The sequence below is a fragment of the Leiobunum rupestre genome, chromosome 7 (genome assembly GCF_980474605.1).
Source record: "Leiobunum rupestre chromosome 7, qqLeiRupe1.1.hap1, whole genome shotgun sequence".
NCBI classification, from domain to species: domain Eukaryota; kingdom Metazoa; phylum Arthropoda; class Arachnida; order Opiliones; family Sclerosomatidae; genus Leiobunum; species Leiobunum rupestre.
In genome coordinates, this window is record NC_143390.1 from 50,862,516 (window position 1) to 51,006,694 (window position 144,179).

The window sequence follows — 144,179 nt, forward strand, 5'->3', positions numbered from 1 at the left end:
TTTTGTGTATGACGCACCGACAGTAGCGAGGCAGCGAACTTTGGAACTTTAAACCCACCGAAACACTGGTAAAAGTAAACCGGTTTCTAAAATATGAAACAAAAAATAAACTAAATTTCCAAATTAAAACTATTATTTTACTAAGTAGAAGGAAAGTAAGGGTATGGTATCGATCCCAGGTTCAGGTTTAGGTTCGGGATCGAGATCCAGGATTTAAGGGGTGAAATGGGGGTAAAATCATCGAAAAGTCAATGTATTTCTGATATTTCTCGCGACAATTTGTTTTTTCGTATATCAACATATTGTGTCCAGGCCAGCTTCTTCATTTATCTCTGCTTATCGCGAAAGACACTTGAACGTATATCTTATCAAGTTTTATCGTACGGAATAAGTTGAAATGATGTAAAAATTGATAACCTAGGCGGCGCGCGCGCGGATTACCCCGGGACGCGGTTAATTTGAATTTAAAACATGAAGTGTTTTGACGTCATGGAATATTCGTTGTTAAAGTAGAATGGAAATTAATTTTAAACTCCATTTAATGTCATTAAGTGTCTATTTTAATCAATAAGATAGAATCGTTAAGTACTTTGCAGGAGTGTTTTGACGTCGTTGTTAAAGTAACGTAGAATGGAATTTTTTTAAACTTCATTTTAATATCATTGTAGTACTTAAATATGTTTGGCACTTGAACCTATATCACGAGAATTTCTTTAAACGAATATCTCAAGTTTTAGTATGAAAAACGTATCGTTCTCAAATGATACTTGAATATACTATAAAAGGGGTTGTATAGGCTTGTGGGAGGTCATTCCACGGTTAACTATATTCAATATGCCTAAAGCTCAGTATACGTGTCCTACGTGCCTGAAAAGTTTCGCTACCAAGTCCCCCTTAAATCGGCATGTTAGAGAAGTACACGGTGATAGACATAAGTTTGTCTGTGAAGTATGTGGTAAGACTGTTGCTAGATTGGAAAATTTCAAGAGTCATCAACGAACTCATGACTTGAACGCACCCGGCCCTTCCGAACTCATGGACCTGTCTCGCACACCGTCGTCAATGCAACGTTCGCCATCACCAACCCGTCCACCTTCACCTAGTCTGCTTCAAGACATTCAACTGGAATCTACCCGTACACAGCCATCTACATCAGCTTTACCCGACAACCCAACACCATCACCTGTTCCTGCCTCATCAATACTTGATGAAACACCACCAGCATCCCCAAGTATGGTCCATGCCTTGAATGATACGTTAGCAGCTATCCGTTACAATGCTGAAGACTATGATATTGATGCGGGGATGTTTATCGGACGTTACCGAGCCGCTTTCAGTAAATTTCTAATGGAAAGACTCACCAGTAAACGTGGAATTAAATGGTTCTTACTCGTAAGATCTGTTTATATGAGACCTTTAGGGGGTGCGGAACAAAGAGCGGAAGTACGACCCTATTTCCGGAGCACTATGCAAACAACATTAACTCCCGACGTCATTGAAAGCCAGCTGAATTACTGCATTGAAACAATACAGTCAGCAGCGGAAAACTTTGAAGCGACAGGTATGTACTAAAATTTATAAGTTATATTTTGAACTAAAAAATTATATTTTTGATAGGATCGGGTTGGGTAATTGACCGTATTCTGTATGTAGAATTAAATGTAGCATCTTACCAACCGTTGCGGGGGTCATCGTATATGGAACTACCTGAAAAACTATCTCAACGTCACGCGATTCTTAATATTAGAAACGAAAATGATGAGAAATGTTTTCTCTGGTCCATTCTCGCTAAACTTCACCCAGTTCCTAAGATTCAAAACGCTAATCGTGTTTCCAAATATACACCTTATGAAAATGAACTTGATACCAGTGATATATCTTTTCCTTTCAAATTAAACGCTACGGAACTTAAAAAATTTGAATTAATGAATAATTTATCAATATCTGTGTTCGGCTTTTCGGGAGACATATTCCCCCTTTACGTAAGCGCTAACAAGTGTGGTAAGGAAAGGGAGGTTGATTTGCTATACATCACCGATGAAACTAAAGATATTGACGATGGGAATAGACATTACTGTCTTATACGAGACCTAGGAAAACTGCTACAGCATCTAACGAAAAACAGAAGCACAAGTTATTATTGCAGGTAATTTAGTTTCCAATATATTAGTTTGCAATCTACTAATTATTTTCTGTATTAGAATGTGTCTTCACCGATTCAGTGGAAACAACGCGGAACAGCGACGTGATGCGCATTTCGAAGAATGCGCCACCCACGGCGTCCAAAAAACAGTTTTCCCTACCAAGAAGAAGACGCTTTATTTTGATAAATATGAGTGGACGGAAAAAGTAAAAATAAAAATGATTTAATTTAACTCTTAATGAAATGAAATTATTAGGTGCAGTATGTATTTTACGCCGATTTTGAAGCAGTCCTACCGAGAGTTCAAGGATGTGATCTAGATCCCGATTTAAATACCAGCAAAGTAAACATGCATATCAGTTGCGCGTATTCGTGGGTGCTTGTTGGACCTAACGGTAAGTTATTTGGCAAAATTCCCTTTTAGATATATTATAAGAGAATACTTATAGGTGTACCTGTTCGAACCGATTGCTATCGAGGACAAGATGCAACCCGAAGATTTCTGGAGTCTATTCTGGAATTAGAGACTGAGTTGATGGAACTCATTGAGACAAATGTACCAATGATTATTACCCCGGAGGAGGAGGAACAGTTTCAAACTGCTACGCTTTGCTACATTTGTCAGAAGCAGCTAAATCAGGGAAATATGCCCGCTGTTCGAGATCATTGTCATTTCACTGGCAAATATAGGGGGCCAGCGCATAACCTCTATAATCTTCATTATGAATCTAGCCTTAACATTAATTTATTATTATTATTTTTAGGGATATTTCGGTTTTTAGACTCTTATCGATTTCTAAGTGATAGCCTCGATGCTCTAGTATCTAATCTCGTTTTGGAAGGAGCCAGTAAATTTCAGATTGTTAAGAAATATTTTGAAAGTGATAAAGTTGAACTCCTCCTGCGGAAGGGGGTCTACCCGTACGAGTATATGGACGATGAAAAGAAATTTGACGAGACGATGCTGCCATCTAGAGAAGCGTTTTTCAGTTCATTGAAAAATCAAAATATTTTAGAATCCGATTATTTACACGCCCAAAATGTTTGGACAGCGTTTAATATTCAAACATTAGGTAAAATTACTATAGTATAAATATTTCAAATCTCTTAACCTCGGTTTTCGTAGGGGAGTACACCGACCTCTATGTGAAAAGCGATGCGTTGCTCTTAGCCGACGTTTTTGAAAATTTTAGAACATTATCTATAACTCATTATAAATTAGATCCCGCTCACGCTTACACCGCACCAGGTTTAGCCTGGCAAGCAGCTTTGAAGATGACCGATGTTCGCCTCGATCTCATACTTGATATAGATCAACACTTATTTATTGAAAAGGGTAACGCTTTTTGTGATATTTTAAATATTATTGTATTTACATTGAATTTTTAGGAATTCGAGGCGGTGTTTCAATGATCTCAACTCGTTATTCTGAAGCGAATAACAAATATATGCCCGACACATATGATTCGTCTTAAGAGAGCAGTTATATATGCTATTTAGGTAATTTACATTTTAAAAAAATATATATATTTTTTTATTTTTTTTTTATTTTAATTTTTTTTATTTTTTATTATTTTAATTAACTTAATTTAACTTAATTGAAGATGCGAATAATTTGTACGGTGCTGTTATGTGTGAACCACTACCGCTAGGCGATTTCCAGTGGGTTCAGGAGGATGATTTGCAAACACTCTGTGAAAATATTCTGAGTATTCCCAATAACGTTGAAAACGGATACATTTTAGAGGTAAATAACAAGTGTTATAATTATTGGATTATATTTTTAAAGAATTGTTTCCTTTGCAGGTGGATCTGGAATATCCTCCAGAGTTGCATGACTTGCATAACGATCTCCCAGTAGCGGCGGAGTCAAAAGTTATTACACATGATATGCTATCTCCATACTCCAAAGATCTCTTAGGAAAATTAAATATTAAGGAGAATCAAAGTCTACCAAAACTTCTTCCTAATTTAAATAATAAAGAGAAATACATAGTACATTACCGCAATTTAAAATATTATGTAGAATTAGGTTTGAAAATAACCAAGGTTCAGCGAGCTCTAACCTTCACTCAAGGAAAATGGTTAGAAAAATATGTTAGATTCAACACTGAACAGAGGAAATTATCCAAGAGTTCATTTGAAAAGAATTTCTGGAAACTTATGGTTAACTCTGTTTTCGGGTAAATCAATTTAAATAATTTATTGCTGTTTTTTCCCTTACTTCATTTAATTCTTTAGAAAAACAATGGAAAATTTACGGAAGCATATAAATTTCGAGTTGATTCATAAACCAGAAAGAATGTTAAAAGTTACAAGTTCCCCGCAGTTTGAACACTTTACCATCTTTAATGAAGAGTTAGCCGGCGCTCATAAGAAGAGAGCTAAAATTGTTCTTAACCGGCCTATATTTACCGGATTCACCATTCTAGATTTATCCAAGGAGCTCATGTATCGGTTCCATTATGGATTCATAAAAAATACGTACGGGAACAAACATCACTATTATTTACAGACACTGGTAATTTAATTTAATATGCATTTTTTATTTAAATAGTACTAATATATAAAATATTTACAGACAGTTTAACGTACAACATTAAGACGGATGATGTTTATAAAGACTTTGAAGTTCATAAAAACCGCTTTGACTTCTCTGATTATCCACCTTCGCATTTCCTTCATTCTAATCAGAATAAAAAAGCTCTCGGTTATTTTAAAGACGAGACAAATTCGCAGTTAATTCAAAGCTTTGTAGGACTTCGTCCAAAGCTTTATTCTATTCAATTGTACGGGAAGTCTAAGACCGCTGAAGAGATAGAAAAGGAGTTGCGATTGGGGAAATCTTTAGAGTCAATTTTAAACCATAAAAAGGTTTGTAAGGGCGTTGCCATGAACGTTATTAGAAACGTCATCCGCCACGAAGACTATGAACGTTGTCTTTTTAATCAAGAAACCATGTCAGCCGAGATGATGCGTATAGCTAGTTTCAAGCATGAGCTATTTACTTTAAATACTAGAAAACTTTGTTTATCACCAAATGATGATAAGAGATATATTCTACCCTGCGGGGTTCGTACATTAGCGCACGGTCATAAAGATATTGAAAAATTATAATGAATGCTTGTATTTATGTATATATAAAAACTGCTATTGCTATAAATTGTAAAAAATTATTTTATTGAATACATTTTGCACATAAACTCTTTAATCATTTTATCGTTTACATATTTATCTTTCTTAAACCTAGACACAATGTTATACATTTCTATTCCTTTACACCTGTTTATAGCAAAATAGATACAGAATGCTCCACACGTATTACTAGAATTACTCTGTAATTGATTAGAATTAAAAGTAACAGTTTTACTGTTTCGTTCAATAAAGTCATTAAATTTAAAATAATCTGGCGGGTTTCCAAAGGAATCCATGAATTCACAATTTTTATATTTAGAAAAATATATTAGAACCCAGTGTTCTCCAGGTTCAGCACTCGTATCGGTGTTTACAATAAATAGAGAAGGGAATATTTTTACGTATTTAGGTAGCTTGTCAGCCGGGAACACGCCTCGAAATATACTTTTAGTACTTAAATCTTTTTCAAGAATTTTAGTTATCTGTAGCGAATCCATTAATTACTGTAATCGAAAATCACGGTTCGATTTTTATCAATTTCAATCAAATTTTGAAACTCGGCGTAAATTAGAATGGAAATCGTCTCCGGTAACGGTTTTGCAAATTTTAATTCTAATCTCAGGTTACTGTTTTTTACAAGATGCAAGTGATTAGCGTTGTTATTAAGATCCGAGGTTAAATTGTACGCGAATAAACAATTTCCGTTAGGGTAATCTTCCCGACTTATCTGATTCCCTTCATCTCCGTTCCACTGATTAGTTTGAATGAAAAGATTGCAATACGCTTGAATATATTGATTTTCCTCAAAGTTTAGAGATAACGCCTTATGAGGGACGCTGCTACCATCAATGTACAATCCAATGCTTGATAAATCGAAATGTTGAAAGTTGTACGGGGATTTTTTCAAATCTCCTAGAAACGCTTTTTGTTCCACAAACCCGATAACAACTTTCTTAGGTGCTTGTCCGGTAAATAAATGATCTTGCACACTAGCCATAAGACCAGCGGGTATAGAAAATGAGGTGCACTCCGAACGAGTTACAGGATATTTAGCGGTTCCATATTGTAGCGCCTTGGCTTGAGCAAGCGATAGTTCCGGTATCACTTTAACTTTCCTCAGATAAAGGGAAGCTGATAAAATCTCCACTTTACATTTTACGTCGGAATGAACGCAAAAAGCTGTTCTATTTTTATCGAATTTAAATTTCAAATCAACCGTATTTAATAAAAAGCGTGGTTGCTGACATAAATCAGTATGGACTACGCCTAACAAGTCAATCGCCCCTTTTTGCGCTAAACTCGCTCGTTTAGAGAAACCATCGTTATCGAAAAATGAATCGAACTTTCCAGACGTATCCCGATAGAAAAGTGAACTCGTTAAATAACTTTTTTTCGCAGAATCTCCGAACGTTAATAAAGTTTGTATCATACTTTTATAAGCGTAATTTTGACTGGAAGGTGTTGCTGATCTTTCATTAAGAAATACGTGGACGTCGCTAAAAAGCGAATGAAGAAACAAATTATCGGGGGCGATATTGTCGGCTGGAGTTCTGGCTGCCCCACCCGCGGGTTGCGGTAGTTGACCATTATCTTTAGTTACCTTAACTCGAACGTGCAACAAAGTTTGTGAAAGGTCTATATACGTTTCAGAGTTACCGTTGATAGAAAATGTAATTGATGCGTTATCAACTATATTTTATATTGGATTATACTCAACCCATTCTCCACCAATAATCGAAGATTGTGTCATAGGTACTTGAAACAAATCTAGCTCGGAATTTATACACTCAACTGAGTGCGGGTGTAAAAGGGACATTATGAGAATATATCGGAACGTTTAGGGAACCGTCCTTTCGCTATCCTGCCTGCTGTTGAAATGGCGCTTTTCGACTGAGTTCGTTTCCTTTTATTTCCGGAACCCGTCATTCTTTTATTATGATCCGTAGCTGAAGATGTTAATCTCATGGCTTCATCAGCTGCTGAAGCTAGTGTTTCCTTTCCAGCGTTAATAGAATGCGATTTAAGCGCTGTTTTAATTGGGACTCCGCTAACAACATCGGTCGCTACTTTCGCTCCGGTACTTAAAAGTTTTTTTCCCAAGTAAAAAGCGCCTTTCTTCAGTAAAGGTACCGCGAATCTAAACGCTGAAGATAATATATTTCCTAGTCCATGTCCTCTTTGCACAGCTTAACCTCTATATACAGGTATTCCACCGAAACCAACCTGGTTTAAATAGTAACTTTCATAATCAGTTCTTGAAGGTGAATATTCAGACCTCATGATGTTAACTGTTCGCTCTCTTAAGCTAGAATGAGGGTGTGTCCTGAATGATTAAAGGTTTATAGTGAAGTCCACATTTTACGGGGTTTAAAATGTAATACAACGTGAGCTTTTCCACTATGAAACTGTATTGGCTCACCTAAATCATCTGTTATATTAATCTCTATAGTCTTAATATTATTACACACGACTGGTAGGTAATGAGGTTGTGAAAATATTTTTGTAGTTGTTTTCCCATTAGACTCGGCTTTCTCTTCGACGCTTATGATTCTTAATAGAGGTGCTAAACTATCCCCAACAACGCTATTTTCAACCAGATCAGAATAAACGAATAAGGAATGTAACCCAGCGTTCATATCAACTGGGTAGGGGGTTATCATTGAATTTAAAATGGTGAAATCATTATCTCTTCTATCCTTAAAACCTAGTAAAATCGATAGATCGGGGCCAATTACAGCTCTGATTTCCGGTTGCAATTTAACTTTAATTCGATTAGAATAATTTAAATAAGCGAATGTAACTTGTTCTTCTTGGTTGTGGACGTTCATAACATGTAATAGTTCTTCCGGAGTTTTATAAAAACCCGCGGGAACTTCAATTATTTTATCATATTCGAGAGGGTCTTTAACTAGAGGGTTATCAGTCATTTTATCAAATTCGAGAGGGTCTTTAATAACCAATAGATTAGGTTTTCGGACGTTATGCCATGTCCGAGGATAGCTTATTTCCGCTAACCCAACTTCGTACTGTTCCTCAAATCTTAACGGTTCAGCTAAATACGTTCGAAATTTACCAACGCTATTATCTTGGTAATATAATGACGAGGAATCTGAAGGTAGCGTTACGTAAAAACTCATTTTAAATCCACTTCTTGTATCCAAGAATTAAATGTAGGGTCGTAATCTTGCCACTTTACATACAGTTCTACGCGACCGTCCGATTTTTTCCTCTTTTTTATTTCTTTTTCGATTATGAAGTAACAGTCTTTTAAATCTCGACCAACAATCTGAACCTCCTCTCGATAGAATACTCCTAAAATGGGGTTAGAATTTAAATCCGTCAGCTTATATACAGGTGGGTCACGTGGTAGTCTCTCAGCTATTTTAAACAATTCTGTAGTAAAATTCGGGTTATATTTCTTATCGAAAATTGATAAATTTCTACTTATTCTACAAATATCTCCAATTTCAAATGCGTATGTTAACGGAGGAGAAACATTTACTGAACCGTAAAGATTTTTCCATATTTTAGCAGAGTTATCTAGAGTAACTTCCGCGGGTTTACATTTAATTGATCTGTGATAACTATTGTTATAAGCGTTTATAATATCATCTAAAACGTCGATATATTTAAGGGTGTTATTCTGCGTGAAATAGCGATATAAACGAGATTTAAAACTTCTAATGAATCTTTCAATAATGGACGCTTTCATTTCTGATCGAGTAGCGAAAAAGTTAATACCCCTTCGTTGTAATTCACTCTGCACTTCTTGACAGACAAATTCGTTTCCATGATCACTTTGAATTCTTTTCGGTTGACGACCTTTTTCAAAAACGTTACTTAACGCTTCTAAAATTGTTACACCTTTCTTATTTTTAACCGCTACAGCCATAGCGTATTTGCTAAATATGTCGATAATACATAATACGTAGCGAGATCCTGAATTATATTTAGACAGCTTCTGAAAATCTGCCAAGTCCGCTTGCCACTGTTCGTCAATTCCATAAACAATAGTTCGATTTCGTTTGAATCGTCTTCTAGCAGGTTTATGCAGCGTATATGTATCCTGCTTTATTAGAAATTGTTTTACTTTTTCCAATGAAACCTTTAAACCTTTATGTCGAGCTGAATTATAGAGCGTTCGAACTCCGGCGAATGACCCTGGGTCTGCGGGATTGGTATAGATTTTCTCAAGTTCTTTCTCCATATCGGGTAATATTTTGATGTAATGGCATGTAACGCCAAAAAAGGAAATTAAATAATTCTAATATTATAATAACTATGATAATTAATACAGCTGTGATAATTTTCGGTGATTTTGAAAATGATTGTGATAAATAGGCTAAAAGTCCTAAAGAGACCGTTTCTGTACAACCTTCCATTGTAGGCTTATACTATGAAATGAGAACAACATTATCAGGTTAATATATTTTATTTAGTATGTATCCAAGGTCTTAGAGGACTAGGTGAAGATGATGATAACATTGAGCTACTTGGTGGTGTATGAAATACAGCGAATGTTTTTAACAGTGTCAATCTTACAGGATTTTTAATTAAACGTTTTGAAATATTTGACTTATGAATGCCCTCGTAAAACTCAGTAACTCCTATAGGATCAATCACTGTTCCGGTCGTTTTTCTCACAGCGTCATACAAAAGATCGATTATATTAGATCCTCCAATCACTTGTCCTCGAATAGAAAGCTCTCCCGAGTTAGTCCATCTAATATATCTCGGATCTTCCGTAGTCGCTCGGTATAATGAAATTGCATCACTAACATAAGTTGCAGGTAGAGAATAAGATATTTGCGCGAACCAAGTTTTAGGTCGTTCACTGTTTTCAATAACGGGAGAGATTTGCTCTTTACGTACGTAAGTTAACCGTCGTTGGAGAGTTTGATTGTATAATGCTAATTTCTCTGATTCGTTTAAATCTGGATTATCTAGAATAGATTTCATTTCATCATCGAGTGTCTTCTCTTTTTGAAGTTCAGGTGTTTCTTCTGTTTTGGAAGGTGTAGTGTTTTTTAATCTCTCCATTACATCTTCAGGTACTAGAAGCATTTTTCGAGCCATCATCGGTTTATAGCTCGGCTTATTGCACTTCCGGCGACTGAGCTAACGATAGATAGCAGTGGCGCTAATAAAAATGGAAGAAAACCACCCTTTTGTACCAGAATCTTTCGTCGTTTTGATAAAGGGTTCTTCTTCGACACGTTTCGTATAACCGCGCTATGTTTCTTTAACCGCTTACGATGACGTTCTGACAGTTCAATTGTTCCGTGCAATACATTTATACAACATTCAACGAGAGCCAGTATAGCTTCCTTGCTAGCGTATTTAATAGCTGTCTTTCTTTGATTTAGATTACAGGATGTTAGGAAACGTAGAAACTCGTTTTGAGACATCCATTTAGAGATTTTCTTAGCCTTTCTTAAAGCGCAATGAACAGTTTCGGAATGAAAAGGACAGTCTAATTCAACGTCTTCTAGTTCTGATAATTTAGGACAACCGGTATCTTCGATGTTAGTTACTGGAACACCGAGGAGTGTCGATAATACTGCAGCTTTTTCTAAACCTTTGGTGAAAAACGAAGTCGCTTTTTCCGCTATCTGATTGCAAATGTCACGTCTCGTTCTGTAAGGACGTTCGCCGTCATTCCATCGAAGATGACAAATGTTATAAGATATCCATCTGCATTGTCTTTTATCTTCGTTTGAAAGCTCTTTGAAAGGGCATGGAGATTTGAAAGTAAACACTTCCGATTCTTCAGTTTCTAATACAACGTAAGCTAATTCTTTAATAATCCACTCTCGATTAACCCTAAAAAAATTCCCATCTATAATACACTTCATTTTGGAATAAAGACAGCCGATTCTTCACCCGGTATTAAACCTGTTCGTAGTAAATACTGATCTGGGGTGTGAGGTTTCAAGTCAACTAATAAATACCCAAACTTCCGTGACGTAGCTTGTTGAAACGCATCAATAACGTATTTGCTATTGGTTGGAGATATCTGCCTCGCGAGATGATAAATTGTTGATTTATCTCGTGGTGATTTAAAAATAAATAGATAATGAGAATTTAAATTTAAAGTTCTTATTTCTTTTCCGGGGTAATAAAGGTTTTGCATTCAAATTAGTACGGAGGTGTTTCTGTGATGAGATCCACGAATAAATAAATTAGTTACATCTTTATTATTAGATATCTCGCATAATAAATCGTCTAAAATAACTAAATTCCTAATTTGCGGGTTTAATATATTAACATCGAGTAACCCTTCGTGAAACTCGACTGAAGGTGTGTGTTCTAATATTGATTGAAATAGTTTCGGCTGATACTCGGTATAACACCATATTATCCTCTCCGGAGGAGGGGATATGCAGGTCTTCTTATATTGAATCAACCGTCCAACCAGGAATGACTTTCCGCATTGGGTGGACCCGGCTACAAGCCCATTCATTGGATGTTGTAAGCTTAAATCCATAATGGTTAATGAGAATCGGAACATTAGTGCAATCAATTTTATTAGTTTTTTAACAAGTTTTCAGCATTGCATATTATTATATTATTTAAAATTTCTTTCGACAATTCACAGCGAATAGTAAACATTTCAATAATATTTTCACAATCTACCGACATAATTATTTCATAAAAATGCAAATCTACACGCTTAGAATAATCCGTCATGATACAATCATGCTGGAGTTGAGATGGATGATCAATTTGACAGCCATTGCACGCTTTCTTAAGAGCTCCGTGTAATTGTTTAATTACAACGTTAGTCATCGCCTCCTTTATTTCCTTGATTTTCTTTAAACACTTCTGAATAGACTCGTACTGGTCGAGGAAATTCAACCAAGAAGATTGAGCGAAAGCTACCCCCTCTTTAGTCGGTAACAGTTTTCCATAGTTTACTCCGTAACCATGGTACATTAGTCTAACATCTAAAACCTTTTGTTCGGCAAATCTATGAACCGAAAACCGTTTGGTTTCAGAACCTGTGAAAACCCACAAAGTTTCAGCTTCGTTATTGAAATAAGCTTCAATGACATCTTTCTTTGTCCATAGCTCTTGCAGTTCCGCTTCTGTTAGTTTGATACCCTTTGTTAAATCTAATAGACCGCAGTAGATGGTTTCATCTGCATAAACGATTAACCCTTTGTCAGCAGACACAGGAAATGAACAATTCCTATAAAATTAATACATTAAGACAAAGTTAAGAATTATCACTGAGTATTCCTACTTACATTTTAAGGTTCCCCGGAGTCACTTCCAATACAATTCAGATGGTGAACTTTCTAAATATGGTCTTACTATTATACGGTTTTCCCTTTTTATACTCTGAAATTATTTATCTTCGATATCTTTTTTATTAAAATGGGGTTTAAAATTAATTCCATTCTACGTATACGCATTTTGAAGTGTATCGCGTTACGTATATAGGAATTTACCCGGTCCTCATACGGAATCACGTGTACAATTATAATACTTGAGAACGATACGTTTCTCATACTTAAACTTGAAATATTCGTTTGAAATACTCGTGATATAGGTTCAAGTGTCAAGCGTACTACAATGATATTAAAATGAAGTTTAAAAATATTTCCATTCTACTTTAACAACGAATATTCCATGACGTCAAAACACTCCATGTTTTAAATTCAAATTAACCGCGTCCCCCGGGAAATCCGCGCGCGCGCCGCCTAGGTTATCAATTTTTACATCATTTCAACTTATTCCGTACGATAAAACTTGATAAGATATACGTTCAAGTGTCTTTCGCGATAAGCAGAGATAAATGAACAAGCTGGCCTGGACACAATATGTTGATATACGAGAAATATCAGAAATACATTGACTTTTCGATGATTTTACCCCCATTTCACCCCTTAAATCCTGGATCTCGATCCCGAACCTAAACCTGAACCTGGGATCGATGCCATACCCTTACTTTCCTTCTACTTTACTAAAATATTCATATTGTAATTTAAAAAAAAAACCAAACAAATCTGGATTTTTTCAAGTGGCTATAGCCGGATTTAACCACGTGGCTATAACCGGATTTAACCACGTGGCTATAACCGGTATGGCTGGTTCTATACCAACCCTGCAAAACGGCAGAATGCTGATTAATAATAATAATAATAATCAGCTAGGCTAATACCCAAGGCACCACCCTAGGCCTAAGTCAACCAGCGACTTTTAAAGCCTTTTAATGCAGGTGGCCGGGTTATACTGCGTAGGAGGGTGGTGGCAAGCCCTGCAAGCCACGCGAGCCAAGAGCTCCCTACACTAACTATTACCGTTAACCTCAACAAGAGAGATATCATGTTGGAAAAAACATAAAGGAATGCGCTATAAGTCGCGCTCATATTAACGTTAACTGTAATATCTTAAAACATACATGTACTTACATTATATATTTGAATGGAACTCGCGGCGCGCGCCAATGTAAAACCACGCGTTTGAAAATATAAAAAAACAGTTAAGAATAAAAATATTAAACCAAACCAAGGCTATAGAAGAGATGATTGAGCTACTTTCCCGCTACACAATAGGGGGAGAAAGTCATGTTATGGTCATTTACACCCCCCCTTCATTTCTCGTCTCTCTTCTATAGCCTTGACCAAACAGATAGGTGTAATTTTATTTCTTAAAACTTGTTAGGCCTAACGCGGAAAATACGAAATTAACCCTCTATGAACCCCTCGCGCAAGTCGCGAACTAAATTCCCATCGCTTATCACCCAGATGACATCCATCCAGGGCATTTTGATCAGAAGATGATGATCAAAGCAGTAGAAGATGCACGAAGAGCAATGTCTTCGCCACCTTCTTGCAACCTGTTGGTCACCGATTACTCAACAATCCCGACAGAGGAAAACCAGATAAAAGAGACCGATTCCCTCGCCTAGCCAGACATTCCAGACCGAAATCCGAAGTACCTACGCCCTCATCAGCTTGTAAAGAAGTCAGAATAAAGATAAGAAAAAAAGAGTATAAGAAACCCGCACTCTGGCCCTCAAACCGTAGACGAGTAATAGAGAGTGGAAGTGCGTGTGTCGGCCATCTTGCGTAAACCGAGGAACGCGAAAACCCGTAATATTAATACTTTCTCCACCAAAATGTATACTGTCTGTCTAAAATTATCTCTCATGACTTAACGCGAAAACAAATGTTTCTGTTCTTACAACAGCGTCCTTATTTTACGAATACGTATGTCCCTAATCGAGTAGGCATTCAGTAAACCAAGCGTTTTACAATCGGTGCTATGGTAAAAATAATTAACTCTTCCAACCAGGGTTGGCAAAGTGGATACCAGTCCGGTTTAATCCACCCGGTTAAAACTAGTTTAAACCACTTAAAAAAATCCACAATTAAATCCGGATTTTACAAAAATTTCAGAAATACAAGAAATCGACCACTAAACCGAACTTTTATTTATTTTTCTGAACTCATCTTCAAGAATCTGTTTATTTTAAACAGCTTTTCAGCTTTTTCGAACCCTAATCGGTTTCTTCAATTCATCCACACTAGTCCATATGTAGAAAATAACATTTCAATTCCCGCTGAACTTGCAGGACAAGACATTAGTGATGAAACGAAGTTAAAAAATTCCGCCATTTCGTTTAATTTTCATTTGCCTCATTTACTAGCTTGTTTTTGATGTCACTGGCATACTAATAAAATACTGAGAACTAAAATCTCTGAAAGAGAAGTAGTGAGCTAAGCCTAATTTCCACTGAGTCTAAAAGTGTAAAACGAGCGCGAAAATTCCCGAAACGTTCTCTCAGGCGGTCTAGAGATAGGAACTATAAGCAAACGACGAATCACTAGTTTTACGTGCTTAAAAAGGCTAGAAATAAGTTAAAAAACGCATATATTATTATTTTTGGCAAAATCCAGATTTAACTTATAAAACCCGGTTTTAACCAGCAAAAACCATACCAGAGGATTTTTCTAGTTAAATCCGGTTTTTGCCAACCCTGCTTCCAACCCCCGGTAATATTCTAACACTAAAAACTACATACAGTAACTAACCAACAATGAACAAAAAGGATTCTAATACTAACTTGAATATCGAATAAGGTTATACAGTAACTGACCAACAATGAACAAAAATAATTCTTATAGTAATTTGAATATCGAATAAGGTTATACAGTAACTTGTAGCGATTTCCCCGGCTACCCCTAAACCGAACCCAGAGGCTACCAGCCCAAGGGAGAACGCTTGACAAATACTGATTAAATTAAGCAATAAGGATCTCGAAGGGTTAGATAATTAATAACGTTTTAATGAACTAACAATAAGGTAACGTACAAACTATAAAATAGTATGCCTAAAGCCCCATTTTCATGCTCGCTGGTAGCGGGTAAAAATCGACAAAATCCGCTTCAGCTATATACACTTTATCACTTTCCGCGTCGATCTGTTTCAAACAGATATTTTAGCTTTATTTTCACGCTTGCGAGTGGCGGAAGCAAATTTTGACGAGTTTTATCCACTACCAGCGAGCATGAAAATGGGGCTTAACACAGTGAACTAAGGAACGAGTAAGGTATGGCCTAAAACTATACAACGTTTAACCTACGGTTACGTAACCAACTACTTCACCCAGTGCACGGGAGCTAAATAATCGGGGTTATGGTCACGGTCTAATTAAAAGTTCTTATTTCTTCTAAACGAAATACCACCCACCGCACCTATCTAACGCCACTTAGCGGCACGAAGCGTTGGCCGATGCGAGTGGGATGATTATTTAATAGTACTTATCTCATCGATGAGGTTGCTTTTGTCTTGGTCTCCTTAAGGAGCAGATGGCGGTGGCCGGGAGTCCGAGCGTCCTTACGGCATGGTGGAACGAGGCACGGACACCGTCACTGTCGCGCTGCAAACGCGAACGAACATTCCGACGCGTTGTATTCGGGAGTTTCACAATTCCCGCACTTTTTTGTTTGGTCACAAGCAAGGTTTTATCGAGGAGCTCGGGCCAGCTTGGCACTGAGAGCGAAAAACTGCTCCTTTATACGACCTTCACTCTTATTTATAACCTTCTTCGGGTCGCTCCTCGAGCCACCCACTAGTCCGCCTAGCGCAACCGCGTCACTGGTATTTAGTGGGGAAAACCACACTCGAAAATAAAACACGTGTTGGAAAGTTTTTGGACATTCCAGAGCTCTTAAATACAAAATAACTACCAATATACAAAGCGTTTGACCCTCGAGATCCCTCTAACATTCGGAGGGAAACAAGTTGGCCTCGCCCCATAACATATACCAACTTATAATATTAAAATAAGTTGACTTAATAATTCGTCACAAACTGACCAACAATGAACCAAAATGATTCTAATACTAACTTGAATATCGAATAAGCTTGTACAGTCACAGACGAACAATGATCTAACTGGATTCTAACACGAACCTGAATATCGATAAATCGTATACAGTAACTGACCAACATATAAGAGAACGCATCTTAAGGCATAGGATAAAATTTACCAACTTTACAACTACCATGCTTGAACTTAGCAAATTTATAACAGTTAGCTGATTTGAAAAGTCTTAGTTTTATTTACAACTTTTTGCCCCAAGCCACGCGTCGAATTAATTTTAAAAGCCGTCAATTTCGTGTGGTGCATTAGAACTATGGCGGTGAGCAGGCCAAAATGTGGTGCTCACATAGGGGATTGTAAGAAATCAAATAATATTTGTAAGAAACGTAATGTTTTTATTTCCATTTTTCAATATTATTACTATTTGAATAATTCAATAGAATCAATATTTTTATTTTCCACCAAAATAAATTAACAACCTTAAGAAAACTTTGTTTTTAATAAATTAGATTAAGTTAGATTATTAAAAGAAATACTCGACTTTTACACAATTAAAAATACTTTATTATAATAAAGCACTACATGTTTCGACGTGTTCTCACGTCGTCGTCAGGTGCATAACTGATTCTTATTAAAAAATTAATTAATTAATTTTTAATTTTTACTTTGTTTAACACGTGGTTTCATCCAAGGCGCGGCTCGACAATAAGAATCAGTTATGCACCTGACGACGACGTGAGAACACGTCGAAACATGTAATGCTTTATTATAATAAAGTATTTTTAATTGTGTAAAAGTCGAGTATTTCTTTTAATATCTATCTATATACACAAGGAAAAACGCCAATTTCAATTTATTTAAGTTAGATTATTTCTTTTTTTATAATCCTTCAATAAGGCAACAAAGTTATCTATTGTACTTTTTGACAGAGGAAAGCCAATGCAACTCTAAAAATATTAGAAATTCTTTATCAATATAATACTGAAAATGTACATCGACTTATTTTAAACGCGATATAGAGTCAAATGGTAGATTGAGTTCTGAAGTTTAGAAAAATATACGTACGTGGAATGCGGTTATTTGCTGCATGTCATCCTGAAAGAAAGAATATTTTTCCAGTTAATGTTTAATTTTAATTAGATGGTAGGTTGCATAGCACTTTCACCTCGCAACAAAAGGAGTTGAGTTCACTCCCAGGTGTGAAATCTCTTAACCACTCCTTACACGTTTAGTTTTGAAAGTTATCTCCCCACTGGTTAAAGGGATTTTCCTTTCCATAAAATATAGTTTGTGTTAACGAAATTAGTGTGTAGGGAGCTATTGGCTCGTGAGCCATGAAGGGTTTGCGATGTTGGCTATCACCCTACAAGCGCAGTTTAACACGAATTAAGGTCAGTAATAGGTATTGATTACTATTATTATAGGTTTCAAATTCAGTGGCGGCAGAATATGATGGTACATTAAGGAGAGGTGTAATTTACGTATTTATTTGTATTCCTTAAAATGGCACTTCTAATAATTTTACAAATATATTGAAATTAGAGAAAAATGGTTTAAGGAGGAAATACGAAAACCACCAGAAAGAATAATTGTAATCGTGTTACGGTTAAGTATGTTCAAAATTCTGGGGCGTCTTCTATAGGTCCCAAGAGTAAAAAAATTACTAAACAACATGGGTGTTCCGTTTCAGAGATATTAGATTCTAAAATTCAACCTCAAAAACTTGTACACAGCCTTAAAGCTGATAAACTTTATTCTTCCCAGAACAAATTTCTTTTAAAAAAAATGATCAATTGTTTGTTTATCGGTGAAGCGATAAAATTTATAACAAGTGACAATGATGATTTACGATAACGCATTCTTGCATTGTGTGAGACTATCCGTAAAATGCCTGCTCGGAACGTCCATCGACCTGGCACCCGTCTTTGCGGGAATCTGATTCTGGTACAAGCTTTGAGTTTCTTGATAATTTCCATGAGCGCGTCCGTACAATAAGCACATACCCGTGTTTTTGTTATTGAAAAAAGGTGTGGTATTAGCTAAAGACCGGATTGAGAAAATTTTAAATCAACTCTTTTAGGAGATTGTCGGCATTTGTATCTTTAATTTTGATAATTATATGCATTTGTGACGACAAAAATTTAAATTTCCCTTTATTTTGAACCGTATATTATTATATATCAATAATAAATTTTCCGCGATTGTTATAAAATTAATCGCTTCACTGATAAAAAACAACTGATAATTTAATGAAAACATTTTGATTCAGTGAAGAATGAAGTTGGTCAGGTTTAAGACTGTGTACCTGTTTTTGGGGTTGGTTTTCGAAGGCTTATATCCGTGAAGCGACACACTTTTTAGACTCTTGTTTATAAGACCATTTTTACTCATTGGGACCCATAAAACACGTCCCTGACTTTTTAACATACTTATCCGAAACACCCTTTATATATAAGTATACATAATAATATATTTCAATAAACGTTTTAATTAAGCCTGTAGTTTATTTAATCGATGTTCTAGAATTTTGAAATATATATCAAATATGACATATCAATACGACATAGAGCTGCATGGGAGCATGCCTGGATTTTTACTTTTCTACTCCAGCATAAAATTCCCTTTCGCCGCCACTGTTTGATACCAACGCTGGGTTTTCTGAATTAGAGCCAGGGCAGCCGAGAGCGGCCTAAGGTCACGAAAAAATATGAGTTTCGGGCCCCAAGAGAGCCGTTACTTCAGGAGATAGCTATACTTTTTCAGAGAGAAACCCGGGAAAAGTATACCTCGTTTCCCAGGTAGCAACAACACGTACATATTACGTGTTTTATCAAGGTTTCTAAAACGTATACGAGACACGTTTGGTATACGTTGATCATGTCACCAGTTAGCACGTGTTTCACCACGTAGTTTTAAGTGTTAAATTACGCGTACATTTAGATTATAAAAAGCGCCTATTAAGTTCCAATCGCATTAATTTTGAAAACAATAACCGTGTTTTTAATTTAAATTATACCGTATTAATTAGCGATTTTGCGTGTATTAAGGAGTTATTTTTTGTGTATTTAGCGGTTAGTTTCCGTACATTAATTTCATATTTTTTGTGTGTCAATCGGTTATTTTGCGTCAATTAATTGGTTATTTTGTGTGCATTAATTGGTTATTTTGCGTGCATTAATTGTTTGTTTTGTGTACATTAATTGGTTATTTTGTGTGCATTCATTGGTTATTTTGTGTGCAATAATAAGATAGTTTTTGTGCATAGTTGTCTATTTTGGGTGCATTAGTTGGCTATTTTAGGTGCATTAATTGATTATTTTGCGTGCATTAATTACCAATTGTGGTTGCATTAATTGGTTATTTTCGGTGCATTAATTTGTTATTTTTTTAATTATGCAATGAAAAGGTACGTATTATACAATGATTTTTCGTCTAATACTAGATAGAATAAAGTTTTTGGGATACAATGCATTTATTGATTGTTTTTATATTAATAAATAATTTGTTCAATAGTGCATGTCTTGATTTTCATTCCCTATTGGACTAGAATGCATAAGATGTAAACAGATAGTTTAATAAATATCATAAACATGTGACTAACAAGGAGACTACCCGAGGTGGTTATCTCCGATTTGGATCGAACTTGGGTGGTAAGTAGACCTTCATGTAACTTGAAAATTCCCAAACGGGTGGATAATAATGGGCTTTCGTTTTGCCATGGCAACCAAAAATGTTTTTCACAACTTAACAACTGATTTTCTCTATGAAGATTAACATGGGAAAATCGAAGATTTCAAAGGTCCCCCCCTAACAATATTTTTCAAAAAAATTAAAAAAGGTTCATCAATTAGATACATAACTCAGATCATGGCTAAATCTGGTACATTTGGACCAATATACGTCAATTTTGGTAAATATGAGTAAATTGGGTAAATACGAGTAATCAGTTTTTAAGTTGTGAAAAACATTTTTGGTTGCCATGGCAAAACGAAAGCCCATTCTTGTCCACCCTTTTAGGAATTTTCAAGTTACATGAAGGTCTACTTACCACCCGAGTTTGAAGAAAATTGGAGATAACCACCTCGGGTAGTCTCCTTGTAAGTAATAACTTCTTTAAAGCAGTATTTCTTAAAAGATCTCCATTCTCTATAATTCTGCACAAATATTTTACCAAATGTATGTGAAGGACTTACGCCACGAAATCGTTTATTTAAATTAAATATATACTTATAATTATTTTCATTAAATTAATTAATAGACCTCAGAAAAGAAGTTTTTAAAAATATATTTATAAATCACTTTTTAAATCTTAAAATGGAGACCTTTTTAGCGTTTGAAAGTCAAACAACCTTTCGGAATACACTACGCAATAAAACAAAACAGCTTTATACACAGCTTTATACACGAAAAAAAAGCTTAATACATTCCAAAAAATAGATTAATTTATCCGAAATAATATCTTCGTGCACGCAAAACAAATTCTTATTACTCGAAAAATAACCTCTGTCGTATGCCAAATAAACGTCGCTTGATGACTTAGGCCTATGGTGGTGCCTTGGGTATTAGCCTAGCTGATTATAATAATTATTATTAAATATTTGCTTAATACACGAAAACTAACTGCCTAAATTACGCCAAATAACCTTTTAATACACGGAAAATATCGCTTAATACATGGAAAATAACCAATAAGTTCACGCAAAATAACGAATTAATGCATGACAGTAACTTATTACTGCACGGAAAAAATCCATAACTATATGAAAAATAACCCATTAATTCACGCAAAATAACCAATTATTGCACGAAAAAGAAGCGTTTGACACACGAAAAATAACAAATTAATTTACTCGAAATTATCTCTTAATGCATGAAATTTAACCGCTTAATACAAGAGAAATAACTCCTTACTACCCGCCAAATAGCAGCTTAATACCGTATGATTTAATGTAATTTAAACTTAATAAGCCCATTGTATAATCGGTAAGTACGCATTATTTAAAACTTAAAAATACGTGGTGAAACACGTGCTAACTGGTGACATAATCAACGTTTACCAAACGTGTTTGTGCACGTTTTAGAAACATGTAGTATGTACGTGTTGTTAATACCTGGAAACGGCCGAAACCTACTAACGAATATGCGTTTTTGTCCACTTTTTGAAACCTCAATTACCAATCTACTGATATATTTTGCAAATAAATCCGGTATAGCAGGAGTACGTGTAAATTAGGCATATTTTTACGTGAGCTTAACACTTTTCAAACCTAGTTATTTATCTACAATTTGTATACGAAAAAACTACCTGTTTAAGAATCTAGTGATATTTATACCATATCTATACGTAGTAAACACGTGTAGTGAAACACATGACTGAATAAGTGTCTTATATATACTAACTTAACACGTTGAAAGGAACGACGTATATATTTTACTCAACACGGAATATAAACGATGAATACTAAATATCAACCTAATAAACACGTGCTCGTGCTACCTGGGTTGTTGAAACCCGGGACTCTAGGCTGCACAGGCCCCGGGAATTTGTACCGGCTTCCCCTATCTCTTGTCGGGCCTGATTGAAGCTAAAACACTATAATCGAGAAGCAATTACCATTTAAATTTATCTCAAAGTTCATTTTGTTCCACACTAGTCGATTTCCGTCATCAAGATATCATAGATCAATTTTAATTAAATCTCTTTTCTTAATTTTTAAACAGTTTATTTCAATTAACACTATTGTTTCTTTGCGTATAACTCTCTCTCAATTTTTTAAGTATTTGTTTTGAAAATGTCGCGTGATTAATTAATTGGACTTAACTATTTCGTGCTCACGCTTATAACCTTAAAAATAAATATTACTTACTACTGTTTCTATACCAACGCATCTATCCATACAGTTTACTACCTAAAAAGTAAAAATATAGTTTTCATTAACAACAATGTTACAATTGTACTGTTATAGGCTTGCCAATTGACCACTGATTTATGTTTAATGGAATAATGATGAAGAAAAAATCAACTTATTTCGCGATAAGTAAAAAATTATGGTCACAATTTTTAAAATACCACATAATTTTTTTTATTAATTTTAACCGCTGATGATGTTTGTGCATGTAAGGAAATCAACGAAGACCGAAAAGCCCGTTAACAATCCTCTCCTCTCCCTGCCTCTGTTTTTCTAGCATGAACTTTGCGAATCAAATTAAGCAGTCGAATTAGAAAAAATTCTAACTATCAAATAAACTCTAAGTTCTGCTACAATCGAAGACTCGTTAAACCTTGTATATGTAAGCTTTTAATTTCGTCTGAATTTGATTCTTTGCGATAGCCGAAGTTTTGCGAACGGCTCGAGACCAAATGCTAATTACTTAACATTATTTTACTTAAATGCATTTAAAAGTATTAGTTGTTAGTTTTCTTTAATTTAATTTAAATAGGCGTTTTTTTGCGTAGCTCGCCATCCCTCTCGTACTCGACCAGTAAGATCGTTCACCAAAACCTAATTTGTTTTCCGTAGGTTTCATATTAATTAAAATTCTGTGACCATACATTTTGTACTTATATTGCACCTACAAATCGAAGTAGATTATTTTCTATTATTTGTCCCTTTTAGGCAAAACCGCAAAAAATATCCAAGAAAAAGATTAAAGAATTATTACACATTACACAAAATTGGAAACAGTACATTTATAAGCTGCTAGAACCAAAAAAAATCGTAAATATTAAGAAGCAAGAAGCTTTTAACGAAAAACGTTGACTTTCAAAAAGTGGTCGAAACTGAAAGAAAATGCTTCTGGGAACCTCACTATTTTCTAACTAGTGGGTCTTCGTAACCTCTGTACAACACGCTGCGAGCGGAGAACATATAATACCACCTGGTGTTATATTTTATACTATATCATAATAGCTTTTATTGGACTGACCTATATTCAATTTAAAATTCGTAAAAAGCCTTAATAAGAGAAAAGACATATAATACGCAATAAAAAAATGAGTTTAAATTGGTTGATTACTGCTGCGGGATGTACCTTATGGTTTTTCTTTTAAAAATAAATGAACAAATATGTACACAATATTAATAATAAAATGCATGAAACAATGTTTTTAACAGGGAACTCTCTAATTTGAAAATTGCACATAAATTTGGAAGTGGGCATTCTGAAAAATGTTCTAATGAAATTGGGTTGTAGAAATTGGGGTATTTTTAACAATGTTATGAGGTCATAATTAAATAATTTCGTACAAGGTGGGAAATCCTGTTTTTAAGAGACTTCCCGATAAAATGTTTCAAACGTGTCTGTACATATTTTTAAAGCGTACCATACAAAAGATATTATTTCAATGGTTCAAACAATTTATTTAGTTACAGTTTTGGCTCGAAAATACCTCTATCTTCGGCAATGCAAATCTGGGCGCGATAAACCATATAAAGAAAAGAACTCTCTTTCATATCGGAAGTCACAAGATGGCCAACTTTAATTACTCGCAGGCGTAAGTCGCTACAGGCGTCTGGTAAACGTGTTCTTTGATGAAGCCCTACAGGAAAATTTAAAGTGGTGTGAAGTCTGGGGATCTAAGAGGCAATTGCATGGGAACGTTCCTTCCAATCCATCGCTGAGGTGTGCGACAACGTCACGATGTTGATGTGCTGGAGCACCGTCATGTTCAAACAAAAATTGTCTTAATCGACCAAAGGAATAGCCCTAGCTTATTTGCTACTTTGAAGAACGTTTAATTAATTGTGCCCATCAACATGGTGTAGAAGGTATATGTGACCATTAGACAATCCCCGAACAGACCTCCCCAGACGTTTAATCTAAGCTGTAATTGGTGGTGTTGAGGGAACCCAAAAATGTGGATTGGCGTCATTCCACATGTGAGTAAATTGCCCATCTCACGAGAAGAAACAATTGTCTGAAATTAAGAGAACGTGTAGGAAATACGAAATTGGATCAACCATGGTAATTAACCAGTTATCAAAGTCAAAACGTCGATGGGCTCCACCCTCCTACGAATTGTAGCCCGGCCCCCTGTTTAAAGGCTTTATAAGTCACTAGATGAATTGGGCCTAAGGTGGTGCCTTGGGTATTAGCATAGCTGATAGCTGATTATTAGTTTATCCATCACGAAGGTCGAGATATATTGTAGCACGGTAATGATGGAATCATAAAGGTTTAGGACTCTCATGACTTGGGCCGTAGAAGACCCTAGGTGGCAGCTTGCGGTTCTTACGCTTAATCGAGGGTGGGTAACCAAATAAGCAATGTCATGACGTTCTTGTTCACGGAATTGAAGTTTCCAGTATTGCTTAAGTCGTGAATGACTCAAAGCATGGTGATGTGGCTCTGTCTTGTACAGTTCTCATAACACGTTGTGAACATATGACTAACTCGAGTTGCATTACGAATGCATTCGCCTAAGTACAGCTGAAGAAGAACAGATGGTCACGGCAAGGCATTATTTATTACAATGGTTCCTAATAAGGTAAGTGTAGTATAAAATAAGAAATCCTTCATCGACCTTTTAAAAACCATCGCGATGTCTAAAAATATATTTGAATAAGTTTTCATTATTCTAAGTCAATTTGAACGTAAACTATTATGAAAATTGTATTACAACAGTGAGATAAGCCATACATTTATAAAATTATTAATGTTAAATAAATTCTTGCAAGTTGAAACTCTTAAATTAAAATAAATCTGTTTTTGTGAATGCTGAAACATAAGCAAAGCTATACATTTTAAATATTTGATCGGTCAGTCTCTTGAAAAAGGTAATGCTACCTAGTACTGACGTTTTCTCATCACCCTATAGCTTTGTGACAATTTTCAAACACACCAATTGCATTGGAACATTTTTCAGTATGCTCTTCAACTTTCTAATTAAAGGTTTTTGGCTATCACTTACCGGTACAACAAGGTGAATTTTTAAAATAAAATAGTTTCCTATTGAAAAAAGCTACCCAGACAATTTCGTAATTTTAACTAATATCCCTTTTAATAAAAATGGACTGATCACCTAAATTAAGACACCCGGTATATTGCCAAGAATGTAATGTTGAAAGTATTTTTAGCAAGGCTCCCAATTCCGATAATTCTCCATTCCCCTAAAAATCAAATTGGGGCCATAAACCTTTCGTCTTCTGATGCGATTGAAGCTCACCCGGTGACGTTTTCACTTACACCAATTCGTGACAAGGATAAGCTCAAGGCATGATGCTCACGGATCGTCCAAACAAAGTCATTTTAAGTAATTACGCTCTTGGTTGAACTTAATCGAGTAGCCCCGAAACAGACAAGTTAAAATCCTCTCGAACAAAGATTTGAGGTAAACGCTTCCTACTTTCTTAAAATATACATAAAATCATTTACACTCAAAAGCACGTACCTCAATTCGCTTTTCTTCACTTTCGCAAAGGGTGTCAGCTGTTAGATGCGGTAAAAACATAAAGGGTTTTGAGCAAGAGTACATGCAATTATCAAAATTTGGAACATGAGATGCACAATCCATCATCTGCTTCTTTGACTCCCTATTCTCTAGAAAAAATAATCCCAAAATATTTACTTATGGATTAATAGTATTTGAGTTAAGGTTAGTAATCTATCAATGTTTCTAATCTATTTGATACTTTGGTAAAATAACTCTGTTGAAACGATTGTCAGCGCTTCTCCCAAATCACATCACGTCCTGCTAGGATATGCGAGTACTCGAACCATCATACATTACTCGACATTTTTAAAGGTCGAGTACTCGAACCTGACCTCGAATAAGTAATTGGAAAATACTCGTGGATTATCGGGTACCAAAAAATTGCATATTCGGGTACTCGATTACTCGAATAAACTGCTCTAAGTTCAAAGAGGGGTTTTTGCAACTTTTTGGGGTGGCAGTATTAAACGGTACCTACAAGACGTACAAACAACCAATGCTTTGAATGACCTTTGAGATGGATCACGGTTTTTAATACGCAGTGTGCCTGCGCGGTTTTTCTCCAAACATTATAATTAAGTTTGGGTTTTGGTTTGGAGTGTCACTTTGATGTCTCTTCACAAGTTCGTATGTTGGCCCGCGTTAGGACTCAGGAGCCTTACGGACAGACGGTACATTAATCGTTTAAAATTGTTTATATTGTATTGATATTTTACTATTAATTACTAGAGTTAGGCTAGTACCTAGTATATTAGTCTTTTATATCCCGCTAGTCACTAGAAGGTTACTAAAGTGGTAGAAACTGTGAAACTGTGGCTCATTTAAATTAAAGGAATATTTTTCAGCATTGAAAGTTAGTTTATAGGCCTACTCATTTTCAATTTAATTTTCTAATTACTTAAATAAAACCGGCTCCTAATCAAGTACTCGATAATGCCTCGTTGAAATTATTACTCGAGGTCTTTTCTGAATTTCCCCTTAATCAAGTACTCCATTACTCGACTCGACTTCAATAATACTCGACTCGAATACTCGATACCCGACTCGATTGCCTAAAATCACTACTCGCACAGCCCTAAGTCCTGCCATTATCCTCCTCCTCTTAAGAGTCAGTCAATACGGACCAATATCTCATTGTCACACATCATTGTCTTCCGACGAGATTGAAACACCATTGGGTGACGTTTCTCTCTCCCCCCTCGCCCCGCATCATCTCAACATATTTATTCTCCTTGGGTATTTAGTGGAAAGAATTTTACCTAATTTCAACTAAGGCAAAGTGGTCATCCCACTTGTAAGTCTGGACACTCCTTTACCATATGTTAGTATCAAAATAATCAGCTAGGCACCCAAGGCATCAACCTAGGCCCAAGTCATCTAGCGACTTTTGTTGCCTTTTTTTCGGGTGGCTGGGTTAAATTGAGTAGGAGGGTGGTGGCAAGCTCTTCATGCCACGTGAGTCAACAGCTCCCTACACTTACTATTACCGTTAACCTATTCAAGTTTTATGGAACACCTTTAACGAGTGAGGAGCGAACTTGCAAACCCTGCGCAGAAGGAATTGTAAAATTAGAACTTGCTAAGGCTGGGGATACTATGATGGTGCTGATGACGCGTATGACGCGAAATTATATTGCAACCGAGTTTCCAGTCCTCCCTTTTCCAACTTACATGTACTCTCCTCTTAAGTTTTAGCTTAATTTGTACGGTCTGTTGGCTTTCCCCGCTAGCTAGCGAGAAAAGAGGAAATATATTTTTGTCCAATTTTTAGGTAAAAAGTAATGTAGCACCGCTCTCCTGTGTGTCCAGGGAGCACATTTTATTCTGACTGGAAGGGACTTAGTACTAACTTGTACGTGAACACCAACTAAGAAGGAGACTACCCGAGGTGGTTATAACCGATTTTGTTGAAATTCGGCGGTTAGGTAGACCTTATGGTAGTATGAAAATTGCCAAAGGGAAAAGTTGCAATGGGCTTTAGTTTTCATATGGCAACCGAAAATGTTTTTGATCTCTCAAAACAAAAGCTCCATTTAAAAAAGCATGGGATTTTCACAGGGTACTTACTTACTAAAAAAATTGAAAATATAAAATTTTCAAAACATACCCAAAAAGATGAATTTGACCCATTTTTATTTTTGGGTAAAATTGATCAATGATTTTGGCTAAAATTTATCAATTTTGGTTAAATTTTAACAAAATTTGGGTAACCGAGAAAATCCCATGCTTTTTTAAATGGAGAGGTCAAAAACATTTTGGGTTGCCATAGTAAAACTAAAGCCCATTGCAACTTTTCCCTTGGCAATTTATATACTACCATAAGGTCTACCAAACCCCCTAGTTTCAACAAAATCGGTGATAACCACCTCCTTGAAAGAGGTCTCTTATTATTCTACGCACCCTTGAAGACCATCTTCATCTAATTAATCTTGGAGTTCAAGCCGTTACAATGTATATTAGATGAACATATTAAAACCTAAGAATTTTTTGCTCACTCCTTTTGAGTTCTTTCTTAATAAGAACGTCTCACAAGCCTAGAATTAAGTACTAGCCCGTCCGTCTTAAACAAACGGGTTATAAGTATATATAAATGCATTCTTGTCTATACATAAGAAAATTAATTCATACTACAGACGGGTCTGGTGTCATCTAGAGCCGTTTGAGCGTCTGTGAAAAGTGGAAGATCGTCGCTGGCGACAGCGCCGAAAAGGCAACACACAGCAACGAGAGCTCCTTGAAATTGTACCATTTCTGTCTGCAAAATTAGTAATCTCATGTCATCATTTTTAACTTGGATCTTGAAATGCGTTTAAAAAAAGGGTCGCTTCACATCATTATCGATTTAAAATATTTGTGACGTTTATAAAGCGAGAGAGAGAAGGCAGGTCGAATTGTTGTTGAAATGTTTATAACAAAACTAACAAAATAGGCGGGTTTAATCAAAATGATGTGAATCTGCTGCTGAGCCCGATACACTTTTAATTAAAATATGAGTTCTAGGTAAAAATCTAGGAAGAAAATCGAAAGAAATGAACTTACTAACGTGTCGAACCGTATTGCACGGTGTTGAGGGCTTGAAATAAAGGGCACGCTTTTGGCATAACGATAAATCACAGTCAGTCCAATAGTAGAAAAATAGATTTTTCCGAATTGATATTAAATTGCAGGAAGCTCCACAAACCTAAATAAGAGCGTATAGGTGAGAATCGGGATTTGGGGTCAATAGCCAGAATGTACGCTTTCGGAATGAGCCGTACGTACAGCGAACTAGTTTCTATTATCTACCCTATATTTTATAACGCAACTAGTATTCATGCTTTTATGACGCCTCCTAATTTTGTTGAGTTATGACATAAATCGATTTTGACCTACAAAAGGGGTGCAGTCTAGCCGGCCCGTACTCTGAAAAGCGACGTACCCTTCAGTTGTCATCCCTCTTAAATGTTAGAGCCGGATAGATCGATTCCAAAAGTCAGTGAGCGCTTGGCTAAATTAACGCATAGGGATATTCCGGCCTCATTGAAATTCCCTTCGCTAGCGGAAAATCTTGTCCTAATGGCGCTCTATCGGGAAATATAGGCGTGACAATGTCTGCACGTGCGCGAAAAACGAGACACACTTTTTTCCTCGTAAATTACTCCACCCTTTAATATACCTACTTTCAAATTAGACGACAAACCTAGTTAGAAAAATAAACGCCAGGTGTCCCTACTTTCTGAATATATTTGTGCCCCGTTTTTCAAGAGCAGCTAAATCGCCGAACGTTATCCAAGATGACTGACCAATGATATTGGCGTTTTAAGGCACGTGACAGCTGGCAAATTAAAATAGTGAGACATAAGTATCGTCGTCTGCTGCTGTGTTTTTCATCTGTCTGGATTTTTTTTATTTAAACCAGCAATTTCACAGAGTAAGTTATTAAAATTATATTTTATTGATTTCTTAAATTTGATAGGTCTATAAAAAGTTGAAATTTCATAATTAAAAATTACCTTCTAAGATTATTAAAATTAATTTTTTAACCAAACAGTTTGGTTGTAACTTCATTATGGCTAAACATCTTCCAATTTGAGAAGTTCTAGTTTTGTATTTAAAAATGACTAGTTCCATATTTAAAAATGCCTTTCTATCAAATATGATCAAATCATACATGTAGTTTTATAAACCAAAATTTGAACTTATATTTTAAGGCAAGAAAGTTTTACTTTGTCAATTTTAGTTAACATTTATAAATAAATTTACATTTAATAGTAAATTAAAATGTTTGGTTTTAAATTTGTAAACTTAAATTAAGTTAAATCAGAATATTTAAAAGTACGCAAATATTTAATGAAAAGAATGATACGCAAGTTTTGACTGTGAGAGCACCAGCCCTATGGTATTAATATATGACAAGTTCTAGTTTTGTATTTAAAAATTAACCGAGAAGCCCGCCTTACAGGCGGGCCCTCAGCTAGTTTTGTGTTTCGAGACACTCCACCCCAGTACGGCCCCCAACCCCTTTTACCCATGCGAGAATTACCGTGGCCCCCTTTTCCCCATAGCCCCCCTTTTCCCATGTGATAATTACCGTTTTACCCTTTTCCCCATAGTCGAACCACCGCAGTAAGGCCCACTCCCCCTTCTACCTTTCGATAATTTCCATGGTACCCTTTTCCCCAAAGTAGAACCACCCCAGTAAGGCCCTACCTCCCCTTTTTCCCCATGTGATAAATACTGGGGTACCGCCAGTAAGGCCCTTCCTCCCCCTTCCTCCCCCTTTTTCTCATGTTATAATTACCGTTGTACCCACCTCCCCCTTTTTCTCATGTTATAATTACCGTTGTACCCACCTCCCACTTTTTCTCATGTTATAATTACCGTTGTACCCACCTCCCCCTTTTCCCCATGCATGTGATAATTACCTTGGTACCCTTTTCCCCATAGTAGAACCACCCCAGTAAGGCCCTTCCTCCCCCTTTTTCCCATGTGATAATTACCAGGGTACCCCTCCCCCTTTTGCCCATGTGATAATTACCGTGGTACCCCACTCCGCTTTTCCCATGTGATAATTACCGTGGTACCCCACTCCGCTTTTCCCATGTGATAATTACCGTGGTACCCCACTCCGCATTTCCCATGTGATAATTACCGTGGTACACTCTCCCCCTTTTCTCCATGCGAGAATTTCCGTGGTACCCTTTTCCTCGCAAAAATAACTCAAACTCGCAGTCGTACCAAACCCCCTTGTATCCCATAAACCCCTATATCCAATGGCTGATGCATAAAGACCACGGGACTATCGTACGCCGAGAGACACACGGGACTTTCAAATCGGAACGACCCCGAAACCCACCGCCCCTCCCCGTTCCAGAATCTCACAGGCCTTCTGAAACTACCCCATACGATCCCCCCACAATCCCCCCTCCGAAATTCGCGGCGGAGCGAGAGAAAATTTCGGGTGTATTGCGGGCTGGGACAAACACGGCCCAACTCTCAGGGGCGACAGATTTTGAAAAAATAGATAGTCGAACCACCTCAGTAACGATGCCAAAGGCAGTCTCGGTTTCCCTCTGTTCCGCGGGTCACTTTTTCCTCGCCGGCCCGCCTTCACCTTCATTACTGACTAACCAAAAGCTCAAAATAGATAGTCGAACCACCTCAGTAACGAAGCAAAAGGCAGTCTCGGTTTTCCTCTTTTCCGCGGGTCGCTTTTTCCTCGCCGGCCCGCCTTCGCCTTCCTTACTGACTAACCAAAAGCTCGAACGACGACGACGACGAAGTGGTTTTTATAATATATAATATAGAATAGAAGAATAGATAGATAGTCGAACCACCTCAGTAACGAAGCCAAAGGCAGTCTCGGTTTCCCTCTTTTCCGCGGGTCGCTTTTTCCTCGCCGGCCCGCCTTCGCCTTCCTTACTGACTAACCAAAAGCTCGAAGGACGACGACGACGACGAAGTGGTTTTTATAATATATAATATAGAATAGAAGAATAGATAGATAGTCGAAGCACCTCAGTAACGAAGCCAAAGGCAGTCTCGGTTTCCCTCTTTTCCGCGGGTCGCTTTTTCCTCGCCGGCCCGCCTTCACCTTCATTACTGACTAACCAAAAGCTCAAAATAGATAGTCGAACCACCTCAGTAACGAAGCCAAAGGCAGTCTCGGTTTTCCTCTTTTCCGCGGGTCGCTTTTTCCTCGCCGGCCCGCCTTCGCCTTCCTTACTGACTAACCAAAAGCTCGAACGACGACGACGACGACGACGACGAAGTGGTTTTTATAATATATAATATAGAATAGAAGAATAGATAGATAGTCGAACCACCTCAGTAACGAAGCCAAAGGCAGTCTCGGTTTCCCTCTTTTCCGCGGGTCGCTTTTTCCTCGCCGGCCCGCCTTCGCCTTCCTTACTGACTAACCAAAAGCTCGAACGACGACGACGACGACGAAGTGGTTTTTATAATATAGATGACTAACCAAAAGCTCGAACGACGACGATGACGACGAAGTGGTTTTTATAATATAGATGACTAACTAAAAGCTCGAACGACGACGACGACGACGAAGTGGTTTTTATAATATAGATGATTAACCAAAAGCTCGAACGACGACGACGACGACGAAGTGGTTTTTATAATATAGATGACTAGTTGCAGTTAAAGGGTCGATAACTAAAAATGCCTTTATATCAAATATTATCAGTGTTTAGCCTTAAATTACAACCAAACTGTTTGGTTACAAATTTCATTTTAATAAACTTAGAAAGGCATTTTTAATTATGAAATTTCTCATATTTGATGAATCAATTATTAGACTTAATCACCCTGAAGAGCATATACACTTTTTGAGTTGGCAAATTGTTTACCAGGGAAATGGATTTACTTGTTAGTGAGTTGGGAATATTAACTTCCCAATTCAATGTGTTCGGTTGTACACATCGTAATTTTGTATAGTACATGTACCTATATTCGTTTTCAAATGTTTATATAGCGCACGCGCGCGTGAAAGTGAGTTTTTGGTTGCTGTTAAAAAAGGTGTTATTTTTTGCGCGTGTAAAAATAAATTAACGGCCAGTTCTGTTTTGAAATAAGAGGAAAAAGGTTTACCGGTTTTTATGTCGGAAAAGTTCGCGTCTTTTATTTCGCTGTTCACGACATTTTTTGGTCCGTCGAGCCGGATACATTCGTCAACTTGATTATGTTCCTCAACTAATCATCGAATCGGCTATCTTTCCGTGAGAGACAGTGAAAATTAGCGTGGATTCTCCGTTGGAAACCGTTTAAACCATCGATCATATCCCGATCGTAAACGAATCAACATAAGTCATCATGGATGTTCTGGTGAGGAGAAGAGCAGCTATCAAGGGACAGATCACCAAGATTGAAAATGCGGTGGGTCAAACAGCAACGAATCTATCTGACGTCGCCTTGAAGCTGTATGTAGACAAGGTGGAAAAACTTTCGAAAGACTTGGATGAGGTTCAAGATGCCGTAGTTGCAAATGTCGATCCCGACGACGACGATTTCGCGGATCACGAAGATGAATACAACCCCCTAATCGCTCGACTCGAAGATCTGACAATCCTACTCGTCACTGAATCGAATGAAAGAGCAGCAAACATTCCAGTGAGACAAGTCAGACCAGCTAGTGATGTACGTTTACCGAAGCTGGAACTTCCATCATTCAGCGGTGGTTACGTCGATTGGCTTCCATTTCACGATCTCTTCACGGGCACCGTACACAACAACGAATCGCTCACCGGAGCTCAGAAGTTTCAGTATTTGAAGTCATCATTACGAAACGAAGCAGCGCTCCTCGTTCAATCTATTCCGGTAACTGACGCTAACTATCTGGAGGCTTGGGATATCTTAAACAATCGGTTCAACAATACCCGGGAAATCATCGATGCACACGTAAAACGTCTCTTCAGTCAAACTAACGTCATCCAAGAATCTTCATCCGCTTTACGAACGCTCATCGATACCACCGCCGAATGCATAAGGGCGCTCAAGCTTCTCAAAGAACCAGTACAACATTGGGACTCCATACTACTTCATCTTGTAAAGGAAAAACTGGATTCAGAATCTCGCCGACAATGGGAACTTTCCCTGAGGGGGACCGAAAGACCAACTTTCGAGGATCTCGTTACATTTCTTGAACAACGGGCCAGAGCCTTAGCAGCAGCTCCGCCTACAACTACTGCAATCAAGTCGAAGCCTCCATTACATCAGAGACCGAGTACAAAGGCTCATCATGGTGCTCTGAGCGAGACGTGTCACTTTTGCAACGAAACACACTCTGTATACAAATGTACCAATTTTCTGAATGCATCTTCGGACGAGCGTTGGAACATGGTCAAGAGGAGTGCCATGTGTTTCAATTGCTTACGAACCGGTCATCAAAGCAATGACTGCAAATCTGGTCATTGTAGGAAATGCAACGCACGACATAACACACTTCTACATCAAGAGAAGGAATTAACGAAGACGAAGGCAACCTCCGGTGTAGTTTCATGCCCATCTCGTGAAATAATTGGATCAACCCAAGTTATCTTGGCAACCGCAATGGTCCAAGTCAAGGGACTTGACGAGCAACTTTATCCAGCCCGAGCGCTTCTGGACTCGGGTTCTCAAGCCAGTTTCATCACGGAACAATTCACGAGGAAACTAAGATTGAAGCGAACACGTTTCAACGTCTCAGTTGACGGAATTGGAGCAACCGGAATGAACACCTCTCAAGGCAGTGTCATGGTGAATATTCAGTCAAATATCATTAACACGTCGGAGGTCATCGTCGAGGCAATCGTCCTGAAAAAGGTCACGGATTATTTACCTAACAGTCCGTTCGATCCTGGAAATTGTCTACACTTGAAAGGCTTAACACTTGCTGATCCAACTTTTCATAGCCCTGGACAAGTGGATATTTTACTAGGTGCTGACGTGTATCTAGAGCTCTTACAAGATGGCATTTGCAAGGGGAAAAAAGGTCTTCCAGGTGCCTTTAATACTCTTTTCGGATGGGCAGTTTCCGGTCCATTGCTGATGGCCGGAAGAAGTTCGAAAATAAAGGTCCACCATTGTACATTGGAAGCAGATTTGAAACATCTTTGGGAGCTAGAAGACATCCAGCCTCGAAGAATACTATCTCCAACAGAAATTCAATGTGAAAAGAACTTTGAAGAATCACATACACGTGACTCTACAGGAAGATTCACTGTACGATTACCAAAGATAAACGATGCACCAAAACTTGGAGATTCTAAACAAATGGCAATCCGTCGATTCTCTCACTTAGAACGACGTCTACGTGTTAACCCGAATCTCTATGAGGAGTACCGCAAGTTCATGGGGGAATACATTGCCCTTGGACATATGGAACTCATTCCCTCGAATGAAATAAAAATCGAAACCAATCCATCTTACTACGTGCCTCATCATGCGGTATTCAAAGAAGACAGTACCACCACGAGAGTTCGTGTGGTGTTCGACGCCTCTGCCAAATCTACAACTGGAGTTTCCCTAAACGATCATCTGCTAGTGGGGCCAAAACTTCAAGATGATTTGGTCAACCTCCTTATTCGCTTTCGTCAACATCGCATTGTAATGAAAGCAGACCTTGCCAAAATGTTTCGTCAAATTAGAGTACATCCAGACGACTCCGATCTTCAAAGAATTGTTTGGCGAAACAACTCACACGAACCCTTGCTCGAATACCGTTTGCTAACGGTTACATATGGAACCGCATCAGCGCCATACCTAGCAACTAAAGTCTTGAAGCAACTCGGCCATGACGTGAAAGAGACACTTCCGTTGGCATCTTCGGCTTTACAAAATGACTTCTACATGGACGATCTAATGACAGGCGACGAAACGATTGAGAACGTTTTAAGACTTCAGTCAGAAATCATTCAAGCTACATCTCAAGCAGGATTTGAAATAAGGAAATGGGCGTCGAATGAAGCTGCATTATTGGATACACTACCAGCCAACATGAAGGATTTACAAAAGCCACTATGCATCGAGATCGACGAATCAGTCAAGACTCTCGGCCTATATTGGACTCCTTCGGCTGATAATTTCTCGTTTATGGTTACTTCTCCAGCGTCAAGAAGTTCAATCACTAAACGTACGATTCTTTCGGATACAGCAAGGATATTCGATCCTCTGGGACTGTTGGCACCAGTAACCGTTCGAGCGAAACTGATGTTACAGGAAATGTGGCAGCTAAAATTGAATTGGGATGAGCAACTTCCCCAACCACTTGAAGCTAAATGGAGGTCGTTTCGAACCGATTTACCAGAAATTGAAAACATTACGGTTCAACGGCACATTTCGCAAGCTAATGCTACAGACATTAGCCTGCATGGATTTTGTGACGCATCGGAGAAAGCGTACGCAGCTGCCGTATACCTGAAGACGGTGAATAACAACGGACAAATCAAAATACAACTGATCGCTGCGAAAACAAGAGTCGCTCCGCTCAAACAAATCACACTTCCGAGACTGGAATTATCTGGTGCATTACTTTTGGCTTCTCTGATTCAACTGATCAGGGAGTCATTGAGATTGGATATAGCTGATGTTCATTGCTGGTCGGACTCAACAATCGTCCTAGCTTGGTTGAAAGCTCCACCGCAACGTTGGAAAACGTTCGTAGCCAATCGAGTGTCAGAGATCCACGAGAAACTACCGAGAGCGCAATGGCATCACATTTCAGGAGATAGCAACCCTGCAGATTGCGCTTCTCGAGGAATATCCGCTAGCGAACTGGGAAATCATGGTCTCTGGTGGCATGGACCGCAGTGCCTTATTTTCGCCGCAACAACGCAAGAACTACATGAACTCTCAGAGCCAAATGAATGTTTATCCGAGGAAAGACGAATTATTTCTTTAGTAACACATCATCAAATGGATTTCACGCTCCTTTCCAATTTTTCAGCGCTTAAAAAACTCATTCATATCACCGCCTACATTCTACGTTTTGTCTTCAATTCGCGAAATGCGACAGAATTGAGGATTACTGGACCTTTATCGAAGGAAGAGAACGAACAGGCACTATCCCATTGGATTCGGGTCGTCCAAAGCAACAGTTTTAACGAAGAGATAGCTTGCCTTAAACAAAACAAGGAATTACCACGGAAAAGTAAAATCCTTTCGATGCGTCCGTACATCGATCAAGATGGGATTCTTAGAGTTGGTGGCAGACTTTGCCACTCCAACTTACCATACGAACAAAGGCATCCGGCATTGTTACCGAGACAGAGCAAATTAACAGAACTTCTAATACAACACGAGCACGAGAAACATTTTCACGGAGGTGCTCAACTACTAACTTCTGTCTTACAGAAACGTTATTGGATCGTCGGTCTTCGTGATGCCATACGTTTCCATATCAGAAGATGTGTTTCATGTGTACGACAGCAGGCAGTCACTGTAAAGCAACTTATGGGCGATTTACCACCAGCGAGAGTAAATCCTGCTCGGCCATTTTTGAAGTGTGGAGTCGACTACGCAGGACCATTTACCCTTAAACTAATGAAGGGACGAAGTCACTTCAGGTTTCAGGGATACATTGCCGTCTTCGCTTGCTTTACCACAAGATCAATTCATCTTGAACTTGTCAGTGACATGACCACCGAAGCATTTCTGGCAGCATTGAAACGCTTTGTTGCTCGACGAGGAAAATGCGCCGACATTTACAGCGACTGTGGAACCAACTTTACAGGAGCCGATCGAGAGATGAAAACATTCATCAAAGTCATAGTCTCTACAAACAACAACGATCAAGTATCACGATGGCTCGCAGACGAAGGAATTAATTGGCACTTCAACCCGCCTGCAGCGCCACATTTTGGAGGCCTCTGGGAAGCCGGGGTGAAGTCCGTCAAGTATCATCTGAAACGAGTTCTTGGCACCATGGTTCTAAACTTTGAAGAAATGCAAACGCTTCTTTGCCAAATCGAAGCTTGCTTAAATTCACGTCCTTTAACGGCGTTAAGCTCGGATCCAAACGACTTCAATGCGTTGACACCTGGACATTTCCTAATCGGAGATGCACTCACCGCAATACCCGAACCCGATCTCACTTCTGAAAACGTCAACCGCCTGTCACGTTGGCAATTGGGCCAACAAGTACTGCAGCACTTTTGGAACCGTTGGCGAAATGAATTCCTCTCTCGCCTTCTACAACGTCCAAAGTGGACTACACCAAAACCGAATCTACGAGTCGGCGACTTGGTCTTGCTCAAAGATGAAGATTTACCTCCAACCAAGTGGAGAATGGCAAGAATCACTGAACTTCATCCAGGACAAGACAATCAAGTTCGCGTCGTAACTGTCAGAACCTCTGACAAATCACTGAAAAGACCCGTAGTTAAATTATGCCAGTTACCACTAGACTGATTTTAATTGTATTCAAACTGTTTACTAAGGGTTATTTATGTATGCAAATGTAACTTTTCGGACTTTTACTATCTCATTTGAAATTCGTTATTTCAAGGCGGGCGGAATGTTCGGTTGTACACATCGTAATTTTGTATAGTACATGTACCTATATTCGTTTTCAAATGTTTATATAGCGCACGCGCGCGTGAAAGTGAGTTTTTGGTTGCTGTTAAAAAAGGTGTTATTTTTTGCGCGTGTAAAAATAAATTAACGGCCAGTTCTGTTTTGAAATAAGAGGAAAAAGGTTTACCGGTTTTTATGTCGGAAAAGTTCGCGTCTTTTATTTCGCTGTTCACGACACAATGTTTTTACTTTGGAATTAAAAATTTTACGATTTTATTTCACAATCAATAACATTTTCTGTTTTTATAGAACTACCAAATTTAAGAAATCACTAGAATATAATATTAATAACTCACTCAGACAAATTGGTGGTATCAGCCTAAACTTAGACAGATAAAAAAAACACAGCAGCAGACGAAGATAGTTTGATCTCACTATTCTGATTTGGCAGCCGTCACGTACGTGCCTTATAATGCCAATATTATTGGTCAGTCATCTTGGATAACGTTTGGCGATTTAGCTGCTCGTCGTTTTTCGCGGAACATTTGGTGAAAGCGAGGCTTCCACCCTCACTGCTGAGGGACAAAAGTCACCGAGGTCATTTCTGACCGTTCGTCACATCATTTCAATTATTATTTGGCAAAATTATAGCTTAAAATTTATAGTTAAACGGGATATTTGGCCAAACTAAATTAGAAGGCACCTCGTGCTTAATGGGGAATCACAATTAAGTTATTTATCGGCGACTTGTGGTCAGAATTTATATACCGGATGCTCCAAGTGCAAAGCAACCTAATACACCGGTGGTATTTCATCAGAATGCTCTACGCCAGCGTCCACAAGTACGGACAGGTGACAAATCCCACATGGGTAGTAGTACCCTACTACTGATGGTCACACCTTCGACGGAATTTACTCATCCCGTGAGAAGGCGCAGCAATAAGGAGACCAACCCCTCACTTCGCGCTTAGCTGTGGGATAGAGAGTGGATGCTATAAAAACTCCAGCCGACACCCTACCTACGTAGGTAGAGAGCCAGACCCTTCAGAAAGTGATCCTAAAGGGGAAGGACGGGCACACAGCGGATTTCCCGGTGTGCTCCAAAAGGCCGTGAAACCGGACCACTGCGAGTCATACGAAGACCCGACGCCCCACAGCAGGCTACCTCCGAGATGAGAAGTTTGCATGAATCCTCTCCGTTAGCCTGAGCCAAAACTCAGTTTCAGCTAGGCTAATACCCAAGGCACCACCTTAGGCCTAAGTCATCATGCGATTTTTGAAGCCCTTAATTCAGGTGGCCGGGTTACAATGCGTAGGAGGGTGGTGGCAAGCCCTGCATGCCACGAGATCGAGCCAACAGCTCCCTACACTAACTATTACCGTTAACCTAGACAAGTTTTTATGGAAGGGGAAACCGAAGTCGAAGATAGGACCTTTTGATCAGAGCTAACATCTCCCAGTGCACCACCGCCCTTATGGGTTACAAGAGCCGGATCCCGACTCCCCGGTAAAACAACCAGACAGGGAAAAATAGGTCTCTGCTAATCCTCAAATATTATACAATTAATTAATTAAAAGAAATTTGAATCAGTAAAAAAACTAAAAGAGGCTGTGCATTAAAACAAAAACAGCCACGTGCACTGGAAGGAACATCAAGAATCAGTATTCAGCAATGTTGAACTTTTTAAAAAAATTGAGACTATAATTGATAATTTTTACGGGTACCACGGGCAATAGTGGGTGTATATAAAACGAGACTGATCAAATAAAAATGTGACAGAGTACCCTAACCTAAGGTACTGTCACGCGACCTCCTAAAAAGTTTCAATTTTCTATTTAAAACTGGTTATTGAAAAAGCTTTAAATGTAAAATAGTTTACACGAGCTTTAGAAACAACTAATATTCTAAGATGTCCAGCTGGAAAGTTTCCTTAAAACCAGGTACACGACGACCAAATAGTTACAGTTTCATGAAGTACTTTTGGGTTTTTAGCTTAATTCATCAACACAACACGTTCCTCCCTGTTTATATGTTTTAATTAGGCTTGCCGCCAGTTCAGTTTGGGTTAATGATTTTCAACCCCAAAGTGTTAAAGGGGCGGGTTCACGTTGCAGTAAATCCGTACCGGTCGGGTTGTCCTGCCCAGACAACGGGACAAGAATGGGATGTGGCTGCTGAATGCGTTTTGTTTTTTACAATTTCGAAGGCAGTCATTTTCTCTCCCTTCGTTTTCCTTTTCCATAAAGACCAGGGGTATGTTCAGAAACAGTCGATGGAAAAAAACCCGATGGATTTATATTTTCCACCGATGAGCTTTTTCGTCATAATTGCTGAACGCTTTTATTCAGTCATCGGTGTTTTTCAAAATAGCGTAGCATTAATTGTAGTTTTACGTCAGTAATGACGTCAGTCATCGTAAAAACCGACTACCTCTTTCGATGACTTCGTTGTCTCACCGATGACTATCGTGACGTCAATACCCGAAATTAAAATGCCGTTCAGTAAAACACCGGTGTCAGCGGTGACTCAGCGGACTCACCGGTGAGCGTTTCTGAACGCAGCCCTGTTGATTTGAATTGTAGTAAAAAGTGTTGAGAGCTGTTGGCTCGCGTGTGGCATGAAAGGCTGGCCGCCAATCTTCTACCCATTTTTAAATCACCACCTGATTTAAATGCATTGAAAGTCGGTAACTAGTTTTGGTCTATTGTGGTTTCTTGGATATTAATCTAGCTGAATAATATTTTTATCATTTTTATGCACTTTTTTCACAGTCACGCCATAACTTAAAGTTAAATTTATTAAATGAAATTTATTTGTAGTCATCATTCTTAATTTGGGTCAGTTCATGTGAAATCGACTTTAGTGGTCGCAATCCACTTTAAGCGAGTGAACATGTGCTTTCTAAGCCTAATGTTAATTACCTATACTTGGATTTTCGTGAACTTTTACTATTTCACAATTATTATCTTTTACCAAGTACATCTCGCACAAAGTACACGACCCAGATGAAATGACACAAATTAATTTCATCTTCAACAAGCAGGCCAGGGGGGATGCGAACCTGGATGTGATGATGAATTGGTAATTCCCCTAAAGCCAGATCTCTTTCCTTTTATATGTCAAAATGTGGTCTGTTCCAACCGTTGTCTCTCTAAGGGAAGATGAATGAACATACGACATTTTGACTTAGGGGAAGTGAGTACGGGAAAGGGAATTTACCAAATCAATACAATAAACCTTGTATTTATAAAAGCCTTCAATCCTGAAATATAAGAAAACAACAATTAGAATTGCTTCAGTATTTTTTCTAACACCAAATATTTTCTTGAGGTGTAGCCAGATTTGAACAACGACGCAAAAATTCGTAACTGCCATCCTGAATGTCACTCGTTCGATCCGTGTTAAATATACTTGGTTATCGGTTGAACTTTGCCGGACACTTCCTAATTTAATTCTATCCTTTAAATGGCAATGGCCACGATACCTGAGATCATGCAGTAAAAGAGAAGTTAAAACCATATCAAACTCTATTGTGGCATCGATCTACGGCGGGTGATTAAACGACATCAAGGTTAATGCAAAAAGGATAGAGTAGATCGGAAAAAAAATTAAGCTAAGTATTCCTTCTGGTGACCGGTGCCAGTACCGCTAAGTTTTCCGCCTATAGTTAGCATTGGAATGGACGATGGAGTGAAGAAAAACCACTTGTAGAAACCACCATCATCTTGAGAAAATATTTCACTTTTTTTAAATTCAAAACAGCAGTTATTTTCAAAGCTGAATTTCAAGGTTAAAAAAACTGTGCAATTCAAAAAGGGAAAATAATAATAATAATCAGCTAGGCTAATACCCAAGGCACCACCCTACGCTCAAATCATCTAGTGACATGTATTGCCTTTTAACTCGGGTAACCGGGTTAAATTGAGTAGGAGAGTGGTAGCAAGCCCTTCATACACTTATTATTACCGTTAACCTCTACATGAAATAAATACATGAATTTTTTCGTGATTTTACAGGTTAGTTTCATTACTCACCGTTACAAGCATCTATAACGCTTCTTGGGGGAATTGAGGTATTTTTTTGGCAAAACGGGTTTTTTACGCCTCTCACAATGGGTTCCCTAGTAGCACAGACCTGCCGATTTGCTGTTGGGAAACTGATGGTGCTGGTTTGATGAAGTCAACCTTCTGTATCCCATCACTTAAGGAATTTTGCCAGCAGCTAACCACAAGATTTCAAGACTTTAAGGTATATAATCTTTAATAATAATGCTACTTTAAATTTAAGTTTTACTTTAGATACGAAATTTTAATACTTAAGTTTGATGGGCCTTTGCTGGAATAGTGTTGGCAGCGCCGACACATTCTAACATACCACAGTAAAACTAATGGGAAAAAGCATTATACCGCTGGGTACCGTATGTTTAAAAGTGGAAAGGTGTGTGATATTTTACTGAATTATTTAGAGCAATTCATTACTATAAAAGCAGTTGTAGAAGCTTCATACAAACGTGAAAAATACAATGTAGCAGCCCAAATAAATTATAGTGGAGACATTTTAAGAGCTTTTTGTTCTTGTAAAGCTGGTCGGTTGGGATTTTGTGAACATGTCATTGCGACCTTCTGGGTATTATTGGATAATGTCATATTACAAAATAATTTCATATTCGACCCTTATAAATCGAGTACAGAAAAGCATTATGAGTGGAACAAACCAGAAAAAATCACAAAACCTAGTAGTGAATTCTCCAAATATTTTTTCACGAAGCATGACCCAAACAAGAAAACAAAGGCAACAGAACCCGAGTAGCCAAAATTGGTTGGGCCACCGAACATTTTTAACAGTTGGCCTGCTACTTTACGTGGGTAGTTGGGTCACTTGGGTGACTGACTGATGTCCGCAAAACCAACTTAATATTTGTTCGAAAAATCATTGCCAACTTTAAACCACATATACGTCAACTTTAAACCACCTATATGCCAACTTCAAAAAGGTCAGATCGCCCAGATCGCCACCTATTTAAACCTCGACTTGCCAACCACTTATAAGCCTATTTTCTTACTCTAGCCAACCATTTTTAGCCTTTTGTACCCCCCCTTAGCCAACTATAAATAGAGCTCCGTGTTTGGATAAGAAATAACCCTTTTTAATATTTCTTTTATATCCATAACGAAACATAATCCTTACTTGGGTGCAACACCCGATAGATTAATATTTGACAGCTCAGTTAATGAATGGAGTTTACTTGAAATTAAGACTTAAGCTAGGGGCCAAGAAGAAAATTTAAGTGTAAAGGAGGCGGTGGAATTACTTAATGTACCTTATCTAACCAACAGAAATGGCAATATCAAATTAAAAAGAACCCACAAATTTTTCTACCAAGCACTAGGACAATTAGCCATTACTGGCTTAAAATGGTGTAACTTTTTAGTTTACAGTGGAAAGGATTAAATAGTAGAAATAATTAGTTTCAATAAGGAAATATGATCTAATGAAATTTGGCCTAAACTAAACGAGTTTTATTTTGATCACTTCTTGTCATGTGTATTATAACTTATTAGTCGTTATCGAGCTTAAGATTTTACATTTAATATAACCCTGGAAGCATCAGTGATATTCTAAGTACCTAAAAAATTATTTTCTATCTCAGTGTGATATTTTATAAATAGCTAAAATTACTGTGATACTTATACAGATTTGAAGAGATTGAAATAGTTAAAATTTTTTAAAAAAGACTGATACTTCATGGAGTTTTAAAATATTTTATTTATTTACAAATATTAGAAGCTTTCGGACCGTGGTCCTTCCTCAGCTAGTCAATTGTAGTTACAATTATAATTGACTAGCTGAGGAAGGACCACGGTCCGAAATAACCATGGAACAAAATTTTAAAATTTATAATGAAGAGATTTAAGTTGTTAAATACACAAAGAAACGAGCAAAGTTTATAGAAATAAAAAAATTAAACTTTAAAGATAAAACCTAAAAAGGTTATTTTATTGTTGTGAAGGTATCAGATAACACAGAGAGAGAGAGAGAGAGAGAGAGAGAGAGAGAGAGAGAGAGAGAGAGAGAGAGAGAGAGAGAGAGAGAGAGAGAGAGAGAGAGAGAGAGAGAGAGAGAGAGAGAGAGAGAGAGAGAGAGAGAGAGAGAGAGAGAGAGTGAGTGAGTGAGTGAGTGAGTGAGTGAGTGTGTATAAAAAGGCTTTATTATAGCCAAAACATAGTTAGTTTTACAAAATAGTGATGAATAAATACAACTATGTCCTTACATGAGTGATAACTTTTACAAACTCTTCAAAATGTAAACATCAAATCATTTCTTAGGTTAAAAGCTTAAGAGTTACAACATTTTCATGTTAAATTAATCTATGATAAGACAGATATTTGAAATTTTAGGTTACAATAACAAATTAAAAGTCAACGAATAAATATATGCAAGAGTAACATTTTTTTCCGAATAACAACCGAATTACATAAATTTTTTAAGTTCATTCAAATTGACACGCCAAGTAGAATTAAATTCTTTCATTTTATCATTTTTCTGGGCAAAAGAGTAGGCTAATTTAATTCGGGAGATGAATCTACCACGAAAACGATTAAATATAAACTTTATAAACTCAGGCAGAGGACGGGAAAAGTTGTTGGCGTACCCGTCTCGCAGACCGTTACGATACAGCGTATCTTTAAGTAGAACGTAGGCCAGGTTGCAAGCGCGATGGGAGTGAAAATTAGGAACTAAAAACCAATAATGGTGGGAACTGTGGGTATGGCCTAACAATTTTGAGAGAAGTATTTGAACGTCGATCAGGATGGTCGTGACAATCGGGCAAGAGTAGTACATATGCACGACGTTCCCTACAGATGGGCAGAAGGGACAGTCGCGCGTTGGATAAGTGTCTGGGTCGTAATGGTGCAGTCGTGTTGGAACGGGAAGGGCATCATGAAGTAAACGCCACTGGGTTGCGTTTTCATGACGAGCCGAAAGAGGACTGATAGTGTTTATTCTCCAGAATTTTGGTGGGATTGGAATGGACAGGTCTGAAGGGAAAATTGGATTTGGAAAATTAGTTGTACGAATGAGGTGGGAGTATGCGAGTCGAGAGATACCAATACCAGAAAGAAAGAGGGACGTGCGGCAAGAACCAGGTAAATTTAGAACGATAGTGGGAGAAAGAGATTCCCCAAAAATGAAGTTATCTCGAACTCCGAAATTATCAAAAATGTCGGGGAAAGCGTCGAGTACGCCTTTTTGTAGAGCCTTAAAAGATTTAACAGTTAAGCGGGAGACGGATTCGGGTGATGAAACTAAATTTGGGATCCGACGCCACCATAGAGAGTCAGAGTCAAGAAGATCCATGACAGAGGAAACTCCATCACGGATAAACCGGTTAAAGAGGAAACCTAAAAAGGGGTTCTTATCAGAGTCAGTGATGGCGGGGTTATCAAAGAGAGGGATGTTTGACAAAACATCCACGCTCGAATTTTCAAGAGAAAGTTTAAAATCAAGATTGGAGAAAGTTTCGGATAAAGAGTTATAAAAAGTCGAATTGGTAAGGTGAGGCTTATTAGTGAGAAAATGAGTAGTAAGGGAATGAGATAATCCGTGAATGAAAGCTGAAGCGGTTACATGATTAGGTTGGGAGGGGTCCGTTTCTAGAAGGCTCGCAACATTCGCCAGGCGAAAGCTACGAATTTTGTCGGCAATTGAAACCAGTCCTAGGCCACCAACTTGCTTAGGGAGAAGACAGTATTCGTTTTTCACCCAATGAACCTTGTCCCAAACGAACGCTTCGAGGGCTTTTTGGCACCTATCAACAAAATCAGTCGGAGGGTTTAAAATTTTCAGTTTATGCCATAATACACTGGCAGCCAACTGATTGGCGATGTTGACACGACCATATAACGAGCAATGGGGTTTTATTGGACGCCAACGCGCGAGAACGCGAAGGAAGCTCCCTTCAAGGTCACTCCAATTTTTAGAGACTACATTCTGACTGTTTCCGAGATGGATTCCCAGGAACTTGTGACCGTCAGACGACCAACAAAAACCTAGTGGGCAGTCAACGCGGCCACGCCACGTTCCACACCAAAGGCCAACGGTTTTTAAATTGTTGACGCGCGCTCCGGAAAAGGCGCAAAATGTATCGAGACACGTTCTTAGGATGGGAAATTCCGCGTCCTCACGGAGAAGAGCGGTTAAATCATCGGCGTACGTGACGTTAGTTAGCCTCCTGTGAGGAACCAGTTCGTTAGGGCGAGCGAGTTTAAGATCAAGAAAGCGAATGAGAGGTTCAATAGTGATCGAGAAAAGAGCGCCAGATAGTGGGCAGCCTTGGCGGATGCCACGGTTAAATTTAACAGATGGGGTAAGCGAGTTATTAATTTTGATGTGAAACGACGAATTGCAGTAAAGCATAGCAAGAGGGCCAGAAAATTCGGAAGGGAAACCGAAAGCGACAAGAGTTTTGAAAAGATAATCATGGAGGATGGAGTCGAATGCTTTCTCGAAGTCTATATTCACGAAAGCGAGGGGTTCATCTTTAGCGTCAGCGAGATCAATGAGATCTCGAAGAACGTTTAAATTATCGAAAATGGTGCGAGAAGGAACCGAATAAGATTGAGAGGGGGAGATAATATCAGTGAGAACTTTATTAAGGCGAAGGGCAAGGATTTTAGCGAAAATTTTATAGTCGACGTTTGTCAAAGAAAGAGGACGCCAATTACGAATATCGCGAGGGTCTCCTTTCTTTGGCAAAAGACACATCACAGACTTCGAGAAAGCATTGGAGTACGGCGAATTTTTCAAATTACGAAGGAGTTCACGGTAAACTTGGAATAAAGCTTGACCTATTTCGTCCCAAAAGGTTAAATAAAATTCAGCAGGGAGGCCGTCTAGACCAGGGGAACGACCTCAGGACAAAGATTTGAGGGCTTGAGAAATTTCAGCAAACGAGTACGGATATTTGAGGGATTCAACGGAATCCGGAGAAAGTTTAGGTAAATTTTGAAGTAAAGGAGGTAACGCGGAAGAGGGAGCGGGAATAGAATTTGGATTAGAATAGAGTTCGGAATAAAAGTTAATGACAGTTTCGCGAAGACGGTATAAAATCTCGACTATCAGTACTGAAATATCTAAAGGTTTATGGAACCGAAAAGAATTCGACTATCAGCAGGACAAAAAAACCAACAACCATCCGGTTTAAAACGAAAAAGACAACAACTTTATTTCAAAAACGTCTAACAGACTTTTTTACCGTTAGACCCAGCGCGCGTCTCGAAAATCACACAGAAAAAATCCAACGTCAAATCGCGCGCTTAATAAACAAAAAAAAACCCGAATATTTTTTATACACGTACTTACAAAAAATTTAAAGGCTCGAAACATGTATTTGCAAATGAATTAAAAGGGTTATATACATAAATATACACTGATCAACAATATAGAATACATAAGAAATGTGTTTTAACATATTCCCCCCAGTTGAACTTGACAGTTCAATAGCAAGGTTAATTAAAGTTCTAATTTATGCAGTAGTTGGATTGGTCTACGGAGTCGTGTCCTATTCGCCAATCTCACCATACATGAACGACTGTGTCCATCTCTTCCCGCAAAGGTTTCGTCAACAACTCCCATTCTCCAACATAGCCTTGGTGTCTTGTCTTCGGCAATGATGACGACGTCCCCTTCCTTCAGTGGTTGCGTTGGTTTGTTCGGTGTGCGATGGTGCGCTGATCTCAGCTGAAGTAGATACTCCTTGTTCCATCTGCGCCAGAATCCGTCAATTATGGTCTGGCGATACTGCAATCTACGAGTTAAATCAGATCTGGTAACTGACGCCGCGATATCTCCAGAGAAGCTTCTCGATGGTAAACTCGTTGCTCGATCTCCCAATAAAAAATGCGCGGGGGTGAGTGGCCGTGGCTCACTGGGATCCTCTGATAGCGTTGTGATCGGCCTACTGTTGATAGCCGCTTCGGCTTCCGTGAGAATGGTTTCCAGTTCTTCGTGCGCCAGTTTCGCGCGTCCAAGCACTTTGCGTAGGGCTTTCTTCACCGATGATACGAGCTTTTCCCAAAAACCACCCCACCAGGCGGCTCTGTCTGCGATAAATACCCAACGTATTTGATGATTTGCAAAAAATTGTTCAACTTCGGGACTCGCGATGTTCTTAAATAATTCGCTTAATTCGTCTTTCGCGCGTTTGTATGTTTTCGCGTTATCAGACATAATGCGTTTCGGTAGTCCTCTACGCGCTACAAAACGTCTGAAGGCAAGTAGAAAGTTCTCGGTAGTTTGGTTTGAAACCAGTTCCAAATGTACTGCTCGAGTTACTGCGCAAGTAAATAAAGCGATGTAAACTTTCTGGCCGTCGCGGCAGTATAACGGTCCAGCGAAATCCATTCCGCTAACCTCGAATGGCGGAGCTTGTGTAGTGCGTAGTTCCGGTAGGGGTCCCATGATAGCTTGCGACGGCTTTGCGCGAAAGAATTGGCAAATGGTACATGATTTCAGAACATACTGCACGAATCTCCGGTTTTTAATTATCCAAAATCTTTCCCGTATGGCGACTGTCGTACTAGTCATCCCGGCGTGCATTACTTTTTCGTGCGAGTGTTTCACTAAAAGCGTGGTGTAAGGGTGATTCGGTGCGAGAATCCACGGGTTCGTTTCTTCATAGGATAGACCACTTCCATAAATTCTGCTATTTACGCGGATTAGCCCATTTCTGTCCAGTTTAGGATTCAGCGTTCTAATTTTCGAATCTTTGTTGATTGGCAATTGTTTCGTTAGGCGATCCACTTCTTCGGGAAATTGTTCCTTTTGGGTATTTTTAATCCAGTAAGTTTCCGCTTGCTGAATTTCTTCGGCTGTTAGTTCTCCAGTTCGTTTAGCATTGTTTTTGTAGCGGCAGTTATGATTAAAGCGAAATATCCAGGCGGTTACGCGGTGTAAAGTTTTTAGTGTGCGATACATTTTAATATCGATAGGTAAATTGCGTTCTGGTTGATTTAAAACTGCGAGAACCTGAAAAGCGCCGCGTAACTCTTCTCGCGGTTCTTCGGTTACGTCATCATTGGTAGCGATAATTTCTCGGGACACAGGTTCTTCGTGAATAAATTTGGGACCATTCCACCAAAATTCATCTTCTGCTAGATCCTTCAACTTCCGACCTCTTGTTGGGAGATCAGCGGGGTTTTCCGCACTTCTACAATAACGCCAATTCATTGGATCCGACAGTGTTTGGATAGTGCGAACTCTATTTTCAACAAACGGTTTCCATCTTGAAGCCGTTCCTTTTATCCATCCAAGAACAATTTGCGAGTCTGTCCACATAAATATTTTAGTTGGTTTCCTTTCAAATATATTGGTGAGGTTGTTAGTTAGTTCCGCGCCTAATGCTGCTCCCATCAACTCGAGTCTTGGTAGGGAAAGTTTCTTCAACGGGGCTACTCTAGATTTCGACGTGATCAAAGTTGATTTATTTTCTCCATCTATGCTCTTATACCGAAGGTAAACTACGGTCGCGTAGGCTTTCTGGCTTGCGTCCGTAAAACAGTGTAGTTCGACGTTTGCGGTATCCAATTCTTCAACTCCATTGAAATAATACCTTTCGATTTTAATTTCTCTCAAATCTTTTAATTCGGAGCACCATGAATCAAATGTGTCCTTTAAGTCCTCAGGAAGGGTATCGTCCCAACCTATTCCTTTCTCCCAAAGCTGTTGAAAGAGAATTTTCGCTCGAACTACAAACGGTGACAAGAATCCGAGTGGGTCGAAGATCTTCGCGACTGATTTAACTACCCATCGCTTAGTACTAGACCGATTCTTTACAAAAACCAAGAGTTCTTTAATGTCGTAAATAAGTTTGTCTTTCGTACTGTCCCATGAAAGTCCAAGGACCTTTAATTGCGTAAAAATGGCTGGCTCTTCAATTTGCGTTTTTTCGCCGTTGGTTTCGTTCAAAAGTTGTTTTAATTCGGAAGAATTAGATTGCCACTTCCTGAGACACATTCCAGCTTCGCTCATTACTTCCCGCGATTCGACTATCAGCTGATGGGCTTTTTCAACGGTGTCTGCGCCAGACAGAAGGTCATCCACGTATAAGGAATCGTCTAAAATCTTACTGATTTCCAATTTTGTTTCTTTGTATTTTTTCGCGTGCGTTCTTATCGTTGCCGCTAGCAAATACGGACTAGATGTTACGCCAAATGGTACTCGCATAAATCTGTAGGTTCTTAGGCTCATAGTCGTTAGAGGGTTCTCGACATCAACCCACAAAAATCTCAACGCGTCGCGATCTTCCTCTCTCACTTCAATTTGAAGGAACGCTTTGGCAATGTCCCCGGTAAAGGCGACCCTCCGTTCACGAAATCGTATGAGAATGTCATATAAATTAGGGTTCAAATTCGTTCCAACTTCGAGACAGTCGTTCAACGATGCAACTTCGGACGCGTGAGATGAAGCGTCGTAAACAATGCGGGTTTTAGTGGTTGTACTAGTCTCTCTGATTACAGCCCGATGTGGCATGTAATAAATGCGCTTTCCTTTTTTCATCGTAGGTTTCACTTCTTCAATAATTCCATTTTCAAGTTGCTCCTTCATGATGGCGTTGTATTATTTTAAAATGCGAGGTTCCTCGCGAAGTTTGTACAATAAATTCGACGTGCGTTTTGTGGCGACTGCGTGATTACTCGCGAGACGCGACGTATCTGGTATCCACGGTAATGCGACGGTATAGCGACCGTTTGCGTAGGTCGTAGTGTTTTCAAACGTTTCTAAAATATCCTTTTGAGAATAGGATTCGGCGTCAGTTTTCGAAAGTCCGAATGACTCCAACTCCCAGAATTTGCGAAGCTGAGTCGAAAGCTCTTCGTTTTGTTTATTTTCAGCGGTAACGGTCATAATTGCGACGGTATTAATCCCAATTGCGCGAGAGGCAACTTCTACCGGACCTTGTAACGTCCAACCAAATGTAGTTTCCATTGCGATTAAGAAACTTCCGAAGCGTTCGGATCGACCACTCGCCACTGCCCATAGAAAATCGCCTCCGATTAATACATCAATAGCGTGCGAATTACTAGCTTCGACATTCCCTGATATTTCGTCTGCCAGTAAAAATCCTCGACTTCTAAATTCTTCAGCTAGCTCAGTTCCTGGTACCGAGAAGACCGAACCACAGATTTCGGGGGCTTCGTAAGCTTCGATTTTCACGTTTTGTCTCGGATCGTGACGGTTTTTCAATTGCAAACGTACTCTCCTTCTCTTCACTGTCTCTGGTTTTGCGCTACCGAAACTGTTCAAATTCAGATATTCTTCTCTAACGACCTCAAGTCCAAGCTGTCTCGAAACACTCTCCTTTACAAAGGTAACGTGGCTTCCATTGTCGAGAAGGCAACGCACTACCACTTCCTTTTTATCTCCTGGTTTCTGCGCTAGGGCTAGAGCTGTCTGTAGTAAAACGACTTCGTTTCGACTACCCGTTATTCCAGCTGACATTTGGGCCACTTCTTTAGGTTTAGTTATATCTTGTTGCGACGGTGGTTTGGAATCACTTTGCGTCCGTGATTGTTCCGCGTTATACTCAGCTTGATCACAGAGGCTCGTGTGGTGACGACGGTTGCATTTCCCGCAACCTCTACTGTTTACTCTGCAATCTCTAGCTTGGTGGTTTTCTCTCAAGCATATAAAACAACGTTTCTTGCGAATTAGTACGTTCTTTTTTTCTCGAAGTGATATCTTCTCGCAGTCAGTTGTGGTGTGGTTCGTTTGTTCGCAATAGAGACAGGGTCTAGTTCTAATTCCCATAGTTAAGGCTGCAGCACTAGAAGGGTTGCAATTGTATTTGTTTTCTCGGCGAAAACTGCGATAATGCGAAGGTTGCGAATGTGAAGGTTGCGAATGCGTAGGTTGCGAATGCGTAGGTTGCGAATACATTAGTTTATCTGTTTCAGATGATTTTCCTAAAACTAGGGCTCGTTCTCTGCTTGCGATTTCCTTTTGAAGAAACTTCAGTAAATCTTCAATTTTCAACTGGTCATCCGAATGCTGTCGACTGAAGGCCAACGTAATGTCTTCAGGTAGTCGTTGTGTAATTATGGGGCATAAGAGATTTCCGTAAGACTGATCCATTACTCCAAGAGACTCGAGACTCCGTACTTGCACGCGGCAAGTATCGTACAGTTTTCTAAGGCCAGAAATGTCGTTAGCTCTTCTCACAACTGGGAGATTTAGAAGAGTGTTCATGTGTTCGCTAATAATAATGTCTTTCCGTCCAAATCTCTCTCGTAATACCGCGATTGCGTTGTCGTAGTTGGCATCAGATAGTGATAAACCTTCGATTGCTCGTAGTGCGGGTCCCTCCAAATACGATAGTAAGTAACTATACTTGTCTGTCTTCGTTATAGCCTCGGAGTTGTGAATGATGTTCTCAAAGTGGGTCCAGAATGATTGCCATTGGCAGATTGTTCCGTTGAAATGACGAATTTCTAACTTGGGTAGTTTGACCGTTGGTGCGATTGGTGCGTTGTTTCTATTCCTACGTGCTCTGTTCCCGAGGATATCATCGTCCGATTCGCTACTATTGGGATCTTCCAAGCGACGTGCTGTACGGGCCTCCCTCCTACGTCTGTCTAGTAAACTTCTCGCTCGTATAGTCATGACTTCCAGTTCATCGATGTATTCTTGGGACGTGGCGAGATCTGCCTCTAACTCGTCTTGGGTTTCAAATAATTGCATTAGATCGGCTTCGTACCCTTTTAGCATTGCTGACTTTTGATCCAACACCCTGACGTATCCTTCGATTTTGTGAACATCGGGCTCGTCTTTATCCAGTTCCGGTTCCAGGAAGTTCTTGATCTTTGTTGCGGCTCTCTTCGTAGCTGTCCTTCTGCTCTTAATGATTGCAAAATCATCCATTTCGTAACCGTTGCGTAGTTTCAGTGAAATGCGGTGTCTTCTCTACAATGCTACCGATATTTAACCTTCTGTATGTACCAGAATTCAGGGGCTTTCCCGGGTTTCGGCACCAAAATAATATAAAATCTCGACTATCAGTACTGAAATATCTAAAGGTTTATGGAACCGAAAAGAATTCGACTATCAGCAGGACAAAAAAACCAACAACCATCCGGTTTAAAACGAAAAAGACAACAACTTTATTTCAAAAACGTCTAACAGACTTTTTTACCGTTAGACCCAGCGCGCGTCTCGAAAATCACACAGAAAAAATCCAACGTCAAATCGCGCGCTTAATAAACAAAAAAAAACCCGAATATTTTTTATACACGTACTTACAAAAAATTTAAAGGCTCGAAACATGTATTTGCAAATGAATTAAAAGGGTTATATACATAAATATACACTGATCAACAATATAGAATACATGAGAAATGTGTTTTAACAGACGGGGAGGATCGGAGACTAAATCACCGTTGGGGTCGTAAACGCTATCCATAGGCTTCACGGAGGAAGATACTCGTGAAGTCCAGCGGAAGAATTCTGCCGAGGGCTTGTCAACATTGGCAACGTGAGACATTCGACACTTTAAGAGCGCCTCCTTAGCATGATTATTCAGACAGTCGTTCAATTGAGAACGAAGTGCTTTGGCATCGGGGCTTTCTGGGTCGTTAAAAGCGTGAACTTCTCGTTGCAGGTCCCGTAAACGAGACCGTTCTAAATTAGATTTAAAATTGCAGAATTCGCGGCAAAGCGCGCGGACGTTCGGTTTAAAATCGTCAAACCACCACTGGCACCAAGAGCGATTAGTGGTGTTTGAAGCCTGTTCATTTACTGAATCGCGGATAAAAGTTTTAACGTCTTTGACAAAATCAGGGTCTTCAAGGGCTTTAACATCCAACTTCCAATAGGCCGGTTTAGACCGAACTTTCGAAAGCGGATTGGCGATACGTAAGATAACTGGGCAGTGGTCCGAAAAAGGACACACTTCGTGAACACACGCTCTGACAGGGGTGGCACTGTCAACGTAAAAACGGTCCAAGCGTGCCCGAAAGACGCGACCACGCTGAGGGACGGAAGTCCAAGTATAGGAACGAGTATTTGGTTGGAAAATTCTAAAAGCATCTTGCAAATCCTGGCCGTTTACGAGGGAACGGAGGGTCTGCGAGACGTTTACGCGACGGTCAATACAGCCGCGGCGGTCGAGAGCTTCATCGAGGGTGCAATTAAAGTCACCATTTAAAATAACTGATTCACCAACAGGTAAATTTTCAATTAGCAAATTTAAATGATCAAGGACGTTTAACGCAACTTGATCGTCATTAGACGGAATATAAACAGAGAAAACGTGAGTGAAATTTTGAGGGGTGAATTCGAAACGAATATAAACCAAATAACTTAGATGAATTTTGACTTCACGAACGAAAGGGAGGAAATGGGGCTTCATACCGATGGAAACACCGGAACCCATTTTAGAAGCAAAAGCGTGTTCGAAAGAATACGACCAGTGTTTCCAAAGGTATGACGCCCCAAAATCCGTTTTAACATTAGTTTCTTGAAAACAAACAATATCAGGGTTAGAATTTTGAATAAATAAACGAGCGCGGGTATTGGTTTCGGGGGTACCAATGCCCCTGACATTTAAAGAATAAATAGAAAGCATTAAAATTAAAATTAAAATTAACCAGTACATAGAAAAATAAATCAAGTTCCGTAAAATACGAAGGAAAAATAAACAAAAATGTAAAATACCCATAAAAATTAAATAGACGATTCCGCTACAATTTCCTTCATGATTTTTCGCTCCCACTGGTAGATGGCCTGTTTAGACAATTCAATAGGGAGTCCGTCCCTTCCCGGCGACTTCCCCCGAGAAAGAGACTTGGCCGCGGAGGTGGTCTCCTCGTTGGTAAAGTCAGAATCAAGGTCTGCAGCTAAGGTGGGGTCAATGGTTGGCAGGTCGGCGAGCAGAGTAGTCTCGTCAGCCTCGGAAGGCGCGAGAGAGGCGTCTGGGGAGTAGAGTGAACTATAAAAATCCGAAGCGATTCCGCGGATTTCTGTAGGTTCGGTAAATAGTTGACAAGCCGGGCCGTATAGGCCGTGTATGACGTTGTCAGAGAAAGCTTTTTTCTCGAGATTGAAAAAGGATTTCGAGGGCGTATCAACCGCCGCAAAATGCTCGGACCGAGCCCTCATAAGGGTGGCGCGCGCTTTGCTTAGCTGCAGATCTCTCAATTCGGTAAGGTACGTTTCACGTGACTGCGACGCAGCAGGAGCCGCGGCGATAAGGTTCTCGAGGAGCGCGATTCTCGAGTTATCTCTAGTAATTTTTGCGTGCCAGTAAGACACGCAAAAAGACTTAATCTGCGGTTTTAGAAAGTCAAACCACCAGATACCGAACGAGACGTCTTCGGGCTTTTCTTCCAGGAGAGTTGTTAGTTTATCCCGCATTTCCGCGACGAAGGTATCGTCGGTTAGGAGACTAGATTGGAAACGCCAATAGGGCGCGCGACGTGGCACGGGAGAAGACCCGAAAAAGTCGCAGAAAACTCCGTCGTGATCGGAAAAGTAGGTGGGAACGTGACGAGCACTTCGCAGATGAGTGTTGGACGAAACGTAAACGCGATCGAGACGCGCGCACATTTGATCGTTATCGCGAGTAGAAGAGCGCCAGGTGAAAGCCCGGAGCGTAGGGTTTATAGCTCTAAATGCATCGGAGAGGTCGAGACGCGTGATGAGATCGCGGAGCGCGGTCACGACACGCGGACGACGGTCAGCGCAATTTTCACGGTCGATGGGTGGATCAAGGGTACAATTAAAATCTCCGCAGATGAAAATTTCGTCCTCATCATTCGCCTGATGGCAATGGCGGGAGATGAAGTCGAAAAGAGCGAGCGCTTTAACGTCGTCTTTAGGAGGAACGTGAACGTTGAAAACGTGCTTGAAATGGTCGATGTTAGAAGTTGGTGTAGATTCGCGTAGACGAACGTATACCGCGTGGCTCTCGAAGGTCTCGCTGTGGTCCAGCTTTGACATAAGTCTGGGCGAGAGACCGATAGCTACGCCAGAGCCGTGAGATTGGTTCGGAAACGCGTGGAAAAGCCGGTAGGACCATTGGCTCCAAATAAATGTACGGGAGAACGCGAGGGACACATTTGTCTCTTGAAGACAAACAACTTCCGGGAGAAAACGATTGACGTAGTCAAAAGCGCGGACGCAATTGACGGCGGTCCCCATGCCACGTATATTAACTGTTAATACACTAAACATAATAGACATTACGATTAAAATTATGTAAAAATTTACAGTTGAGAAAATAGATAGATAAATATATAAATTATTGCTGCGAAAGGGAAGATGCATCGGAGTCATTATCTGTCGTTGTTGATGAAGAGTACAACCGGCGGATTTCCTTCGCGATGTACATGTATCGTCTACGCAAGCGATGACGGGCAGCAGAGTCGGTATCCGCAGCGATGGTGGGATCAGTGTATGCCAAAATGGTCACCTGACGGGCGAGGGCCGAAGCGGAGTCACCGTCTGTAACAATGTTCTCGATTAGACGACGTTTGTCAGGTGCCGAACTCTTTAAAGCCGCCTCAGTAAAGGCCACAAGGGCTGCGTGGTCGATGGTGGGTGTAAAACAGCCATCAGCGTCTCCCCAAGTATTCGTCGCCGAGACGAAAGAGTACTTGTGGGCAGGAACTGGCGATGCCCTAACGGTTATAGACTTCTTCGAAGGTTCGACAACGGTGCCATTCGAAGGTTGTTGGTAAGGGCGCTTCCTTCTGGTGCGGCTTTTCGGTTTCCTAAAACCAACGGTCGAGTCGTTGTCAATCGACGCGTCCATTGGTTCAACGGTGTTTATTGAGGTAGTATCTGAGGGCGCGTCGACTTGTTTCGGGGTGGTTTCGGAGTTCTCAGCTTGTACGAATGGGGTTGGCTCGTTAGTTGACTGCCGGGATGGCAAATTCGGGCAACTCTGCTGTTGGTGGCCCATTTCCTTACAGATATGACAGCGGAGAGGGTTATTGAGGTAGAAAGTGAGCCGTTTTGAGCCCAGGTAGCAGTCGACTGAAGAAGGTAGGCTAATAAAGTCATTTTCCGTTGCGAAACGAATGTGTACTACGCGGCGGAAACTGTTAACCGAGCCAAAAACTGACTGGTCAACTGATGCCGGCAGTTTTTCAATTCGTCCTTGCACTTCGCCGAAGTCAGACATCAGCGCGCGAAGGTCTGAATCAAGGAAATAGGGCGGAATGTTAGAAACAATGATGCGCTTGGGAGCAACGATCACTGGAAGAATGTCAATATGTTCATTGCGGAAATCAAGCCCAGTGGCAATAAGCTGCTGGGCCCAACTGGCGTTTTGGAAATATACTTGCACCGAACCAGAAATACGGGCAGAGTCCGTGATTTGGTCAGCCGGAATAACGTGGGAGATAGCTTGTAAATATTCGTTTAGCGAAGTGTTTGGATGTGGAGCTTTGAAAGTTACGGCTCGTGACATCCAGGATTTTAAGTGAGTGTTATTTGCTTGAAAGTGGCGTACCTTCGGTTTTGTGTTCGTCACATCACCGGTTGAAGAAGCGATGTTAGCGTACGAAGTGGAGGGAGTAGTGCCTGTGGCGAAAACAGCAGCGCTACCGGTAGAGAGCGTTGCGGCCGTGGCGGTGATGCTCGTTATTGGAACGGCGGCGTGACCAGCTGATGAGAGAGACGAGGAGGTGGGAGGAGCGCCCGTTGGGTGAACGGCGGTGATGTGATTGACAGGTGAAGGGGTGACGCTCGTATGTGTAACGGCAGCGTTGCCCGAATTGGAGACGGAGATGAGAGACTTGTTTGACCTTGAGCCCGGGGAAAAATGGCGCGTGCCGGTTCCGAGGACAGCATCATCCGCGGACTGGTACGCGTCACCGTCCGACTTTGCGTCAGCCATGGGCTAACCAAGGCTTAACGCAAAGGCGCGTTAACTAAAAAAACGCGTTTCGCGACTAATATAAAAATGCAATTAAAGCGGATAGTCTTGAAAAAGACTGTGTCCGTGATAATAATAACGAAAATAAGCAATCATGAAAAGAAAGAGGCGAATTACCTGCGTGAAAAATAATAAAAAACGGAGCGTTGTGGAAGTGAGAAGACTTCGCGCCTCTCAGAGAGAGAGAGAGAGAGAGAGAGAGAGACAGAGACAGAGACAGAGACAGAGACAGAGACAGAGACAGAGACAGAGACAGAGACAGAGACAGAGACAGAGACAGAGACAGAGACAGAGACAGAGACAGAGAGAGAGAGAGTATAAAAGGCTTTATTTAAGCCAAATCAAATTTAGATATACAGGTTAGATATTGGTTACAAATGAACTTTTTACATTTACGAGCGCAAATCAATATATACATATTTCAAAATGTTTTTGAAAATCTAGCTGGAAAAATAATGGGTACAATTATAAATATCTTCGTACATAAATACATATACAGGTTAAAGTTGGTTACAATTGAATAAATTAATAAATTACAAGTGGCAATCAGTATACAAGTTTTAAAATTGAAATAAAATGTTTTGAACATCAAACTGGAATAATACGGTTATAAATATTTTTGTAATTCTTGCAAATTTACACACCAGGTAGCATTAAACTCAACTAATTTATCGTGTTGAAGAGCCCACGTAAAGGCTAATTTGATACGAGAAATATACCGGGAGCGAAAACGATTGAAGGTACTTTTTGCAAAATAATCTGGAGTAATTCTGTGGTTGGTCGCGTAACCATCTCGCAGGCCCCCACGATACAGGGTGTCTTTCAAAAGAACATAGGCCAGGTTACAAGCGCGGTGGTGGCGAAAATCAGAAATAAGGAACCAATAATGATACGAGTTATGGGAATGATTCAACAGTTTCGAGAGAAAATTTTGAACGTCAATCAGTATGGTCGTAACGATCGGGCAGTTGAAATACATATGTAGGACGTCACCGACAGCGGGACAAAAAGGACAGTCTCGAAACGGGTAAGTGTCTGGGTCAAAGTGGTTTAAACGAGTTGGAACCGGGAGGGCGTTATGGAGTAAACGCCACTGTGTTGCATTTTCATGACGGGCAGAAAACGGGCTTATCGAATTAACGTGCCAAAATTTAAGAGTATTCGGAGGGGTGAGATCAGGTGGACGAATTGGGTGGGGAAAATTGAGAGAAGTACGAATTAGGTAAGAGTACGCGATTCTAGAAAGGCCTACACCAGTAAGATGGAGTTTAGTATTAAGAGAGCCTGGAAGATTTAAAACAATGATCGGGGAAAGTAAATCACCAAAAACATGATTGTCACGAATTCCGTGATTGTCAAAAATGTCGGGAAAGGCGTCAAGGACGCCTTTTTGTAAGGTTTTAAAAGATTTAACTGTCAAACGGGAGACAGATTCTGGTGATGATATCAGATCTGGGACGCCACGCCACCAGAGGGAGATGGGGTCTAAAAGATCCATGACGGTGGAAACACCGTCACGAGCGAATCTATTAAATAAATACCCTAAAAAGGGAGTTTTATCAGAGTCAGTGATGGCGGGATTGTCGTAAAGAGGGACATTGGATAAAACTTCAAAGACAGAATTTTCTAGCGAAAGATTAAAATTAACAGTAGAAAAGACGGTAGATAACGAATCATAATACTTAGAAGGGCAGGTACGGGGACTTTTAGTTAAAAAGTGAATAGAAAGTGAATGGGAGATGCCGTGAACGGATGCAGAAGCGGTGATATGATTGGGTTGAGTCGGGGCAGAAGCTAGGAGACTAGCAACGTTGGCCACGCGAAAACTCCGGATTTTTTCCGCAATCGAGACCAGGCCGAGGCCTCCGACTTGCTTGGGGAGAAGACAATAGTTTCGTTTTACCCAGTGAATTTTGTCCCAAACAAACGCCTCAAGAGCGCTTTGGCAACGTTCAACAAATTCGGGTGGAGGATTTAAAACTTTAAGTTTGTGCCATAGGACACTAGCGGCCAACTGATTGGCAATGTTGACTCGGCCATACAAAGAACAGTGAGGTTTTATGGGACTCCAACGCGCGAGAACACGAAGGAAATTCTCTTCGAGATCAGTCCAGTTTTTATTAATGACAGTTTGGCTGTTACCAAGATGGACCCCTAGTAATTTACAGCCATCGGATGACCAGTTGAAACCTAGGGGAGAGTCAACGCGACCGCGCCAAGTGCCACACCACAGGCCGACAGATTTCAGGTTATTAACCCGGGCTCCAGAGAGAACGGAGAAAGTGTCGAGGCAAGTTCTTAGAATAGGGAATTCCGAGTCATCACGAACGAGGGCAGTGAGATCGTCCGCGTACGTCTCGTTGGAAAGACGTCGGTGAGGGACCATCTCATGAGGGCGAGAAAGTTCCGTATCGAGAAGGCGAAGGAGGGGTTCAATAGCGATAGAGAATAAAGCGCCGGAAAGAGGACAACCTTGGCGAATGCCGCGGTCAAAATTAACGGAAGGGGAGAGAGAATTGTTAATTTTAATATGAAAAGACGAATTTGTATAAAGCATAGCGAGAGGACCAGAAAATTCAGGGGGAAAGCCGAAAGCGCAAAGGACCTTAAATAGAAAATCATGGTAAATAGAGTCAAAGGCTTTTTCAAAGTCTACGTTAACGAAAGCTAGGGGTTCATTTTTGGCGTCAGCGAGATCTATGAGATCTCGAAGAACGCTTAAATTGTCAAAAATAGTACGAGAGGGGACCGAATAGGATTGAGATGGAGAAATGATATCGGAGAGAACAGGATTAAGACGAAGAGCGAGAACTTTGGCAAAAATTTTGTAATCAACGTTAGTCAAAGAAAGGGGGCGCCAGTTTCGAAGATCTCGAGGGTCACCTTTCTTTGGTAACAGACACATGACGGACTTTGAGAAGGCGGAGGAGAAAGAAGAATTATTCAAGTCGAGAAGTAACTCGCGGTAAACTTGGAAAAGAGCGTGACCTAAGTCATCCCAGAAGGTAGTGTAGAATTCAACTGGAAGGCCATCCAGACCCGGGGAGCGACCCCGAGACATGGATTTGAGCGCCGCGGTAAATTCAGAAAAAAAGTAAGGATTTTTAAGTTTGTTGGAGGAGTCTGTAGAAAGCTGAGGCAAATTTTGAAGAAAAGGGGGTAGAGCGGAAGGAGTCGTTTCAGAATTTGGATTAGAATAAAGGTCAGAATAGAAGTTAATAACGGTATCGCGAACTCGCATAGGGTCGGATATTAAGTCACCGTTTGAATTAAAAACGTTTTCCATTGGTTTCACGGCAGAAACGCGAGAAGTCCAACGGAAAAATTCGGCGGAGGGACTATCAACATTGGCTACGTAAGCCATACGAGACTTCAAAAGAGCATCCTTCGCGCGTTTATTTAGACTATCATTTAATTGGGATCGAAGTTCTTGAGCGTCAGGGCTTTCAGGGTCATTTAAAGCGTGAACTTCACGCTGTAAGTCGCGGAGGCGACAGCGTTCTAGGTTAGATTGATAGTTACAGAAGTCACGGCAAATTGCACGGGCTTTAGGTTTAAATACATTGAACCACCAACACGACCACGAGCGGTCGGTGGAGTTCAAGACTTGTTCACTGATAGATTCACGTATAAACTGTTTCACGTCGCTAACGAAGTCAGGGTCGTCAAGAGCTTTGACGTCTAATTTCCAATAAGCCGGTTTTGGGCGGACATTCGCAAAGGGACTCGCGAGACGCAGAACTACCGGACAGTGATCCGAAAAGGGACAAACCCCATGAGTACAGGCTTTGACTACAGTAGCGCTATCAACGTAAACACGGTCCAAGCGTGCCCGAAAGATACGCCCACGCTGAGGGACGGAAGACCAAGTATAAGAACGGGTGTAAGGTTGGAAAATTCGAAAGGCATCTTGCAAATCCTGGCCATTGACTAGAGAACGGAGGGACTGCGAGACGTTTACGCGACGATTAACGCAATCTCGACGATCGAGGGCTTCATCGAGGGTACAATTAAAATCGCCGTTCAAAATAAAGGATTCACCGGCAGGTAGAGATTCTATTAGATTGGATAAATGTTTGAAAACGTCTAACGCGGCTTGATCGTCGTTAGACGGAATATATACAGAAACTAAATGAGTAAAATTTTGAGGGGAAAATTCAAATCGAATATATACTAAATTACTCAAATAAATTTTGACGTCACGAACGAAAGAGCGATAATGAGGCTTAATACCGATGGAAACACCTGACCCAGATTTAGAAGCGAAAGCGTGGTCGAAAGAATACGGCCAGTGTTTCCAGAGGTAAGACGCACCAAAACCGCTCGTAACGTTAGTTTCTTGGAAACAGACTATATCGGGGGAAGAATTTTGTATAAAAAGGCGGGCGCGGGTATTGGTCTCGGGGGTGCCTATACCCCTCACATTTAAAGAATAAATGGAAAACATTATAATAAAAATGAAAAATGAAAATAAAAATAAAAAGCGCGTAACAAATCGAGAACCGAAATTAAATTTAGAGAGGGCAAGGAAACAAAGATTTAACCAAAAATACATAAAAAGTCCAAGAAATTACTTCGACGATCCCGATTCGTTCTGGAGCTCCCTGAGAATTCGTCTTTCCCACTGATACACAGCTTGTTTTGACATTCGGGACAGGGGACTTTTTCGAAAGGCTGTGTCATTCTTCCTGATGTCATTTAGTTGTTTTAGGAGAGCAGCTGGAGAGTTGGTATGCTGTCTTACGTGTTCAAGAATTGGAATTTTTGATCGGTACATGCTGTCAAACAGGCTAACGAGGGATGAGTCGGATAGTGGAGCAGAGTCTTGATTAAGTTGATTGGAGTCAGAGTCGAGGAAGTCTTCTAAGTCATTCTGGGAGGCCACGCTGGAGTAAGATGACGCAGATTTTTGTGACATCGCTTTCGGGGGATCGCGCTGTACTACGGAAACTTTGTTCGGAGGACCGGACAATTCCGGTTGAGGCAATTGACGTTTATTCTTATTGAGCACGGTAAAACCTGGAGGGTGTGTTTTAGCTGGAGAGCTGATAGGAGTTTTGAAGACGCTCATGTTATCTTCGTTATTTTCGGAGACCGGTATGATAGGGGTCATATCGAGTTCAGGAAAGGGAGATTCCAAATCACTTGGGTCAGTCATCGGAACATCCTTCGATGACTCTTTTACGATTTCCACAGTTTTAGGAACGGTTTCTTCTGTTTCCGGGTTACGGATGCGTCGCGGACACTGGTCGCGTGTGTGACCCGGTTCCTGGCAGTTGTGGCATTTTATTTCGGTAGAAACAAAAAACGTATAGGGAACGTCATCAAGGTCCGTAAAAACTCTTTCGGGTAGATTTTCTCGGGCTTTAGAGGTTGGAAATTTCATCATAACCTGCCTGCGAAAACTTTGCAAGGCGGGAAAATCCGGATCGGCGAAAGAGGCCCGGAGAGTTTTTATTGGGCCTACAACGGTACCATAAGCTGACATTAGATCTCTGAGGTCGGCGTTCTCGAAATGAGAAGGAACGTCGGACACGACTACACGAGTCGGCGGAATTCCAATTGGATGGCACTGGACGAGTGTTTTGTCATGCATGGGAAGGCCATTGGTGATCAGATCAGTGGCCCAGGACGGGTTTGAGAAGAATAATTGAAAAGTACCTTGTACCCTTCCAATCGAATGGATTTGGGCCGGATTAGTAGCGATTTTTAAAGCATCCATGAATTCTTTGTTCGAGTACGGATATATCGACGAGTCAATAAGAATCCCGTGCGAGGCGGTGATTTTCTTATTGAGTTGGCCGGGATCGTGTGGTCTGGATCGGTAGGATTTCTTGGATTGGGTCTGGCGAGCGTGGTTCAAGTTGGGTTGTTGGTTGAAATTTCTGGTAGTTACACCGGAATACGATGGTCTGGTTGATTTATTTGGACGAGTAGGGTTATAAAGTTGCGAATTGGAAGACATCTCGACGTTAGGCTTAGAGCCGAAGCGCGAGATTTGAAAGTAAGAAAATCCCGCGCGCGCGCGCGCGCGAAATTAAAAACTTTCAAAAGCTACGAAGCCTAAAAAGCCGAAAATCGACTTTTTGGCGGAAAAACCGAAAACCGAAAAACGGTTGAAAAACGTTCTCGAACCGGAGAGAGAGAGAGAGAGAGAGAGAGAGAGAGAGAGAGAGAGATAGAGAGAGAGAGAGAGAGAGAGAGAGAAATTGGGAATGTGTACGGTACCGTATAAACAATTATTAAGTCTACATTGGGAACCAGCCAAAGTTAGATAAATCTATTTGTGCTAGTTTTTAAGATAGTTTTAAAAACAATGATGTTAGGTTTTAGTTTTAAGGTAGTGTTGCCAATTTTGAGTTGCAAATAAAATATTGTTTGACCATTGCCAGTTCTGTCTCTTTGTTATCTGTTTAATGCTGACACTTGTTATTTAATTGTATTCCAAATTCATCCCCTAGACAACTAATTGACTTTAAACTACCTCCCCTGATTTTTTTAACTCAAATTCTTAAACTTTAATTCCAATCAATATATATGTATATTAATTTTAAAAAGTGTCGCACACGTTCAACGTGCACTCTTACACAAGCTATTTTTCGAGTAATTTCTTCCTCTTGTTCGTTTAAGCTGGGTTTACCCCCAAAAACGGTGGTATATTTAGGGCTATTCCGAATTGTTTACATTCATCTTCGATAAGAAAGCCCCGATCTGCCATTAATGAGTCGGTAGGTTCCAATAAATTTAAAACTTTAGATTTGATCGTGATCTCCTTATCTGATGTGCTTCCACCATAAAGATCTGACTCTAACGATATCCATCCATTCGGTGCAATCCCAACTAATCCTTTTGAGGTGTTGTGTGATTTGTAAGTGGAGTAGGTGACACCTTGGATTTGATAGTCGGATGGACGTTCAATAAATATCTCTGTACAGTCCAACAAAACTCGTGGTTGGATGCTAATTTTTTTAATTACCGAGAGTCTATTTTGGCGTCATCCTGCGATGATCCGTCCAGAAGAGGGCAAAGACTACATATACTGCCAGGCTAAAGAGATTAGAGCTCAAAGGCTTCCCTACTCGTTCGATATCGATGCCACCTATATTAATTTGACGAAAAACTTAAAAATTAAGTAGACGTGATAACAAAAACGTTTGTTATTGCCGGGACTAGTGGCGTAGTCCTGTAATTCGAAGCGTTTGAGAGGCAGATAATGTGGAAGACGACCACCAACCACTCAACGGGTAGTAGTCATACTTCCGCCACGGGTGCCCCGTCCCTATCCCCAAGTATCCCCCGTTAACGTGGCCATTACACATATCTCACACATGATTAATCGCATAGCGGTTAGTGGACTGAATTGTCCCATCTACTCTTTAAAAAAAACCGTCGGTTATTTGCGACACACAACGCCTCAGAAATTAGATTTTAGTTATTTTAACGTTTTTTAATAATTAAAATAGGCTTATTAATTAGCAAAAATTATTAACCCTTTTATACAAACGCTAATATCGCAAGGTTGGGTATTTCAACGTAGGGAATTACCTCTTGTTCTATACTCATCCTCGACAGGCAAAACGAATCTTAGCCAGGAATCTCTAATTTCAATAACCTTTTGTAATGTTACAAAATATTATTTTGAGTTAAATGTAGAATTATTACTTTTAAATTCAGACTAGCTGTACGAAGAAATAATCATGTTGCGATGAATAATACGAAAAATAAAACATACAGATCAAATTTGAGAAGGCTGTATTAATATTATTAAAATGTAATTTATCTTCAGACGTAAGCGGCACACCATTTTACATAAACTACTTGGTTTTTTTTTGGCCGTGCGCCCACAGATGGTGGTGAGCCGCTCTGTTTCAAAAGAGTTGTATTTTATACGGGTCTATTAATAAATCTTAAATCTTACTGTTAGATATTGAGTAACCTTACCACAACTATGGTGGTAAAAATTGATTCGTTGCTCGGACTGCATCCACTCACCTGGTGGATAAAATTTAAGTGTAAAAAGAGGTGGCGAATCAAAAAAAGGATCAGACGTGTGGTTGTGACCGACTAGTTTTATATTTGTGCCGCTAGTTTGTTGGTAACATTTAAAACAAGTGGAAGCTCTATCATTGCCACCTGTATTATGAAAAGGCCCTTGTTATTAGAGATGGCCATGAATATCTCCGATTCTTCGAAAAACGAGACTTTAATGGAGACCGTGATGCCATCTATTTATGTCAAAAGAAGCTAAAGTTTAAAGTAGCCAAATGATACCGTCGCCAATAAGCCATTGTAGAGTATTATAGTTCGACAACTTATACTCTATTTAGTGGGCTTTTACCTAAATTATATATCCCATCTAAAATTATTGTTTATAGTTGCTGTAATTTATGTTATTGACCAATTTGCAAACGATCCAATCAAACCGGCGGGTACGTATAAATACCGCCTTTTTTTTATTTCGACGCTAGCGACCTCTATTGAAACAATAGCGACTTCACATCGAGCTGCCACTTGCTTTAACGGTCACTTGGAAAAAAATTAAAGTAATTTAGTTTCGACTTTCCACTGTAATTGCAACAGATTTCGCTTCGAACACTACAATTTACGTTACGTAGCGCGAATAGAGAGCCCGTTGGTGTCTAAGGTCTCTGGCTGACACCATTTGTTCTTTTTAAACCAAATAACAGGACCTTGATCCAAGAATCGTCAAGAGTGCGTACAAAGACAGAAAAGGTTAGAAAATCTCTTACTACGTGTAAAAGTTTCTCGGAGTCGTACATAAAATGTGACGGGTGGTTTACTGTCGCGTTATCGATGTGTTTGTAGAGATATCGCTTTGAAATGCATTGGTGGTTGATAGTAAGTTCATGATTCATTATTTTTCGAAGCATTTAAACAGAAAACCATTGTTAACCGGTTATTCGTTCTGACCGGACACTATAATTTATCTGAATACTGGGTTGTCTTAACTAATAAATTAAATAATTGATTCTAGTGTTTATAGATTTTTGATAAAAGTGTATTGCTATATTAAATCGAAATATCTTTTGGCCATTCTTCTAACCATTTATAGGCGAATATAATGCATTAATTCAATCTCAACCTTTAGTTCAAAGTTGCCCAAATAGACGATCTTTAGCAAACGGATATCTTGACCTTCTAAATGGTGCTATAGAAATTCAAAATGTTTGTCTTGAAAAATATCCTGAATTATAATAATAAATAATTACTATAAATAGGGCGATCTCGACCTTGAAAATGGCGATCTATTAAATTGGAAATTTGGTCACCTAACTTTAGACAATAGCTCTTTCACTATCACAGGGGCATGCCAATTTCCAGGTTAAAAGAGCCGTTTCGAAGGTCGATATCGCCATTAATGAAAGATCGCCTTGGGTACACCGGCACTACTTGAAAGAAATCGACGAAATAATTTGAACATGTTTATTTTTATTATTTGTATAGATAATTATTCCGTGGCTCGTAGGCGTCGTTTTCATCGGGATAGCAATATGCGTGACGCATTTCTTCTGCCCAAACCGTTTTCGACGTACTTTGAAGTTTCTTTCGGTTCATTATCGTGTAGAGCATGGTCGCAACGGTGGTTACGACGCGTTCTTTGAAGAATCTTCTTTGACCAACGACGCCAGTGATTCAATGAAGGAGATCTCGGCCAACGAAAGAGATTCCTCGCCGGTTTTAAGCTGGCACACCGCTGTTGAAGACGATCTCACGCTCACTCCGGGCTCTAAGAATAATTCTCCATTACACCAGAGTCCATCGGAAAATGATTTCTTTGAGATCACATTGTCAGAAACGGACCACTTCATTTCCAAGCCTCTAAATGTTTCATATTCCAATTAGTGATTCGACTTCAAAGCAACGTACGATACGCATACCACAGTTTTAGGAAGAAGTGACCCATATCCAATATACCAACCGAAAATAATAACCATTGTTTGTGCCTTTTTTATTTTAAATTTTAGTGTATCTTTTATTATGAATGTCATTTTTATTTTCTGATAATAAAAATTCATTTAATTTCTAGCCGAATTTAAAAAATTAGATACCCTCTTTTTTAATTCAGAGATTTTGGGCGTCAAATTTGGAATTTACACTTTTCATTTGAAATCTTTAAAATTGCGTGGCTTTTCGGTGTAAAGAAAAAAATGTATTCTAATAGTTTTTTCATATACATTTTTTTGGCACGTCCTTATTTAATTATTTTTAACTTTCAAGCCTTTATTTAGCACTTAGGCATCCAAGAAACGAGCGGAGGTAAATCGATAATTGTGATCCAAAGTTCATAAGGACGCTACGTCATTTCAAGCGTAATCTTTTTTTTAATTTTGAACGCTGACAACTGGCGGGTCCTAAAGAAGCCGTTCATCGACATAGCGCTACTAAACTTTGAACTGCTGGCAAATGAGAGGGATGAATAAGACTAAATAAAGTGTTCATTGATTTCTTAAACGAACTGAGTCTTTACAGCAAACAAACGTACCAACATTTTTCAACTGTTGGAATCGGGAAAATGCTGAAATACACTTTATCTTGTATTTCGCCCTGTAAAGCCCGTCGCACACTGACAAAACATTTCTTCAAGTTGACGCTGTCGACGGTTATTAATTTTTAATCTTAATTAGATTTTTCCCGTCATCGCCAATAGAAGCTGACGCTGATGTTAGCTTAAGTTTTGGCTATTGCACACTACGCGTTCGCTACTACCGGAAGCAGGAACAACGTAGGATGCGCGCGCATTCGTTTATTTCCTATTACTCAAAACTCATTTTAAACAATATTAATTTATAATTATTAAATGATTATTGGGATACTTGGATAAACTAAATATACTTTTTCAAAATAAAAAATATAATCGATAAAAATACTTAAAAATAATTTTCTGGTTGATAAAAAAAAACAAAATAAATCAATTTATACGTGCATTATTTGCATTTTGAAAAATTATTAATATCCCGCCGTAATCTAATTGGTTAGAAAGAGATGGAATGTCGTGACATCAGAGCCCGAAGCCAAGAGTAGCGTCAAAATGTTCAATGAAGCTGAAGTCGGTACGAAACCGACGTTCGTCGTAACAGCAGGTCACCAGCGCCATTTTTCGTGACTGCAATGTGTGATATATTGTCGTCGGTACCAACAACGTTGGCGGTACCAGCAACAGTTGCTAAGACGAAAAACCGTTCAGTGTGCGACGGGCTGAAGGCACGTTTTCACAGTTGATTTTTTAGCGGAAACTTTAAGCTTAATACGTCAAGCGGATTTCGTTTGCGCTTCCGCGTCATTTTTCCGCTTAATCTTTGCTTTTGGGTATTTACTATACCCGTGACACGATGCCATGCGTAAAATCGAAACTTGGTAGAGGTTAAAGGTAATAGTTAAGCCCAGTTCACACTATACATTTAATTGGACCACTTAATGGTATCCAACTAATTGTAAGCAAGGAAATTGTATAGTGTGAACAGAAAAAGTGGGAGTTATTGTTACAATTTTTCTGTTCACACTATACAATTTTCAGGCTTACAATTAGTGGGATACAATTAAGTGTCCCATTTAATTGTACAGTGTGAACTGGGCTTTAGTGTTGGGAGCTGTTGGCTTGCGTGGCATGAAGGGCTGGCCACTACCCTCCTACGCGTTGTTATTCGGCCCCCTGTTTAAGGGCATTTTAAATCCCTAGATGACTTGGGCGTAACGTTGTGCCTTGGGTATAAAGCTGGTTTCACACTCGACGGAAAATATGCCGGAAAGACGATAATTAACGCCGAGCTGAAAATTGATTCCCATTCGATATACCGCTAACGTTCAACTTTACGCTGCTTATTTTCCGTCGAGTGTGAAACCAGCTTTAGCCTAGCTGATTATTACAGATTGAACAAACATTTTAATTCATTGTGGGCGGTGAGGAAAACGCTTTAGCTCTTAAGCAACGAGAATACAGTCAGTTTTCTGAGCTTTCAATACCAAGGTTGAAAGCGGAGGTGGTAATAAAAAACAGATCAGTTTCTGCCGCAATGTTCCGCTAAAAAATGGACCTTAAGACTGATACTTTAGTCATAGAGTGGAAGGCTATCACCGAAAGGCGTGAAATTAATAACTTGGTCTAATGTACAATATCTGAATAAAAAAGTAGGTTCTTACTCTAACACACTGTAAAAACCACACAATCACTCTTCGGACTATTTTTATTCACGCCTTGAAAACAAGTTGGCCCGTGTGGATAAATGTTTCATGCGCTTCCATAGGGCTTTCCACTCTGACTTTAGTATTGAAAAGTACATTCCTCTATTCCTCAATCCCTATAGCCAAAGAAAGAAGCTACTTAACGACCATTCGTTTGTATTATCTTGTTAGGATTCAATAAGAATGGAGAATTAAATTAAGAAAACATTTCATAAATGGAAAATATATTTATTTTGATTGGACGATATAAGATATTTTAATTTTCAAGGTAAAAATAAGTATATAAAACGTAGATAACGTTTCATAAATCAATTTTGAAAGAGTTCCTTATACATTTTTTTTGCAATAGGCCTAGTTTTATATTTATAAAAATATATATAATTTTTTAAATCGCTTATAGTGAAATCTAAAATTTGCAATGGTTTTTAAAATATTTTAAAAGTGATTCGGAACACACTTAAGAGATAAATCTTCATTCTCGTCAGGAGACGGATGCATTTCCACAGGTATATGGAGAGTACTTGGGCCTAGATTGTCTGACGAAACGTCGCCAACTGTTATTTTGTCTGGCTTGTCAGTCACCGAAATAGAACGCGGTTTCTTTTTCAACTTCGATTTGGAAACGCTGGCGAAGTCAGTTTCGAAACGGCATTTTGAACCGACATTCCGTGAATCCAAATGGCCATTTGTGGAAGCAATTACTTTGTCCAGGTCACATTCGAAGCTGCTGGTTACAGAAGCGCTTTGATAATAAGCGTGAAATTCGTCGTCGTCACGTTTTCCGTTATGTCCAAAATATTTCGGACAAAAAAACAAGGCGATTTCGGTACAAAGAAAAAATACGCCATAAAGTACGACATATAACGCCTATAAATGATTTTAAAATAGTTAATATTTCATAAAATTATATCAGAAGTTAACGAACGTTTGTGATATTTAGATGCAACAATGGAAAGTCGGAAATAATATACCTTGAAGGAAAATATATTCGACAATTTATACGATATCTATAAAATTTAATGTATAGGATAATTTTCGACATCTACCGAAAGAGAAAAGGTATTTATTTAAAGGACATTTCCAGAAATTACATGGCAATATAAGATAGGTCTTAAAATATAGGATTTTAACGGAATAGGAACACCGGGAGGCCTGGTATTAACATGATTATTACTGTTAGTAAACTGTACATGGAGAGTCGTTGTTAAATAAAATCTTTTAGTAAGGACCAATGTAGAATTTTTCAGTGACGATAGAGAGCGACTACAAGATGGAAACAAAGTTAATTCGAAATCGCGACTTAAAAATATCAAAATTCATTAGTCTATAGGGCCCTAGATCTAAAAACTCAAAACACCGATTTTTTTGTTAGATAACAGTAAGGCTCCGATTAATTAGTTAGATACATTAATTTTAATTTACGATTACTCGTCTGCCAACTTACTACATTAATTTTCAACTTTAAGTGACGTTACCACAACAGTTTTTTTTAATAATCAAAACTGGTCCAAAACCTAAATATATAATTGGCATTGTACTTACGGTATAAAAACAATTCTTTACGCCCCTTCCTTCTTCCATGATTGAACTCTGATTACGAGCAAAAACGGCACAATGTTGTCACCAAGTAAAATACCCCAACGAATGCTAAATTGTCTTGACGATGAGAATATATTCCGAGTAGAGACTGTCCCGGGCCTCTCAAGTGCGACGACGGCGCCACCACCGATTCACAGCAAGTAAGATTCTTAATCGACCCTCGTTAACGTTATTTAAAGAAATAAATCAATTTTTTAGTTATAAATTGGATTAGTTGACGTTTTCGATAAGAGGTTATCGCCATGATTTTTTAATGTTCGCTAATGGTTACAAGTTCATTATTCGTAGCTTGCTCGTTGGTGTGGCCGGTTTTCGTTGCCATGATAGGATGGACATTACATAAGGTCCCGTGATTATATCGCAGTATCGTGTAGCGTTTGACCTCGTGACTTATTACAATGGCGGCCGTTTCAAGGCGGGGCTTAGTTACAACCTAAGCTTAATGCCTCAGAGCTATGTGGCAAAACCATTTCCGTGGATAGGGCTGGTTTGATGTTCGCATTGGTACAGGTAACTAGGACTGTTCACGAGCTCGAGCCAGCTCGGGCTCGTGACGAGCGAGCCGAGTTCGAGCCGATCCGAGCCGACTCAACGGCGGCTCGATTATTAAACGGGCGAGCTTTTTTTGGCCGAGCCGAGCCGAGCCCATAGGAATCGAGCCATATTACACCCCCGCATGAATAAAAAGGTCAGTCCGTAAACCAGCACCTTTGTCGAGTGTGGGAGAAAGCTTATCTCAGCCCCAATACTACGAGTGGTGATACCCCCGACTTTAAATTACTGTTTATTTTTGCCTTCCTTCCCTCCACCAACACTATAGCTTTTGCTAGTCGAGTCGAGCCGAGCTATCAAAAGACTCGCTCAGGTCGGCTCGTGAACAATCCTACGGGTAAGAGACTAGGGGACAAAGTCCCCTAGGAGGGGTTATACAATCACCGTGTCTGTCTGTCTGTGGGTCTGTCTGTCAGGCCTGCGAACGCGTTCACATTTTCGGGGCAAAGGGTAATCACTGCGTACGCAGTTTCTCGAAGGGTTGGCAAAACCACCGTGTGACGGTGAGCGTTAATGGATTGATTTGCGGTTGGGTTTGGTTTCGTTGGTCTTTTTTTCGTCAACGCTCACCGTCGCGACAGTTTTAACTTGTGGCACTGGGTGAAAAAACTCGGAACAACTCCTTCTGCGTTGAGTTTCCAAGTTCTCTCCCCACTGGTTTAAGGGGTTTTCCACCGAGTTCTTCGGTTTCCCCTTCCATAAAAACTTGTCTAGGTTAACGGTAATAGTTAGTGTAGGGAGCTGTTGGCTCGATCTCGTGGCATGCAGGGCTAGCCACCACCCTCCTACGCATTGTAACCCGGCCACCTGAATTAAGGGCTTCAAAAGTCGCATGATGACTTAGGCCTAAGGTGGTGCCTTGGGTATTAGCCTAGCTGATTATTAACTCAGTTTGATTGGATATTTCGTTATTGTAATGTTTGTGTGAAGGTTGTGAATGTTGAGTTCGTGTTATGACGGTTGTGGGTGTTGAGTTTGTGTTATGATGGTTGTGGATGTTGAGTCTGTTGTGTTTGTACGGGCGTTTTCTCTCCAACTTCTTCTTAATGACTTTGGGATGGACCGAGTGTTGAGTGTTATGCAACCTCTCAACGTCTAATGGCAGGGTTTCCACCAGTTGTACACGGCATTCGTCTTAGTATCAATTTGCGATTTATTGGCGCCGGCCGGGAATCTAACCCGGGTCTGCCTCGTGCAAGAGATTTACTCTAACCACTCAGCCACCAACGCTTGTTAAGTTACGGGGTTTTTCTAAAAAACAGCTTTGGCGAATCTCCTTTACAAAGTTATAACGTTAGGTACTATAATTTATTCTACATCATTTTAAATATTTGTAAATTATATTAATCTTATATTTAATTAAATATTTATAAATTATATTAATCTTATATTTAATTAAATATTTATAAATTATATTAATCTTATATTTAATTAAATATTTATAAATTATATTAATCTTATATTTAATTAAATATTTATAGATTATATTAATCTTATATTTAATTAAATATTTATAGATTATATTAATCTTATATTTAATTAAATATTTATAGATTATATTAATCTTATATTTAATTAAATATTTATAGATTATATTAATCTTATATTTAATTAAATATTTTAGTATTTTAATGTAAAATTTGATCGTGATCAGGAATTGAACTTGGGTCGAATTGTAACAATGCGGATAGTTCAACGCTGAGCCATTGACTTCCTTAGGGAAAATATTAAAGTAAAGGAACCATTATGATAAGGCGGGTTTTTTTTACTAAACGGATTAATACAATATCTGTATATATTGTTTATTGAACTTTGTTTGTTTATTCTTTGGAACGGTTTTTTGTTTTGTTTTAAATTGTTGTTAAATTCTTAACAAAATTTCGTTAAAACACAAAAAGTAGTTCATTGTTACCTTTTAATAACGCTTAGAAAAAGGATAATTGTTCAAAACTCCCGCGGAAACTATATCAAAGTAATAATTTAGCGCCACCCGTGTGGAGAACTAACAATCAAGCCGGGTAAAAATATTATCTCTTCAATATAGAAGATATAGTCTTTCTTAGTTCTTGGCTGTCAGACGAACTACTACAGGACGGGGTCCTGGTGTCGGTCAAAAGTTATGAGGTAACTTTGCGGTTTTAATTAGTATGTTCGGTCTTCGGTCAAGAAAAGAGTTAAATTGAGTTTCGTGTTTGGAACGTGAGTGAATGGACTTAAGTGTATGAACAGTGCGTGTTTAAGACTGAAAGTGTTAAAGTAATTGTGAACTAACTCAAGTCAGCTGTAAGATAAAATTGATTGTTATTATTTTTTGAATTGGAATAACCTAATTATACCCTTGAAATTGTCAACTCAACCTGTGAGGCTAATTAAGTAGATTGGAAGTAATTAGTAGCGAACAGCTCTCAGCTGTTAATTAAGACAGTTTATAGTTAGGTAGTTTGAATTTAGTTAAAATTACTCAGTATAATTTATGATATTTACTTAAGTGTAAGTGTGTTTTGGTTAATTTTTCAATCACGATGAACTAAGACAAATCTAGTCTTAGACACTTGAGTACCAGTTCTGTACAATTACGTAGAAGGGTTGGGTTATTGATGAAAGTTAAATCTAGAACGTTCCATAGACTGTTCTGAATAAAAATAAACATTTATAATTTTGCATAATTCTGGTTGCCATTTTATTTTCTAATCACTCGCCCACAACATTACAGTTCTGGCAATCCCGAATCAAATAAATTTTCGATATAACGGCGACGGGAAATTATTCTCGTAAATTTATCGCGCAGCCTTAGGGAATATTCTTTTAACAAAATTTCGATAAACTATCGTTTAATTAAAATCGGCCTGATTCCGTTAAATTTATAAACCAAAAAGCGAACGGTCGTTATAATACCCTCTGTAGATATTTCTTTCATTAAAATTTGCTTCGTATTATATTCAACTGATAAACTTGTACTGTAAAAAGGGTTTAATTCAATTGTACTTTGTTATAGTACGTCTAACTCACTGCTGTAACTACTTAACTTATGATATACTGAATAAATTAAAATTGGTCGTTTCGTCTCAATTATTTTAATTATAATTGAAATTTTATACCGGGCGGGATAGAACTGGGATAACATTTTTAACAAATAACTCTAAATTGCGGAGATATATCTCTAAGGGTTATCTCGAGAAATTAATACCACTAAGGACAATTCTTCCGAGGAGAGGTATATTTTGGCTTGCCAACTTGTTATTAACCATTTTGATCGTAGCTTGATAGTTTCACCGCTGGTTTGCCTTCTGAAAATTATCTAATCTATCACGAGCTAGAATTTATTGGCGAGTGCGTAGTCTCTGAACATTGTGACACCGAAAATGATCACCAATGCCTTTTGAGTATGAGTGTACTTCTTTTGCGTCAGGGAGAGTGTGCCGAATTGAATGATATTGGGCGTTCCGATGCATCCACCGAATGTGAGATGACGATTAGAATGTAAATTTTGTAGTAAAATGGTTTCATCAGGTTTGATGATTTTATATGCCATTTAGTCATTGGTTAAGGTATCTGCCTGCATCATAAGATTGGTCCCTCTCATGTCAAGTTCTTGTTCATTAACACCTATAAAGTTGATAGTAGTGCAGATTAGTCATGTATGAATCCAAATTTATAATTCAGCAGCACTAAACTTGATTTTAGTTGTTTGATGTTTTTGGTTCCAGGCGTATGTTGAATAGCAGTGAGTTGCATTTATCTTTTCCGCTTCAGGTTTTTGGTTTCTAATTTTGTGAGTAGTTTTTCTAGATTATCAAATTATGTGCCATCGTGAAATGGGAAAAAACTTTCTGATCCATAATAAATGGCTCCATTTATCGCTGCAAAAAGGGAAATTATGAAAATACAGAACTACAGTCTGTTATTTTCGAATAGGCCCGTCACATTGCTGATGACCACTAGTTTTCTTGAGCTCTCGTCCTTTTTGGGTTGATTATACGCATTTCACATGTCTAATCGTTAAAAACGAACTTCCAATCCCCCATTATGTCGTCCATGTATGGGCCATCTCATTCTAGGTGTTGAGCGTCTTTGCAACGTACGCATATTTTCCACTGCGTGTGGTATTACTCGTAATTTTCTTTGAGATGTTAACTTCGTGATTACTGATTATTTGGTGTCAGCTGGTTTCGAGTGTTGCTATATTTTGTTGACAGATTTGTCGTTTGTGATGTTTTTCTTACCTTCTTCTGATTTCCCTTCTGGTTTTGATGTTGCTGCTGTGACGCGGGAACGTATCGACGACGTTTCGCTACGAAAAGTCCGGGACATTAAGATAAATTCTACGAGGCTCCCTGTTTTTAAGTATAAACTGAACTGAGCTTCTACGAATTTCGTGATGAATGAGCTACACAAAAACCAGTTCAGAAAGCGTAGCTTATTTTATGGAAATATTGTCTCGTATCATATAAAGTCAAGAGTATTGCCAAAATAACAAAGGTCTGCTCAGGAGCTCAGGTATGAAAGTGGCTATGAAATCCTCTACCTTTTCCTCATTAGTGTGGTACTGGCTTAAAATGATAAGTCAATAATAGCCATGGGCTTAAGTGATGTTTTAAGGCTTCTGAACACAGAGTTCTTTTCAATTCCAAAAACAGTAAATAGAAAAACTCGTAGCATTGGTGATAATTTGTGAAGTGGGGCAAGTGATTGGTAAGTGTTCCAAAATGTCGTTGCTGGAGCCGCTCCGCTTATATAGATCATGACTCCAATTGCTCGTCATTAAACTCTGAAAACTGATGGTAGTGGACGAAAATCTTGAACACTTAAGTATATTTCGCCCAATACTATGCAACCTTGTACCTCTTCGTGGTGGAAGGGAGTAACAGGTGGAGGGGAAACCCTTCATGCTGGCCAACTAAGTCTCTGCTTCTTCCTTAAGCTAAGGTGTAAGGTATCGTGCTGAGGGTTGAATGGTACCGGGGAGGCGTAAATACGGTATCATGAACGATCCCCTCGGGGAACCAGGCAAAACCCCGTTGTAATTAGCCCTCCGCCTGGACAGAGGATTAAGGGCGGTGACCTTCTACTTTCCTCTTTTCTCGTGGGACCAAAAATGGATGCACAACAAAATAAACAAAAAAAAACAAAAACCGGGCAAGGGTTCGAAAGAACACGGCCTTAAGCAGGGGGAGAGTTCGAAAGGACCCAACCCAAAACAAGGGGAGGGCTCGGAAGAACCCACCCTTAAGCTAGAGGGACTCTCCCCAAATAGAACCCGGCCTAGCCTTCAAGGGTCTGCCACTGGCAAGACCCAGCTGGCGAAGCAAGGGATCGATGGGGAAGCGTCCCTCAATAAAAACCAAAAGCGGAATCGACGCCGCCGTGAAAAGCAAAGGTCAGGGGAGGTCTCCAATAAGGAAGTCCCCCCTCCTACGCAAGGTAAGAGACCAAGGGGGGACGAAACTCCGGACTCCCAGTCTCAGGTCTCCAAAAGGTCTAAGGTCCACGACCAGACCTATAGTGAGACCTTAAACTCTATAAAGATGGCCATCACTATTGATGGCTATCCCATGAAGACCATCTCTGAAGAAGAGATGGGCACCATCCAGCGAAGGATTCTGGAGAGGATAGATGGGATACCCTTGGGGGACCCTCTACCTCGATTCTGGAAGGAGGCGCAGTACACTACCTGTGTAAGGATGTGTCTACTGCAGAGTGGTTGGGGAAGGAGTTTGACCAGAAGGAATTGGTTCCTGGTGGGTCATTACTTTCAGTAATGAAGGTAACAGACCTGCCGAAACCATTCAAGGTCGCCTTCCGCACCATGGATGTGTATACGAAGGACGCTAATGTCCTTCTACGCAGACTCAAGACTTTCAACAGCGCGTTGAATACGCAATGTTGGAAGATAGTCAACAAGTCTGAGGTTCCGACTGCCATCCGCTGGATTTTTCAGATGGATGGAGAGTCAGTTAAGGCCATCAGGGAAGCAGGTTTTAGAGCTGAAACCGGCTTGGACAGGGGTTTCTTCAAGATACTCTTTGATCCAAGCACGGGCAGCTCGAGGGACCCGACCAACCTGGAGGGCTCTTCGCCGAATAGGGAACAATCTGAGGTCTCGGAGATGGAAGACGAGATTCTAGCCATTGGGGAATCTGGAGAGGAAACTCTCGCAGAGGACCTTAAGGCTATTGACTTGTCAGATATCGACGAGATCAAGGAGGATGCTCATATGGAGGGAGCAACAGGGGGGCAGGCTGGGGACGCTAGTCGGGCCGGTGGGAGTGATGTGGCCTCCACATCTTCCACTGGGTACGGCTTGGCAGACCTGGCCAGCAACCAAGTTAACCCCACCCAAACATGAGTTTGAAGGTGCTGCAGATCAATTTGCACCACTGTAAGGCAGCCTCTGCTGTACTCTGCAGAAGGTTTGCCAAGGAGAGCTTCGACGTCGCTCTCATACAGGAGCCATGGACTGCTAATGGCAAGATACTTGGTCTCCAAAATGCAGGTAATATATTCTATGATTATAACTCTGCTACACCCAGGGCTTGTGCACTGATACGCAAGGGCATTCTTGCCCTTTCGCTCTCAATGCACACCTCCAGGGATATTGCCACGGTAAAACTCATCACGGATGGTGGTGGAGAGGTTACTATGGCATCGGCATACCTACCGTACGACGATGCTTTACCGCCCCCTCGCAGGGGATGGCCAAATTGGTCAACTACTGTGAGAGTTCGGGGAAGAAGCTGGTCATCGGTTGCGATGCTAATGCTCACCACGAAATCTGGGGCAGCTCAGACTGCAACCAGCGTGGTAGAGACTTAATGGAATATCTGGTTAGTACCAGACTTCACATTCTGAATAGGAACAATGTACCAACTTTTGTTACCTCTAACAGAAGTGAGGTCATTGATCTCACACTGTGTACAGCGAATGTCACAGATAAAATCATGAACTGGCATGTGTCTAACAAACCGTCTTTGTCGGATCACGGACACATTTGCTTTAATATTCTGGTCAAACCTGTATGGGCTTGTACCGCTATTCGTAACCCTAGGGGCACAGATTGTTCCGGTTACAGGGCAGACTTAAGTTTCTTCCTTAAGGGTGATAAGCCACGGCTGTCATCGGTGTTGGATTTTGATTTGGCTGTTGATCGCGTTCAACAGTCCATTATCGACTCCTATCACCGCAATTGTCCAGCAAAGCCTGCCAACCGGCCAAGGTGGAACAACGAGATTGCCAGGCTGCGCAAGGAAACTCGTAGGCTCTTCAATAGGGCAAAGAAGGGGGTGATTGGGACGCCTATAAACGCACCCTCACCACCTACCACAAGTCTATCCGCGATGCCAAGAAGGCTTCGTGGAGGGACTTCTGTGAGAACATAGCGGATGTTCCCAGTACGGCCAAATTAATGAAAATTCTGGCACATTATAATACTAAACATCTTGACACCATTAAGTTGAAAGATGGTAGTTTTTCCACGTCCGGTAAGGATGCTCTGACACATATGCTAGATGTACACTTTCCGGACTCCAAGCTCACCAGCAATGGTGGCAATGGCACTCTCCCTTTGAGGATCAATCGAACCAAAAGGGAAGATTGGGCAGTGGCGAATAAGGTCGTCACGCATTCTAGACTTATATGGGCTGCAAAGTCATTTAAACCCTATAAGTCCCCGGGACCGGATGGGATTTTTCCTATCCTCTTACAGGAGGGCAGTGATATTCTATGCCCTCTACTGCTGAGAATCTACAGGGCTTGTATTGCTCTAGGGCATTTACCTAGCACCTGGAAGCTGTCTCAAGCAATCTTCATACCCAAGCCTGGTAAATCTGATTACCTGGAAGCTAAGGCATTTAGGCCATTTAGTCTTACCTCTTTTTTCCTAAAAATTCTGGAGAAAATGGTGGACAACTATATTAGAGAGGAGGTTCTTTGCAACTCTCCTCTGTCGGCTGCGCAGCATGCCTACCAGAAGGGCAGGTCTACTGAGACCGCCCTGCATGGTATCAGCAGCTGCCTGGAAAAAGCAATTGAGCACAAGGAAATTGCGTTAGCAGTTTTTCTTGATATTGAGGGAGCCTTTGATAAGGTCTCCAGCGCAATTATACTTAAGGCTACGAAAAGGTTTGGTATCAATGACACATTGTGCCTTTGGATCAAATCTATGTTAACTGACCGGAAAGTGACATCCTCCTTGCTGGGTGACTCCCTTATGGTCTCCACCAGTCGTGGTTGCCCACAGGGGGCGTTCTTTCTCCCCTTCTGTGGTGCCTGGTGGTGGATGAACTCGTTCGGAGGTTGAACAGGGGAGGATGCCGCTGTTTCGGTTACGCCGATGATATTGCTATCATCATTACTGGGAAATTCCCGGTAACAGTGAAGGACGTAATGAGGAGGGCCCTAGCATCAGTTGAGAGCTGGTGCAGGGAGGTCAACCTCATGGTTAATCCTAATAAAACTGTCTTGGTTCCTTTTACTCGTAGAACGATAAAAGGTTTGTTTGAGGGTATTTCCTTATTTGGAAAGGACCTAGTGGAGAGCACCGAGGTGAAGTACCTCGGGGTCATCCTGGATAGCAAACTAACATGGAAACCACACCTTGACTACATAGTCATGAGGGGCAAAATGTTATTTTGGAGAACTAGAAGTGCAGTTAGCAAGACCTGGGGCTTAAGCCCCAGGGCTGTGTACTGGCTGTACACTATGATCATCAGACCTATCCTGTCTTATGCAGCTGTGGTCTGGTGGCCAAGGGTTACTTTAAGGACTGTGCAGTTTGATCTGCGCACTCTGCAAAGGCTGGCTTGTGTCGGCATTACAGGAGCCATGAGAACAGCCCCAAGCGCTTCTCTGGAAATACTCCTGAATATGCTTCCTCTTCACCTTTTTATTGAGGAAGCTGCCTTTTTAGGTGCCTATAGGCTTAACCAAAATTGCTGGTGAAAGGCTAATAATTGGGAGCATAGCCACACCAAGCTCTTCCGAGATATTTCCAATCAGATGCCGATTTTAACAATGGGTTCTGATCTGATGGTTACTAAATTCCACTTTAGTAAACCTATTGAGGTCAATTTCCCTAGCCGTGCGGAGTGGAGTCACTTGACCCTCGGTACCAGAGGAGAGATGGTCTGGTTCACTGATGGGTCTAAGACCCACTATGGCAATGGTACGGGGATGTATTGCCTTACTAATAATTTTGGCTTTTATGAAAGCCTAGGGATACACACTAGTGTATTCCAGGTTGAAATTTTTGCCATTTGCTCCTGTGTTGCTTACTGTTTACATCAGGGGTATCATGGGAAGGTTATCCAGATTTATTCAGATAGCCAGGCTGCTCTTAGAGCTCTCAGCCAGTATAGTATTTTTTCTAAACTGGTTTTTAGCTGCTTAGATCTCCTCTGCACTCTTGGGTTGCACAATAAAGTTCAACTTTGTTGGGTACCTGGGCATAAGGGGCATCTTGGGAACGAAAGGGCCGACGCCTTGGCCAAGGAAGGTGCGAGGGCTGGGTTCATTGGTCCAGAACCTGCTCTCCCCATCTCCCGAGGACTTGTACGCGGCTTGATCTCCAAGTTTATGTCAGATCGTCAACTCAGACAATGGTCTGAAATTGAGGGTCAAAGGCAGGCCAAAGAGGTTACTCTTGGACCTTCTAGGGAGAGAGCCAGAGAATTACTCTCGCTCTCTAGGTCCAGTATTAGGATTGTTACTAGCCTACTTACAGGCCACTGCCATCTTAACAGACATTTAACGCTTATTGGGGTCAGTGATGACCCGATTTGCAGAGCTTGTCTAGCTGAGGAGGAAACTGCCTCACATGTACTCTGTAGCTGCGATTACTATTCAGCCCAGAGGTTTGAGCATTTGGGTATACATCGGTTAGAGACGTATGACGTCTCTAATATCACGGCCGGGCAGATTTTAAGCTTTATGTCGGCAATAGGACTTATTTAAGTCACCCAGTTTGGGGATGCACAATGGACCTTAGGTCAAAGTGTTTGGCTTGCCACCCCACTCAATAATAATAATATGGGGCAAAGAATCTTGTCGTTTGATAGAAAACAATTGTTGTTTGAAACTAGAAAATTTTCAGTTTGATTCTAGAAAAAACAGACGCTTTAACCAACTAAACCACGGTGCCACGTACCAGCTTATCCGAATTGTTGTGTGTATGAAAAGATACTTGAAAAGATTGACCAAAAACAACACCAAGGAATGCACTGGAGGTATTAGAACCCAAGATCTCCTGTTTACTAGAAAGGCGCTTTCACCAACAAAGCCACTACCCCAACTTAGAAAGATTGACTAAATAAAACCTTAAGATAGGCAGCGCTGAGATTTGAAGTCAGGATATCCTTTTAACTAACGAGGCGCTTTGGCCAACTAAGCCACCATTACTAGGTACGCGCGTTTACCAATAATTAAGTCGCACAACGCTTAGCTAAAGAAAATTAATTCATTTTATTTTTCAAAAAGAATATACAACTATGAACAAATATTTACAACTATTTATAAGAAGAATAGGCACTCCTCTAAGGAAGAACCTGGCGGAAAGGTGTTCAGCACTGAAGCAGCATTACCTCGTTGGACCGCGATCGCGATGCGTTGCAGCAGATATTCTGGCGAACGCGGTTCTCCCGTTACTTCCCGAATCCTTCGGCCTATTTATTGGATGGAACAACTAATTTTGTTAGCCTGTTTCAATAATAACCCATTTTTTAGTGCTGTACCGACGTAAAACTCGGTTAAGGTAAGCATATAATACTTTTGGTAAACTTTTCTGATTTTTAAAAATAACCATGAATTTAAAAACCAAAACAAATGAAGTTGGCTAACCGGAAGCTTCCCGTTTAATAGACTAGAATCCAACCGATGAATCCGAAGTAACCGAGAGTTTTAAACTAATACGCATTCTCCAACCCCATGTTTTTCGCTTTCTTCTTTATTTCAACTTGGTAGTGGCCCAGCGAGGGGCTTGAGGAGAAGACGCCTAATTACATAGCGCCAGTGGATTGATTCGGCTAAAGTCAAACACCAAGGACCTAACGCCGGACCATGGAACCAAAGACAAGCCATTCTCCCTTTATAACTGGGGGCCCAAGAATATTCAGAACACCGCCGGTTCACCATAGACAAGAGGCCGTTTTAGAATGACATTAAATGCAACGAGGCGAAAAATAAGGGTTCAAATTTTTTAATAGCTTTGGCCATGAGTATTAAAGCAAAATTAGGTCAAAATACAAAATGATGTTAACATGATCGTTTTTGAAAAATATGCTTCCCATTCTAATTCCAATTAGTCAAACACTATTCTATTATCAACATACTTTCTTGAATTGTGTTTCTTTAGAAAAACACCTTCTTTCTGGAACTGGAACCTATTAGCTAAGCTAGTACAAAAGGAACTACACAGGCGCAAGTCAACTAGCAAATTACCGGTGGCCGGGTTAGAATGGGTAGGAGTGTTGTAGCTAGCCAACAGCTTCCCCTCCCCCTTACTTTTACCGTTAACCACCACAAGTTTTTAACTGAACAACTTGGGGTAAAACCCCTTTAACCAATGGGGATAGAGCTTTTAATCTCTACGCAGGAGCTGTTCCCAGTTTTAACAGAGTGCTATTCAGGTAAGAAAAAATCAAATACCTGTATAATTATTTATTAAATGGTTTTCTGTGGCCCATTTGCTGAGATTTTAAACCTTTCTGCCAATTAAAAAACCACATTACATTTTTATATTTTTAATTACCTGAGACGATCAATTCCTAATTAATTAAAATAAGTGAACGTGAATTTTATTTCAATGAATCAAATGGTGTCTTAACAATATTTTCTCAGAAATTCTGAAAATTTTACATTTTGTTTTGTTCGTTGTTTAATCACTGTGAGAATTGATTATTGAGGTGCCAGAACCTTCGGAGGCGCCAGTCGTGATGCCATTATCGTTAAGAACTGACCCCTAACTAGCTGACCTAGAGTTCAACCGAGTCCCTGCTCCAAAGCTACTTTCGGTGGTTGAACTAGCACTCGATATAGCAGAACCGTTGTTACAGGTACTTGGATTTGTACCATCCGCAGTCTCGTGCATAGTAACTCTGGCAGAACCTGCTGGTTCATCAGTGCTGCTTGACAAACCTTGTTGGGCTGCAATAAAAACTAAAAATTACTATTGAATTTTCTGCAAAATAATAATAATACCCCAAAATATAGCTTTCTTAATTTATGTAAAGTAGTTAGGGTCTTACAAGTTTATTTTAAACAATGTGGTTTTGAGGTAAGGTTTATTTTGGACTTCACCGAATGTAAGCTTGCAAGAACAAAATAATAAACTTTCTGGTATTAGTTGCGTACTATACGGATCGTCATATAATGTTTGAAGGTGATCTGCTGATACGAAATTAATTTTTTGGGTTTAAAGTCTTCCATTCTGAATTATGGTAGTCACACAGACTAAACACAAATTAATAATGGCCATTAGTTTAAAAATTTGGAACAGCCTTGTGCCGAGTCATTCTGTATTATATAGACGGAAACAACATTCACACATACCGAGAACTGGCGACTTTAAGTATCTGAACCTACTGGGTGCTGAAAGAACTTTACGGGGTTTAAATATCGGGGGTGGGGGATGCTGGCGGAATTAAATCGAACTTGTAAAAACGTGTTCTGATGTTGATTGCATCAATCCAAACACTTAGGCGCGGATCTGTGGGATTTTGCCCGTCTGCCTACTTTAGCAGAACGCCTTTGGGTTTTAGACCACAGTAACGATACCTCATTATTTTTATGTATCTTATTTTTCTACTAGTGCGTGAAAGAATCGTCATAAGAATTGATATCATCTAATTAAGCAATAATTAAATGTTTAATATAAAATAGGTCAAAGTTAAAGTTTAATTAATAATAAATAACGTGAATTAAAGTAATTTTCTTATCAATAACGTTTGAACACAAGTTTTTAAATGAAAAATATTTCATTTGTGATAATATTTGTTCCTCACAATAAATGCTATGTGCAGGATATTTATTTCTACGTACTAAACAAGTTTGAAATATGACAAAGCTAAAATAAAATGGCAATTTTACATTTAAAAGACATATTTTTTTCAAAACGGTCAATATATAAGAATTAAACGACAAAACTGGTAAAAAAGACCGTAAATTTAATAAAAATAAATCGCAGTACTTCGGCAAAATATGCCTTCAAGGCGGTACAAGATTTGAAAGAAGACTAAGATTTGAAAATTTAAAAGCACGCGTGGTGGAATGCCTAATGAACGCGAGCCGTAAAAAGAGAGCTAGAAATAACTATACCGAAAAACTAAAGGGGGAAAAATATTACAGAAATAGAAAATTTAACGGAACGAAAGCTTTTCGTTCAGTCCGGCTGGGAATTCCGTTCCGAATTTGAAAATCAGTCGGTTTTCTTCAGTAACTCTAAAAGGTCGGTCACCGTTAAGAACCTTGAGAACGCGGATAGAAACGGCAGAGATGGTGTGGACGTCGTTGAAGTGTCTAGTTAAATGATTTTTGTCGCGGTTGCTTCTGATATCAAGTAAGTGTTCGCGGAAACGATCAGCGAGGCGTCGACCAGTCTCGCCGACGTAAACTTTGTCGCAAACTTTACAAGACAAAGAGTAAACGAGGTTGGATGTTATACAGGAAAAGGATCCTTTAATATGATAGTTCGATTTAGGGGTTGTAACCACCAAGTCGGAACTAACATAAGCGCATGTGTTGCAACGAGGGCGATTGCATCTCGTGGTGCCGGAATGAGTGCCGGATGGATCATCTTCGGGTAACTAACTAGAAACGAGAATCGACCGAAGATTCTGGTCACGACGGTAACAGAACCTGGGCGGTTCTGTGAAAACATCCCTCGTGTCTTGGTCGATCTGTAGTAGATGAAAGTTCTTACGAAGGATGTTTTCGACCTGTCGAACTTGTGGATGGTAAGTTAGAACCACCGCGGGACGATTTGTTGGTTCAGGACGAATTTTGTTTGCGAGAGTTTCGTTTCTAGTGGTCTTGGATGCACGATTGAGAGCCGATGTTAACACATTCTCGTTGTAGCCTCTTCTCATAAAACTATCGCGCATTTCCAAAGCTTGGCGTTGAAAATCGTCGTTGGAGGAGCAAATACGTCGAAGACGTAAAAACTGGGAGTACGGTATGGACCTAGTCGAGTGTCGTGGGTGACAAGAAGATGGTAAGAGGTAAGAGCGACTATCCGATGGTTTGCGATAAATGCTCGTGGAAACGCCGTCCCCATCGACAGAGATAGTCGTGTCCAAAAAGGATATTGAGACGTCTGATACGCTGATAGGAAATTCCAAAGAGGGGTGCATGTGGCAAAAGGCATCGAGAAAAAGATCAAGCTCCTGGCGGCTACAAGAGGCGAGCTGGGCGATATCATCGATGAAGCGGGCGTGAAATTCAGGAATAGGTTCCAAGTAACTAGAGAAGAAAAGTTCTTCCGCCCAACCGACAAACAAGTTTGCGTAACTTGGGCCCATTTTCGTACCCATCGCGACACCTCTGACCTGCTTGTAAAACTTTCCATTGAAAGTGAAAGCGTTAAGAGTCAAGACAAGCTCAGCCAATCGTACCAACGTTTCTGTAGGAGGGTAAGGGTCGGGACGACGGTCGAGGAAATGTTGAAGCGCTAGTAAACCATCGTTGTGCGGAATAACGGTATATAAAGATTTTATGTCCAAGGTAATGAGCCACCGGTGAGCCCCGATGAATGAAAATTCCGATAACTTACGAAGAGTGTCACTGGTATCCTTCACGTAACTTGGCAAGGCAGCGACAATTGGCTGCATAATCTCGTCCAGGAAACTCGAAATTAGCTCTGTCGGGCAAGAGCAGGCCGATACAATTGGACGTCCGGGGTTCCCTGGTTTGTGAATTTTTGGAAGGAGGTAAAACCGTGACGTTCGGTAGTTTTCCACAATAAGTTTCTTAGCACCGGTAGGTAACTCATAACTCTCTATACACTCGTTAATATGACTTGTAACCTGATTTTGAAAATCGGGAGTAGGATCCGTCGGTACTTCCAGATAGAAATTCTCATCGGAAAGTTGATGAATGGCTTCAGCGATGTATAAATCTTTACTCCAAACGACGACAGCGCCACCCTTGTCAGCTGGTTTGATTACAATGTCCGATCTAGCACGAAGAGAACGGATAGCAGCTTGCTCTTCTCTTGTCACGTTCTGGCGATTCGAATCGGAAAGGTCTAAATTCTTGATTTAATTTTTGCAAGAAGCGATGTACAGGTCCAAGGATTTATGTTTCGTTGTTACAGGATTGAGCACTGATCTTACAGGCTTAATCTTTTGAAAAACATTAGGAGGCGCTGGCGGAGGAGGATGGTGATCGTGAAAATGTGAACGAAGACGTAGACGTCTGTAAAAAGCTTCAAGGTCATGAAGTATCTGGAACTCATCAGTTTGACGTTTTCTGGTACGAAAGAGAGGCCTTTCGAAAGGACGAGTCGCTCACTTTCTTGTAGAAGGAGATCACTTGGTATTGTTACCACGAGTCTATTCAACTGGCCAGGATCGATATGCTCGGTTGCGAAGTTTGGAACTAGTCTGGCGGTTTTACTCATCTTGATTTCACGCAGATAATTGTAAATATTCCGATTGCAAGATCGGACAAAAACAATCACTGTGTGGTAAAGAGCCTCGTTAAAGCCACAAAACGTTTTTAAGTTAATTTTCTCAGCGACAAGATCCCGTCGAAGTTGAAGTTTCTTTCTGTCAAGATCACCAAGGAAAGATCGTACAAGTCGTTTCGATGTAGCATGAAGAACTTGAGAAGAACGTCGTTTAAACTGATTGAGGTTCGTACCGTGACAACGTAAACGGAAACCGTTGGGAACAACGTTTTTCATTAGGCAAATACGTAAAAACGAAATATGACTCGATGTCTTGGTAGAGGTAGTAGTTAGACGGTATATTTCAAGTGCTGAACGAAAGACATTCGGTGGAACTGGTGGAATTCCCGGTGGTGGTCCAAGATGGTGAAGACAGTAATCTGATAGCTTCCGAATGAGGCGATTGCGTAGAGAATAAGAAAGCGTACTAATGCAGGGCATGGTGGTGGAGAGAAAGTGATGATATCAAAAGTAGGAGGCCACCAACGGTCAATATATAAGAATTAAACGACAAAACTGGTAAAAAAGACCGTAAATTTAATAAAAATAAATCGCAGTACTTCGGCAAAATATGCCTTCAAGGCGGTACAAGATTTGAAAGAAGAACTTTCACCTACTACAGATCGACCAAAACACGAGGGATGTTTTCACAGAACCGCCCAGGTTCTGTTACCGTCGCGACCAGAATCTTCGGTCGATTCTCGTTTCTAGTTCGTTACCCGAAGATGATCCATCCGGCACTCATTCCGGCACCACGAGATGCAATCGCCCTCGTTGCAACACATGCGCTTATGTTAGTTCCGACTTGGTGGTTACAACCCCTAAATCGAACTATCATATTAAAGGATCCTTTTCCTGTATAACATCCAACCTCGTTTACTCTTTGTCTTGTAAAGTTTGCGACAAAGTTTACGTCGGCGAGACTGGTCGACGCCTCGCTGATCGTTTCCGCGAACATTTACTTGATATCAGAAGCAACCGTGACAAAAATCATTTAACTAGACACTTCAACGACGTCCACACAATCTCTGCCGTTTCTATCCGCGTTCTCAAGGTTCTTAACGGTGACCGACCTTTTAGAGTTACTGAAGAAAACCGACTGATTTTCAAATTCGGAACGGAATTCCCAGCCGGACTGAACGAAAAGCTTTCGTTCCGTTAAATTTTCTATTTCTGTAATATTTTTCCCCCTTTAGTTTTTCGGTATAGTTATTTCTAGCTCTCTTTTTACGGCTCGCGTTCATTAGGCATTCCACCGCGCGTGCTTTTAAATTTTCAAATCTTAGTCTTCTTTCAAATCTTGTACCGCCTTGAAGGCATATTTTGCCGAAGTACTGCGATTTATTTTTATTAAATTTACGGTCTTTTTTACCAGTTTTGTCGTTTAATAATTTTTTCAATCCTGGAATGAGCAAAGTTCTATTGAACACGAGATTTTCTAATCGGTTCAGTGGTTCTTTCTTTTATAAAAGAATGTTTTCTATTAGTTGCACAACGAGTTGTCAATTCTTGAAGTGTAGTGATACAACTACTGCTTGCGGAAAACACGTCTGCCTAAAAAACGAAAGTATTGCTCTAAGTTATTAAATAAAGGTACCAATAATAATCAGCTGGGCTAATACCCAAGGCACCACCTAAGGCCCAAGTCATCTAGCAACAAGTTATAATGCCTTTTTTTTTCAACAGGTGGCCGGGTTACAATGCGTAGGAGGGTGGTGGCAAGCCCTTCATGCCACGTGAGCACCAAACTTGTCAATAACACGTGAACTTTCGATAATGGCATATTGAATTTTCTCATTCTTAGACAAGTGTCAGATTGCAATCTAGTGCAGTTACTTCATTAACTAAATTGGTTACATTCATTATAAAAATATGAAAACACTATTATTCTGAATAATATTATTAAAAATAAACCTAAGAAGAACTTAAGCTACAATATAAATTATTATAGGCCAGTCAAAATAGAATATAACTTTGAACAAATTCCAATAGTTTTGATATAAGCGATTTTGAGGCGCTCTTTCACGTGGTGAGCTGTCCCGCGTTGTATTGTATTTTGTACTTGAAAATTCACTGTACGCATGTGCTGATTAGCTGTGATAGAGTTGATAGCTCGAAATTTTAAGTAATTGGATTACGTGCAGTAGCTTTAGTGTAAGTTTAGGATCTTTAGATTAGTATCTTTAAGATAGGTAGTATCTGCAGCACCATAAGATGCTAGTAGGAACGTTTCTCTAGCTGATTCTACTCTTTTGTGTCTGACGTTCTGCAATGCAAATTTATAAATATAAATAAGGAACCATCTTTATTACGGTGTCCCAACCAGTGACCGCGTGAATGAAAAGCAAAACATGTCTTGTAGGCCCCAGGTTGTTTTGTATGTCACTTATGTCATATATTTTGTCTGAAACGTTACCATGTCCTGGTTTGTGAAAATAGATATGGCAACTATAGTTATTGGGGTGCCAAAGTGCTACCAGTAAAATGAAAACATCAGTGTCTTCTCCAACCACAGCAAGGACCTTGTTATCGTCGTACATAGCCAAGTTAATTGAGATAGAGACGATTTAAGTGTCTGCGTCACCGGTAGCTTAAAAATTATATTGTAACACGACATTTTACAAGGTTGAAGACCAAAGATTTCATGACCATTCAAAATTACAGACTAGACTGCTTGTTTTCCAAAATAAAGAGTTTCCTTTTGGTTTTGGTTTTAAACTTTATCGTCTTAGGTCAACTTCAAAAGGAGTCTTGGTTTAAAGTTCACATTATATAAATTCTACCACGCAAAAATATATATCATTCTTTTCATAGCATTTATTGTTTTCTATTGTGGTTGTGAACTCTTATTGATCCTAATAATTAAATAATTATTTTCAAAACCCGGATAAAGTTGATTTATTTGTAAAATAACTTTGGAAATCGATTGGAAACTGACCCAAATCTATATCTTTACTCAAAAGCTATAGCGGATTTTATGATTATGAGCCGCCATTTTCCAAAATGGCGGCTTTAGCATACGCCAGGCAACGTGGGACAACTCAACACGTGAAAGAGCGCATCAAAATCTATAAGAAAACCAAATATAAACACTATTGGAATTTGTTCTAGGTTATGCCCATTTTGGAGCTAAATTGGCTGGCCTATTAGGCACATTGAAATAAAATATTCGTAAGACTATGGAAAATGGTCAAATCAAAAGTTCCCGTCAAGATCATGATATTATGTTTACTTGACAGGCATTTTATCCAACTAAGCTTCGGCACCGCGACACCTTACCCTGAAATAGACCCTTGAAATGATGAGCAATTCATTAGAAATTTATGTAATAAAAACCACATGTGTACGGGTTAATTAATATCAAGAAGGATTCTAGATCAAGGGCTTTTGGGTTTTTACCTACTCGTACGAGCAAAATAAAAAAAGCCAACTTAGCGATTTTGGTGACACCTATAATTCATTTGCCGAAACAACGAAACAAAGTTTTGCATGTTTTGACACGCCTCTACCCGATATTTTGTGTTCTTACAAACAAAAAGTATATTAATAATGAACTGGTAAAAGCTTTAGTAATTACGTTTTAAAACCAACTTAAATATCGTAAGCTTATGTATTTCAAAGAAGGGAATCTGCGTATTAAATATTCCAAACCTACTCTATATTTCGGGAATTTTGCGATATACAGTTCACTTGTAGTACTTATTTTATTTAATAGTTTCAAATAGTTAAACATGAAAATATCACTTTTAAATTTAAAAATATAAAGTTTCGAAAAATGTGGTATAAATAATATTAAAATGCAAAGCTTTTCGGAATAATATGAGACGGTAAATTTTATGTTTGGTCTTGTTTGAGGGACACTATTTGAAATTCCAATACCAACTTTTACAGTAATAGTAGCTAGATATTTATTGTAAACAACAGCTTTTGTCCTGTAAGTCGATTTACCTTATTTAAATAAATATAAAATCTCGGTTAGGTCTAAAACAAAGGAATTTATGAAAAGAAGCTAGCACCTTCAGGATCTATGTATTAAAAGTTTCTAGCGACTCGCTGAATTTGTTTTATTGAAGCGCCTAGTCAGTTAGACTTATGAACCACTCTTAAAATACAAACGATGATGTTTTAATTTTTTCCGACCCGATTATTGAAGAAAAAATAATTTGTTTGGTTTTGTTATCCAACACCCCGCGTCTGCGTTACTTTCGACTTTGTTTTACAGCTGACGTGACTTTTACAACTAATTCTAATTAAAATTTGACACCTTATACAATATGATAAAGATAGAACGACCACCTCACTTCTCTGAATATATATTCTGGCGACTTAATAATTGGTTTATTTTGGCCTGTAACTCCTGTTCTGCAGTGGCGAATTATTCGAGTTATGTTGATAACGTTTTCCCAAAAGGGCCCAAGGGGGCCATTTAAGCAGATAAATTCTGTATAAGCAGACTATTTTTCCAGTTTTCTCTCTATGCCCAAATACTCTGATCTTGACGAATAGTTTACGGTTCTGAGTAATTTCTGTATACCAAAACAAGCGTGGAGTTTAATTTAGCGTAAAGGTTTGCACCTTTTGTTCCAGAACAAGCAAAAGGTATTGACCTAATTGTTTATTTTCTTCCTTACTGAGAGCTATTCGTCTTCTGATATAAAAAACACCCCCTTTAGCGAAGGAAACGAAGGCTACGTGAGATGAGAGAGAATGCTACTACAAACTTGAGGTTTGTCAGACGATATTATCAGTTACTATAAAACTACAATAATGTTGGTTTTTAGACCGGTTGAGCCAGCACCAGAAAATGTCCAGATAACAGCTAGAGGGAACTTTTAGGAGGTGCAGAATCAATTTTAATAATCGTCAATCCAAAATACTCACTGGTTCCGACAGAATGTAGAGATATCCTTCACTTAATGCACAAGGACGAATACAAAGCATCATCGGTTAGGCCTTGAATACTCTAGAATGATTGAAAATAAGACAAGGATCAATTATAGCCAGTGTCGCTTAAAACATTTCATTGGTTCCCAAGAGAGTAGAGATACCTATTATAAAATGGATCAGACTTGGAGAATCGTCAACAAAAAAGCAAAGGGTTAATTATAGCCACCGTCACTGAAAATTCATAACAGGTTGTCCAGTAAGTAGAGCTATCTATCATATAATGGACGAGTATCAACATTGCATCGAGGATTAAGCTTTCAAGACTCATAGAGTTATCAACTAGAAGGCATGGATCAATTATAGCTACCATCACACCAAATTTGCCATTGGTTTCGACAGAATGTAGCGTTACCCATTAGAATTGAGACCGCTACTATTAACAATAGGTCGAATGTGGCTTGAATCTCCTAGACAAGAAAAATTGACAACTCAAGGAAGCCCTACAACCATAGTAAAACCCAAGGTGAATATAAAATAAACTTGAACTTGAACTTGACTTGATATATCCACCGCCGAACCAAAGTATTAACCATTTACATCATAAAACAGGGCGTCTATTAGAAAAAGGACATGAACAATTACAATGAAATATAGCTTAATCTCCTAGACACGAAGAATCATCGACAACAGCTCAAGGAACAATTATATCCATCGCCGCACCATGGAATTCAATGGTTCCGCCAGAAAATGATTAACGGTAATAGTGAGTGTAGGGAGCTGTTGGCTCGCGTGGCCACCACCCTCCTGAGCCTTGTATTTCGGCCACCTAAATAAATGGCTTTAAAAGTCGCTTGATGCCTTAGGCCTAAGGTGATGCCTTGGGTATTAGCCTAGTTGGTTATTATGATTATTATTTATAGGGGGGCCCATCAGATAAAGGACGAGGAGTCACGTCACGCGTCGTTGTAGTTTTGTCTCCAAAATGTAAGAACTATAGCCATCGTAGTAGCGCACGAATAATAAATGTTGTATCAGAATCCCGTTCCCACTTAAGAACTATACAAGTACTAATTTGAATGATGGCCAACTGAACTTATCATCTGGAACACTTCATCAGCCAAGTCAAGGACCTTTAACATGTTCCACGTATATGTACAGCTTATGATTGACGGTCAAAATTTATTAATTACTTTTTTATTATATTTCCTGAAGTGTTACTGAATACCCACCCGAACTGATATGTCTATACTATCAAGTATCATTAATATCAACTATACCTAAAATATAAATAATATAATTGTGTTAATTTCTAATCGCGTAATAATCAGGGTTTCTTCACTGAGCTTGAGCAATTGCAGTGAGGATACACAGCGTAACAGACTGAATGTACACCCCATCTCGCGGGAAATATATATCGCTAATAAATATTTAAAAAATTACGAGGGAAAGAATGATAGTTAGAATTTTATTAAATGAAAACTTATTAAAAGAAAAATCTCCAAAACTATTGGTTTTAAAAAGCACTGAGCAGAAATCAACCATTATAAATCCGAAAATTCAAAATTCGGTGGCGTAATACTCATTTGAAAGTTATAAAAAATTGATTGTAATTTCCCTCTAAAAAAACTTTACGTAAAATAATGAATATACAAATTATTTCATTTATCTGGATCTTATTGGTTTCGGCAAGCACAAGGAACGAAACAATCCAAACTTCAGAAGACTCATTTAAATTGCCGTTCTTCCGTCTTAAATTACATTATGTACCTATGATGACAACTAGATAACGGAAGGCAAAACTACCGAGATGGAACAAAACCAGAATATATGCTATTTTTTATTTCCGATATTGTCATACATTTCCTTGGTTTTACATTTTTTTTACTGGATTTGGATTACTCATTCATAAAAATATTCCCCTCACATTAAAATTTAAAAGTATCGTACTTCAATTAGTACTCTAAAAATTAATTTATAACTCTACACCCTTTTACAATATATGTGGAATTAAAGATTTATAATCTTACAGTCTTACAATATATACAAATATATTTTACTTTTTTAAATTAAAATTACTTCAAGTTGTCGTGTTTAACTCTGACCTTCGAAGCGGATAGAAGCTTTTCAGTGGAGTTGGTTCTAGACGGTGGCAGTTTGTGGGATTTCCCTGCATTCGTCTCTTCTTCCGGAATTGTGCACAGGTTCGGTAACAGGGACGCTAGTTTTGAAAGAGCAGCGTGTCGATGAGCGGAGAAACCAGATTTGTTTTTCGAAGAACGCGGTGAACCTCGACTGGATGCGATTAATCTTTCAGCCTCGTGCCTGATTGTCGTTCGCGACTTCGGTGATGTATTGCCATCTGAATTTGAGCTGTCGTTTGCGCCACCGTCCGAGATGGTCACGGATTCGTAGTTACTTCGATAATTTACCACCATTCTCACGAAGTTTGTTACTTCGCAGAAAATATGCTTTATGATCAAACCGAGCATACCCAACCCGAAACACGCCAAGATAAAAACCTATGTCGAAGGGAACGAAATTAAATATAAAACTGATCACTGAATAACCAGCAAAATGCTCCTTAAACATATGCATTTAAATTAATGATATTCCTAGTTTCAGGTGGTCAACAAGGCATTAAAAATTTGCCGTGGTTCGCTGGTAGGCATGACAAAAGGTCCATTGCTATTTTATATAATTATTAGTTAATTGTATATGTTTGATATTTTAAAATAACTTTTTTAAAAACTTGATCATGAACATTTAATTATAGTTGAGGACGAAATAATACAATGTGATTAACTATAATTTGAATAAAAAGGAAAGAAAATCACTTACTACAAACATGGCCATAATATGTCCACCATCCCATTCCATTTCGAACTTAAAATGCACCGCTTGAATCGAGTGAATCTGCCAGTTAGTTACTGGCACGGACAAGCGAGGTCGTCATAATCGCTGTACTAATTTCCTAGGGTCTCGTTCGTCCATATTAAAGTGACGGTATTTCTAATGAAGGGCAAAGTGCAACCTTCTTCAAGGGCGGGGGGGGGAGTTTAAAGGTATTCTCCAGCTCTACCTGATGGAATTGACATATTTACGCAAACCTTCCCCACTTCTACCGACGCTTAGGATTGTCAGAGACATGAAATTACCAATTTTTATAAATTCATTAATTATTTTTAAGATAGTTTGCGTTGTCTTCCCACCTCAAATTTCGGTTTGAGTTCGGATTGACGATAAGGGGGACTATTTCGGGCAAAACGAGTCATTAGTTGATTGCCTATGTGACGTCATTCCAAAGCATATTTTAAAGACAACGTTCGGGCGTACGTGACAGTGCTTAATTGGCCTACATTGCGCATTTCATTGGTTTTTAGTTTATCCATTCCTCTTAAAATAAATACAACTGCATCGATTATCCTCTATCGTAAATCAACTGTTGCGCCACAGAGTTGCCACGTGTTAATTTTCCAAATGAGTGTTTTTTTAAATACAAAATAGGTTTATTTTAAAAACGTCGTTTCGTGTAAAATCCTGAAAAAATAAATATTTTGTTGACTACATTTACTGGAGATAAAATATTTCTTACAAAAAAACTAAATATTTAACATAGACTAAACGTTTGCGCTAAATGTTTCCTACACGCACAGTCAAACGGCGGTGACGGTTTTTTAGGATAATTCTTGGTTTTCGCTACGACCTTCCTCTATTTGAACTTTAAAAAGCACTTCGACAAACAGGTGGCGCTAGGAAATCCGAGTGCACTGTATTAGTTTCTTTCCTTCATGCCTCAATTATTAGAAACTCTGGCCGTGCTTGCCCCTTCACCCCCAAGGATATTTTAAATAAGACCTTTAACCTTTAATAACAGCGAATGGATAAGAAAAAGCGACAAATTTGAGTTTACTCTCCAAGTCAATTTGTCAGTTTGGTCGCTATTCCTATTTCAGAGCTCCCGGTAGCTATTTTATGGTTAAACGGCTCTTAGCAAAAATAAAATCGTCGATAATTTTTTGGCATCAGAAAATATTAGGTGAAAACGGGTTGCGCTTTGTGACCCCAAAAACAAACTAAGGGGTAATCTGTAACGGATCAAAAAAGTTGTCTGAATTTGATGATAGCTTGAACTGCACTTGGTTATTTACAAGTGACTAACATAGTTCTAAAGACCTTTTTATAGATTACGACACGTTTGGCCCTGATTATTTTTATATTTTCTCGTTATTGCGTTCTGTCAACACTGAATTCCGAGACGGTCTCTCTAAATGTATCGTTTGTTTATTCTCTCGCTTTGTAATTAATTCGCGTTACTAGGAGCGGTTGCTACTTTAACATGGAGGAGGGAAAAGAACCAACTAAAGGTGACATTTTGGTAAGTTCACTTCTTACTTCACTATCAAAGCAATTTTCGTGGTCATTTTCGGAACCAGTTTATCACAATTGTGATCTTATGTTAGCTCGTTTATTTTTGATTTGGGTCTAAATTCTGTAGCATAAACAAAAATATAATTATGTAATAAAATAGATCTTTTGCGTTGTTCCCGATCGCCCGCATACGCGCTGAGTAATAGCTGCATCACCTTGACCAATCAATCAACCCGGTATCTCGTCATTTCTCTCAAACTGTCTTCTGACGCGATTGAAGCACACGCTGGTGACATTTTCCTTCACCCTCGCATGCTGGGCTTAAATTAGTCAAGGATACCTTCGGATAGTCCTTGTAAAATCATTATCCTACTTTCTTGATTAAAAATTATACAAAATATTGACCTAGTTTTTTGTCAATGTATAAACTAAACACACTATTTTTTTTTAAATTAAATTCTGGCACAGATCCACAGTTTTACTGATAAAATTAAGCTCTTAAGGCCGAGTACATGGTTTACTGTCTTTCACTGAAAGTTGGCTCACTGCAAGACACATGAGCTGCTCTGCAACTTCTAGTGTAAGACCATTAACCTAATAACTCTGTAATCGGCCTTTAAGCTGTCTTTAACTGTAAAACCTAGCAACCGAAGAACTACGTTTGTTTCCCCAATGTACCTTAGCTGCTTCTTCCCCCACGATTTTGTAATGCGTTGCGTTTTTTTTAATAATTACTTTTCTAATTGCAATGACGCTTTTTTATTCACTTGTAATTAAGAATTAACCTTTATTTTGTAAAATAATTATGAAATGATTGACATCTAGTTTTCATTGGATATAACGCATCTAAGAGCGCTAGCGGGAAGTTTTGCTTTTCAACAAAGAATTCGCTAACTTACACCGTAAACCGCGGTACGGTTTTCCAGAACGCTTAGCTGGCTCATTAGAAACATAATAAATTTATCTCTTCCATCACCGTGTCAGTGTGAGAAATAAGGCACTATCACAGGCCAATCGCCAGTTTAAAAATTAAATGCTTTGGGTGTTAGTGGCCCTGGTGACCACTTAATTAATTCAAAGTGGTTTCCCTTCAAGATTTTAGTTCATTAAAAAAATACTATATTAATCCCTAAAATTGTTAATTTAACACTCCAAAATTTGAAATACTCATAATAACTAACCTACTAACTTCTAAACTTATGCCCTAGCACATATTGTCAAGAATAGATCATTTGAAAATAAATTATGAAAGCCTGATTTTGAAGGTTAAAAATGGTAAGTGGCCAGTGGACAGTTTTTTTAATTCAACTACATAGGCTCGTCTGGCCACAGGTCCAGTTTAAAAAAATCCTTATTTCTTAACCTGCACCGTGTCATACTTTTAGAAGTAATCGAGCGCGTGCTAGAGTCACCAAATTTTAATATTGTGCAGCTTCCAAATTGTCAGTTCGAAATCTAAACTACGCTACCTGTTGGCAAATATTAAGTCAATAAAAGTCTTAATTTCTATCTTTTTACTTATTTTTAGAACTTGTTAATAGTCTCTCCAGTATCAGATTAGTCCTGTTATTTTTCTAAATATAAAACAAAAGTTTTGTTTCACAAATAGGGTTTTTACACATGTTTGACTTTTGCATTAGGGGGTATCTATTTGGCAGAAGTTACTAAACTTAGTTTAGTGTCTAATTTTACTAAGTTATTCAGTAGTCCCTTAAGACAAATATCTTTATTAAGCAAATAAATAGCAAATTGGCGCTTTCAAAGCTTCGAAATTTAGTGATTCTTAAAAATCCAGTCTCAAAAATACTATGTATATCTAGTTTCTAGTCTTTCTTTACTTCACCTTTTTGCAAGACTAATAAATAAATCCACAAATAGTGCTATTTGCTCAAAAAAGTAATTTTTCTCTGAAACATTTTTTAAGAAAAAAATTATATTTTTGCTTTCTGGACTGCGATTTTTTTCGGCTAGAAAACATTTGAAAAACATTTTAATAGACCAACGCTTCAAATTTCTACTTTTTTTAATCTAATGCGTTCTTTATTTGCGGGATCGGAAAGTATCCTTAAATGATGGGAATGCAATGGGAGGAGCCGTCTAAAATCCGCCAAAACTTTTCAACAATTTTGTGGGACTTTTCTAGTTAAAACTAGGTTTTTAAAGTATTTATAATATTATTCGATATTTATTTTCGCAGATGCTGTTCATGGTGGCCTGCGCGTTGACTTTCATCGTAGGTATATCGGCTATGTGCTTGTGTTCGCTATGTATGAGCGATCCGATTGACGAATGGATGGCTTATTACCGATCCGCAATGTCGTCCAGCGGTATCGTGACCGATGCGTCATCCGAACAGCACAGCGAGGTCGGGTTTGGTCTTGACGACTTACCAGAAATCAGCTCGATCAGCGGCATCGAACGGGACTTTTCGCTCGGTTCTGATTTGTCCGACATCAGACCAGAGATAAAAACGCCGTCGCAATTTCCGAGGGTGTTGTTAAAAGTGCATCGAGAGTTTGATTCTAAAACGAGTCCCAGAATGTTATTCGCATCAGATATATGTCCGGCGTCGACGCCAAAGCAACGCGCTTTCGCCTCCTCCGCAGCGTTTTCTACGGACAAAAGTGACTCTTCGACCTTGTCCTCAACTCAAGACGAAGAGCCAATTGCTTCAACCTCTGGTTACAAAAAACCAGATACTCCGGAATCCTCCGATTCGTCCCAAGACCAAAGTGACAAATCAGTCAGATTCAAATAATTTAGAAATAATTTTAGAAAATTTACTTATTTCAAAACGACCCTTTTAGTTTTTAGCTTTTCGTTGTAATTCACGTGACCATTTGAATAAGCAATAAAAATCAAATTAATTTTTTTACAATTTAACACGTAATCAGAAGTGAAAATTGGATTCAATTCGAAACGGAGCTCTCTAAATAAAACCTAAAAACCTCATGTACGTCCGTGTGGTGGCGGAGTGGGTAGCACTTTCGCCTCGTAGCAAGAGGGACAAGGTTCGCTCCCAGTTTGTGGCACTGGGTGAAAAACTCCTTCTGCGTTGAGTTTGCAAGTTCTGTCCCCACTAGTTAAAGGGCCCTCCCCACCCCGAGATCTTCGGTTTCCCCTTCCCATAAAAACGTGTAGAGGTTAGCGGTAAAAGTGAGTGTAGGGACCTGTTGGCTCGCGTGGCACGAAGGGCTTGCCACCACCCTCCTACGCCTTGTAACCCTGTTTAAAGGCATTAAAAGTCACTCGATGACTCTGACATAAGGTGGTGCCTTGGGTATTAGCTTACCTGATAATTATCTGATCTTATTAAATAAATATAGGGTTAAGGCAATGAGTGGGTAGTTGCTGATTCTAGAGATTAGGTCATTTTTACCTTCTCCTGTAAAACTATTCAAACCTCGAAAATTATCTAAGTGTGTTATTTAACAAGATAATATTACCCTTATTTTTAAATACTCTTCACTAAATTCCATTCACATAAGAGCACGGACGTGCAAGCTACTCTATAAAGGGTGTTCCAAAAGGTTATACAAAATTTTACTGAGTTGTAGGGGGTGAGTTGAGAAGTATTGCATTTTTTCCCCCATTTTCCTACGATGAGTTAAAAGAGCGCCAGAGAGCATCAAAGTGTGGCCTACTAGCCTCTGGAAGTAGGCTGCAACAAGCACCGGGATGCGCCGGTTCGGGTACCTTTCCTGGTAGAGACGCTGAGCAGCCAAAGCATTACCATCCACTAGTCCATACACGAAATGAATATCCGCCAGTTCTTCCGCAGTTTGAAAGTGGAGAGAAATCGCGGCGCATCACGACTTTAAATACTGTTTAAGTTAACTTTTTTACGCTGGTTTTCTCGAGTTGTTTACAAAGTCTTTTTTTACCTATTACACGAACCCAAACCTTAATGTTCGCATTTCTCTGCTGCTTGGTTTGCGCTTGTTGCAGCCTACTTCCAGGGGCTAGTAGGCCACACTTTCACGCTCTCTGACGCTCTTTTAACTCATCGTAGGAAAATGGGAAAAAACAGGCATAATTCTTAACTCACCTCTTACAACTCCCTAAAATTTTTGCATAACCCTTTGAAACATCCTGTATGTGGTCCTTTCAAGGGCTGTATTAAGAAAGGTCATAAAACGTGTTAACTTGTCAAGTTTAGTTTCTAGTAGTGCCCGTCGTGTAAAAACTATGCGCGAAAGTTGAAAAACACCATTACTTAGTGGAAACCGAAGATTTTGAGGTCGACGATCACCATAACGCCATTTTTGCCTGTTGTTTAATTTAAACCAGTGATGGGCACCGCTCATCTCATTGTGAGCGCTTTTGTTATTATGAGTGAAATTGAGCGGGAAAATGTTTTTTTAAAGAACGCGAAACGAAAATGAGAGGAGCGCTAATTTCAGCGCCCAAAAAAGGGCGAAAAAAGAGGAGCGTCAATTTTATCGCTCAAAAATACTAAATGTGAGGGGATATTAGGCTAGTCGTGAGCGAGCTGACTGGCTCTTTGACCAAAATGCCCAACACGGATTTAAACCAGCAGCAAGTAAAAATTGCATTTGTAAAATAAATGTGGAACCCAGCAACCAGAAATATTTAATTCGGGGATCCTGTTATTGCCACGTAGAGGGAGTTAAAAATAGATGGTCTTTTATAGAAGCTGTGCACTTTTTTAACCGATGCAAATGGCAAAATGTTTGTCGTCGCCGTAGGTATAATACACGTTAACCGGTGGGTATGCAATTTCAAAGCAGTGGTGCCAGTTGGATTTTTTAGTACAATGGTTAGGAAATAAGAAATGTTAAAGGATTCACATATGGACTGCATTGCAAAGGATAATGAAATACGTGAAAAGGTATATTAAATCTAAACCCTAAACAAATTTGAAGAAATTTATAAACTTACAAATATCTCGTACCAATAGGTCTTCGAGCAAACATAAAGATGCATATAGATCTTCGAGTAAAAAACTAAATTAATTAAAATAGCCAGAATTTCCAACGGTAGACTGGTTTCGTCCTATTTGGGACTCATAAGTAACGTGCAGGAAATCTGGCTCGCGACTATTTAACTGAAAATATAAACTAAACCTAAAAGTTAAAAATTTCAAAACGTGTTGCGTAACAACGGAAAGTTGAATAGGGGGAGAGTGGTGGAGAATATAATATATGAAGCCCTTTTGGTACGAGCTATTTGTAAGTTTTAAAATTTCTTCAAATTTGTTAGGAGTTTAGCTTTTTTATCCCTTTTCATTATGAACTTATCTACATATTCGCATATATTATCATCCTTTGCAAAGCAATCCATAGTCGTGGTTCCCTTTAACTTAAAATTTCGTATATTCTATAGCGCATTGACAGAGGGCGAGGCTAAGAAGGGTCATCTGACGGTGACGTCATAAAGTCATTTCAAAATACGTTTTTTGAGGCTTTCAGCGACGGCCTTTCTACGTAGCTTTAGTGATTTTAATTTCAGTTTCTATAAGCTTATTGATAATAATTTTTGAGAAAAATGGATAGCTTTTGCGCGGTATATGGTTGTTATAATCGGGCAAACCTTGACGGATCAAATTTATCGTTTTATCGGTTTCCTGGACAAAAAAAAAAGAAGTAGCAATAAGTCCTTGGTCGCCCTAGCGAAATTAACAACGATAAGATGGGTTCATGCAATAAATCTTTTTGATACAAGGTCTGCGACACATTGTCCTTTGATGCAGAAAATGCATTTAATTTCGACTCATCATTCTCCATCGCATTCGCAGGTGGCTTGGGTACTAATAATAAATATATTGTGTGTACTAACGCCACGGGGGGCGAAGCTTCTTAAAATTTTTAATACGTAATTTCTATTCTGTTACTTGAACTAAATAAGTAAATCTAATTCAAACCTGACAATTTTTCAATTTGTTTTAAAAAAACGGGGTGTTTTGAAATGTTTTATGTAACGAAACGAAGTTTGATGGTAAAACATAAATATTCTTAATTCATTTTATTCAACAAATAAATCCATCTATTGGAAATTTTAATGAAAACGTTTTGGGTTAAATATTTCCACATTTCACGGTATCATTTAGTGTTTCAATTCTTTGGGGATTCCAGTAGCGTAGACAGGGTTTTGATTCGGGAGAGAGACCACACAATTAACAACAAGTTGGGAAGCCAAAATATACCTCTCCTCGGAAGATTTGTCCCTAGTGGTATTAATTTCTCGAGATGACCCTTAAAGATATATCTCCGAAATTCAGAGTTATTTACTAAAAACGTAATCCCGGTTCAATCCCGCCCGGTATAAAATTTTAATTTGAATTAAAATAATTGAAACGAAACAACCGAGATTAATTTATTCAGAATATTATAAATTTTGTAGTTAGTTAGACGTACTAAAACAATGCACAATAGAATTTCACACTATTAACAGTACAAGTTTATAAGTTAAATATAATACGACAGCCAATTTTAATGAACGAAATATCTATAGAGGGTATTTGTATTTTTCTCGCTTACGAAATACTTGCCGCACCTTTAACGCTCATTTTATTTCAACACTCGCTCTGATGAAGATACCGTAGAATAGCTATATTCGACATCTGGTAGTGGACGACTCGTAGATTTCCTGTTTACGTTGTGACACATACCGCATGAAAAAGACCAATGCCGTCCAATTTCCAATATCATATAATGACTCACACACCCAGGAAATCAATGACTGCATTACTAATCGTAGATATCTAAATATCCACACCAATAGAAAATGTATTAACAAGAAGCGAAAACCTTACCATTAACAAAGCACAAAAAGCCACTTAACTAACCCACAGCTCGTATATCAATAAACGTCAAACCAACGCTACCGCATTAATTTTTATTTCAAGATATTTCAGTTGGCGATTATGTAGCTGCGGAATATGATAAGGATTGGTATGTAGCCTTAGCAAAATACAAGAAGAAAACGATTATCTACTGAATTTTATGAAATGCGATAAAGATAGAGGAGTAGTTTCATGGCCATCCCAAAAAGATTAATGTTTTGTTACAACATACTCCATTTTGTGCATTTTACCTAGCCCAGTAAAAGAAAATGTACGGAAGTCTTTCTAAGGACGTACAACTACTATTCTGCCAATTCCCAAAATATGTCTAGGCAATGCTCAAACAATATTCAAAACTAAATAATTGTGTTTTTTTTTTTAAATTACTTGAGTTTATGAAATAAAAAAAGGAGATAGCTGTGTTTCTGTGGATAAACGATTTTTCACGTATTTTTGGACTTACAACCAAAATACTCCGAACAAACCATACACCATAAAAAAAGCTTAGTATTAGGGCTATTATAAAATGTATTAAAATTTAAATTCGAAAATGGACCTTTTTCAGGGTTACTCGTCAAGCGCGACCCCCCGCGCGTTCAAAATTTAAAATATGACCTAAATTAAATGAAAACCATTACCGGTGGAAAATTTTCGTTAGCATTTCTGAAATCTGCTCTAACAACTGCCTTAAGTCTGAAAATTGTAAGCTATTCATTGTATCTGGAGAACCGGTATTAACAAAAACCTTTAGGGGTACGAATTTCGTTCAGACAACAAACTTAAAATGGGGGTATTTTCAAACACGTGTATTTTGAAAATCTTTAAATATTTTTGGCCAATATTTCGTATTTGGTCGTGCCATGATCACTGTTTGTAGTGCTTAAAATTTCATTATGATCTGTTGACCCATGGTAACATGAGTGTTCGAACCTGCGTGGAATGACCCCGCGCTAAAACAAGATTTGACGTTTAAAACTTCATACGTAAAAAATGGTAGACTTTAAAAACTATTAATATACTCTTCCGCTTAAGCTGAGCTTATAATTTTCAATGAACTGTAACATGTGTCGGTGGTTCTGTGGTAGAACACTCACCTGCCATGCAGGAGGGCTCGGGTTCGAAACCTGCCCGATTATTTAACAATGAGACGTTTATAGCAACCGTCAGCCCCAAACGTCGAAAATTCTTCGCGTACAAGCACAATTCGCAAAAGAAAATTATAATACACCCTTTTCCCTAATTCTAAGAAACTGCGTACGCAGCGATTACGCTTTGCTCCTAAAATGCGACAGACACGGTGATTGATATACCCCTCCTAGGCTACTATGTCCCCTCGGAGAGGTAAAAACATTGTTGTCAATCCTACCTTTAGAGGTGGAAGTAACTCAATGTTTACGTACGCCCTACTACGTTTTATATGCAATTTCGTTTAAGGCCTGAATTTGTACGATTATAGTTACAACTGTTGAAATAACAATTTGTTAAAATGCACTACCAACAGTACTATGTTTCTTAAAGAGTAAGTTGCAATTATTCGTTAATGCCTCAATTTTGTTATTAAACGAAGCGAGTACGTTTAAAATACCGAATTATAAAGTTTCGTTGCTTTCCGTTTCGTAGTTAATTAGAAGTAATTAGTAGAACGGCCAAACAATTTGAATTTTAGCTACCACGGTTACATTTTTTCTTCTTAGGCCACTTAAATTCTTATTTCCTTCCCATAACTGGGTTAGTTGATACTTCGCTTGGCATTTTTCTCTTCTCTCAGTGAATTTCTTGTAGGGGGTGACACAATTTTTTACTCTCACATCAATGTCCAAGCTACCACGGTTACATTTTTTCTTCTTAGTTCACTTAAATTCTTATTTCCTTTCCATAATTGGGTTAGTTGATACTTCACTTGGCATTTTTATCTTTTCTCGATGAATTTATTGTAGGGAGTGATACAATTTTTTACTCTCATATCATTGTCCAAGCTACACCAGTTACATTTTTCTTCTTAAGCCACTTAAATTCTTATTTAAGTTATTTTTCGGGGAAAACTCTGAAATTATCTGTAATCTTACAAGGCTTATTAGCAATTTATTATTCTCCGGAGTTGGATTACCCGAAAGAGTACGCCCAAGCACTTGCTTTTTTGTGCCAAATGCGTCTTAAGCTCCAAAGCCATAAAATATAATCAAGCTTTTTCGAAGCTCTGGAAACAAAAACAAGATAATTTGTTTGAGAAAATAATAGAGTAATTTTACAACTAATCAAACGTTCCAATCGCTTATAAGAATACACTTCAGGATTTGTAGAGTTTTAAAAATATCTCTATACAATATTATTATGCACTCAAAGAACACATGGAAAACCCATGTGTTCTTGAAGTGCATTGGGAAGTGATCTACATGTGTATGTGATCTTATCCAGTTAAGAGAATGATCTAGTTGTGCACATGTGGAACACTTCATTAGGATCACAAATGGTACGTTAGTAGAGCACATTGGCTCATTATAAGAATGGTTTCCGCCCATTTGGGGAACGTGTACTAATTGTGTTCTCGGAGCGAATGTGGTCTTATTCGGTTACAGTTTTTGGTGATCTTATAGTGATCTACATAAGTACTTTCAATTTGAAGTGTATAATTGTAATCGGTGTTCCGAGGTGGAAAGGGCCAGGTGGACAATAGTGTGGAAAATAGTGGAAAATTCCGGCCTGGACAAAAGTGAATTTAGTGGACAAATCTGGACAAAAGTAGCCATTAAATATTTTTTCCACAGAAAATTGTAAAATAATAATAAAACATATTTTAACACAGAAATTTCAGATTTGGGCTGCTTAAATTTTATAGTTAAATTGAATATTTATACTAATATCAAGTATAACAATAGACTCTTAATATATATGCATAGGAATGATCAGTTTCTGATTAACATTAGAATAGAATTAATTTGTTTTGGAATAATTAATTTTAACATTGTAAGTTCAGTGTAAACTAAGACATTTTAACACTAAACTGCTTAAAAATTTTATTTCAATTACTTTTTTTTGCTTTAAAATTCCACTATTTGAGGCTTTTTGCCACTATTTTCCACTGGACCTTTCTCGAAAACGGTGGCTTTTTAGGGAAACTGATTGTAACGATTGTTACGGCGTCAAAGATAGTTTCGATTGTGGCTCATCGTTTAATGAGTGATGGTCAAAACACTTTGAGCGATGCTTCCACCTTATTGCCAATGCCAATTTGGAATCCATTTTATGATTTTCGAATGAAAAGTTTCTGCATAAACACTTGGCTCAATTTGTGTAATTTAAAAGATATAGCTACTACAGTAGTCGGTAGTTTGTGTTGCGAATTTATAAAAACAAAACGATCAATTTATGCTTTAAACTAAACTTTTGACAAATAATAAATCTGTAGAATAACCATTAAAATAAAAGAACATTTTTCAATTAGTGCTATTTGACTTACAGCTATCTTCTAAATCTCTAAAAGCTTCGCAAACTTTAACTCGGTTGACATATACGTAATTTCTTAATTAATCGATTACATAAAAATATTTTTATAAATTATTACATAATTATAATAACGTGTTGTACTAAATTATACAGATATGATAGAAAAACCAACTATGTCGTTCATTAACAAACAGGGCCTGAGATGCGTTTTACAACCGTTCGTTTCCAGACTGTTTCATTAATATTTTTTTAAATGAAAATTGAAATGACCACTAAAAAGCGACCCAAGAAATGTAACGATTGAATTAGGCAATACTTTAAGCGCAATTATTTCTATGAATAAAAAAAGAAGGGCCACTGCGCAGCCGCACAGAAGGAAGATAAAGGCCGGTGCCTGATGCACGCAGGCCAATGGTTCGGCAACCATCATAACTTTGTCAAGTGCCAAAAATGAGCTGCATTTTGCAAATAACCGTGACTTTTGTAGCTCGATAATTCCAGCTTCAAGAAAAACTAGAATCCTGCAAAATGAAAATAGAAAATAATATATGAGTGTTTGGTATAATGTCAGAATACAATTTAAAAGCAGAGTACATAGTCTATTAGTAGCAGGGTTGGAGAAAAGCCGGCTTTTTTTGAATAAATCCAGACCAGTGGTTTTAATTGGCTATAACCGTTTTTTTTCGGTTATAAACATCTAAAATATAAACAATACCTTTTACTTTTGTAAGTAGAAATTGTCTGCAGTTATAGTCGTAAATAAGAAACTAAACAGATAAAGCGAAATAACTATATAAAATAACTGAATTCTTTTGATTTCCTCGGGAAATTCCCCCTAGTTTTTGTGTATGACGCACCGACAGAAGTGAGGCAGCGAACTTTTTAACTTTAAACCTACCGAAAAACTGGTAAAAGTAAACCGTTTTCTGAATATGAAACCAAAAAACAAACTAAATTTATAAATAAAAACTATTAATTTACTAAAATAACCATATTGTAAATTAAAAAAAAACCCAAAAAATCGGGATTTTTTTCAAGTGGATATAACCGGTATTAACCAGGTGGCTATATCCGGTATTAACCAGGTGGCTATATCCGGTATGGCTGGTTCTATGCCAACCCTGATTAGTAGTAGTGCGCAGACACTCTAGTATTGAAATCGTGCGATTAAATATAACAAAATTATATCTCATTGACTAGTCATTTTGAAATTACTGACACCTTAATCGTGCGATTAAATATAACAAAATTATATCTCATTGACTAGTCATTTTGAAATTACTTACACCTTAATCGTGCGATTAAATATAACAAAATTATATCTCATTGACTAGTCATTTGGAAATTACTGACACCTTATTCCGCTCAAATATAATGATTTTAATTGTAAGTAGAAAAATAAATTTCATTGTAAGTATAGAAAAATAAATTTCATTGTAAGTAGAAAAATAAATTTCATTGTAAGTAGAAAAATAAATTTCATTGTAAGTAGAAAAATAAATTTCATTGTAAGTAGAAAAATAAATTTCATTGTAAGTAGAAAAATAAATTTCATTGTAAGTAGAAAAATAAATTTCATTGTAAATAGTAAATCAAATGTCGTGTTGTGAAGCTAGATGCCCATTATTGGTAAATGCTTTCCCTATAAAGTCTAGCCAAGAAACAAATACACACCTTTTATTCACTCGTTCCGTAATTGCGTGGTCTAAATTTTGCCGAAAGAAAATTGAAGAGTATGAAATTTTAAAACGAGTATGGCTTAAATGGAAGTTTTTCTTTTTGCTTTTCATGATATGAAAAATCGCCATCAGGCGCTCGGACAATATTACCGCCGATCCTTCGTGGACGTTTGTGTCAAGGTTATTAAAAATTTCCCAAAATTTGACTTTTGTTGATTTTAAGTTGTTAGCCAGGTTTCCGATTGCCCTCTCGTCTGTAGAACTGCTTTTCTAATAAAAATAACGCCATCTTTAAATGTTTACTGGTACTCTTTATGCGCAACGCGAGTTTTCTTACATTTAGCATCATTTCTTTAATTAAATTAATCATTTAATTTCAAATGTTACAGTTTGTAAGCAACGCTAATGCCAATTGATTACCACTAAATTGTTTTTAGTTATAAGCAATTTAATATTAAAATATACTAATAATAATATTAATCAGCTAGGCTAATACCCAAGTCACCACCTTAGGCCCAAGTCATCCAGATACTTACAATGCCTTTAAACAGGTGGCCGGGTTACAATGCGTAGGAGGGTGGTGGAATGCCCTTTATGCCACGCAAGCCAACAGCTCCCTACACTAACTGTTACTGCTTAATTTAATCGAATTTAGACTAGCGTAGATATTGATTGAAATTTATATATGATTAAAATCTTTAAATTTTAAGAAAGGAATGATAAATAACTTTCGTACGTCAAAGTTATACCTTTTTTTAAAAAAATTAATCATAACAGAATATTTTATAACTACTAATTAGTAATTTCTATAATCATTAATTTCGCTCGTTTTCAGAAAATCGAAGCAAAGCTAGGGTTTCCTACAATATACATGAATATTTTCCAAATGAAGAATATAATTTAATGAAAAATCGAATTGCGAATACGCTATATCAGAAGCCTATTAAGCCAACGTAAAACTTATGAAACGTCTTATTTCCGACACGGAGCAAAGAAGAAATTAACGCGGCCTAGGACTAGCGAATCTAGTGAGCGCTATATTTAGTCTTTGTAGCAAAAATATTGTTTGCTCTCCAAAACGTCGGCTGGCAAACCTGAAACGTAGGTATAGATCATCCTTGGTTTAAAACTTTAAACGCGAAAGGCGGACAAGGCTTAAGGTTTTTCAAAGCGTAGTGAGGAAATTATACGGAGATATCTCCTTCAGAATCACGATTATTGTTCATTAGTATGTATATTTATGATAGCAAATAATAGTTTTAACATTTATTACCTTTATAATGTAGAAATTACCAAGTTTAATCAAAACAAGGCGAGTCTCTCAAAATTTAAAATCTCGAGCAAAATCCTATGGGAATTCTACGAGTTAAAATGTAAAGAATCTTCTCATTTTTCAATTTTTTCTCCGCTACTGCTCGCGTATGAATCGAGGGGCTCTGCAATCATTAATGTTAGAAATTTTGTACATATCTGATTTAAGATTTCAAGTGATTTCAATATTTAATTGATTAAAGTTATTAAAGCTACAAAATTTACATGATTTCAAGTGATTTCACAGCTGATTTGTACACCCGAAATCAGTGGCGGCGCTAGGGGGTAGGCCAGGTAGGCCACTGCCTACCTTAAAATTTTGAGGGGCCCAAAATCACCCTATAAGGGGCCCCAAATTGATCTAGAAAGGGTCTCAAAATTGTCCCAAGAGATCAAATTATTTATAAATAACGATGAAACAATTGTCGATAATGTATTTAGAAATTTTTGAGGTATCTCCTAGTAAATAAAACCAGTTCTGTTATATTTGGACTCGTTTTACTGTTGTTAGAACTTTTTTGTTCGTCACGTACATCACTACTTTATTTTATTGAAGCATTTCGTTGAGAAAAGGGGGGGTCTGGGGCCCATTTATTTGGTTTCCCTACCCTCGCGAAAGTTTCTGGCGCCGCCATTGCCCGAAATCCCTCGGTATCAATATATCGAGAGGACTATATTTTCTGGCCACATATCGCCTTAACAAATTTGTATCCCACCGAATACCTCTAGTTCGAAAACGAGGCGTTTCACGATTTTGGGCGAGTTAGAGGCTTATCTTATATAGGCTTCTGGCTATATTAAATGTAAAATATCAGATATTTACTTCAAGTTCAAGCGCCATTCTCTTCGACACAAGTGGTTCAATTTTTCCACTTTCCACGATGTCATGGAGGGTATCAATTCTTTGTGGAATTCCCAGAAAAGCGATTGCGGATATAATGTAAGAAGACAACACTTGAATAACGAAGAAAACGCAAAATAACCACAATCCAACAAGAAAACGACTGACTAAACATCTTGGTAGATACTCGCTTGCTATAAATAAATAAGGTCAGGTAAGGTTCTGCAGGTTTATACTAAATTCAAAGGGCAATTTAGGTGGTCGGACGGTGTGGGCGGGAAAAGTCGTTGGTGTAAGGGAAGTTCTGGAAACGAAATAGAATCACCCCTTTGTACGGGAGACAGTCACGGGACAAAAAAATTAGAAACTGTACAGCTATAGGAAACCTATTGACATCTTCATCAACAATTGAACCTAAGCAGAGGTGACAAAATTGAAAATTGTGGTCCTTTAAACAAATAATTACCACGTTCCATGATAATTTCATTAGAAAGTTACATTATTTCGGCAGTGGTCCTGAGATTAATTGCCAAGGTAATCAGATGTTTACAAGTTTGGAAAAAATTTCCATTAAGTGAACAGCTAGGTTTGATTGATCTGACTGTTTAATCGTTTAAATATTTAGTAAAAAAACCACGTATGATTTTATTTCTAGACTTATCTCATACACAGTTTATTTTATCAGAAAATGTTTTCGACCATTTCAGCAGGTTATTTATGTAACCTTAATTTGGACATTGTATAAGAGGTTTAATGGATCTTACGGTTCTCAGAATATTTTTCAAAATCGAATTAAACATTTTGTAAAAGCAAATGTATTAATTGGTTCGTCCTTGTCCCAGGAGCGGATCCAGGTAAGGAGGGGCGATCATGGGCATTCAAAAGTCGTCTGCTATTTCTTCACAAATTTAGTTGGCAGGTATTAAAGTAGATGGCGCTATCGTTTCTAAGCTCGAAGCTTATATGGAGCGTGAAAATGTAACGTGGAGCTCTGATTTTCGTTTCAATAACTTCAAAAATTGTTATTCTAAGGGGGGGGGGGGGGCGATAGGGGCTATCGCCCCCTTATGGATCCGCCCCTGCCTTGTCCAATTTGACAGCTAATTCATGTAAACCAAATTTTCATATTGTCTAAATTTATATTTGACCAACAATATTGATTTTTTCTCAAATGTATATTAATGAGAATCAAAAAAATAAATTACGTTTTAGTAAAGACAGAACAGTAAACATTCCGATGTGCCGCGCAAAGTTCGGTAATTCCTTTTGCTTATTTAAATTGCTTGAGGGCGTCGAAGCACAAATTCTGTTTCTGTCATACTTTTGCTCGATCCGATTAATTTTCATGATAAAATCCAGTTCAGAAAAGTACGAGAGAGTTGAATAGCAAATAATAAATGTTGTCAGAAACAGTAACACCTGTATAAAACATCAAATTTAAGAAAAAATTCGTTTATTTGAAAAGTCTAAACTTGGTTATTTAAATTTCATAGATGGATAGGGGTATAAGGAACAGAGGTGGGCACGCATCTGAGCTCCCAAGATGGTGATATCTATTTTTGACCACTCTCGGGCAAAAAAAGAGAAGAGCGGGAGCGCGATCTTCGTATTCTGACATATAAAGAAAAGAGCGCGAGGTTTTCGTACTTTTTCAGACGATAACAAAAATTTTAAAAAACCGATAGGGAAAAATCAGCAGGGTTGCCACACGCGATAGGCTTTCGGCCAAAGATTAAGCGTAGAGTCTATAAGTCTTTGCTTTTGGCTTTGTGTCCAACTCCAGAGCGAGAGAGAGACTGGCAGCTAGGAGCAACAAACACAAGGAGAACGCAGCTAGGCTTTAAACACGCTAAGGCAGTGTTGCGTACAAATTTCATTAGACGAACCTTCACACTGAACGTTTTACGGGTAGGGGGAGACAATTTCCGAATTTTCCCCTTCCGACCGCAGCAGGCGCTTAAGTGTCTAACCAATGAAAACTGTACATAAGAAAATCAACGACTTTTGACGGGCTGCGTTCTCCTTGTGTGGGGTGCTGTGTTTGTTGCTCCAAGCTGGCAGACAGTCCTGAATTCGGATTAGCACTTGGCACGTGACTGTTGGCGGTTGAAGTTACAAATTAAATGTAATTGAAACGTTAATAAAAAATTATGTTATTAATTAATATTGCATGTTTTTGTATTAATATGCATTTAAATTTATTATTCTTTATATATTTTGTACCTTAATTTTAATTTTATACCTTTTCAATAGATTACCAGTTGCCAATGTCATTGTCAAATGTCAATCAGACTGTCATCACAATTCACAATGGACGCGCTCTGAGCTCCAAAGAGTGCGAGAGTTATTTTTGAGCACGAGCTCACCTCTCCCACAAAAAAAAGAGAAGAGTGTGAGTGCGAGCTCCAGTCTCGGACAATAATGAGTGCGATCACGAGCGCCGCGCCGTCTAGCTCAATATTAAAGAGCGCAGGGTTGGAAAATTCGGTTTTTGCCCATTTCTGATGAGCAAGAACGTATTTATTTATACTCCGGGAGATGATCTACCCTCGCTGATGACGCTCACCAGAAGTTAATAAAACTGACGAATGTTTAAAAAATATCGACGAGAGACACAGTTTTTACACACAATCCTAAGGATTTGTGTGTATTAGTCTCACGTACAGTGTAGCCGATGCCAATACCGATTCCGCCGTGTCACGCATATCTCTTCAACGGTTAGGGCTAGAAGAGTCAATGATATTTCCTTCGAATGTACATACATCGCCATTGATAGCCTTCTTAAAGTTTTCAAATCGGAGCCCTAGAAGCTGGGCATTTGCCCAATTTACTATTTTCGGTGGTTTCGCTTTGTGTGGTAGATATTTTATTTAAAATTAAGTCCGATAACGTTAAAAAAATATTATTGAATAGGTTAGGATTCAGCGGACCTACAACTTCGGTTTTATCAGTAAATATTAAATTTAAGTATAGTTTTCAGGGTAATTTACGGGACCCCAATTTTCGTGTGTTTATATTTTCGCCTAAAACTCTACATCCAACATTGGAAATACGCGTGGTTATAGAGACTATACGCGAATTTATAAGTGGCATTTTTCAAGGCCGTTCTAATATGACCCAAACAAATAAGTGTGACACTTATCGGAGTAATACGCGATGCTTACAACGTATGACCTGAAGTAACAAAGAAGTGTGACACTTATCGGAGTAATACGCGATGCTTACAACATATGACCTGAAGTAACAAATAAGTGTGACACTTATCGGAGTAATACGCGATGCTTAATAATAATCAGCTAGGCTAATACCCAATGCACCACCTTAGGCCTAAGTCATCGAGCGACTTTTAAAGCCTTTAATTCAGGTGGCCGGGTTACAATGCGTAGGAGGGTGGTGGCAAGCCCTGCATGCCACGCGTTCGAGCCAACAACTCCCTACACTAACTATTACCGTTAACCTCAACAAGTTTTTGTGGAAGGGGAAACCGAAGATCTCGGGGGAAAACCCCTTAAACTAGTGGGGAGAGAACTTGCAAACTCTACGCAGAAGGAGTTGTTGCTTACAACATATGAAGTGAAGTATCAAATAAGTGTGACACTTATCGGATAAATACGTGATGCATGCAACGTATGACCAGAAGTAACAAATAAGTGTGATCAGAAATAAAAAATAAGAAAGACACTGATCGAAGGAATCTTCGATGCTTTCAAAATATGACTAAAAGTAACCAATAAGTGGAAATACAATTATGTGTGGCCGTGGATATATATTTGTTGTGATACCGGCGTTGCAGGTTGCTGTGAATAGCTCAAACAAACTAAACACATTTGAAGGATTGTGTATATTCTGACCGTAGTGGGAGAACTATAACTACGAGAAATGTAATTGTTCAACATTTCAGAGGAAAAACTATTTGCTAAATACGTAAACTGCAGCTGTGAATTTAATTTGCTTTTTCGTTGAACTTTTCCTGGTTCAACCTGGGGATGGGGGCTTTCAGAAATTTCGTGTCAGGGAAAAGGGAGAGGGTTTATAAGTTACGTATACATGATAAATTAATTATACAGTTGCATTTTAAATTAAATTAGATTATTTTTCTTAGTGATAAACACTGCTATTTCAATACCTAAAAATGTACAAGATACAGTAGCGTAGCCAGGATTTTGTTTCGGGGGGGGGGGGGGGGGCACACCATTGAAAAAAAAGTAAAAAAATAAAAATATTTGTACGTACGACCATACGTTTCGGGGGGGCATGTGCCCCCTGTGCCCGCCCCCTGGCTATGCCACTGACAAGATATGGAATATTTCAGCCTCTAAATTTATAATTTCATATTTATTACAACGCCAACAAAATGACTGGAAATTCAGATGGAAATAACGAATAATGAATTATACCAAATGAGGGTGCTCACATAATTAGTGCGTGAAATTGCGGCTATTTATTTGTTTATTAATAGGTTTTTCCATAAAATACGGGGGGTCGCTAGTAAATGTTTTCCCAAGTCACTAGCTATAGTCATTTCATACGATTTCGACCAATCATGTCACCATGGGTCAATCGATTTTTTAAACTTCAACCACGTATAGATTTGCCTAAAAACGGAGATGCCCAAGTTTTTAGCTGAAAATATTAAGAAGTTATAGAATAATCCCAGTTTAACCGAAACCCCCAATATTTTTAGTATAGCGTACCATGATTTCAGTACCCCTTCGCTTTAAGTTTAATAACTTTTTATAAATAAATTTTATTTTAACAAATTAAGACAATCTTACACATTTCGGCAAGGTCAATTCGGAGGCGAAGACTATATATTAATAACAGGAATTGGTACCAGGTTATTGGATGTCAAAATGCACATTTCAATTTTTGGGGTCTCATTCGAGGGGCTAAAAAGTCATGTGGAAGATTGAAATCACGAAATACAATTACATTATTAAATAGCCCTAGGCAAGACCTTTAAAATTAGCTCTTAAAAAGAGGTTTTTTCCTAGTTTTTATTTGACGAATCAAAAACTATTTTCCTGAAATTCAACACTTTTGATATTTTATGTTTTTTTAAATCATTCAAAAATGGTTTAAGACTTTTAGAAATTATTACAACGTGCATTTGACGATGTGTAATAAATAATGCTCGAATATTTTTTAAATCATAATCTTTAAGAATAAACGATCTATCTATGGAAGCAGTCGCTCTAGGCGTTGATATCATTCGCAAAATCAAGTTAAGTGAAATATAACTGCCACTATTAATGTCGCTCTCCGAGGTTTCCACTATTTAACGCTACCTCCTATGGCCTTTATAATTTCGGCGCTGCTTAGCGGTTTGCTGAAGAGGTAATTGTGGGTAGAGATCGGAATCGGTTAATCATATTCATGAGTTATTCGTTTAATTTTTGACAATTTATTCACGGATGGTTATTCGATAAACAAAGTACCTCTATCTTTAATTTCGGCTAACGAACAAACGAATATATTTTTAAATGTGTAACATTTTTAGGTTCTTTAAAATAGTTTTATCCGTTTGGATAAACGCCCTTTGAGTTATATTATCTATAAAAAATATGACTATTAAAATAACAACAGATACCTATTTACGGCTAAAAAAACTTCGCTTATAACTTATGGTCTTTCATCCGAGAAAGCCATGCCAAAAATACCTTATCTATCAGATAAGTCTATATTTTTTATAAAAAAAATATTTTCTACATTGCACATTTTAACTTAAAAGAATAATGAAATTTATCCATTTGAATATGTTTAGCCGCGTCGGATTATTCATCGACAAAATACGATTAACCACAGATAAAGTTCATAGGTCTTTTATTGCAATCGGATACCCCGTTCAAACTATTTCGCTAGTTGAAAGCCAAATTCAAGCGAGTCTAAAAATCCTTATTTAAAATAAACAGATTTTTATTTTATATCTATTTATTATTACAATTAAAGTACTGAAAAAGGAAGTTAAAAGTATTTAGAACTATTAAGTAATATGCCAGCCTTATGTAACACGTGCAGTCGGGAATTCTTAATTGTTATTTCCAAAGCCAGGTATTTCGTTTTGCTTGACGTCATTTTAAATTTACCAAACGTGTTGCGGACCATGATAAACAGTCACCGAGGCAATGGTATAGCGGTGGTGCGGAAGATCCCGCAACTGATCCAAAAGATCTGGCACCACTGCACCGCGCGCACCAAGATTTTCTGCAGCAGACAGCTGGGATCGGAGAGAGAGAAACGAAAACGGCTTTGGAGTTGCCTCGCCTCGTATTTTGTAATAAGTACAGAAACGTATCAGCTGCAATCAGCAATAACAAGTCTATTATATTTTTAAAATTCCTTTGATACAGAGCTAAAATTATTTGTGATAATAGACTTAAACGTGCTTTCCCAATCGACCGCCATTACCGTACAGTCTACGGGGATGGTGATGAAACAAGACGTACGACGGTCAGAATACACACAATCCTTCTAATGTGTTAAGTTGGTTTGAGTTATTCACAGCAACCTACAACGCCGGTGACATAACCAATATATATCCACGGCCACACATAATTATATTACCACCTATTTACTTATTTGTTACTTCAATTCATAATTTGAAAGCATCGAAGATTTCTTTTGCTTCTGATCACACATATTTTTTACTTCGGATCACACTTATTTATTACTTCAGGTCATAAGTTGTAAGCATCGCGTATTACTCCGATAAGTGTCACACTTATTTGTTACTTTTGGTCATATTAGAACGGCCTCCGATAAGTGTTACACTTAATTGTTACTTCGGGTCATACGTTGTAAGCATAATACTCCGATAAGTGTCACAATTATTTGTTACTTCGGGTCATACGTTGTAAGCATAATACTCCGATAAGTGTCACAATTATTTGTTACTTCGGGTCATACGTTGTAAGCATAATACTCCGATAAGTGTCACACTAGTTTGATACTTTTGGTCATATTAGAACGGCCTCCGATAAGTGTCACACTTATGAGTTACTTCAGGTCAACGTTGTAAGCATCGCGTATTACTCCGATAAGTGTCACACTTATTTGTTACTTTTGGTCATATTAGAACGGCCTCCAATAAGTGTCACACTCTTTTGTTACTTCGGTTCATACGTTGTAAGCATAATACTCCGATAAGTGTCACAATTATTTGTTACTTCGGGTCATACGTTGTAAGCGTAATACTCCGATAAGTGTCACACTAATTTGTTACTTTTGGTCATATTAGAACGGCCTCCGATAAGTGTCACCCTTATTCGTTACTTTGGGTCATATTATAACGGCCTTGGAAAATGCCAGAGAGAAATTCGCGTGAATTCTTTATAACCACGCGGATTTACAATGTTGGAAGTTGAGGGGGTACGTATACGCTGTCCAAAAAACCTTACTAAGAATTAAAATTAAGCAACGAAATTGCATTTCTAGGCTATATGTAAACCACAGCTATTCAAAAATATAACTTTCATGAAAATCGGACTTAAATTAAGGAACGTTTTGTCGACTTTCAGGCGGAAATATAAAACCACGAACATTGGGGTCCGGTAAATAACCCCGAAAACTATACTTAAATTTAATATTTTCTGATATAACCGAAGTTGTAGTTCAACTGAATCCTAAACTATCCAATAATATTTTTTTAACGTTATCGGACTTAATTTTAAAGAAAATATCTACCACATAAAGCGAAATCACCGAAAATAGTAAATTGGGTAAATGTCCAACTTCTTGGGCTCCGATTTGAAAACTTTATGAAAGGCAATCATTCGAACGAGATATCATTGACTCTTCTAGCCCTAAACGTTGAAGGGATATGCGCGACACGGCGCCATCGGCGGCATCGGCTACACTGTACGTGAGACTAATACACACAAATCCTTAATATTGTGTGTAAAAACCGGTTTTGGGGGGATGAAATTTCTGCGATAGAGAGCTGACTCGTTGGTTGTCTGTACGATAATGGCGGCGCCCAGTAAACGTTTCTAAAAAGAGTGTATAGATAATAATACTAGTGAAATGGTAGTAAATAAGTACAGTATGAAGAAGATTTGTAATTTTGTACGCTTCTTTTTAATTGCCCTATCACTCATTTCGATATCGTGCACTCGATCACAATAAACTATTCTATAAATTATTACTTTCTTGGTTGTTCACATTGGTGGCCCGATTTTTCGTGAAGCAGGAAGGCTGAAAATAGGATTATCTGGGAAACTTACCAACCTAGTTGTTTGGCTAAATAGTGGATTTAAGATAAAAAAAACCTTGTCATTTAACAGTTATAGTTTTATACCAACCATTGTAAATAGTGATTTTACTATATCTCGTTGATTATATTAATAAAGCACTTATGCATGTTCTATTCTTTGAAATACACCATATTTAAGCAGACTACCTCAGCTATATTTTGAAAATCGACTTAACAAAATAGAAATCCGCACTAGGGGCGTGTCCTGAGTGAAATAAATGTTTTTAAAATTTCTATAAGCTAGTATATTGGAAATGTACCAAAAATCCGTTAATAGTAAACATTCGTTGTCAACTTCAACAACCAACATCGTAAAAATTGAATAGTGAATACATCAACAGACCGACGTAATAACGGTAACCGAAACCATTTTTTATATGGTTAATGGTTATATTGTTATAGTGATATATACTGTAAATAAAAAGTTGAGAAAGGAACAAATTGTGGAACATTTTTAAAATTTTTACACAGTGTTCTATAAAAGTATTGGCACCTTTTGACCTATCTAGTTAATTGAAATTAAGTCATTTTCACTCCACCCTACTGAGCACAAGCATAATTTTCAAAAACAACAATAAATAAGTTTGAAAGTCCTACTAAAGTAGAATTATGTTGTCTTTGTGAAGTTTTTGACCCCCTTGACTTGAGTGGGCAAACGTTCACTTCCTTCCCTCCAATCGAACAACCTACGCGAAAATTCCTTCCTAGGTGCGATTTTCGATTTTTGCGAAGGGGGCAGGGAGCAATATCTGTCTCTAGGACACTACACCCATCAGCCGCTAAAACTGTACTCTCGGCGTCCACGACTTTAGGATAATTGATTTGTATCGCTTATAATCGGTTAATTATTGGAATCGGTTATAATCGCTATTGGTAATAATTATCGGTAAAATATCGATAGGTTATAATCGGTATGGGTAATAATCAATTAGATATCGGTTTCGGTTATAATTAACCGTTTATAACCGCTATCAATAACCAACCGATTAAAACCGTAACCAATTATAACCGTTACAAAACTATCAACCTAAAGTCGTTGACGTCGATAGCACAGTTTTAGCGGCACACGGCGCAAGGCGTGCCGTTCCTCAACCTTTCTCTTGGGAGGTGGATGATGGGTGCAGTGGCATAGAGACAAATATTGAACCCCCCCTCGCAAAGATCGAAAATGGCACCAAGGAAGGAGTTTAGCGAAGGTTGTTCGATTGGAGGGAAGGAAGTGAACGTTTGCCCACTCAATTCAATGGGGGAAGGGGTACACACTTAAGCGGTTAAACCTACTCAGCCTTGTAGTTAATCCGCCAATGAGAACATAAGTAAAACACGAAAATTAGAGCGATCTAAAAGTTTACTATGGAAATCAAAAAATGTTTCAACTTATCAGATCGATACTTTCACTGGTCAGGGTTTGAGACCCATGCAAACAGAAATTGGATCGGGTTTCAGAAAACCCCTCTTCTAGGAAATTAGTTTTGTTTCGGCCAGAGTGAACCCTATAATAAGAACACGGTAGCTTGCCAGATAACGAATAAACTATTAAAAAATGACTAAAATTTCTTTTTAACGTATTACGCATATATTTCAGAATAAAAATGAATATAACGAAAACGATAAAGATAGGTTCGTTTCTTTTTTAACCGAACAGATAAGTCTACTTTATGTTTTCAATAACCTACCAAATCAACAATATTATTTTGAAAAAGGCGAACTAGTTATTCAATTATATTGAATGTTTATTTATTTTTATCCATGGATAAGGGAACTTTGAACATAAGCGACGGTTATTATCTCTGGTTAAGATTATTCGTTGATAAGAGGGTTCGGTTAAAAAAGTATACAATTAATTATACGTTTCACTTTGGATTTCAAATATTTTTATTTGTAGATAAAGGCCTATTTTGCTCATATGGATATATCCGATTGATACTCAATATACCTTATCTAATGAACAAAAGGTATGCGAATTCCGAGCACTAATTGTGGGGTCTTCCATAAAGCACTTGTTGGAGGTTACATTCCCTTTAAGACGGCCATTTTTTTCAAATTTACCAAATACTGCAATAATTGTTATTAAACGAAAATGTATTTTAATTTACTAAATGATTTTGGTATCTAATTATTTAAGTAGATTGGTCTTTTCTTTATTTGCCTGAGCTCGTTAAGAATTTAAGAAATGTACGTTTTCAAATAATTTCGCGATAAACGTGTTTCCTCTTTAATGCCTATTTCCAAGTCTCGCTTGTTTTTGTTACAAATAAAGTCGTCTGCTTTTTACTCTGCAACAATCTAAACAGGACACGTTATTTAAACTGACTAAGCTGCAAAGATATCATCATGCAGCGACGGTGATCCCGTGGGGGCTCCAGGGCCAGGCCCCCCCCAAAGCAGTGTTGGGCACCGCTCATCTCATTGTGAGCGGATTTGTTATTATGAGCGAAAATGAGCGGTAAAATATCTTTTTAAAAGAGCGCAAATCAAAAATGAGAGGAGCGAAAATGTTACCGCTCAAAAAAGAGCGGAAAAATAAGAGCGAAAATGTTACCGCTCAAAAAAGAGCGGAAAAATAAGAGCGAAAATTTTACCGATCAAAAAAAGCGGTAAGAGAGGAGCGCCAATTTTACCGCTCAAAAAAGAGCGGAAAAAGAGGAGCGCCGATTTTACCGCTCAAAAAAGAGCGGAAAAAGAAGAGCGAAAATTTTGCCGCTCAAAAGAAGAGCGGAAAGAGAGGAGCGCCAATTTTACCCCTAAAAAAAAGCGGAAAGAGAGGAGCGCCGATTTTACCGCTCAAAAAAGAGCGGAAAGAGAGGAGCGAAAAATTTTCCTCTTAAACTTCTGTCTTCTGAGTGTCCGATTTCAAAATAATTAGCAATGTCGACTAGGGTTTTCGATACGTGAAACTAGTACACGACAATCGCTATACAGTGGCGTAACTAAATTTACGGTCGCCCGGGGCGGAAGACAAAACCTTAGCCCCCTCTCATACAATTAATATTAATTAATTAATAATAATTTGAATGACTTCAAGTATTAATTAATTAATTGACGAATTAATTCATTATTATGGCAAATGAACTACAAATATTATTTGCTTTGGTAATAAACATTGAAATTAAACTTAAGTCTTTACTGAAAGTCTGAAATACAAGGAATAAAAATGTACACGTGATAATCTGCAACCGACCCTTCAAAACGCGCCCTCCGCTCTTATAGGTTTGCCCCTGGGGCCCCTTTCGCCCTCCTGGTAGATACGCTACTGCCCCTACATACCTAGGGATTGTGTGTAGAAAGTAGATGAAGATGTAGTTAAAGCTTCATAAGTTAATTGTATGCTAGAAAAGAGCGCAATTGTTATCGCTCAAAAAGAGCGAAGAGAGGAGCGAAAATTTTACCGCTCAAAAAAGAGCAGAAAAATAAGAGCGAAAATTTTACCGCAAAAAAAAAGGAAAAATAAGAGCGAAAATTTTACCGCTCAAAAAAGAGCAGAAAAATAAGAGCGAAAATTTTACCGCTCAAAAAAGAGCAGAAAAATAAGAGCGAAAATTTTACCGCTCAAAAAAGAGCAGAAAAATAAGAGCGAAAATTTTACCGCAAAAAAAAAGGAAAATAAGAGCGAAAATTTTACCGCTCAAAAAAGAGCAGAAAAATAAGAGCGAAAATTTTACCGCTCAAAAAAGAGCGGAAAGAGAGGATCGCCAATTTTACCCCTCAAAAAGAGCGGAAAGAGAGAAGCGAAAATTTTACCGCTCAAAAAAAGAGAGGAGCGAAAATTTTACCGCTCAAAAAAGAGTGAAAAGAGAGGAGCGAAAATTTTACCGCTCAAAAAAGAGTGAAAAGAGAAGAGCGAAAATTTTACCGCTCAATAAGACGTGAGCGTGAGCGGCTCTTTGACGAAAATGCCCAACACTGCCCCAAAGAAAAAAAGTAGGAGGCAGAGCCCCCACTGAATCATATTTGTGCGGAAAGCCACCAAGATAAATTTTAAATTATTGTTTTTAATATTTTAAAATGTATTATTTTGGTGTTACTAAAGAAGGGTACCGAAAATGAAATAAGCTTAAAATCTAGTCCTATAAAATGTTGCAACCCAAAATTTATCCGTCGCGTACACAGCTTTATCAAAGTATTTTAATCTATGATAGCTAACAGTAGACTGTTGCCAAAATAGTCGAATGAAACTTAACCGCTTTTGTCTATTCGTGGAGAAGCGGGCTCGAGGACTTTTTCGGGACGAACTTTTCCATCCTCGTTTCTAACCCATCTGTCCGTCCGTCGGTTTTCAAGTATTCGAAGTTTTTACTCTGTCGATTCATCGGCTAATTAGTAGGCTAATTGGCTTACTATATAGCTGACGGACGGAATTAAGTCTACATTTGAATTCGGACCGCTGACGTGTATGCATATTAAATATTTTCAATCTTCTTTCGCTTTCTTTTCCCCAACGTCTACCATTTAAATTCTAAACTTATATTTTCGTTATTGCATTCTTCGCGACATCCACATTCTTCTCGAAGGCTCTCAAGCTTTCAACGTTCAAAGTTTTTGAAAGATTAAGAATGCAATAAAACATGGATAAGTATTTGAAAAGATGGAACGAAACAAATCAAACTAATACTGGTTACTGTAGCAGTTTAAAGCGTAAAGCGATTGAAACTTGAAAGCGATGAAGACTTTGACTCGGGCATTATTTTAAATGCGAATGAGCCCTGTTAAGTTATTTCCAATTCTAAAGGCACCGATAATTATCCGGAAAACCTAGAAAAGAGAAAGTTAGATACTTTGAATTTTAGAAAACTACGCCAAGTTCAAGATAGGAAGTCTCAGTCGCATTGGAACAACGTATTCCTTTGGATCGATTATAGAAAAGACAAGGACCAAGTATTTTGCGACCTTTGTAAATCGGCAGTTCAGAATAAGGCTATAGTTGGAAGTATTTCTCATGACAATAAAGAAACTTTGAAAGCGTTCGTCGAAGAAGGATTTTCGAACTGTAAAAAAGCCATTGATAGATTAAAGGTTCATGAAAAAGTTGCGGTCAATCGTGCCGCAACGAGTTTTTCTTTGCCCAACAAGAAGTCGGTCAACGTTTCAACGCTAATTTCATCGGTGAAACTAAAAGAAATGAAGGATTCTACTACAGTTCTTAAGGTAATATTTTCGTCCATCTTATACTTGTCAAAGCAAGGGCGCTCTTTATGATGAAATATTCCAGACGATACATCTAACTTGTATCAGTTGTTGAAATTACGCTCTGATGATGTTCCACAATTAAAAAACTATCTTACACGTAATACCATAAGCCTATCATAAGGTCCCCCATAAGCAAAGGTCTAGGCATTTTTTTTTACGATCACATACCCGTTATTAAGAATCTGAACCTCCTAGTGGTAATGTTCTCAACTAGGCATTTTCCCAAATGAATTTCACGCGTTGCATGATGAATGCGCAGAAGGCGTGCGCGAATGTTTTTAAACTTAGAAAAACGCGGGATAAATCTCCGCCGCCAGCCCTTAGCACCATGGCCAAAGCTTATTCACAATTTTATCACTTTCAAACTTAAAATTAACACGTATCGTTGCAAAATTATTCATCAGAACGTAAAACTGGCTTTTAGAAATAAGAGAACTTGTTTCTGAAGGTATTTATTTTTCAAATTTGAGATTTAGACGCGTTTTGTGTGGCATTTATCAACCCGAGTGTGGCTGCTCTACCAAGTAAGATAATATTTTAAATGTAGAAATTTGGAAAACGAAGATGGCGCTACTGCCCTATCGTCGTACGTTAATTTTCATATCTCCAGGACAACGCCGTTAACATGGGCCCCTGTGGTAGACCTTTGCTTATGGGGACCTTATAATAGGCTTATGGTAATACTAAGTGGCTTTACCATGATATCGTTACCGAAATACTATCGTTACTTTCAAGATCTATAACTAAAAATATTATCGGGATAATTAAAAATACTAAGTTCTGTAGTATTATTGTTGAGGAGACCACTGACATTTCAGTGAATGAGCAAGTTTCATTTTGTTTTCGTGTAGTTGATGAAAACTTTGAAATTCACGAATATTTTATGGGATTTTATAAAACTTCGTAAACTAATTATTCGGCAACGTTATATTCCATACTACGTGATGTTTTGATAAGGCTGGATTTTAATATATCTATTTGTCGTAGACAATGTTACGACGGGGCTAGTAATGTCAGTGGGCACCTCACTGGCCTTCAAGCGAGAGTACCTGAAGTGGAAAACCGAGCCTTGTACGTGCATTGCAGAATTTTTTTGAACATCGCTGAAGAACTTAATACTTTTGTTAGAGCATCCGCGAAAATAATTCACATTTTTCAACAACTTCAAGCAAATCACGACAACCTTTTAACTTCAAATAAACAAAACAACTTGCCATTGTTTTGTTCTACAAGGTGGTGTGTTCGCGTTCTATCTCTGAAAACACGTTGGAAAATTATTCTACTTTGCTCGAATTTCTCAATGATATTTAAAAAAATGATCACAGTGAAACTGGTGCCAAAGCGTTAGGTTTTTAAAAGCAATACAAAAAATCGTATTCTTATTTTATTTGAAAACGACCATTACGGTTTTTGAAAGAGTGGAAATTTTAAATACAGAATTACAAAAAATAAATTTGAACTACCGAGACTCTAGTTGTAAGGTAACCCACATTCAAAATATTTTGAAACAGAAGAGACAAAGTGGATTTAATGATTTGTGGACCAGTTTATGTGCCACAGCTGACAATCTCAATATCAAGTCAGTTTATTGTACATTTTTAAATCATTTCGCCCATGATGCGAGTAACTAAATTATTTCTTTCTTCTTTATAATTCCAGGAAATGAACCTCGAATTAAAAGAATACCAAAGCGCTATTAGGGGGGTAGCGCACCAGCTACTTTTCATACAGCCATGGATGGTTACAGAATTCTTTGCAATAATGGATGGAGCTTCTTGAAAACTTGGAAAAATTTGGTGATTGGGCATAAAGGTACATCAGTGGAAACTGACACTGGTTTTTATGGGTCGGATTTTGCCAAAATCGGTTAATCCAACACATAAATATGTTTATTGATGCAGTAACTTCAACAAACGCAGTAGAATTATCGATCGCAGATGCCATAAATTTCTTGCAAGAACGACCTACCTTAAAAGATATATTGCAGGAGTTTACAAAACTACTGCGAATACTTCGGACGATTCCGGTAACGTCTGGCATGTCTGAAAGATCATTTAGTACCCAAAAAAGTCTGAAAACGTACCTTCGAAATGCATGTGGTCAATGAAGGCTAAATTACCTAGCTTTAATTCATGTACACGGAGAATTATCCGAAGACATCGACTTGGAATTAATTATAAATGAATTCATTGACGTTTCAGATATGAGAAAAAAACACTTTTTATATAAAAAAAATCACCCGAGCCCCCACAATAATTTTTTGCGATCGCCGCCGGTGATATCACGCCAAATTAACGGATTTCTTTTGAGATTTAAATGAATAAATAAATCTCACGTTGAGAAGAATTTCATAATGCCTTTATCAAAATGCTCAATTGGGGAAATCAATAATGAATGTTGACACAAATTATTTTTTTCAAGGAAGATCGGATTACATTTATTCGATGAAATTGAAAGCTAAGATCGCTTGCCTATATCTAAAAGATCTAGAATCGATGCGCAACTTATAAAATTAGTTTGTTTTCACCACTTTTCTCTTGCAAACTTAATATAGCAATCCCTTTCGATGCCATAAGAAAATCGTAACTGGCACTTCTTTGAAAAAGGTGTTATCTGTCGAAGAGTCCGTTCTGCTCAAAGCACATATACAGGTGACGATTTTAAACATGGCCAGAAGTTATGTATACCATGTGCCATTAAGTTGGTAATCATTGAGCTTAACCAATCACAGAGTCATAGTGAAAAAACCGAAAGTGTCCAAGAAGAAAGTCAGCCACTTTCCCAACCACAAGACTCGAATCAGACCTTTAACGATTCGTTAATTGCCCTAGACACATCACCTTTAAAACTGCATGCTATACACAGTCATCAACACGCTGCTTATGCGATGGGAAGAGTTGATGGAAGGAGTGAAATCTAAAATCTCTAAACTTCTCTATGTTAGAGAAAGCGAATGCGAACCCAAAAGTGCCACTGACTTTGATACCTTAATATCATAGATAAAAGAAAAAGTGAGCTAGTCGTCAAAGCGTGTAAAATGCCAATTACTGACCTTAATTCCAAACTCGTGGCCTATTTGGCAAATAACTGAAGAGTTTGAAGTATCTGTGTACCAAGCGAAAAAAGCAAGATGTTTAAGGAACGAGTTCGGTAATTTGCCAGACGTTGAGCTCAAGGATGTGTCCTGGTAGGAAGGAATATGTTACAGTTTGAGACAATGGGGTCAAAGTTCCAAAACAAAAGAGGCGTTTGCTATCAAATATACGTTAAATTTACGTACAATTCAAAACACTCTCCTCATATGAAAATAGGATTTTCCAAATTTTGCACACTAAGCCCAAAGTGGTGTATGACCTTTAACTAGAAAGGTGTGTATAATGTGTGTGTCTGTGAGATACACCAAAATTGAAAATTAATGGAGCTAGTAAAAATTGATAACAAAGTTACTATGTTGAAATTGGTGCCAATGTTTCTTACAAACAATGGGTACGCGTTGAAGGGCAAAGTAAGCTGGTCGAATTTAGAGTCAGTTAGTGATTTTTTTTTTTCAAATTTTTGTGCATTCGTGGCTTACGCAATGCCCCACCTGAAAGAAAGTCTGAAAGAAGTAATTACACTGTTAGACTTCGCCGAAAATTATTCTTTGGTCGTTCAAGACGCTGTCCAAGGTTTCCATTCGGAAAACAGCCAGGCCACTCTTCACCCTTTTGTATCCTACTAAAAAGCCAAGGCGAATTGAAATGGCATAGCTCCTGCATAGGTACCGACGAAATGACCCATGGCGCAGCATCTGTTAATATCTATACAGGGTGTTACGGATAAGAGTACCGAAACTCAGGGGCGGACCGTTAACTTTGGGGGCCCTGGACTAACACTGTTTGGGGCCTACCCAACTTTGGGCAAGTTGTGGCGATTCATTCGACATGGTAAAAATTATTTTTATACCCCTTTTTAATTTTTAATTTAAAAGGTTTTTATTTAATATCTGATCATGAAGGGGGTCCTTTGATTGAACGGGGCCCTGGGCTGCAGCCCTTAAAGACCATGCCTAAATCCGCAACTGCCGAAACTTTCTATATACATTCTATGGGTCTCTATGAGTAAAAAAGTCTAATAAACATGGGTCCTAAAGTGCTTCGTTTCCGAGATATGGGCTCACAAAAAACTACCCCAAAAAGCCGGACACAGCCTTAAATCTGGCAAACAATATTCTATCTTGAAACAAATTGTTTTCATTAAACTATCAATTGTTTTTTATCCGTGAGGCGAGAAACTTTAATAACAAGTGGCAAAAGTGCATTAATGTCCTTTTAGAAGTAAAATGAGACAAAGCCATTTTAATTTTGTTGACACGGTTCCAAATAAAATAAAAACATTTTTTCGTTACGAACGATTTTAATTATCAAAATTAAAGATACAAATGTCCTAAGATTTCTAAAAGAATGCTTTTAAGTTTGTCTAATTCGTTCTGTGGTTAATATGGCACGTCCAACAACGCTTATTTGGTTAGAAGTTCAAAGATTCAATCGTTCGTCTATTTGGTAAAACCAGTCGAAATATTATTTGTATCTCTCTCAACAATGTTTAACTTTGTATTGTGAACGTTTTTTCAAATAAATCAGAATAAATATCTGGTTATTCGGGAAACTTATTTACTTTGTAACCACAATTGCGATATTGATGGCACATTTTTCTAATCTGAATACGCGGATATGCCTTTGATGTACGGACGAGTCGAAGGAAGAGGAGATGTGGCCCGGAGGTTGTATCAAGAACACTACCCACTAAGAAGGGTACCGAATAGGCGAACGTTTGAAGCTGTAGACCGGCGCCTACGAGAGAGCCGGCAACTTCAACCGTCTCGGGAGAGAGTGCAGAACATTCCACTTGACGTGGAAGAAAAGGTAACTACCTCGGCTTATAACTACTTTTTAGTTATGAATTTTTAACATTTTTCTGTTAAAATGTTAGGTACTTACAATTTTCGATGATTATCCGGGAACAAGTACACGCCAAATTGGAAGACAGTTAGGTGTCAATCATGTTATGGTCTGGAGAATTCTACGTGGTCATTGTTTTCACCCTTTCCATCTTCAAAAAGTCCAAGACTTGAACGACGCGGACTATCCTAGACGTACCAACTTCTGTCAGTGGTTTGGGGACAGAGTACTGATTGACCCACAGTTCGCGAGTATTATCCTAACAGCCGATGAGGACAATTTTTCCCGGAACGGCATAGTCAATTTGCACAATAATCATCAATGGAACCAAAATAACCCACATGGAACTACAGTCGCAACTCACCAAGAGCGCTTTAGCCTCAACGTTTGGTGTGGCGTTGTCGGAAACTGTCTAGCTGGACCATATTGTCTTCCGCCTAGGTTAAATGGAGCGTCATACCTACGATTTCTTCAGGAATCGTTACCAGAGCTATTGGAAGACGTCCCGTTTGGAACTAGAGTGTGAATGTGGTTCTTGCACGATGAAGCACCACCACATTTCAGCCGCGCAGTGCGATATCACCTTGATGCAACATTTCCTTTAATGTGGATAGGACGAGGAGGAACTATTTCGTGGCCGATTTAAACCCATGCGATTTTTTGCTTTGGGGATATCTGAAGGACCTTGTTTATAAAACAGATGTCCCTGACATTAATGACCTTCGTCAACGCATTATTGATGGATGTGAGACTATTCGGAACAAGCCTGAAATCTTCGAAAAGATTCGTCAATCATTTGTACGGCGTTGTCATTTTTGTAAAAAATGTAAACAAAGAAATTTACCGGTTAATATTTCGGAAAATGATTAAAAAACATGTATTATTCGTAAAATTTGAGCTTTTTATCGAAAAAAAAGTCGTTTTTCCGATTAATTTTACAAATGTATCAAAAAATTAATCGGATAATCGAGAAATAGAAATTACTTGATCAAAACATTTTTCGAATAATTTTGAGAGCTTTATCTATTGAATAAAAGTTAACCATCCCCGACCTCTACCGATCATTTTGAGTTCAAGTGGCGCTAGAATACTCGCACGAGGAAGAGCGTATTTCATTTCATGACGTGGTAATCGGTCAATATGTAGCAGCGACTTATGATCGAGACTGGTACTTGAAACCTGTCCAGAGGAAAATGATTCCTCTCAAAGCTTCTGAAAAGAGAAAAGGACACTAACCGTCTGTCATGGCCGAGGGGCTAACCACTCTTAGAAAGTCTGTACACCGATTACGCCGGATTACGCTTAGATTAGCACTGCCAAAGGCAGGGACTTCAAAGATTACGCGTAATCCCATTAGTACAGTCAAAGGTACGGCTCTGTACACCGATTACGCGGAGTGATCAGCCCCTCGATCGTGCCTTAATCGGGACGACAATTGTCATGTACCCCTTAGTTTGATTTTACGACTGATATCAAGGCCTAGAGTGAATGCTTCCAGAGCTTGATCATTTATTCTTAAAGATTATGATTTAGAAAATGTTTGAGCATTATTTATCACACATCATTAAATACGTAGTAATAATTTCTAAAAGATTTAAACGATTTTTGTATGATTTTAAAAATATAAAATTTTAAAAGTGTTAAATTTTCAGAAAATAGTTTTTGATTCGTCAAATAAAAACTAGGAAAAAACCCCTTTTTAAGAGCTAATTTTAAAGCTCTTGCCTAGGGCTATTTAATAATGTAATTGTATTTCGTGATTTCAATCTTCCACATGACTTTTTAGCCCCTCGAATGAGACCCCAAAAATGAAACCTGGTACGAATTCCCGTTAGGACTATACTGTCTCTGCCTCTAAATTGCCCTTGCCAAAATTTGTAAGATTGTCTCATTTTGTTAATATAAAATTTATATATAAAAATTTATTTAACTTAAAGAGAAGGGGTACTGAATTCGAAGTACTGTATACCGAAAATGGGAGGTTTCGGTTAAACGGGGATTATTCTATAACTTCTTAAAGGTTTCAGCTAAGAACTTGGGTATCGCCGTTTTCTTAGCAAATTATTCGTGGTTAAAATTTAAATACAATCGATTGACCCGTGGTGACCGGATTGGTCGAAATCATACGGAATGACCCTATAGTTATTCACGTTACAGAGCACGCACTGGAGTCGATATAAATTCTGGAATTTGTAGTCCACGTGCAAAATGCGCCTGCCAATAAAGTACTAAATAGCTTAAGCTCGTGACGCAGAGAAAACATTTTATACTTTTAACTTCTTATTATTTTACTTTATGGAAACACCAATTGACCACTCTGGGGTTTATAGAGATGTGAACATTCCAGGAAGCCTTGTTTTTTAAACTTTCATTCGCTGATAGTAGCTACACTTATACTGTTTGTTTTTCAGAAATTACGATGTTATTTTATAGGCAAGGCTTCGCAAAATTTTCGCGATAGACGCAAAATTTTCTTGAAAATGTTGTTAGAAATAAAAATTAGTCTTAAACGAATTCTAACACCTAGACAGTAGCTTTATTTTAAGAACTATTATAATTGTGTTTAAAGTACCTTATAATTAATGAGAGTGAATGTCCTCCACCAATCCATCGAGTAGTCTAATGGTTTACCAGATACTATTTTATTTTCTAATTGCGTTAAAGTATTACTTGGAGTCCACAAACTATAATTTAATGATGATACATAAAATCCTATACACACAAGATCCAATTCCTATAAGCCGAATAAAAAATGAATAACATAAAAAACATACATATGCCTTTCCATTTATTTCAACAATTTTACAGTCGGTAAGTTTATTAGTCACTCTGAAATTAATGCTATTTTAAACTAAACTTTATTATCAACTATTAATACGGGTTGCATATTTTCTCTATGGTAAACGAAACGCGTAATTAATTAGCTTTAATAATAAAATTAGTTGTAGCTACTTGTGCATAAATTACAATGTTTTTTTTAAATCAACGAGCAAGGTATTGAGTAAATTTGGTATTTAATCAATACCTTGCTCGTGTTCTAAGAAGTTTATAGGCCAGACTAATAGAACTTTCAAAACACGTATTAACGAACACGTGAAGGATTTAAATTATAAAAGACCGGGTAAACATCTTTAAGAACACCTAACCAATAATAACAACTATGAAATAAATTTTGAAAATATAGAATATACTGGTTTAAAGAATAATCTACACCTTGATGTAAGCGAGTCGTTAAAAATCCAATATGCTATTGTAAACAATGGTTCTTTAAGCGAGTGAAACTGCTTACTCGTGGATCGAGAAAATGAAGAAAAATAAGAAATAATAAAAACCGAAAACATAATAACAAAAAATAATAAATCAAATTGGTATAAAATGTCTTTCCGCCCCTTATAACGATTGAATTGTTCCCCTGATGATGGCCTTAATAAGCCGAAACTATATAGTCGGTCTTTTTAACAACTGATCTTTATATTGTGCTAAATAAAAACTGTTGATTTAAAAAAAAAACATTGTCCATATATAGCTTTTGACTAAATCAGATCATTGGTTGGGAAAGTACAAATAATGGTTTAAGAAATATTATTATTGTACAAGCTTTATTTTAATTTATTTTCACATTCGAATACGTGTATAAAGATTAATCAATAGAGTTATGCTAACAATATGACCAATTCATGGTCTTTTATGTTCCAAAAAATCAAATAAAATTCACCAAGCAGATGGTTAATAATTATAATAATAATAATAATCAGATAGGCTAATATCCAAGGCACCAGCTTAAGCCCAAATCAGAAGTTAGTTAATTTCGAATTGGTAACTGAAGCGCGTTCTGTATCGTAATGAATAATGATTGGTGTCAGCACTCGTAAAAATGTTTAAATTTTCAAAAATACACTTCCTAAATAAACTAAGTTCATAACGGGCAATAAAAAATGTAAACGATGTTTAAGTCTCTTTTAGTGACATCATAACTTTAAAATAGTTCACAATAGCTTACTCTGAAAGAAACTCTAGTTAAATTCTAATGTATACGAAAAGCATCTAAAGTTTAAACTTTTCGTAGTATGAACTGGATAAAGATTACTCTCACAGGGTGACCAGACTTCGTATATTTTCCTATATTTTAATGCCTTCCTAAAAATTCCTATAATTTCCTATAATTCTACGCTCTTTTGAAAAAGAAAGGACTTTTTTGTACGTGTCATAGAACATCTAGTGAAAACCCTTGCCACTTTCGAACTAAATCTTGAAGTGTGCGTGTTTTGGAAATCCGCTAAGAGATCCCATAAGGCCAGAAAGCAGTGAATAAAAAATTATTAACGTTAGTAGTTAGTGCAGGGAGCTGTTGGCTCCCGTGGCTTGAAGGGCTTGCCACCACCCTCCTACGCATCGTAACCCGGCCACCTGAATTAATGGCTTTAAAAGTCGCTTGATGACTTAGGACTAAGGTGCTGCCTTGGGTATTAGCCTAGCTGATTATTATTATTATTTAAAATCAATATTCTTAGTCATTCTAGTCAAAGTATACCGATATGCAATAATAACCTTAAAACCCTATACTATCCTATTTAGTATCCTATATGTTCCTATAATTTTCCTTTAATTCGCCTCTATAAAATTCCTATTTTTCCTATAAAATTTTCAAAGCCTTTCCCTGGTCACCCTGCTCTCAGAACTCATAAGTAGCACTACTAGTGCTCCTATCGTATGTCACAGTAATCTACAAGTATATTCCTGAATTATAGTGGGTAACACTGATTCCGTGCACGTTTCTTTGCATCTAACAGTTCCCGACTTACCTCATTCGCACATTGATGGTCATATTTAGCTCTCTCAGTAAATTTATATGGTGTTAGTTCAAATCTATTGGCACAAGATAAATCGATTCATAAAGAAGAAAAATTTTAAACTTAATCGGAAAATGAAAGCTGATTGATTTTTATATATAAGGATAAACTGCTTAGACATTTTTTGTGACGTTTAGTTGGTTACCTACAGAAGTAGTTTTATGGTAGCTCTCCCTAATTATATGTTTACCTGGCATACATGTAAACTTGAACGCCTATTGGTCGGCCTTCATTTTAATAGATTTCTAATTTTATCTTTTTTTACTTTAAGGCTAATGGACCAAAAATGATTAACATACAATAGGCGCTTTAATAAAAACCGTAATCCACATTTTTAAAACTATCTTTCTCCTTCTGCGAATTTAAATCTGGATCACTGGCTTAAATATTGTCAATTGCTCTGTTACCAGAGGAGACTTCATATTCAAGTCAAACCAATACAACTAGTTTCAACATTCATTTTATAAACTAATGTTTTTGTTTAAAAAAGGTGTTAAAACACCGCATTGAAACAAAAGATCTATGGTAGGCCCTTATTTCTAGCACCGGCTGCAAGGACTACGGTAAGGGCAGGCTCTGTTTTCTTCGAATTGCATAGTCGGCTTTACTAAATCGGTCAAATACCTTTGAGATAGGTTACAAAACACTGCATAATTAAACAAGTCTCCGTAGAGAAAATGATCACTGTTTGTCGATTCTCGAAAACGTTTCTTGATCTCATCAAAAGCGAAAAATGGCGCTGCGTTCTGTTGAATGAAAAATGTATTATCATAAATTTGAAGAATTAAAGAGTAATTGATATTTTACGGTTTTAAATAGAAAGTTGAATCGGGTGTAATTTGTAAATTACGTAATATCTTTATTTCTGTAAGAGAGCTTTAACTTTCTTTATTTACCAGAAATAAAAATTTAATTTAATTCCTTTTTTATCAACGTTTATTTATACAATTACTTCAAGTAAGGCCACCAGTGACAGAAATTTGAATCAGCCCGACATCAAAGAACCAGCTAAAAGACCAACCTAATTTTTAGGGTCGAAATGTCTTTTAGGACTCAGACCTAAGCTTTCTACCCACTCCGAATTGTCGTCATAAATATTCATTTTATATCAAAATTTTACACTTTTCCGAAGTAAAATTACCTTTGCCATTCTCAATAGAGTGTTGTCGTCTGAAACCCTGCGACGTCACCATTGTAATTTGTCTATTGATAAAAAACGGTAACTGTCATGGCGGCCACTATTAACACTACAGCTGTGACGTTACAAGTTTTCAAAATCGTATCCGACGACAACACTCTATACAGAAGAAAAAAATCACATGTTACATAACGTGGAATGATGTCCGATAAAACGGTATAGTTTTCTACTGTTTTATTTAAAGAGAGTATGAACTAAATCAAAAAATCGTCTGATAACTCGTGCGACGACATATTATACTCCGCGGCAGCGGAGTATATTTAAAGCTCAGTTTTCCCTCCGCCTTAAAAACCAGCTGAATTGTATAGGATGCTTTTTAAGGCAGCCCAAAACGGGGGAATCCGCGTCACGTCAACTTAACGTGTACACGATCGGGACGGATCCGCGAATCGAAACTTTAAAGTCACCCATTATTTTTTGCGCATGATTATAAAATCAACCACTCGCCCGATTTTAATTTGAGACCAGATTTGGATTCCTTGGATTTCGTAGCACTGCCCACGATATGCACATTTTCCTATTTAAATAGTTAACACCGTCAAACAATTTAAAACATCGAAACACTGTTAAAAATTTAAAGTCGCCCGTTACTTTTTGCTGGTGATTATAAAATCAACCACTCGCCCGATTTTAATTGAGACCAGATGTGGATTCCTTGCATTTCGGAGCTCTAGATTCGATATCCACATTTTACTATTTAATTAGTTAACACCGTCAAAAAATGAAGTATTTAAAACATAGAAAATTACGAAGAAAGCGGGAGCCGCGTTTTCCGTATTTTACTTTTTAAACCATCGAACCATCGGAAAGGCCAGTGTAAAGGTTAAGGACGCGCACTTTGAAGCAAACGGATGAAATATCGAATCTCACTTCCGATAATATTTTTTTCATTTTAATTTTACTTTCAGTTTGAACATTTTCCCTTCTTTTTATATCAAATAAATTATATTACTTAAATTCCTCGAATAATATTACTTATATTCCAAGAATTCATTTTCATTCATTTTAGGCTCCCAACGCCATCTCGTATAAAAAAAATAACTAAGAATTTTGGAATTGTTGTATTTTTCACTTAATATAACTAAGAATTTCGGAATTGTTGTATTTTTCACTTAATATAACTAAGAATTTCGGAATTGTTGTATTTTTCACTTAATATAACTAAGAATTTCGGAATTGCTGTATTTTTCACTTAATATAAATTGATTATTCATAATGGTGTTTAAATTTATTAGTATTTAAAATTTTAGTTTGAACATTTAATCCAATTTTTATACCGCCATCTAGTAACAAAAAATTAACTAAGAATTTTGTAATTGCTATATTTTTCACTTATAACTATTTATAATAGTATTTAATTTCAGTAGTATTTCCAAAAATATTGTTTAAAATATTAAATTACACTCTTTAAATCTGAGCAAACCAGCACCTACACACGGGTACACGATTCATATTACAAAAATTTATTTTTGTTTCCTTGTTTTTTGAAAAACTGGCTCAATTATCTACAAACTTTTATTGATACAAACATTTCATTTTTAATATTTAAAAAAAAATTACAAGAGTGACTAAACCAAATTTTCTAAACCACCACTTCTCATAAATGGGCATATATTATAACAAAAACCGTTCTTCGAACTGAAAAAAAAAATTTAGAGCTCGTTAGAGGTGCGGCCTTAAAGGGACATATATTATTTTTTATTGTTGATTAATTTGTCAAATTAATTGAAATAGTATTAAAAAATACTCCTGTGAACAACAGAATGACGTAATTCTGCTTTCAAATCACAGTCCACTGCTCCTCCAATTTTTAACACAAAATTTTTGGTCAAATTTTGCCCACAAAGTTATCCATATTTATATTTATTTCCTTCACTACTAATTTAACATTAAAATTTTAAAATTTATTATTATTAGTTTATTTTTTGTTGCAGATTAGGGCAATAAATAACTCATAAACTAATAATAATAAATTTTTAAATTTTAATGTTAAATGAGTAGTGAAGGAAATAAATATAAATATGGATAACTTTGTGGGCAAAATTTGAACAAAAATTTTGTGTTAAAAATTGGAGGAGCAGTGGACTGTGATTTGAAAGCAGAATGACGTCATTCTGTTGTTCACAGGAGTATTTTTTAATACTATTTCAATTAATTTGACAAATTAATCAACAATAAAAAATAATATATGTCCCTTTAAGGCCGCACCTCTAACGAGCTCTAAACTGTTTTTTCAGTTCGAAGAACTGTTTTGGTTATAATTTTAATATAACTAGCGCCAATCACCTCTAGCTTCGGTTAAACAAGAAGGCAGAAATGTGGAATTCGTTTATCCACCATAAACAAGGAAGTTCTTACTCTCTTTAAAAATAATAAATGGGAAAAAAGCTAATGGTGAAAAGGTATTGGAATTGAGCTATGCGTAAGTGTATTGTTGCAGTTTTTAAGTGAAACGGATGTTTAGTTACAGTTTCTGCTATTAGAGGTAGGTAGTACTACTTCAGTGTGGCACTCCGTTGATTGGATAAAACGAAGAAAATTATTAATTACGAGGCTTGCCGAAGCGAATAAAAACATGAACGATTGAATTTAAAATAATTTAAATATGCAGTGAAAATAAAGAAAAGTAATAAATTATACCGGTTACATGTTTAGAAGTGTTCAAAGCGAAATTTTAATATGTTAAAACATAATTTTCGCGAAAATATAAGTAACGGGAAAGATGGCTAAAGAGTTAAATAAGCTTTAAAAGATAATTACAAACTTTGATTTTACTGCTTTTGGTAAAAAAATCTGCTTTAAACATTGTTCAATATTGCGCTTTCATACATAGGATATTTTTTAAAGTAACTTAAAAACAAAAATGGGCATCGTCCCGGTCTTAGAATACACATAGAATAGTTTGGTTTTTGGAAATAAATCTACTATCTATAATCAAACGGATGGTAAATAGAGCCAAAGATGGGCACTTTTTGTTCACGAACAAGAAAAAACCAGAAATAACAGAGATCTGAGCACGAAATATTACTTAAAAAAGTAAAATAATAGTTCGTTCGAAAAGTACGTTCTCGAAATAATTGAATGAATCTGATCAGACATCACACTTAATTAAATAGTTTTCGGAGATCACATCGTAAAATGACGTTTAGCTCCATATCTATCTAAGAATTGTCATTGAATAGTTTTAGGAATGACCAAAAAAGAATATAAAATCACGATTCATATTCCATAATTACTGTCGTGAATTAGTATTAGAATAATATTTGGCCAGCGTTCACGACGTGAACATTTCATTCGCGATCGAAGTACGAAAGTACCGTTGTTATCCGACGAATAAATATTTAATGGCATGTAAAACGTTTTATCAACTATGTGGTCATTGAAAATTATTATCTTTTTAAAACACAACTACAGAAACACGTTTCGACTTCAATTAAGAGAACCAAAAATGTCCTGATTTTTTATAGGTAAATATATTACCTATCTCTCAAAAAAATAGTAGACCTTTTGTCATTTTATTATACGTGTTTACGAATGCAAACGGTTTTGTAATTAGTTAGCTTCATCATTTCACGACAGTTGGTGATGGCTGAAGCCAACGATTTTAATCGCGCTTCCACGAGTAACGCTGCTGAAACACCAGAACTAATTGTTGATAACAATTTGAAATTAGTAAAATGCCCAAATTTTATAGCGAAATTCAATAGGGGGAATTTCGGAAAGTTTAATTTTAATAAATTTTTCTATTATAATGGATCTATACCTATTACCGGTACTGATGTCGCTGGCCCAAACAATGAATTAACCCGCAAACTGTGTCATGAAAGCGAGAGAGGAGATGGAGCAGCAGGTGGGTCACTAAAAAGGCCGAGACGATCGAGACTCGGAATTGATTTAATCAAAGATAGTTTAATTTATAAAGAGTACAGGGAGCCAAAAATTGAGAGAATTTGGAGAAACAAATAACCCAAATTTAAATTGTAATTAAGTCACAAATGTGCCATTATATTATATTTATTACCATGATATTACTAACCGAAATAAAGAAGAATTCGAATTAAGCGAATTGAAATGTGGATAACGAATTAATTTTGGCAGGATAATAACATAAGTATATATTTCATCTTATATAAGTATGATGATTAGCTAAAATACGACGCTAGAGTGACGTCCTATTTCATATAATCAAGTTAATCAACACCACCTAGATGCCGGAATAAGAATCAAAAGAGGCACGGAAATGTATTGAAGTGTCATACTTGTCAAAGATCAATTATGAACTTTAGTCAAAGATCAATTATGAACTTTAGCCAAAGATCAATTATGAACTTTAGTCAAAGATCAATTATGAACTTTAGTCAAAGATCAATTATGAACTTTAGTCAAAGATCAATTATGAACTTTAGTCAAAGATCAATTATGAACTTTTGTCAAAGATCAATTATGAACTTTTAATACTATATTTTACCTACTACTTATCTAAAACGTACTACACTGTATAATGGGGATCACAGAAAAGGTTTTATATGGTACCATATATTCAACTTTCTACTTCATACTCTGACAATTCTTTCCGTGGACAACCTTGAAATTATATTTCAAGGTTGTTCATGACGCTATCATTTTTGTTCGCGTTTTTAAATTTTAAATATCTTCGATAACATTTTTTAACAAAATTGAACGTGGATGCATTTTAGTTTCGGTGACCAGTAATCTAATACCCTCAAAACCAGATAAAACCATATTCACTCCTAACTAAGAAACTAAACCACCCGTGACCAGAAATAACCCGCGAATGTTATCTATTTAACCTGCTCTTTTCATTCGAGTGACAGTTTTTTCTCGCCGAGATTTTTAACTACTCTATCTGAAGAAACAGTTTTAGTTTTTTCTTGAAAAGTTATCGAGGTTTTGAAGTGAAATAGATTACGATATTAGGATTCATTCTTAGATGTATTTTTAAGATCTTCGTAAGAACGATTCTTTCCGTGAACATAACAAAAGTGGGGTGATAATTCTTATGGAAACACTGTTCAACTCAAACAAATCACGAACGGAATTGCTCACGTGTATATAACTTCACTTATGCCGCGAAACGAACTACTTATGTTATAGTGGTTCTTGCTCAAGTGAGGAATGAAAATGAACGAAAAGTTCACAAAATGCCCATCTCTGAATAGAGCTAAACATAACAGAATATGACAATTTCGTATGGTGTTCTCTTAAGAAGGGATATTTAATGAATTAATTAATGCTTTGTTATCATTGTCACAGTAGATTTATTTAAATATAAATATATTTATTTCTTAAATTTTTTAATCATGAATTCATTAATTTAATTTTCATATTATTCATATTAATTACCACATTACACTTTTGTATCGTATAATGAAATGAAATGAAATTCACCTACCTCACTCATGTAGAGAACCTTTAGAGACATTTTAAACTGTTTTGAGAGTTAGTGCCTCGGAAAATCGGCGTGTGTTCCGTAAATGTGTTGACCAATTAAACTGTTAGACATAAAAGTTTCATACGGATTAATTAGTAGACAGCTGGTGAATAAAATAAACACGTTATATTGCCTTTAGCAAAAGTAAAGCAAGCAATGTTTTTATTCATAGAATTTATGAATCTCTCTATAAATACATTTATACAATGATAAAAAAATATTGCTGGTTTAGATAAACTTTTTAAGCGAGAGCAAGAAATTGCACCACGTGTTTCATTCCCAAAAAAATTTGAGCCTACTCTACTTTACATAAAATGTAAATACCTTTGGGATCTCATGTAATAATTTAAGATAAACAATATTTTAAATGGTCTGAATTTAGCTTTTGTCAGGTGTTAAGCCCACGAAAAACCTGGAAATTTTTTTTTGTAAATGTTATGCTTAAACATTCCGTTAGCAGCTACGTTTCCTGTTCAACAATAGTTGCATAGTATTTGCTTTGGTACAAGCTAGGGTAACAAACACAGCACCCCACACAAGGGGAACGAAGCTAACCTTTAAACATGCTAACGCAGTGTTGCGTACAAATTTCATTGGACAAGCCTTTACGCTGAACGTTTTACGGAAAGACAATTTCCGAATTTTCCCCTTCCGACGGCAGCAGGAGCAAAAGCATCCAACCAATGAAAAATATACGCAAGAAAATGCACGACTTTTGACGGGTTGCGTTCTTCTTGTGTGGGGTTCTATGTTTGTTGATCCGAGCTACAAGCAACCGTTCTTGTTTGCTGTGGAGCAAAGTAAATATTTTTTACTCACATCGGCGTATTTACACTTTCTAAAGTAAGAAGTCTCAAACAAAGCTCTACACAAACATCCTTTTTTGTACAGTCATGCAAAACAGTAAGTTGTCGTTTATTTCCGTAAGTTGAGAAATCCATAGAAACCCTTCTTACTTTAGTCGATAAATTATGTATTGATCCAAACTAGCTCTTCGCAAGGATCGATAAGAGATCGACTTAAGTGAATGTTATTCTAGAGAATGACATTCCATTTCCCTTCGATTTCTATTCCAATTCCATTACCATTCCCATTCCATTCCTTTTCCCATTTTCATTTTATCAATCTATTCCCGAACCGAATATTAATTTAAACTATCCATTACCGCGATAATTCCATGAATACAATATGAAACACGTTTCACTGCTCTGAACCTTAAACCAAAGATAATCTAGACTACGTACCCTAGATTGGAAATGCAGCGAGATTGCTACGGGCTCCCGTTTAACCATACGATTCCCTAGTTGCGGGGGGCAATGTAATACCGTGGGGCTAAAAAGTCTGAAAAATTCAGTTCGGTTCAGTTTTAAATCTCGTATCCGAGGTCGGTGCTGGCTGCTGGCAGTCTAAACAAAAAAAATCGGGACTAGATGACGAGGCCCGAGGTTTCGACCAAGTTTGATTTGAAGCGTAAATTTTCTTTATTTTACTGATTGGAATTTTATTTTACCAAGGTGTAAACTAAATATGGGAAAATCTTGCCAATTCAAGAGTTGTAAGAACTATCACAAATCATCTTTAATCATAAGTTGGGTTAAATTGAAATTGTAGCGAAGTTTATTAATAACGTTGGTGCGGCGGTGCCTTCAATTGTAAATATGGACAAGTAGGCCTAATGGAATGCTTCATTTGTCATCATTTTTTATTGGATTTGCCTTAATTAGAGATCGGCGTTTGAATTAGAAATTATCTAATTATTTATTTTTATTCAAAACCGCAAATTATCCAAAAAAATACGAAAAAAACGATTATTTTTGCATGTTAAATCGTTGTTTATTCCTATAAAATGTTCATAAAAAACAGTTAACCAAACTTTTTATGGTTAATCGAAATTTTGCCGGTTAATTTATTCGTTCCGCCGACCTCTAGCCTTAATTTTTTTCTAAGCAAAGCTGTTTAAAAAGAATAAAAATATAGGAAAACATTTGAAATTAAGCATTTAAAACTTATTTTTACAAAAGGTTAATCAGGAGATTCAATCTCTTCATTGGGCGAAGATATTAGTTTTGAAGAGTTTTTTAAAGTTTACCACTGAAATTATATTTAAGACAAACAATTTATGACTACATCGATGATAATTAAAATTGTAATACTACCCATTCGGCTTTTTAGATTTGGGTTGTTTCTTTTGACAATAAGGGTGATCTATTTTTAGTCCGAGGCCCGAACGAGGACACGAGGTCCATATATCGAAGCTGACGAACCCGCTGAAACTTTTCAGACTAAACTTCCACCCCCACCTCTCCCACTAGGGAATCGCATGAGACAACGCATTTCGCGTACGTTTCTACCCCCTGCTTAAACCTACATCTTATTATTACCTCTCCGAGGGGACTTTGTACCCTAGGAGGGGTTATACAACCACAGTGTCAGTCTGTCAGTCAGGCCTGCGAAAGCGTTCGCATTTTCGGGGCAAAGGGTAATCAC

At 38.0% G+C, this 144,179-nt stretch overlaps 7 protein-coding genes across 8 annotated transcripts; 2 read left to right on the plus strand and 5 right to left on the minus strand.

Moving 5' to 3' along the window:
• Nucleotides 1-25,860: 25,860 nt before the first annotated feature.
• LOC149936857 (uncharacterized) lies at nucleotides 25,861-51,142 on the minus strand. The gene is made up of 4 exons (XM_090153731.1): nucleotides 48,116-51,142; nucleotides 28,678-28,846; nucleotides 26,008-26,156; nucleotides 25,861-25,965 (listed from the first exon to the last, which is right to left on the minus strand). The coding sequence occupies exons 1-4, from the start codon at nucleotides 51,140-51,142 to the stop codon at nucleotides 25,861-25,863; spliced, it is 3,450 nt and encodes a 1,149-aa protein (XP_090009857.1).
• A 12-nt stretch (nucleotides 51,143-51,154) lies between these two features.
• Nucleotides 51,155-53,455, minus strand: LOC149936858 (uncharacterized). Its single transcript, XM_090153732.1, has one exon. It carries the CDS (start codon nucleotides 53,453-53,455, stop codon nucleotides 51,155-51,157), a length of 2,301 nt encoding a protein of 766 aa, XP_090009858.1.
• Nucleotides 53,456-67,273: 13,818 nt separating this feature from the next.
• LOC149936859 (uncharacterized) lies at nucleotides 67,274-68,525 on the plus strand. Its single transcript, XM_090153043.1, has 2 exons — nucleotides 67,274-67,331; nucleotides 67,938-68,525. The coding sequence occupies exons 1-2, from the start codon at nucleotides 67,314-67,316 to the stop codon at nucleotides 68,334-68,336; spliced, it is 417 nt and encodes a 138-aa protein (XP_090009169.1). The 5' UTR covers nucleotides 67,274-67,313; the 3' UTR covers nucleotides 68,337-68,525.
• Nucleotides 68,526-70,879: 2,354 nt separating this feature from the next.
• LOC149936860 (uncharacterized) lies at nucleotides 70,880-72,415 on the minus strand. Its single transcript, XM_090153014.1, has 2 exons — nucleotides 72,216-72,415; nucleotides 70,880-71,540 (listed from the first exon to the last, which is right to left on the minus strand). The coding sequence occupies exons 1-2, from the start codon at nucleotides 72,252-72,254 to the stop codon at nucleotides 71,109-71,111; spliced, it is 471 nt and encodes a 156-aa protein (XP_090009140.1). The 5' UTR covers nucleotides 72,255-72,415; the 3' UTR covers nucleotides 70,880-71,108.
• A 10,912-nt stretch (nucleotides 72,416-83,327) lies between these two features.
• LOC149936861 (uncharacterized) lies at nucleotides 83,328-88,431 on the minus strand. Its single transcript, XM_090153733.1, has 4 exons — nucleotides 88,323-88,431; nucleotides 86,623-88,056; nucleotides 84,822-84,959; nucleotides 83,328-83,479 (listed from the first exon to the last, which is right to left on the minus strand). Exons 1-4 carry the CDS (start codon nucleotides 88,429-88,431, stop codon nucleotides 83,328-83,330), a joined length of 1,833 nt encoding a protein of 610 aa, XP_090009859.1.
• A 6,759-nt stretch (nucleotides 88,432-95,190) lies between these two features.
• On the minus strand, nucleotides 95,191-96,297 carry LOC149936862 (uncharacterized). 2 transcript variants are annotated; one of them, XM_090152763.1, is made up of 3 exons: nucleotides 96,205-96,297; nucleotides 95,654-95,885; nucleotides 95,191-95,584 (listed from the first exon to the last, which is right to left on the minus strand). In XM_090152763.1, the coding sequence occupies exons 1-3, from the start codon at nucleotides 96,241-96,243 to the stop codon at nucleotides 95,439-95,441; spliced, it is 417 nt and encodes a 138-aa protein (XP_090008889.1). In that variant the 5' UTR covers nucleotides 96,244-96,297; the 3' UTR covers nucleotides 95,191-95,438. The 2 variants fall into 2 exon arrangements, with proteins under 2 accessions (XP_090008889.1, XP_090008888.1); XM_090152762.1 differs by having other exon boundaries at nucleotides 95,191-95,885.
• A 1,250-nt stretch (nucleotides 96,298-97,547) lies between these two features.
• Nucleotides 97,548-100,615, plus strand: LOC149936863 (uncharacterized). The gene is made up of 2 exons (XM_090152819.1): nucleotides 97,548-97,741; nucleotides 99,932-100,615. Exons 1-2 carry the CDS (start codon nucleotides 97,703-97,705, stop codon nucleotides 100,490-100,492), a joined length of 600 nt encoding a protein of 199 aa, XP_090008945.1. The 5' UTR covers nucleotides 97,548-97,702; the 3' UTR covers nucleotides 100,493-100,615.
• Nucleotides 100,616-144,179: the final 43,564 nt, after the last annotated feature.

What these genes read in the sequence shown, in the direction of transcription:
- LOC149936857 (XM_090153731.1), bottom strand. Translation starts at nt 51,142, where the DNA reads ATGAAGGAGCAACTTGAAAATGGAATTATTGAAGAAGTGAAACCTACG. An exon ending in TGACACCAGACCCGTCTGTA is followed by an intron (nt 26,157 to 28,677) that starts GTATGAATTAAT and finishes TATTTTTTCTAG; the next exon opens with AGAATAGGGAGTCAAAGAAG. An exon ending in GTGAAGAAAAGCGAATTGAG is followed by an intron (nt 25,966 to 26,007) that starts GTACGTGCTTTT and finishes GTATATTTTAAG; the next exon opens with AAAGTAGGAAGCGTTTACCT.
- LOC149936858 (XM_090153732.1), bottom strand. Translation starts at nt 53,455, where the DNA reads ATGGATGATTTTGCAATCATTAAGAGCAGAAGGACAGCTACGAAGAGA.
- LOC149936860 (XM_090153014.1), bottom strand. Translation starts at nt 72,254, where the DNA reads ATGGAAGAAGGAAGGGGCGTAAAGAATTGTTTTTATACC. An exon ending in TAAAGAATTGTTTTTATACC is followed by an intron (nt 71,541 to 72,215) that starts GTAAGTACAATG and finishes AATCATTTATAG; the next exon opens with GCGTTATATGTCGTACTTTA.
- LOC149936861 (XM_090153733.1), bottom strand. Translation starts at nt 88,431, where the DNA reads ATGAGTAAAACCGCCAGACTAGTTCCAAACTTCGCAACCGAGCATATC. An exon ending in TCGGTCGATTCTCGTTTCTA is followed by an intron (nt 84,960 to 86,622) that starts GTTAGTTACCCG and finishes TTTTTATTGCAG; the next exon opens with CCCAACAAGGTTTGTCAAGC. An exon ending in TGCTAGTTCAACCACCGAAA is followed by an intron (nt 83,480 to 84,821) that starts GTAGCTTTGGAG and finishes TCCAATAAATAG; the next exon opens with GCCGAAGGATTCGGGAAGTA.
- LOC149936862 (XM_090152762.1), bottom strand. Translation starts at nt 96,243, where the DNA reads ATGGAATGGGATGGTGGACATATTATGGCCATGTTTGTA. An exon ending in ATATTATGGCCATGTTTGTA is followed by an intron (nt 95,886 to 96,204) that starts GTAAGTGATTTT and finishes CCTTCGACATAG; the next exon opens with GTTTTTATCTTGGCGTGTTT.
- LOC149936863 (XM_090152819.1), top strand. Translation starts at nt 97,703, where the DNA reads ATGGAGGAGGGAAAAGAACCAACTAAAGGTGACATTTTG. An exon ending in CAACTAAAGGTGACATTTTG is followed by an intron (nt 97,742 to 99,931) that starts GTAAGTTCACTT and finishes TTATTTTCGCAG; the next exon opens with ATGCTGTTCATGGTGGCCTG.